Source organism: Cygnus olor, chromosome 1 (assembly GCF_009769625.2).
Source record: "Cygnus olor isolate bCygOlo1 chromosome 1, bCygOlo1.pri.v2, whole genome shotgun sequence".
Taxonomy (NCBI): Eukaryota; Metazoa; Chordata; class Aves; order Anseriformes; family Anatidae; genus Cygnus; species Cygnus olor.
In genome coordinates this window covers 141,755,455-141,894,640 of record NC_049169.1, presented here as the reverse complement: position 1 = coordinate 141,894,640, position 139,186 = coordinate 141,755,455, and the positions used below count along the sequence as shown (strand labels likewise).

The 139,186-nt window shown below is 39.5% G+C and overlaps 4 protein-coding genes across 16 annotated transcripts; all 4 read right to left on the bottom strand.

Annotated features, from left to right (window-relative positions):
* Window positions 1-20,421: 20,421 nt before the first annotated feature.
* Window positions 20,422-54,572, bottom strand: SLC9A4 (solute carrier family 9 member A4). The gene is made up of 12 exons (XM_040536438.1): window positions 54,186-54,572; window positions 50,469-50,932; window positions 44,349-44,608; window positions 41,560-41,777; window positions 37,542-37,744; window positions 36,755-36,841; window positions 35,343-35,413; window positions 32,424-32,585; window positions 27,632-27,728; window positions 25,339-25,470; window positions 24,624-24,711; window positions 20,422-21,099 (listed from the first exon to the last, which is right to left on the bottom strand). Exons 1-12 carry the CDS (start codon window positions 54,448-54,450, stop codon window positions 21,044-21,046), a joined length of 2,103 nt encoding a protein of 700 aa, XP_040392372.1. The 5' UTR covers window positions 54,451-54,572; the 3' UTR covers window positions 20,422-21,043.
* LOC121059481 (interleukin 18 receptor accessory protein) lies at window positions 54,572-76,329 on the bottom strand. Its single transcript, XM_040536356.1, is given in 12 exon segments — window positions 54,572-56,932; window positions 56,934-57,268; window positions 57,907-58,077; window positions 62,902-63,039; window positions 63,901-64,055; window positions 66,604-66,724; window positions 66,972-67,040; window positions 69,866-70,040; window positions 71,318-71,492; window positions 71,614-71,878; window positions 73,055-73,186; window positions 76,174-76,329. Coding segments are annotated over 11 exon segments (1,806 nt in total). The 5' UTR covers window positions 73,179-73,186; window positions 76,174-76,329; the 3' UTR covers window positions 54,572-56,854.
* Window positions 76,330-80,682: 4,353 nt separating this feature from the next.
* On the bottom strand, window positions 80,683-105,643 carry IL18R1 (interleukin 18 receptor 1). 7 transcript variants are annotated; one of them, XM_040536378.1, is made up of 14 exons: window positions 105,148-105,643; window positions 104,364-104,531; window positions 102,630-102,809; window positions 102,017-102,257; window positions 101,572-101,699; window positions 100,348-100,585; window positions 93,423-93,600; window positions 91,992-92,145; window positions 90,803-90,865; window positions 88,421-88,577; window positions 88,111-88,244; window positions 86,535-86,696; window positions 85,094-85,252; window positions 80,683-83,570 (listed from the first exon to the last, which is right to left on the bottom strand). In XM_040536378.1, exons 5-14 carry the CDS (start codon window positions 101,618-101,620, stop codon window positions 83,170-83,172), a joined length of 1,695 nt encoding a protein of 564 aa, XP_040392312.1. In that variant the 5' UTR covers window positions 101,621-101,699; window positions 102,017-102,257; window positions 102,630-102,809; window positions 104,364-104,531; window positions 105,148-105,643; the 3' UTR covers window positions 80,683-83,169. The 7 variants fall into 7 exon arrangements, with proteins under 7 accessions (XP_040392312.1, XP_040392321.1, XP_040392325.1 ...); XM_040536387.1 differs by having other exon boundaries at window positions 102,017-102,213; window positions 105,148-105,637; XM_040536391.1 differs by having other exon boundaries at window positions 102,017-102,168; window positions 105,148-105,623.
* A 3,851-nt stretch (window positions 105,644-109,494) lies between these two features.
* On the bottom strand, window positions 109,495-135,698 carry IL1RL1 (interleukin 1 receptor like 1). Of its 7 annotated transcripts, none has more exons than XM_040536409.1 (12): window positions 135,139-135,698; window positions 130,356-130,506; window positions 129,833-129,903; window positions 127,683-127,884; window positions 127,217-127,385; window positions 126,967-127,129; window positions 124,416-124,484; window positions 122,441-122,573; window positions 122,204-122,355; window positions 115,273-115,413; window positions 114,397-114,555; window positions 109,495-111,179 (listed from the first exon to the last, which is right to left on the bottom strand). In XM_040536409.1, the coding sequence occupies exons 2-12, from the start codon at window positions 130,382-130,384 to the stop codon at window positions 110,833-110,835; spliced, it is 1,635 nt and encodes a 544-aa protein (XP_040392343.1). In that variant the 5' UTR covers window positions 130,385-130,506; window positions 135,139-135,698; the 3' UTR covers window positions 109,495-110,832. The 7 variants fall into 7 exon arrangements, with proteins under 7 accessions (XP_040392343.1, XP_040392338.1, XP_040392342.1 ...); XM_040536404.1 differs by having other exon boundaries at window positions 115,273-115,416; window positions 135,139-135,695; XM_040536408.1 differs by having other exon boundaries at window positions 115,273-115,416; window positions 130,356-130,459; window positions 135,139-135,695.
* Between the last annotated feature and the right edge of the window lie 3,488 nt (window positions 135,699-139,186).

The window sequence follows — 139,186 nt, the reverse complement described above, 5'->3', positions numbered from 1 at the left end:
AAAAGAAAAAAGGAAAAAAAAAAAAAAAAAGAAAGAAAGAAAAAATATATTTAGTTCTTGAATCTCCTGGACCCTGGCAGAAGACCACCCATAAGAAGTCAAGCCTCTGGGTGAAGGAGATGGCATTCTCTCTCACATGCAGATCAGACTGTAAATCATAACTTTAAAATAGCTGCTCTCCTAAGAACGTTACAGAGCTCTCTAGTTATCTGACCTGTGCCTTCAAGATATTACGCTGGACTGAGTGTTATCTTCAATAATGTCAATGAGAAAGCATTGGCAAGAGCAAGCTGACAGTGTAATTGTAAGTGTAATCATTCAAATATTCTCCCATCCACCCTTTTGTCTAAAATCACTTCATATTTCCCCTCTGAACACTAGACTGAGCATTTTCAATTTGCCACAAGAGGGGAAAGAAGGAGCCATTGGGTGGGAAAATGCTGAAGCACACAGAGCTGATGGAAGAGCCCTTCTCATGGAAAATGTTCTTCATTGCTGCTGTCACAGGCAGTGAGGGATGACAGAGACTCAGAGACTGGCTGCTGTGTGCCAGCAGAGGCAGAGCAGTGTTTTGGTTCCTTTAGTCACAGTTTATCCCAGACTCAGGAATATGGGCACTTTCCCAGGGCACCGACCACACGTTTGCCACCACTTGTCCCCTCTCCAAAATCGAAAGGGCACACAACACAGGAATCTTTCTAGCTCTGACACTGGTGTGGGTACCAGACTATTTTATTATTATTATATTATTACTATTAATAATAAAAATATCATGAAAATGAGAAGCTGGTAAATGGGAAGAAAAATCAAGCAAGGGAAAGACATCATTAATCCTGACAGTGGTGACTTACATTGCAGTAGTAAGAAGGGGAATTGTAAATACATTGACACAGACCTCAAAAGACAGGGACAGTGAAGAAAACTGGGGTGAAGAGCGATCACTAGAGTTGCTACTGTTTATTGTTACACCAAAATAAACGATCTATTTTGCAGATAGATTGTGTAGATGAGGATATCTAACACTGGGATGGGGATTGCCTCTACTGCATAACATGGTACAGCAGGGAATGTTTGACTTTGGAGCTTGTCGAAATGGATGCAGTGGAGCCCAGTATAGTGCAAGATGCTGAGGATCTTGTGGAGTTTCAGCATTTGCAGCACATGCTTTTTTCATTGCCACCAGCCTGAAGCTCAGTTCCCTGTCAGGTCCCATAGATGCTGAAGGGCTTTACCACCAATGAAAGATCTTTAAATCAGGGCACAGGTCTGCCTGAGAGAGCAGGGTGGGGTATAGTGTTCCTTTTATCTCTGCTTCACCCTGGTCATATGAGACAGCAGCATCAGTGTGGGGCGTGCAGCTTCACCCCCCTCCACCACCACTTATGCTGTGCCCAGCCAGGCAGCTCCTCCTGAGAGCAATGACTGGGGACATCATTGCATGGGGAACAATGTCCCCGAGGCTCAAAGCAGCCCGGGGAGGGCAGGAGCGGGTCCCCTTGGCCAGGGAGAGAGGCAGAGGAGATGTGAAGGTGTGTCCCCGGCGCCGCGGTGTCTCGTCATGGCTCTGCCCCTGACAGCTCAATGCATCCGCTCCAGCTCCAGACCAATTTTGTGTCGGGTCGCTCCGCACCATTTCAGGGATAGCACAAAGAGAAAACACGTAACGCTGCCCTCGCCTGCCTGCAGCTGAGCCACGCTGTATCCCACAGTACACCCATCAATGCTTCATTGCCCATGTCGGGCTGTGCCATCTGCGCCCGTGTGTACTTTCATCTCTAATTCTACTCACAGGCATTGTGTGTTTCAGCAGATACGGTGCTAACAGCATTTCATGTGACAAAGGGCAAGCTATTTTATACATCGAGACAGTAACTCACATAATTCACTCTGTTTACCTTGTGGTCCATATATTGATTACTACTATAAATTACCACCAGAGCAAGGAGCTGCTCGGGCTCCTTACTCTATGTGCTGTTTTGGAAAGAGGTCTTGGGGTCACACCCCACAGGTTTGCAACAGTTCACGTAGTTCATATGGGTGCTTTGAACCGTTCTGGGTTATGAGAGTTTGGTTTTACTTTTGCTGCATGCAGTTGGTGTTGGGACTTTTTCTTTGTAGATACGGCTTTGAGTTATAGGGTTGTACGTCATCTGTTAATATTAATCCGGCTTTATCTATATAGTAGGAAAAGGCCTGTCTTTATTGCCATTGTCAAAACTGCTTTCACAATGAAAAGAAAATAAAGACTGATTTGACAAATTGAGATTTTTCACCTTATCATAAACTTGACTCCATTTTTAGGGACTTCCTAAAATCACACTGTCTGTAATCATATCGCCATACTTATTTTCTAATCTTTCTTTGGTATCAAGGAAACATTTCTAGAAAATACTACTGTGACTATTTCAACAAGTGTTTCTCCTAGGAACTACATTATAGGTGTTCTCCATTAAGAGTGTTCAAAAAGTTAAAATGACTGTGGGGAAATCATAAATATATTAATAAATATTTGTCCTTAATTTTCATTGCTGTTTAAATTTGATAGACATTTTCAGCTGATTGAAAATATTAAGAGAAAAAAAAAGACATTCTGCTGTTGACATTATTTGAACAAAGATATTAAAATGAACTGAGTACAAAGGAACTTTGAGGTTGCTTCCTACTAAGATTTCTCTGACAGTACACATAACCATATTATAAATCCGTGTTCCTGGTTCAGAAGAAAGGTATACATTTCATCCTTCTTAGCCATTTCTCTAAAGGAGATAGAAAGATTTTCTCTAATTTTCCCCAAAATATAGTACAAGAGGTTTAAACATTTTTCTAAAATGCATTAGTGTGTTACTAAAATAAATTTGTAAAAATTGACAGTATTAGCATGAGAACAAAGAAAGAGGTTTTTGGGTTACTTCAGGTATAAAGGGAGATTTTTTTGACACCTGCAGCTGCATGGGAACCACAGAAAAGATGTGCCTGTGACACATGTAACTGAGATGTTCAGAGAGTTATGGGAAAACAAACACCAAAGAGGTGAGGGAGACCTTTTTGCTTATTTAGAAACAGTTTCAATGGAAATCTGAGGATTATAAAACACAAACATGCTTGACTGAGAGTTGTTTGTTTTGGGGAGGGGCATTGGCAACACATCTGCACAGTTATTATAGCAAACATTTCTTGAAATCTCTCTGCTTCTAGAGGTGAGATTCTTTTTATTATGGCTGCCCCATCGGGGCCTTGACCATGTAACTCTGTCTCTAAATCCATTAATTAGCAAAAGCATATCTCGGCTATCAAGTGATTTATTTTATGAAATCAATAGCCCATTGAGGGTGTGTTTTTCCACAGACTTTTCCAGGGCTGCTTGGCAACCATCCCCATAAACCAGGTCCACCAAGGTGCTGTGCTTTCCCCAGATAGTCACTTTAATGACAGCAGGTTGGATGTGTGGGTCTGAACTTTGATAAGCCACTTTAATGCCCTTTCGGCATTAACAATTGTGTCTGCACAACCTCAAATTTAAAGAGGAAAAGATTGAGAAAGGGCATGGGTGCCAGCAGCTGCCTAATTTGCCAGAGGCTGGGGAGTGCAAGCACTAGCAGCCTATGTGGTTTCAGGCGGGGAGCATGCAGGAAGGAGCAGAGCTATCTTTTTTAATCTTCAAAAGCAGCCCGCAGCCAAGCTGAGTCTCCAGGGTCTCCTGGGGCTGCACTGCAAGCCGCAGTACCAGGGCTCCTTGCATGAAGCCCTGATCGAGCATCATGCTGCACCCTTTGTGGGTTATGGGCAACCACCTCCCCAGGGGCAGAGCAAATCTGGTGTCAGGGCATTTGCACCCCTCTGAACACCCTCCTAAAGACTTCTCCTAAGGCCTTCCCCAGCTGGCTTTTAGGTACTCATGGTTTCTGGCTGCCATGAGTAAGCACCTCTAGCAGGTTCAGCCAGGAAGCTCTGAGAGAGCACTTCATGCCTCATGCCAAATGGAGAGAGTTTTGCAGTGCTGCAGGGCATCAGAATTAAATGTCATTCCAAAGAACAAACAGGGGACCCACCATCAGCTATTGCAGGAGGGCTAAGTAATAGTGATGTTTCTAGCCCCAGAAGGATTCTTAAAACCCAAGAGGGCTAATAACCTGTGAAGTAATTTTTTTTCCAATTCTTTGAAAGAAAAGTGTACACATTCTGTTCATGATAACGCAGGCAAAATTGAGATGACCTGTGCAGAGATTTGTACAGTTTTTCATTTCTTTCATTACTTGTGTTCTAGTTGACCTTGGTATCACTGGAAAATTACGTTGCTGGGCACATTTGCTGGAAACCCAAAACCAGAGATGACAGGCTGGTCTCCATCCCTAAGGGATTAGAACAATTTCATTGTTTAATAGCTAAACAACAGGTTTAATGTTTAAACTGTAAATTCCCTCTTTAGCTCATTCTGCAACAGGACACTTGGTCGTTGAATGATTTCTGAGGCTGTGTCCCCACGCTGGGTGTCAAAAATAGGCATTTTTCTCAAGCCTAGTACCTGTCACTGCCATGAATACAGAAGTACTGGTTTAAATGTTAAACTTCTTGGGGAAAAAAAATAAATGACAATGAAAGTGCCTACAGTTTCAGTCATACGATGGCATCATAACCAACAGTGAGAGTTTTTCTTGGAAAGCAGAATTTGATACAGCTTTAAATATGTATTTTTAATGCTTTCCTGTGAGTTCAAGTGTTGGATTTGGTGACTGAGGAGATTCTTCCTTGAGTACTTATAGCTTACATTTATAACTCTGACAACCTTTAAAGCATAGAGGCCAACCTCTGTTTGCATAGGGCAAGGTGAAGGTTGACTCTATCCTAGAGTCTGAAGAAGGCATCTGCTAAGCTGCATTTCCTACTTGCTTTTTGCCACCAGTTTGATGGCCCAAGCATGTGAATTAACGCTTCTTTCAAAAATGCAGAGGTTTTTTTGGTTTGGTTTGGTTTTTTGTTTGTTTTTTTTTTTTTCACCTGAAGAAAAAGTATTAGGGGAAAAAAAAATATTTACCGTGTTTATTAAGCAGTTCTGTAGCAAGCAAAAATATGTCCAAGGTGTGGTCTGTCCTGAATCAAATCAACTGTCTCCTTATTCCCAGACTCACCCATAACGACCAGTTCCTCTGGCCCAGAAGCTTTCTTCTGTGTGCTGTCACCCAGCTCATAAGCACAGCCTAAAGTCTGTTTCCACCTCCACTGACATGAGCTGTTGTGTATAGGTTAAATTTAGGCCCTTGATAAGTATTTTTATTAGAAGCCTGAGATCTTCAGGAAGAGTTGAGAAACATCTACCAGAGTGCCTTACAGAACATCACACTGTAATCAACATTGCGGTGTCACTTTATACCTCAGCCTCTTTCTCAGGAAAAGCAGAAGCCTATAGTAGATGGTATTTTGTTTACAATATGCATATTTTTCTGTTGGGGTTCAGAAATACGCACATTTCAAGAGTTAATGAATTCTTACTTCTTTTTTCAGTGGCTTAAGTTTATGCCCTGTTTATCTCTCTCCAATTTTCTTCACTTCTTATTTCTTCTTACCCATTCTACTCATTGAAGTTAATTAGCCATTTCTTGCAACTCTCATGTCACTGTGTTTTCATTGCAGAGGGTTAATAAACTCTTGCAGAACCTTTAACTGTTGATCTCAGCTGATTGGTTTTATGACCAGCAGACAGCTGGTGTGAGCATAGGTTTTCCACATGACTTGGTGGAAGTTTGGCTTTAAATTTTACACAGATTGTTATATGTGTCTTGCTTTCAAAAAAAATAAAAAATAAAAATTAGTCCAGTTTAGCATTGTTCCAAGGTCAAGTGGAAATTGCATTAGAATATTAGCTTTGTGTTGGTGATCACCCAGGAACAGGAGGACACCTTAACAGACTGAATACCTTCAAAAGGTAGAGGGATAATACCATTAGCACAAAGAAGAAGAAATATCATGGAAAAGTCCACCCTCCACATTGCTGCATAAGGATGAAGTGTTTGGGTGAGAACATAGGTGCTGGGACTGTGAGAGTTAAAATAAAGCCTTTGGTTTCACATCACTAAATGGTAGAAACACCGAACAATCAAAACGCTGCCAAGCTCAGGGAAGGGACTAAGCAGCTAGGGGGAAGGCAGGGTCCTGCAGACGCAGTGGGGAGAGGCAGGAGGAAGTTCAGGAGCAGCAAGCTGTTCCACCAGTTTCTGCAAAGAAAACCATCCTCAACCTGCAGACCTGACTTTAGTGCTTTTGTCTGTGCCAGGTGTAACTGCATCAATACTTAGGCGTAACAGATCCTCAGCCGAAAATACTCATTGTTTCAGTGATTAGAGATAGAGCCAGCAGCAGCCAAGCATCAAAATTTTCTTTCCTTTTTTTAATATATAAAGAGCTTTTTCTTGAACTCTGAGATGATATGGTTGAAACCCATGCTTTCAAAAAAAAAATGTAAAGAAAAATATAAAATATTATCATGATCAGAGTTTTCCAAATAAAAAATTAAAATATTAATAAAATTTAAAATAAAATAAAATAAAATAAAATAAAATAAAATAAAATAAAATAAAATATTAATAGGACAAGTTAGTAATATTATGAAACTTTTCAAAGAATTTTAATGACATTTGGGGGGGAAAGGTATGCAGGAACTTTCAGGAATAGAAAATGTGGGCACATCATAAGAAAGCTTTCATATGAGTTGGAAATGTAGTTAAATAGTATTTGCTGGTTGTTGTAGGAATGAACTGGGCACACTGGAACCATGAGGAAGATGTCAAACTTCTTTTGTATCAGAGAAATAACTTCAGTTAACTTCAGTGACATTTAATCAACCAGTGAAATGCAAAACATGTAATATAACACTGGAAAGATAGGATGAAACTTTTTTTCAGAATAAGTTTTTATCATGTCCTCAGTGGTCAAGATCTTTTGGTCATCATCAGTATCACCTGGGCTCTCATACCCTCTGTATCTACCTATACTCTGGTTGTGATCTTACAGGCATGCTAATTATAGTTAGGTAGAGAACAAGTTTACTGCTTCTGCGTGATCTAACAGTCAGACTTTTTTCATTTTACATATAGATATTTTACATAAATATATATATCTTTACAGTATGTGTGTAAAATTTTATCATATACATCCTCCATATAATTAGCTCTAATTGGCACTCCTACATTTTAAATGATTCTTCCCTTTCTTCATGAATGATGATATTGCAACTGGAATCTCGCGTTGTATTTTTAAATTATTTAGTTGTGCATAGACACTTAAATGTCAAAGTTCCTGACTTAATCTCAAGCATTTGCAAGTTAAAGAAAAAAAAAAAAAAAAAAAAAAAAAAAGCAGTAGGATTTGATCCCACAATTACATATGAGGATCACATATACCTTTTAATCAGAGAAAAGGCTGCACAGGAAAAAAAAAAAAATAAAAAAAATCTAACCATGGGCTGGAGTATAGACCTGGCCTGCTTCTAGTAAAAGTCAGTTGGAGAGTGAACTTAGAACAAAACCTAAAATACAGTAGCATGATCTTTCCCAGAGAGTAGTCTCAAAAGTATGAGCATCTAGAGAAGAGGACAAGTACTTTGTCAGCTAAGACAGGATAATATTAGACTTCAGTATGAACAAATGTATTTTGGAAGAATTAGGGGTTTTTATACATAGCTTTTAAACTATGCTTATATATATAATTGTGTAAAGGGAAATACTGATTTCTTGTGGATCTCAAGTTTCCTGGCTGTCCTAAAGGTAACGGCATGTGCGTGATGAAATCCCTTGTGTTTTTAAGGAAATCTCAGTCATAGTCATTGTTTTAATAAGTAAAAGAGGAGTGTGCAAAAGAATGGTGCCTTACAATGCTTACAACAAATAAATGTGCTCAGAGGAGCCATGTCAAGATAGTGTTACTTTATTGAGAAGGTTATATCCATTTCCTTGTATTTGACCCTGGTTCTGACTGCTTTCTTGTGCAACAGTCTTTCTTGGAACATTACCTCATGGAAAAAAAGGTGGAGCAATTATGTTCATGGTCACTAATTATTGCCTTTTTTTTTTAACTTCTCCTAACTGACATTCCATTTACAGCTCCTGAGGAAGGAATGTAATGCCAAAAAAAAAAAAAAAAAAGCAAACAAACAAACAAAAAAACGGAATTAGTGAAATTTCTAATGGTAAGTTTGGCAAAAGGGTTATTAACTGTTAATACACAAAGATAAATAAACCTAATTCTCCACTAGTTCTCCATTTTCAGGTAGCTTGGATAATCCCATGAAAATGATAATACCAGTTCCAAAGGGAGGAGCAGAGGCTGCATATCTGTCCTGTGCAATCAACCTTGGCTTGCCTTGTGGGGAAGGAAATTTGTCACATAAGCAGTTTGCTTCTCATCTAGACAAGCACAGTGGTGCCAGTCCCGTAATGGTAGCAAAAACCATCCCACAGTGTTTGAAATAAACCAGAGCAGCTAGAGATCTGAAAAACCTCAGGGAGGAAAGTAAAATCAGTCTGACCTGTGTTTTCTATTGCAGAAGTTAAAACTTAAAATTTGAACCCACAAGAAGTCCAGCAGCAAGGGACTAAATTTTTGATCCTACATGTGCTGCAGCCCTGGCAGAGGGATTCCCAGACTAGCTCAGGACAATTCACATGTTGACAGATATGTTCCTAGGGCAAAATAGCTGGGCTTCTTAGATGGACATGAGCACAGGGTCTATAATACAGACTTTGATACAGCTGCTCTGGAACTTGCATTTTTAGAGGTAATGCAGGTCTCTGGATACAAGACACAATAGCAAGTATTAACATGCTTTTAACGACTACTTACAAGTCTGGCCCTAGCATCACAGAAAATGTGTACAGATGCTGATTATGGAAAGACAAAAATCCATTAAAACCTCTTCAACTCATCGGGAAAACATAGTCATAATTTTATTTTCCTTGTGGCTCACCTGTCTTTTAGCAATGGCATCTATGTCCCAGCTTGTCATCCTGGGCTCTATTTAGAGCTCCTGGAGAGCAGCAAGCTCTTCAAAAGGGTCTGCTTATTGCATCCCAGTACAGGCCCATAAACCACGGCCCCTAGGTGCTAACTCTTACAGCTGAGATTGAAAGGAGACCAGGGTTGACATGTCTGAAGCCAGATGTGGTGGACTTCAAATCATCTTTCCTGCTGCAGCTAACACAATCACAGGCCAAGCTAAATAAGGTGCCTCTTCCCTCATTCTTCACTGCAAGTACCACTTTTTATAGCTTTTTTCCTACAGCATTGGGAAGAAATATGAGTTTTGGTCATTGCTAAGAGGAGATGTAGCTGTGTACTTTGCCCAAGTCCTCTCCAAGAGACTACTCAAAAGAGGGGAAAGAAGCCATAGTTAAGGGGTTGGAACAGATGACCTCCAGAGGTCCCTTCCAACCTCAATCATCTGTGACTTAGTGATTAGAAGAGATTTTATGTATCAGCTTTGCCGTGGTTGCTACTGTAGCTTTTAAGGAAGCCTTCTCTCATGGATTTAAACCTCAGGTTTGTCCCACCTGGAACTTTTTGAAACAGCATTAGCAGAGAGAAGCAAATTGCCAAAATCAGAATGGTAAAAAAAGGCAGGTTCAGATGCAGTTTTTGGAGAGAGGCATAATTGTTAGGGTTTAGAGCTGGCATTAAGCAGAGAAGCTGGCTTCTAACTCAGGAGGTCACTCAAACTCTGGTTTTGGACTGTCCAGTTTACTCTGAGAAATCATGCCCAAATGTTTCTGTGTGAAGCCAAAACCAGAAAGTATGTAAGTCTCCTCACTGTAAAAAATCAAGCAATTGACCCAACTAGCAATTATTGCAGGATAGAGATAATCTCTACGTTCAAAAAGGAGAAGTTTGGGGCTGTTGGAAACTGGAAACCTTGCCATGTTGAATCCAGTGGCAAATATACCAAATCCAAACATGATTTCACCCTATATTACACTATTGCCAGTGTTGAGATTTTTGGTTATAGATAAGGACCAGCCAGGGTTTATTGCAAAGTTTATTTTGTAGGAAGTATGTAGCAGCAATTAAAGTTCCAAAACAGTTTTCACATACTAGTAATTTAAAGAAAAGTACATCTCTGAAGATGTAATTTTCCATTTTTAATCTCCATCCAAAGATATTCTTTAACTTTGAGCAAATTCCTGTCAAACTGTTTGAGTTATAATTGTATGAAAAAAGATACTTTTCCAGATGTAAAAAAAAGATGACTGTTGACTTTTTCCTTTCTTTTCTACAAGATAAGCCAGAAGAGCTGGCCTCTGAAGAATGGTATATAAGCAACCACTCAGGAACTTGTACATAAACATACTGAAAGAATAAACTGGGGGAAAAATAACCAAACAAACAACCCACAACCAAAGAAAAAACCCCTAAATTATAAAGCCTAAATGCTGGGTAATAAGAATGAACAGTAGAAAAATGACAATGAGATATTTAAATTCCTTTTTAGTCACAACCTGCTACCTAAAACATAGTTGAGGTTGCTACGTTAAAGTTGAGGTAGCTAGTTGTGGTACTGGGGCTCAGCATTAGCACAGAAATCAGAGTGGTTTCAGCCTTCAGTGTAAGTTACAGCTATATAAAATATCATAAATGTTAATTTTGGAATCATGTCAAGCAGCCTAAAAAAATTTAAAAAGTATCCTATCTCAAGGTAAACTTAGCAGAAAATAACTATTCTTTATATAGAATGGTTCTAATATGCTATTCCAATATAGAATTAGTTTACTTAGTGTATAAACTCTTCCAGGAATAGAGTCTTGGGGTATATTTATAGGAGTGAGTGGGTAACTGGAGACCTCTTATATGTAGAGGTCTTTGCAGGATGCTAAAAATATTGAGTCAAAGAAATCATTGATCCAAGCTACCATCTGGTTGTGTTTCCCATCCTGATTGCTCACCACAAAAAAAAAAATTGTCAGACTTATGCAGAGCAAAAGATAAAGGCATAATTCCCCAGGAGTCCCTAAAGGTCTTTGCCAGGGTGGATTATTATATATGGAAGATGCATCAATACTTCCTCGGTTCCTGACAGCACAAAGTCCTCCCTACATTTGCAGAAATTATTCTTTACAAGGCCTGAATGAAGATACCATAATGGATCATCTTACTATTAAAGTGTCATTATCAATATGCATTTGTCTCTTGTGAGAAGGACATTTTAGGATCAGAGGGACAGCACTGGTTCTGAAAAGTACACTAAAAATAAAACTTCTCAGGCTGCAGTAGAGGCACTAAGAAATTAAAATACCTGAACTGAGAAAACTCCCAGCTTTTTGATCATTGTCAGAACTGCCAGAACAGTGGATGTAGGGGGAAAATACAAAATCTGTATTACTGTAGCCCCTGGAAAAGCCAAACAGCGTGGTTTCCAATTGTGTACTAGTCAGCATGGAAGCACAAAATAACTTTTGCAATATAAAGACTTGATCCTTCTCATTTATGTCTCTGTTTAACACTGAGTAGTTCTTAGCAAAGCCCATGACTAAAAAAATAAACATGCAATACCCTGATTTCCACAAGCTAAGTAGCTCTTAATGGAAGTTTTCTTACTAATTTCAACAACTTTAGTTTTACAGGATCAATTCTCATATGCTTTGGTTTACTGAGACTACTCCCAACCTTGAAGTTAAGCATTAAGGTTCAGATCCTTGTGGGTATTTTTGTGTTTAATTATTTTCCTGGATCAGAACTAGCAGATAAAGACATGTTCCAAATTCTTGGCCATAAGGGCATGACAGTTCCTAGACAATTCTCTCTGAAACAGGCTGCCTGCCAGCTGGAAAGCTTCTTTGCCTCAAAACTTCAAGAATCCAGTGACCGGTGGGCCGGCACAGTGAGCCGGTCACTAAATTCAGGTCACGTAACACATACAGTCATGGTGTTTTCCTTTTGGTGATGCAAACTACTGGAATGTAATATAACCCTTGAAAAAAAAACCCACCCCCTCCTAGTGTGTTAAGTCTTCTCTTTTATGCCAATAGTGAGGAGAGTTTTTAATTCCAAACTGAAAAGGAACTAATTGTCTAAAAATTGTTTTTAAAAGGTAACCATCCTGAGAAGGAATATGACTTCAGGGTGTGTTGGGAAATATTCTTTTTCGTGTGCAACTTGGCCACCATACCCCTTTACACTCTTTACTTTTGGCACTGTTTGATCCTAGCACAAGTTTTAAATGTGTCACCTTTCCTTTCCTTTCCTTTCCTTTTTTTTTTTTTTTTTTTTTCTTTTTTTCTCTTTAAATACATTGCTTAATTCCATCAACAGAGGTCACTGCTGCTCTTTTCCTCTTTGGTGAAAGCATGCCTTTTCCAGCAGATAAAGCAGGACAATTAACGCTCTCATCTGGCAGAGTTTTAGCTTACCCTTTAGAGACAGGTATGGGAAGATTTATACATAGTGTGAGGTTGAAAAACAAACCAAATCAAAAATAATAATAAAGAGGAAAATGATGAAAAGAGTGAAAAAAGAGTTTCTTTTGAGCTTTGGAACTTAACATAATTAATGCAAACTTGATTTCAGTGATATTTTGAGCTTTGTCACTACATCTATCTTTCTCTTCATCACCTACGAACAAGACCTGCAAATCTGGTCTTGGCACTGGCTGTTATATCTGCTCTGCAGCTCTTGTTAGATCAGTATCATGCATTTTTGCACCAGGGAAGAATATAAGAGAAAAATTCCTGAAATTCAAATTGCTGTGGCTTGATTAACAAATTTGTCAGCAGTCAACACCTTCACTTGGATCTATGTTTGCATAATTATGAAAATGATGAGGAAAGATTTGGAGATATTTATCATTAAGAGGAATTCAAGCCAAAGGGTCCCTTTGAGCCAGCCGTAATGTGAGCCTTGCAGTTTCCTATTGCTAAACCCATTACAGCAGATTGAGCCAAATACATCTGCAGACAGACTCCTTTAGAACTGAACAAAATACAGGAGTTGTTCACAGTGAGACACTGATAAAAACATATATTACCTTTTTTGTGTACAAGCAGAAATACCTTAGTTTTTTGAGCAGGAAAAGAAGATTCATCTCAAAGCTAAAGCAGTCATAATGCCTGGCTTTGAAAAGGTGCTTTTCGTTTAAATTCATTCATGTCAAAATTGCTTAAAGGATCAGGACAGTGGATTTCCACTTCAGATGCAGACAGCTGTGTTTAGATGTTCACCGTTAAAATGTCTACATGTAGGGTAGGTGTCTGAGCTCCCACTGGAGCTGGTGGAGTCTAAATTACTTGTCAGATCACTGCAAGGCAGTCATTCACATTTATTCAACTGATCTGAGCTGTTGGCTGCCTACAGACTCCATCCCCAGGGGTGCAGTCCAGCTGCCATAAAAGTGCCCCAAGGGGCCTCTCTGGCCTCCAGATGCTGATCCAGAGAGCAGAGGGCTCCTGTGTCTTCTGTGCCAAATCTAGCAGCTCCAATGACTTGAGGTACCTGTGTATGACTTATTCCTGAGTGTCTTCATCACTATTTTACATGTGAGACAACTGAGGCATAGAAAGCTGAAGAGACGTGTCCTTGGTCTAACATCTGTGCCAAACACCTACAGCCTCCCTTCCTCACTGGTCCAAACTAGTGAAGGAGAAACAACTTCCAAGAGTTTCTGTTTCAGCTTCAAAGGAAAAAGTATATTTCCCATCATATATTCACTCCTTACAAGCCCCTTCAGTTTAACAATTTTTTCTCAGTATGGAAAACATGCAGAATATATGTAGTTTTTGGAAAGGAGCAACTGCAAATATACTGGGGAAAATTAGTGAAGAATTGCATCTTCTTTATGTTACATATATTTTATACATAGATCTTGAAAATGACACAATTGTATGATGTTTTTTAGGATGCTGAATGTTTGTAAACAGCAGGTCATATCTTCAGGCAGTGCACAAATTATGCCATTTCAGATTGATCCTCTTTTTTTTTTTTCTTTTTTTTCTCTTTTTTTTTTTTTCAGTAGGAAAAGCTGCAGGAACAGCTTCACCCTGTTCTTTTGTTCTTTTCTGTATGTTTCAGTAACATGGAACCTAGGGGAAGTAAAGGTAGACATAGTATCAGGGTCTCATGCTTGGTTCCTGGCACTGTTCCTGTATGACATGTACACACGGCTGATTGGCTTTGTGCAGATTTCTCCAACTTTCACAAGGGCTTTTAACATCAACATAATTCTCAGGATGCCCTGCCTCTGAGCTATCTGTGGCTTGTGTGCACGCAGCATCTGGAAGACACTGCTCCAGTGCAAGTGTTCTCAGTATTCATCATTGTGTAAAATAGAAGCTGAATATGTTTGGGCAGCTGACTTGTGTTTATAGTGTTTTGTTTGTTTTTTTTACTCACACAGTGCAAGCTTCTGTGATAGGAAGTTTACCCTTAATGAAAGGTAAGAATAAAGCTAGCTAGAAGGCTAAAGGTTTTATTTCAAGATATCTTAAAAAAAAAAATAAATAAATGTTATTTTGACATCTGTGCCTAACTCACCATTTTCGCTCCTTATCACTGCCAATAAAACAGTAAAGCAAGGAGTAAATGGTGTTAGGTCCAGGACCTACTAATGAATCTAATTTAGTACATGACATACATGCCAGCAAAAAAAGAAAACCTTTTGACTTCAAACTTCTGTTATGACAATTTTGCATTTAGCAGAATAAGTGTCTGATGGGGAAGCATCGAACACTAAATGGGTCTAAACCCCACCTGTGTTTGCAAGTGAAAAGTGATGTTGTGAGTGAGTGCTATCTGTGCCCCAGTTCAGTGTGGCTGTTCTTGACAGGCACTTCTTTTTGCCTAGCTTCCTCCTGCAAGAAGGATGGTGGGAAAGAAACAGGGATAATGTTCAGTTTGATTGTCTCATTTCTTGTGATCAAAAAGTAGTAGAAAATGTAATTGTTCTGGGGGAAGGATGGACTAGGAATAAACAAGAACTATTAATAACTTGTGAAAATTCACACCTGTGAAACCAGAGCAGAAAAGAAAAAGGGGTTTCACTTGTGGTTAACATTAAGACAGATTCTCAAAAGGAAATAAATAAAACTTAGCTCAGTAGATTTCCAGTCCTCTTAACTGGTTCAGAATATTACTCATGTTACCTTACACCTTTCATTTTAAGGTGAGTTTGACAAAACAATAACGTAATTGTCCTACCTAAAAAGCAAACAAAATATAAAGATAAGGTAATCTGTTTTTCCACTCTTAATGTTTGAGTTCTATCCATATACGTAGATAGAAAATTAGAAAAGGTAGCTATGAAGAAAGGATGATTAGAAATATTTTATATATTTTCCAGAGTCTCACACAGGTTTTTAAATAGTAGTTTCCATTCATATGTGACAATAAGAAGTGAGCTTCAGGGTCTAATGCTAGAGGAAAAACCCTGAAAATGTCAAGCCTCAAAACCCACGTACCAGCAAGAAAATAAGAATCCCTTCACAATTATTTTCATCTTCTGTTAGTTAAAAGTCAACTATTTTAGCAATAGCAATTTGTTTATTTCACTTGCAAATACCTTTGTTTATTTCACTTGCAAATACCACTCATGCTCTTTAAACTCTGTTTCTGACTATCTTACTCATAATATAAAGATATCATTTTTGTGCTGAAAATGATCAGTTACTTCTCTACTAGTCTCTCCAGCCTGAAACCTTAGCCTACTTTTCTGAATCTCATCTAACCTTCCTTAATTGCTCTAGACACACCCTAACTTACTTTTGTCTTTTAAGCTGGCCCGCTCACTAGATCCACATGCATAGCACTTTTCTGTCCATACCGTAAATCACTGCATCCAAAGATCCCATCAGGGCACTCTTTATTTTCCACCTATTACAGCTTTTCTTCTCCATCCTTGATGAAAGCAGTCCTGCTCCTTTAGTTCCCAACTATGCTATGAAGCAAATTATTCCACCTGTTTCAGCATTTCTTCAGTGATGTCCTCCCCTAGCATGACACCTGAACCACTTGTAAATCCTTTCACAGCATCCTTGTCAGTCCTGTTTGCTGGTGTTATTACGCAGCCAGAACTTTGCTTCCACAGGTGCTCTACAAAAAACGGTAGCCGGGATTACACAATTGCAGAAATTTCCAGCGGGCACCATTTCCCATGGGAGAAAGAGCACAGTGGTGTCTTCTCCCAGTGCACTCTGTTGAGAAATATTTCTGAAAATTGAGAGAGGTCACAGCTTGGGCACTCCTTGTACTCTGTTGTCATGCCTTGATCGTCCATGCACCCCTTGCTGTTGTTTCTTTAATTGTAAGCTCTATACGGAACACATTCTCCTTTTATTACAAGTTCCTACTTGCCTAGGATATTAATTGAGGAGTAACAGCTGCAGCAAGAATAACAGGATCCAACAGCTAATTGTGCCATGTAATAAATATGAAAGTATTGTCAACTGCTTATAAAGTACTATTGACCTTGGAAACTCTCTCCTTTCTCTAATATTTTGTTCAACTGTTGTTGCTTTTGCTGTTATTTCCCCATTATTACTGTTCTCATTATTTTCTTATTTTTCTTATTGATTAGCAAGTTCTGTTCAAGTGTGTCTTTTTACTTTATCTCTTCTGTACAAGGTACATTTTTTTCATTACTATTATCCCTTTGTAAAACTCAGCTGTTCTGTACTATCGTCCTGCCCCAAGGAAAAAGTTTTAACTCCCTCAGTCTCTGTTCTCTGGATTTTGAATACTGATATTTCACCTTCTGGGCATGAGTTTCTTGTGTCAGCTCACCTTAAATCAAAGCACAATTTAAATTCCTGAGTAAATAGAGCTGTACCAGTCTGAAAAGGGAGATCTTGGATTGAATTGACTTACCTTTGTAAATTTACCAGCACAAATTTCCTGGATGCGACCCAGGTTAGAGTTTAGGAATGCCCACACACAAGCACTTACAAGCCAGTAGTGGGTTTCAACTCATGCCCTAAATGAGTTTGGTTTTCTTTATGGACCAGGCCTGTGAGTCTATAGGCACAGAATAAGTTGCCTGTAATGAAATATTACTGTAGTTATTGCCATTTAAAACATGTTATCTGCTTCTTTAAAGATAATTCTTTTTTTCACAAGTATGAAATGCCTGTGAAAAGAAATAAGCAGTGCAACTTTATATACTAGAGCATATTTTATACGGGCATCTGCAGCATGGTTTCTTGGCTAATGGCCAGCATGCCCATTAACAGTGACTAATGGCACAGAAAGAAATTTTCTTCCAGTCCTACTTTCTAATTGCTAGGAAAGCAAACCAAAAATAGACTTAACAAGTTTGGGGGACAGACTACAGAAGCTGGGACAGCTCTATTAACTGCTGGATGCTCTGTGGCTTCACACTCTCTGAAGTTCAGGCTCACTGGTTTCTTAAGAGGAAAGATTAGGAATGAACCAAAAGTGGGAGTTGTGACTCCACTTGTGCACTAGCTTTATTTGTATTTTAGAAAGACAATAATTTTTCTCCAGTTCTAATACAAATGGCCACTGCGAGCTGAATCCTTTGCTCCCTACTTACTATGTGTAGCTATATAAATACTCAACAACTTTTATGGCATTTAATAGAGAATATGGTAGGCAGTTTAAAGCATTCCTTTCAAAAATACTCTGACAAAACTGCAATTTCATAATGCGTGTCTAGTCCCTTTCCATGTCACTCCAGTCATTCCATTAGTCTTCCTCATCTCACACAGAGTTTGTATCTGTCCGGTTCCCCCGGACAACCTGTTCATTAAATCTTCTTAATAAGGAAACGCTGAATTTGCAGCTCACAGTAATCCCTCTGTTTAATCTCTCTCCTAAGCCTCCCTTTGAAGACAAAACACTATCCCATCTTCACCCTCCTCTCAGGGTACCACTTTCTGTTCATCGCTGTCTCCAAAGATTGCCTCCAGTCCACATTTCCCACCAGCTAGTTTTGGTGATCCCACTGGCTCCTGACTCTGAAATGCAGAAGCAGGTCCCAGCCCTCTGTTCACCCCTTCCATGCATCTACATCAGCTGTGTGGCCTAAGGACCCCTCACACAAGAACTGATTTTGCCCTCAGTTAAATTTCATATGGCAATTGAGTAGCTCATAGTGCAATTTAAGACCCAATTTTATATGATCACTCTTTTTTCTTAAAATAATATTTTCATTGAGATTTATTGTAAGTGATATAACTTGCTACAGGATTGAGAGCTGGCACAGGGTTTTTGTTTAAAAACTATGTGGAGCACTTCTTTTGGTGGAGCTGAATTTATTTGTTGATTTTCAGGTACAGAACTGTATTTGATTGATTGCTCACTGTCAGCACAAAAGCCAAAACCTATCCTTTCATAAAAGGAAGTTGAACAATTTCTCTGGCACAATGAGGAAAAGCAAACAGAAGAGATTCAAAAATCTTTGTACAATTTCAATACAGATGATTTGTTATGACCTGCTAAATATAAAACTTCAAACCTGAGAAAAAGGAAGGAAAGTGATTTTATTTTTTTTCCTTTGGTGGTACATTCCTAATCTGTTAGTTTAGATGCTACCTGTCTTGAATAAGAAATCCATTGCATGAAATGTGATGAAATCATAATTTACACCTCAAAGGTCTTCTGGACTAAGACATACAAGTGCTCATAACAGTAACATCCTCCCCCAAAACCGGAAGGGTGGCACTCTTATCACGGATTCTTACCTCTTTGATTCTTGCAGTGCCATTTACAGACCTCAAATTGGGCAGTTAAGTGAACTTTGAGTGGAGGAGAGAAAGTGAAATATGAAGAAAGCATGACTGAACTTTGTGCATTTCTCAGCTGCAGAGTTGATTTTAGTGCAGCTACAAGGGTGGGTTTATGGACTTCTAGACTCAAATCATTCCTCTGGATAAAATCTACTCACCTACAGTTTTCAGACACAGATGACAGTAATGATGCTTCTTCCATTTTGCAGAAAGAAGCTCTGTCACAGGCACTAGGTGAATGGCATTTTTGGCTGGCATTTTAGACTTTATCCAAAATGACCCAAGCTTCCATAGCTTCTTGCCTCCCATGTTCTTACCACTATGGATTTCCACTGCTGAGACTAGAGCATGGGTACACAGAGCCAGTTGGAAGGGAGCTCAGTAGGAGGGCTGGGCAGTCAGGGGATCCGGTGCATGGGCCTCTGGTTATTTTTGCTTTTTTAGTAAATGCTGCTCTGTGCAACATATAGACAAACACCCTAAAAACCTGGGAGCACAACACAGAGCCCTTCTTTCCTGCTAGCCAGCAGGCTACAAAGTCATGATCTCTTTTGCCTTTTGTCCCAGTCTCTTGCTTCCCATCTGTAGTGCTGGTCCAGCTTCAGTGTGAAGAGTGGTCTAGCAATTTGGGCACCCTATAGTGAGATGGGAGTGAGTGATGGAAGTTAGTTGCTCCATGACTGAAGCCTCCTGCTGCAGCTATACACCTATAATCGCAGGACTACTGTGCACATTCTTGCAGCCCCATGTTTGCAAATTAAACTGTTGAGCTTTGTGTTAGCCTTCCAATAGCATCCCTGGCTGAAGAGTCCTCTCTGGATTTGTAAGTACCAGGATGCCTCCTTTCTTCATCCAAAACAACTGTAGATGGGTGACAGGTGTCTCCATGCTGAAGTTGGTTGAAGTCACAGGAGCCATGAACCTTCACAGAAATTGACTTGAAACACTTTTGCAAACCCAAAACCTGAGATGCCATTCAAGTGCTGCAAATGTCCACTAAAGCATCCTTTTGATTTAAGCACCCTTTTAGGCATCTTTAATGACATTTAGGTGCCCTAAACATGCCTGTTTTTCACTCTTACCTGAAATATCTCGGCTAATCTGAGATCCAAAGCTCTAGGCAAATTGAAGTTACCAATTTGGGCACCCATGTCTTAACCATGTCCTTCAGTATTTCTTTCACCCAGATTTAAGTCATAATACAGCACAGGGGAAGACAATATCAGCTCCCAGCTATACTACTGCCTGTGCCCAACTACTGTCATTTAAATCCATGTCCAAACCCCTATAAAGATCATGTTCCCCTCTTTCCTACAGTGTTTTGTTGAAAAGTAAACTTGATATAAACATATAAGAATTTGAGTCTTCTCTGAGCCACTAAGTACCTTGATACAGTGTTTGAAAGTGATACGAGAATGAGTGCACTGGTCCCAAAAGGAAATTTGTGGTTTGGTTCATATAAGAGCTCTGTTATTTTCTCTGGAGCAGCGCGCAGAGGACCCTAGAGATGCGAACATCACTCTTCTCTGCTCCTCATATGTCTAATGGCCTGGCTGGTGCCATCGTTTCTGTCTCTTCTTCTGACTCATACCCCTCAACTTCTCCCCCAGTGAATCGAGTCTTTGGCATTAGAGCTAGATTGTCTGCTCTGGTGAAACGATGCTGACTGATTGAATTTCCTCTTTGACCTGAGAAATCAGACGGGCAGACACGTCTGTCTAAGCGTGCCATTGGAATCAGCTCCTCCTGGCGGTGCTTTGCTTCGAGCGGCCGTAGCCGGGGCTGGGGTCTGAACCTTACCGGGATGCCACCCTCAGAGTTGCTTCTGGGGTGATCTGAAGGAAAAAGACAAAGAATTCATGCGATGACGCAGAGAAAAGAGAAACACCATGATATTGGCAAGGACAATTGAAAGGTACTCAACACTATATAGCATTACTGTTTTAAAGCCTAAAATGGAATCATTTTAAATAATTACTATAGAATAAGAGAGCAGTCAAGAACTAAAAATAACCCTAGATCTTTATTTTCATACCAAAGCTGATGTTTAAGAGATGTTATTGATTTTGCCTCTATTCTGAAACCCCAGTGAAAGAGAACATTCAGGTATCTTTCCACACCTCGCAAAGCAGCTCCTGCCTTCACAGGGCAAGATCGCTCCTTTATGTACCTTTCAACCAATATCACACGTTTATCTAGTGCCATAGTTGAAAATCATTGTAAAACCCACTAAGAAGATGACTCTAGCACCACTGAAAATCAAGATAACCAGTCACCTGTGGTTAACAACTGGGAAGAAAACAGTTTCACCCGAAACCAGGAGTTTGACTCTAGGGCGCTTTGATTACATTGGGTGTGTCAGACCTGCTCCTACCAGCTTGCAGTGCTTCAAGTACACAATTAAAATGTGACTGTGATAGGCCCTAACTCATTTATTCTGTTGAGTTTACAAAATAGACTTTGTTACTTTTCTTAGGGCCACTTCTAGTCTGACTACCCACTAATATATTAGTCAGTTAATTTAAGAAACAACTCCTAACAAGCTGGGAAGTTTGGTGAGATAAAGACAAAGGACCATAAATAATAAAATTTAGACCATACCCTGCTGAAGGTAAAGCTCACGTGTACTGGATACAGTCACACAGTCAAAACTTATCAGGTTATTGCAGATTAATAACTATTAAGTTATTTTAAGCTAGTGTTTATTGCACGGTTGGCACAACGTAAGAACACATGCACCGGCACTTACCTCCGCAGACCACAAGCACAGATTTCTTTAACAGCAGAACCTGCTTCTGTTAGACCATGTAGACATACCACAGATGCCCCATGAGCAATAAGACAGAATAGATATTTTCAGATTTGAAGGACTTCTACTTAGTACTACAAGACACTCAAGACGGACTTCAGTGTCTACAAGAAGGACATCAGTGCTACAAGTTTTGATTGATGTATACTGCCAAAGAAATCATTCACTTTTATGAAAGTCAGAAAGAGCTGTTAGTCAGTTTAAGGATCTATTTGTAGTCACATCTGTCCTCTTGGTTACTAAAATTTCTGCACCTGCTATGTAGGAGTTAAAAGAAGCTCGCTGGAGAGTGCTTGTTCTAGGAGGACTTCCAGGCATAGATAAGTAGCATTTCTCTCTCTAAAGGTATATGTATTTACATGAAGTTGTCATTCTATTTCCTGCATACTGAGTATTTCTTTTCTCAGTTCCCAACTGCAATTCACCTCATCCTAATATTGATTATATGAGAGGAGTTTATGGTGGCTTTCTCCCAATGCAGACTTTTCAAGTGATGTCAATGCTACTCTAGGGACCAAAGATGATCATAGAATCATAGAATGCTAACTGAGTGTTCATTTCAAAGTGAATACAACTTTAAACTATTTGACTTATTTGATTTACATATTTTTATTACTCCCCACCCTGTTTTCCCTTTCATCTGGTAAAGCTCAGCAAGTCCCCTTTAATAGTAGGAAAACCTTTCACTCAGGTAGAAACAAAAAAGAAGCAGTAAGACAAGATTTAAATGGTTCATTTTGAAGTATATGCTGTACAGAGATTATAAGAGAATATGTTCAGGTTTGAATTTGATATATATTTGATTTTCACAAGAATATTTTATGGAGTTTTAGGATGCCAGGAGCCAAGCCAAGAAGTCCAATTATTCAAACAGATCACAAGGCAGGTGTCAAATGTAGGGCTGAGAATTACTAAAAATGTACCTACGTTCACTGCTTCAGGATTTATTCCTCACCCTACTGAAATAACATGCCTGTTTGTGATACCAGGACTTGGTCCTTTGAAAGTGCCTGAAATGCTTTCAGGTCTGAGGCTGCTGTGTAGAACAATTTGAGTCTTTCAGAAAGACACAAAGACACATATCCCCCACATCCTGACAGAACAGAAAATAACCAGCTCTTTAAAAATAAAAAATAAAAAAAAAAAAAAATCCCCTTGCGTAACTTTGATCTTCCCCTCTGGATAGATCCTATGGGTTTCTGTTCTGCCTCCACCACATGTGGGTGCACAGCACCAAGGGGATGGTTTGCCTACACAGATCTCTTTTGCTTTCATCCCTTTCAGAGCAAAACAGAAAGAGAAGAAAGAAAATAGTTTTGCACCTGCAGGAAGGAAACTTTGTTGTTCAGGTTTTGATACAAAGATGATGATTAGAAATATGCTTTCAATCACTGTAGCTATTTTTGCAGAAATGAAAAGTAATTTTCAGAGGTACCCAAATGCATTTCAGGGTCACATAAAAAACTCATAAAGGAGACAGGAAAATTATATAGGGAGATAATGATGGACATTCAAGTGTCCTAAATTCCATGCTTTCTCTGACACTGTCCTGCTATGTCTCCTTGGGCAATTCAGTGTTGCTCAATCCTTTATCTCTGTCTCCTTATTTAGGGTTTACGGATGGGTGGTATTCTGTAGTAATACTGGTATTTCTGGACAAACTTACCAGCTAGTCTCAGTACCGTTTGAGTTATTCTATGTCCACAACACAATATAAATACAATTACTATGGGAAGATCACAGAGAACGAGCTAGAAAAGGGAAGAAGAGACCAGGTAATTGCCAGGGGAAAGTATTTGGGGATCATACAAGACTTATGATGAGATCTTTAGGAAAGGAACCAAAGGTGGGTAAAGGAAGGAACTAGGGTGGTTTGGGGAGTATGGGACAAGTGCAGTAAAACAGGGGGAAAAGGGGATCAAAAGGGGATGGATGCATTTAAACAGAGGCTGGTCAGGACATGTGTCTGGCCATGCCTTGTACCAGATCAGGACAGTTTTTTTCTGTCTTCTCATTAAACTCCACATGTGTCTGTTTTCCTGGGTGAGCAGCTCCCTGTACTGTGTGCACATGTGCATGAAGATCTGAATGCCAGCAACCAGAGGGACTGTGGACCACTCATATTGTGTGGGTATATATCAGTGCAAAACTGCTAGCAATCATGAAGCCAGAGGAGCCACTGAGTAGGACACGAGGCTTGGGAAGCAAGTGTCAGAGCAAGCATGACTATGGGACAGACACTGAAGAGGGCAGGGCTGTGAGTTAGCTATTGCATGGACCAGGAGATCCAGACTGGAGAGAACACAGGGTCTGTGAGTGGCTACTGGTAGGGCCACAGTCTAGACCAGGTACCAGAGAGACTGGTTTGTACATATGTACCTCTGTGTGCGAGGCAAGGGGAGACCCAGGAACCAGCGAGGGGGAAGATCGGGTGACCAAGGCCAGTTATGGAGGGATCTACAGTGTATATGCATGTGCATGTGCATGCATACAATTCTCCACTACCAGCTTTTCATCCTGATCAGCCAGAGAAGGGAACAGGATGATGCTGTTGGTGCTGTGTGTATGTTTGTGTGCTGTACTCAATGTGCTGCTTAGGGTGGCTGGTTGTGTGTGTGTGTGTGCATACACTGAACTACGGTGTGTGGGCATGCTGTTGGGAACTTCTGCCCAGCTTCACAGCCCACCAGCCCTGGGAGCATGGCTCTGTGTCAGCCTCACCTCTGTCAGGCTATCAGCATCAGCATCTCCTTACAGTTCTGCATGCAGCTGTGTCTGTGGGGCTGCAAGGAAACAGACAATTTGCTTTCTTGGGCTTATGCACATGCCCTCATGACTAGGTCAAACTGCAGGGATCAGAGGAGAATTTGTGCAAGAAGAAAAAAAGAGAAAAGTAGGTGGTGCTGGAACAAGACAGAAACTGCAGCAGTCATGACCATATTAATGGCACAGATAAAAAGATAGGAGAGAAGGGTGTAACTCATTTAAAGAGACCAGGGATTTTCACGGCAGTATTCATCAAGTACTGTTAAATCCATCAGACAACTGGCCAAGTATCTTTCACTGCTGGAGCAGGATAGAGCATAAAGCATTTCCATTACCTGTAAAAGTAACATGCCTGGCTTTTCGCCAAGTGGGCTGGCCGTGGCCCCACGGCAAGGAGAGGTAGCGTGCGCCCGTGGTGCTAGCCTGCGTACAGACAGACATGGGTTGAACTCAGCTTCAGCTCCAGTGAAAATCTCTGTGTTTGTTTTAATAGGCCTAAGGGTGTTTTACAGTCAGTAGGGAGAAATATGCTCTTCTAAGATTCACCTTTCCTATTTCAGGTGACAAGTCTGAATAAAACGGAATTGTATCCAGCAAGAATTTATTTCTATTCTTTAACAGTGATTATCTCAGCTATGCTATCCAATGCCTACATATGGTCAAACAAATCTTACCTTACTGATCCAAAGCTCAAACTGTGGTGTCAGGGTGTCAAGGGCTTTGGATCAGGCTTTTTGTGAGACTACAGGCTCACATAAGTGTGATTATACCTTGCTTTGCACATGCCAAAACAATGAAAGTTACATTATTTTACTACTTATAGACATAACATGCAATTTTTAACCAACATATAGAGGTAGGACATAAAAAATGTGGCTGTCCACATGCTAAGTGGAACCCTTTCTTCTTAGGTGCTGCACTGGGGAGAGTATCCATTTTAACTGTTGTAAAAAGCATACAGAAATGTGTGTTTCTTTCCCTATTTACAGAAAAGCAGAGGATTTTTTTCTGTGTTTTGATTACATGAACAGCAGTTTGCATAACAGGTACCGGTCTACCCCCAGGTAAGCTGTTTCCCTTCCTGCAACTCTGCCTCAGGCTGTGCTGCCGACGGATGAGGATTTCCTGGGCTTGCTTCTCGCTGGTGTTGGTGGGCAGGTTGTGGCGGTTGTATGACGGTGCCTGTAACAGAAAGCGCACCCTGTTAGTTTCCTTTGCACTCACAATGTTAATTAGATAAAGCACAGCCCTGCCGGTCACAGGGCCGAGGGCACACCACCAGCTTGCCACAGGTCCTTTTGGCACCTCGTGGAAAAACATAGCCTCACAGTAACCTCACTCTGCACAGCAAGGCGTGAGGACGTATAAGCAAAGCTGTAAGCCCTGGACAATATGTCCCCACTCCCAGCTGACTGTACTGCCTCTAGGGCTGCATTTTGATACACTTTTTGATAGACTCATGCCTTCTTGAACTGCACCATAAAACATATCCACTTGCATTAGCCTGTTAACACCTCTGGGCTTTACCTCCCCCTCAGCCCTCCTCTGATCATGCAGTTGGGAGCTACAGATAGGAGGCAGGTCCCAAGAGACAAATAGCTGGTTAGACCACCTCTGAGCCTTGGTACTCATACTACTGAGCCAGAGCAAGTTGTAGACATGACTGGGAGGTAAACACGATGCTAAGAGTACATGTCCAGAAGGAGATGCACAGCTCAGTTTCCTTCACGTATTTGGACAAATTACACCTTAACATTACCCTAAAGCTCAACATTTTTTGGACAAGATTTTTAATTTATTGTTTACTTCTTGTTAAATGAAGGGAAAGAGATTAATTCTCTGCCTAAAAGAGAAAGAATCACTTAAGTTTATAAAAATCTCTTCAAATGCAGAATCTGATCTTAACCTGACTAGAATAGGTCCTTGTAAAGTTGATTGGATAAGGCAAAGCACGATCAGGCCTTCAAAGTTTAAAGTGAAGTATTAGAAGTAGTATTATTTTACTTCCAATCTTTTATTTCCAAAGCACACAGACCTCAATGCCACATAAGAAGTGACTGGCACTAATGGTCATTACTGTAATTGATTTTGAAGAGAGAGAGGTCATTTCAGCTAAGAGGCAGCCATATATGCAAATTGTTGCTGGCAAGATAAGAAATTAATATCATAAGGATAATTGGCCGTGGCAAATCAAACAATATTGGGAATGAATATCATATTAATAGTGACACTTTTAAATGAGCAGGGCCCAGCATTTCCTAGCAAATGTGTGTTACACGAGTTAGCTTGGTTTATCTGCATAATTTCAAGGTTACACTAATGTATCCTCTCCCACTCTTTGCTGCATGACAGCACTCAGTTACATATTCAGGGCCCAAGACTGGATTAAGCGGATAGGATAACTTGGTCCGCACCAAAACCAGTACAAATTTCTGCAAAACAAATCTCTGCTAAGTGTTTTTTTTTTTTTTTTTTTTTTTTTTTGGGCGGGGGGAGGAGCTTGTAAAACGAAACTCCGGAGGAGATGGAACTTTTTTTTTTTTTTTTTTTCCTCTTCTTTTGGCGAGGGGAAACTGTAACTCCCACGCAGGGGGAGGGCACACCAGCCTGCCTCTCAGCTGACTTTGGGCCATGCGGTGTTTACCACCTCCGCAGCGGAGTTTGGCGGCTGCTGGCGACCCGCCATCCTGCTGCCTCCCACGAAGCCCTGCCAGCCTGGGGGTGATTGAAGCCCTGCCAGACTGGGGGTGCTTGGAAGCTGCCGGCCCCACTCTCCCCCATCCCACTGCCATGCCACGTGGGGCATCTGCCACTAACCCAGCCTCCCAGGCATCGGCAAAATGGGGGGTCCCCAAGGGGCCTTTTTGGTCTTAAGGCTCCACTATGGGTGGGTTGCTTGGAAAATGTGCTGTGCCTGTTGCTGAGAATACACCATCTGAGCTATGGTGTGAGGCGGGTGGCCCATGTGGCTGTGGGAGCACCCCAGCAGAAGCAGGCCACAGGTGATGCAGGGAGAGGACCTGGGAGGCCAGCCTTGTCCAGGGACATCCAGCGGGATCAGAAAGGCTGTTTATGAGACACAGGTAGCCGTACAGTGAGGGAAGCCTGACCTCTACAGCTCACTCCTGGATTTTCCTGGATTTTCCTGCTGCTTTCAGTGTGAAAAGCTGATGGAAAAATCTGCTTTTTTTTTTGTTTTCCACTGAGTAGCAAGCTGTGAGGCTGGCCTCCTTGTGCAGCCATGGGCTGGTCCCACCTCTAACGCTGCCCTTGCCATGAGATGGGGAGGGCAAACAAGAGCTTTGGTCTGCAAACACTGTGCAATAGAAGGCAACTCACGCACCCTTTGTCGCACTTGGTATAGGTTATGTGTCAGGACATTTCTCATGGACTCCACCTCAGCAGGGGAGAGCCTGTGCACACACTGATTTCTCCAGCTCCTGTAAATAAAGTTTAATTATGACATTAGTTTGGTTAAATGCTAATGCTACAAAATGATGCATGAACTGCTTTTCGTATTAGGACAGAAGACTGCGAAGAGCCTTTCAGTAACCAGTGACGGCACAAAATCACCCAAAGCTGAATGAACAATGTCAGGCTTGGCTCCTTCCCAGGTTTTATCAAAACACTGGGCAGACAGAGCAGACCCACAGCCTTCATGGAGCTGACAGCAGAAAGTCTCCTTGTATTTCAAAGAGCTTCAGAAGGAAGTTCATAATTAAGGATTAGATTGGGCAACCAACAGGAAGGTATTGCAATTTCCTCCTCTGTTTGAATCTGTTCTTCATCATGGTGTAACAGTCTGGGCCTTGCTATCCCGCTGGTTTTAACTCCTCTGAGAAACTGCAGCACATCCTTAAGAAATAAAGCACACCCTGACTACAGTCCAAAAGATCTCTCTGTGGCTAAGGGAACGTATAGGATTTCCTTGGTACTAAGCCTATTTCTCCATTTAAAATGAAAGAACTACCTAAAAGATAGTAATCTTTGCATTTTTAGCAAACTGGGACAAGAAGCTGACAGTCATTTGTAACTGCCTGGCCTTTTCACTAGCAAAACAATGGATGAAGGCTGCTGTGAAATGTTAACTGGACCTGCTAAATCAGTCAATCTGTGTGAGAGTTAGTGTTCGGCTCAATTCCCAATAAAAGAAAGGGAAATAGATAGTCATCATCCAGGATGAATCAGTCTGAGTTCATCTTGTTGTTTCTGGTTTTTCCCTTTCTCCATTTTTTTCTTTTCTCTTGTTTAAGATTGTATCGTAAATCTTTATTTTCAGCTCAGTGATGTCCTTTAAGTTCTGTCTGTAAATTGTGCAATTAAGGAAGGGATTATTATCAACATACAGTATTACCAGAGTTCTGTGTATATTTATTTTTTACTCCTTTTAAAATAAAATTACTTTTAACGGCAAAGGAATTTAGAATCAAACAAAACTAAGATTATACTGTAATCATAAGGAAAAGGTTTGAATTTTGCAATTGCAGCTAATTGAACAATGTTACCACAATTTTGTGCTATAATCTAACAAGACACAGGGAGAGAAATGGACTCTTTTTCTGGCTTTGACGAGAAATCTTATCCTGGCTTTGAGAAATCCTTCCCAAGAAATGTCTGATTGACACAGATCAGTTCTCAGCACCAGCAACAACAACAAACCTAGATATTTACCAGCAGGGAAGAAAGACCACTACCACCACAACTACATAATTCCAGTCCAGCTCGTGTTTTTGGTTGGTAGCTTTTTGCTTGCTTTCATCTCTCAGGGTTACCACTGAGAGGATCCAGGGATGCCTCCAAGTTCCCAGGTGAGCACTTTCAATGCACCTTTATTCCATACTGGGTCTGGCATGTCCTAAGCTGTAGGACAGCCCATGTATGCTACTTTCCAAGAAAGGAAACCAGCCTCTCTGCTGTCAGCAGCCCCTAGCTTCTCTCTCTTTGGACAAGGGAGGGACTGAGGTGCTAAGGCACACTTGCGAAAGCAAACACAAGCACAGCCCCTGGGGACTAATGGCAATCTAATTGCAATCAGCCGGTCAACCAGTTCTGGTATATAAAATGCAGCATCTGTGTAATGCAAATTGAACATCCATAGTGCAAGTGGTGTAAATGTCACAGGGAGTAACCGCCTCTCACATCCTCACTTCACCAAATGTCTCCATAGAGTCTTTACACCTTGCTGTTGGGAATAACTAGGAAAAGTGGTGAGCAGAACTTCAGCAAGACATCAGATCATCTCTTTACCTTTCCAGTTGCATACCTGACATGTCCACATGCCAGTACAGAAGAGGAGGCCATTCCTAAGTCATTTAAAGGCTTATTGTGTATCTTTTAAAGTGACTTATATAAAATCAATAAAATTCCCCAAGTTTTTCTGAGCTGGAATAGCAAAAGAACGAACAGCAGGAAGATAATGTGCCTTGTTCTGAAGCAGAAATAAAAAATATGCATTCTTTTCATGGGATAAGATATTAACCTACAAAACTGATAACAAGACATACATATGGTAATAAAGAAAGGGTTGCTTTGAAATTTTGCAATATATAATACATTTAAAAAAACTTTTTTTTTTTAAAAATTGGTATATTACCAAACCCATAAAGCAACCCTTATTGAAACTATTTCTTTGTTCTTATTGAAACCCTTAGAATGTTAATGACAAAGAATGGCACAGGCAGTATAGTTGCAAAGAAAATATTGAATTGATAATATGCCATGGAAACTGACTCTCTCTGCATAATGAGGACCATGACAGTATCTCTTCTTAAGACTTGGAGATAGTTGATACAGGGAGGAAATAAAATTCCTTCCACAATGCTTGTAAAATTATTTTTTATGTATTATATCGAAAAATTTTGAACATTGTGAACTCTCCACCAATCTTCACTTAGTCCTATGAAGGAAGTAGCATTCACCAGGCACAGCTCTTGCACAGCTGCACCATCACAAATGACAAAATGTCATTTTATTCTGATCTCTACTGTATTGATACTCTGTAAGATTTACTTTTACACAAGTCGGTATTGCAGTAATATGAATCCAGCATTAATTAAACTCAGAGTTGATTCATCTCTGTCTCTCTAATGGGCATTCCTAGGGTATAATTCCTAAATACAACCATAAAACACAGTGTTGATAATATTTGCTTGGCTGTACTTTCGTCTTCAAAATTCTTATTTCTAAGGTTAATATTCTCCAAGCCATCATAACATAATGCTCGATTTTCGTTTACATGTGGATTTTTTGTCGCATGGCCTGTGGACAAATTTCTCCATCTGCACTGGAAATGCTTAGTGCATACTGAACACCCACACCACCTGCAGGACTCCCACCAGCATGAATGCAATTTCTGAGCACATCTACAGTGATGGACATCCGCCTTGATTGTTATAGAGTATTTCCCCTCATGTCCCTAAATGCTGCAGAAGTGATCAGAAATGCTGATGAGTTTTTTTACTACTATAGCACCACAAATATTGCTATACATGATATAGGTTGGAATATGATTTCAAATCTCCATTGCTCATGGCCGGATTTTTGTATGCTGACTGAGGATAGCCTAGTTATAAGCCAGCTCAATGAGAAAAATCAAATCATTTATGCATGCTTCCATTAAGAAACATTTTATTCTTTAGCAGACTTACTTAATCACGCAGGAGAATGGAGTAATAAGAACTGCTGCATTGTCTCAGACCAAAGACACAACTATCTCACTATCCTGTCTTTTCCAGGGTTCCTCAGTGGACACCTACTGAAGAACAGAGCTGTGAAAACTTGTATTTTCCTAACACTCCCACAGCCTCCAAGGATCAGAAAGGTTCTGAGTCACTTTTTTTTTTTTTTAAAGGTGACATTTTATTTTTTAAAAGTCTGTCTCAAGAGGAAAATCTGTAAATCAGAGGCTGATACACAGTGGAATTTTATTACAGTTTAAAGTAAAGATGGCAAAATCTAGTCTGTCATATTCTATTTATTATAGAATATTTTTCAGTCTAAATGCTTATCTCGGGAGAGAATTTCTGAACTACTCTAAAGCAATTTGTCTTATTTTCTTTTTCTCTCAAGAAAAGAAGAGGAAAGTGGTTTGTTTGCCACAGACTGTCTACCAGCCTTGCACATTTACTCTTGGCTCAGAGCAGTTAAGGGAATACAGCAGACAGAAAGGAGCCTGACAGACATGCAATCTCTTTTAGTATCATCCATTCAGCAAAGAATGACTTAGAAAGAAAAGGGCTAGGTCTTACGCTGCAAGCTGACATCAGTTTCAAGAAAACAGATGAATTTTGATGTGATTATGCCACACAGTTTCAAGAGAGATTTTAGTTTAAATTCCTGTTGTTATCTGAACTTTCTGGTGTGGGGTGCGAGAAACAGTCAATAAAAAAAATACGCTGGGCCTTGCCAGAGGCTGCTGCAAAATAGAAAGGACATACGCCTTGGGAGAACTAGCATTCATTTAGCGCACTATTGAGAAACTAGGCAACTGCATTGGTGTAAATTCCTCATTTCCCATACTGAAAATCCAAGGTAAGGTTTAGAAAGTGTTCTCCATAATCCTTTTTGTCTTTTTCTATTTTCTTCTCTGAAACCATGTTCTGGCCAAAGTGGTTATGGAAGTACCAAAATATAGCAGAATGATTTGAGAGACTGCAACCTGAAATAGCAAAAACTGCAAATGCTAGAAGGAAAACTGTTCTCTTCTCATTGGGATATTAGAGTCAAGACCTTTTCTTTAGCCTCTCCTTCAGTTCTCTCACCAGCTGGCAGTGATGAGTAAAACCCATTGGCCAGCACAATGAAGGTCACCGCCCCCTCAAACCACTGCTGTGATTCAAAGCAGTAAGAGTGGCCTTTACACCTGTCTTGTGTTTCTTCTTCTGAATTGCCCATCATTAAAAAAAAAAAAAAAAAAAAAAAGTAATTTTCAATCTGTCAGCAAAGGACTGATGTGCAAATATGAGTGCCAAAGTGCCAGCCCAAAACAACACATTCCCATGACTGTCTTTTTTTTTTTTTTTTCCCCCACACACTTTTCTGTTAAAATCACAAAATCCCTTGGGTGTTGCCTGATTTTTATTGCCTTCCCTCCTGTCCCACTCTGCTCCACAAAGGGTGAAGAGGCCAGTACTCACTGTAAAGAAGCTGTGGATGATTTTGAAATTTCCATGGCATTCTCAGCCATCTCAATGGCCAGTTTTATCTCCATCTTTTTGTATAATGACACAAGGCTGGATTTGGGTTGATGCTCCCGAATTAAAATTTTCTTCAAATACTTATTGTCAAACTTCTTAAATCTGCAAAAGAGATGTTAAAATCAAAGTGTAAAAAAATGAAATGTGTTTTTATTTCTGTGGGTCAAGCAGATCTTCATTCAAATGTGCACATCTATAATTCAACAGTGGAAACTGTATCCAAGTTGAAGGCACCTGTGGACTCCTGAAGAACAAGTGAACAGAGACCTTTAGGGGGACATTTGGCATGGTCTGGTGGTCCACAGAGATTGTAAAGCCCACTGGACAAAAGAAAGAAACAATCTGCAATCAAAGCAAAGAAGAGGACTGGGTATGTGTTTATATAACACTGCCACATTTGTAAGAAAAGAATATGGCCAGTCTCCATGCTTTCATACAAATGTCGTATTCTAATAGCAGCAGCTGCTCTTACAGTAATCCTGGCCTATTCAGCCAGCCACCAATAATGCTTCAAATGGACCAGTAGTTACAGTAGTTTGGGCGCATTATGTTGCTGATAATTTTGAATCCCAACAATTAGGCTGGAGAAAATATACTTCTTTGTATTCTGAATGACAGAGAAATTGAATGGACCACAAAATACTATGTGCACGCATGCTGCAGATTGTAAAGTATCTCTGATGTATGACATAATTTGAATGTGAATGAATATGTGTGCTTTGGAACAGGTATGTACTTTCAGGCAGACGTTTAGCAGAACAGCAGATCTTCTTACAAGTTTCTTTCAAAGGAATAGTTTACCACAGCAAGGTAATGCTTTCCACAATGCTAAGAAAAAGCAATAGAATTTTGTACATTTTTTTCTTAACATGACTGGTCTTTATACTTACTCAAATAACAGAGAGAGGTACACAAATGTTTCAGCTGGGATTGAAGCTCTTTATATTCTTTTTTTTTTTTTTTTTTTTTTAGAAAGCAACCTGAAGTGTCATCACTAAGGTAATTAATTCTGATACACATACGCTAAGCATCTTTAAAGTTACACAGGAAAGTCTAGGGAATACTTTTTAATACAATCTTCTTATATTATTTTTATATACATACAATGTGCCATTTGAATCTGCCCGTGAACAGAAACATTACATTTATGAAAAAATTGGACAAATTTATCAAAGCATTTTGCTAGGTGTGAGATAAGTGGAAATAATATTTTATCCTATTGAAATGTGGAAATGCTGCTATTTCAATTAAATTACTGCTCCAAGAGGGATTTGTTTAGCTTATTGACTACACAGGCAGTGTGTCACTACACAGTGGCTGCTCTAAAGCTATCTACGTACTGTGAGAGCCAAGAAGACATTAGAAGACATTTAGCTTTCAGGTCCAGGTATGCGCCCTCGATACATCAGTATACCCTGTAGGAATGAGAACTGGATACAGACCAACCTTCTTCCCACTCATAATTCTTGATTTTTATAAGGAGAAACCTAGTCATGAAGGGAACTTCCACATGTCCCAGTAAACACCCAGTCTGGATTACTGGGGTCCAGTGCTGAGTGGTGAGCTGGAGGTCTCAGACACAGAAGTCTAGGCATGACCTGAGGGATAACACTTAGCCCACAGCATCAGAATATGATGTCTGTGGAAAAGATTAGTCCATCCCCACAACATTAACGTGTTGAGGTGGAGGCCAACATGATTGCAGAGTGCCCTTGGGGACGAAGGTAGCTTAGAATCCCAGTTTTGATTTCTTCTGAGTAATGCCTGAAAGATCCCCAAAACTTCACACTATCACCTCATCCTGCTCATAGAAGACATAGCACAGGTCCTGTATTTTAGGGCTACTAAGATGATTAGAGGACTGGAGCACCTGTCATATGAGGACAGGCTGAGAGAACTGGGCCTGTTTAGCCTAGAAAAGAGAAGACTGAGGAGAAACCTCATCAGTATGTACAAATATCTGAGGGGAGGGTGTCAAGAGGATGGAGCCAGTCTCATTTCAGTTGTGCCCAGCAACAGGACGAGAGGCAACGGGCACAAACTGCAGCACAGGAGGTTCTGGCTCAACATGAGAGGGCACTTCTTTACTGTGAGGGTGACAGAGCACTGGCACAGGTTACCCAGAGAGGTTGTGGAGTCTCCTTCTCTGGAGATATTCAAACCCCTCCTGGATGCCATCCTGTGCAATGTACTCTAGGTGATCCTGCTCATCAGGGGGGTTGGACTTAGAGGTCCCTTCCAACCTCAGCCATTTGGGAATTCTGTGATTTTCTGAGTGAAGACCAGCTTGAAAGTATCTGCCTGTGCTACTAGATATTTAAATGCCAACATTTCCTCCAGTATTTCTTTTTATTTTAAATATGACTAATTACAAAGATTTGTAAGGACAAATGAGTAATTATTATTTAATCTGCACTCACCTACAAGGGATTGTATTTGCCTTGGAGGCTTATAGAGAAAGACAGTGAAGCACTGACACCATACACATTTTCCGTTTCAAATCCCAACCTAAAGGAACACTGCCATATATCAAAGATTTATGCCAAAGCTATATGCATAGTCTGATGCCTGCAGCATGAGTTTATCTGCTATATTTTTTTTTCTTTCAGAAGGTTCATTTTCTCCCTGTTTGTGCAGAAGCAATTTAGCACACAATATATGGGTTCTGCTCTCCCAAGAGATAGCGATTACTCAGGAGTTCACTTTTAAAAAAGAGATATTGCACACGTCCCCAATATTTTCATGCTATTTTAGCCTCATGGGGCACAAGATGGATTTCTTATTCTATTTACCTTTTGTATTTTACATCACAGATGATAGGTTATTTTATTATAACAGTCTGCAGTAAGAGATGCTTACTTATCTCTCAGCTGATAATGACTCCAATGTCCACATATGTCTTCAATACCAGCCTTGAAGTGATCCATCAACTGGAGAAACAAACACGGAAGGAATTTAAGTGGTCATTATGAGAAAATAATGTCACCACAAATATGCAACAGTTGACAGGATTTTCTTTCCTTTTTTTTTCCCTTTTTTCTTTTTTAAATGGGAAGGGTGAGTTAATTCTGAAAGTATCTACATTTTTCTAAAAATCAAGGCAAATATCCCACTGTGCTTGGCTGCAGTGGCAATATTTTGATTGAGGTGGCAATTCGGTCAGTCTGCTATCATCTCACCATCACCTAGAAAAATACAAACCTAAGTAAAGGACTGTCCCCAGTGGAAAACAATACTGAGCATCCAAATTGCATGGTCCTCTTTCTCTACTGAGACCAAAACCAAAATTATTAGATCTGCCACCCAAGTCTTCTTTCTGCAGGTGTGACATCCCTCTGTGTGTGGGGGGCCAGGTACTCCACACTGTAGCCCTTGCCATGATTTGCAAATCCCCTGAGGATTTTGCATATTGTCATGAGAATGGCAAGTTCATCACTGCTAAGTATCGGAGTTTTCAGTCATCTTCTGTCCATTTCTAGCATTACAGAAACAAAGAAAACGGTCAGTTCTTGCATATGTATAGTTGTAAGCGGTGCTTTTGAACATGATTACCATTCAAAGCTAAGTGCAAAAGTTGGAATAGAAAGAATTAAATTCACTTCAAATTCAAATCAGTTGAGATGTTCTGGTTTTGCTAATGTTTTTTGAATGTGTTTAATTTTAAGGCACAATCATTTTGTTAATTTCAGATATATTCCCTAGAGTAAAAATGAAAGAGTGTATGTATATTTTGTCTAGTGTTGCTAAGTTAGTTTGAGCAGTTTTCTGTTATTTTGTATATAGGTAATTTGAAAGTTAAAGCAAATGTTTGAAAGGGAAAAAGATTGTTACTTAGAATTAAATTTGCAGACCAATGGTTCAACTCATTTCAGTTCACCAAAACATGATTAAGACTTTTAAGGTGTCAGTGTGTTTATAATCAATCAAAAGATGGCAACAAAGGTATCTAACAAATCTGTCTGGAAAGGATGATAAGTGCATTTTGTAAATGCTGCTTTTATGTACCTGTCCCACCATGGTCACAAGTATCCAGATGTAAGATGGCCTTGCTATGCCATGTCAGTTACAGTACAGTATTATAATATGAAAGTCACTATGAATACAAATGAACTATCACATTTTAGAATATTATGCCTAGGTTTCAGTCCAAATGTTCTAAAAAGCATTAATTGCCCAAATTCACTAAATGTCAGGGCCTCCTTTAATCCGTCTCTTTCTGAACACCCTACCTTTTCTTTTTAGGGTACTATTTACTGATATCAAAAACTTACTCTCATGTGAATTTCTTCATTGATGGACTCCTTTTTGTTGGTCTTTTTAACATCTAGATATCTGACCAATGGTCCAATTGTGATTCCCTGCATTTGGAACATCAAGTTGAAATGTTAATAATATCTCAAAAAATAAAGCAGAAAGCAAGAAAATGGATTTCATTTTAATCAGTCAGAAAAGCTGTCTTAGACAGGATAATGATCAGTTACAACAGGAGAGGATTAAAACTCAAAACCAAAAATTAAAAAATGTGTACCTATTTTTTAATCAAGACTGTGTTTATCAACATGTTTTAACCACATAAAATAACTGACTCATTGCCAACTTTCACCAAAACAGCACTCAGCTGGAAGAAAGCATTGTCTTTGTGAGGTCCTTATGGTCTTGAAAACTCTTACTTCTATATTTTCAGAATTAAGCATTTTGGTTTGGTTTGATTTGGCTTGGTTCTTTTTTTATTTTGTTTTGTTTTTCATGTAGAAACCATTTTCAGCTGTTCCCGATTCTCTATTGCACTCCTAGAGAATCTAGCATTTAAAAAAGGGAAATAGAAACAAAACTGGTTTTATGAAAACATTCCGATGGGATCTAAATGCCTAACCACTATTATGCCTACGAGCATAGTGCTCTATGGACACCCTACAGTATCTGAGTTATTTGTAGGGGAAAATAAAGAGCGTGGGACATCCAGAAGATCCAGTTCCTCCTTGTGCAGCAGTGTAAACCAAGTGGAATAACCTGGTCACCTTGGTTTTATGAAAGCAATACATTAAGAAACACACTTACCTGGATGAACACAGTAAAGTATATAACTACAAGTGTAGCAGTAATGAACAAATTTTTCCTTGGAAAGAGGTTCACTGGGAGCAAGAACGCAAGAGAGAAGCTACTGGCTCCTCGAAGACCACTGTAGGAAATAATGAGTTGGTCTTTCACAGTGAAGGGATACGTTCGGAACTTGTTACTGATATAGAAGAGAGCAAATACACCTAAGAAGGCAAAACAAACAAACAAACAAACACCAATTATTATTAAGAAAGCAGAAAAAGAAAATATTCAAAGCAAAACAAAACACATTTTGTCTCAGGCAGCAGTTGACAGACCTTCCTTTTCAATTTTTGGCTCTTGTCGTTTCTCTTTGACCAAATATTTAATCTTTGTGTGAAAAAGTCCTAGAAAAGTGTGTGTTTATTAACTGCTTCAAGTTTTAAATTCTCATGTGGGTTTAGAAGTGAGATTAGGGGAAAAGATTTACTTCCTGTCTTTATGTTGCACTTCTCTGGAGTGTTCTGGATACAAAATAAACCACTAGATGAGAGTTTTTTTCTTGTGCCTTCCCTTGCAATGTTTCCTGCTTTCACACAGCGTCTGCCCAAAGTGTTTGAACAATTCTTTACCAACAAATCCTGTGGACAGGTTCACTGAAAGGCAGAGTAATAACATTTTAATTTTTAATCCTCTGGCTTACTGCCTCTGTAATTCTCTGTTTATTTCTCAGATTTCATTTTGCTTTCAGTAAAAGTTAAAATTAATCAGACTGCCTGTGGCTATGTAAGGACTGTTTTACTTTTTTTTTTTTTATGGAGTACATTTAGTTATTTGCTTGATTTTCTCTTAATCTACGTCATCATAAGACACAAATATCCTATGATTTGCATGTAAACTGTTACATTGCTAAAGTAAACATTGAAAATTCATGATAATTACTGGTGTTATTTTACTCTGTATTCACTGATAAATTCAGTGAATTATTTTGGGTAAGGCTAGTAGCGCTATACCATTATTTAGGTTGCTGAATACCACTTTATATAAGACCTTTTTTGATTATTTATGTATGGTAGTTTAACATTGATGGGCAGCTAAGCACCACAACACCAAATCTCTCATTGCCTCTCCTCAGAAGGACAGGGGGAGAAAATATAATGAAAACAAAAGCGAACTTGTGGGTTGAGATAAGGACAGGAAGATCACTCACAGTTACTGTTATGGGCAAAACTGACTCAGCACAGGGAGATTAATGTAATTTATTGCTTATTGCTATCAGACTCGAGCACTGCAGAGATAAAAGGAAACTACAAACACCTTCCCCCCATCCACCGTCTCCTACCTCCTTCCCCCCAAGCAGCAAAGGGGAACAGGGAATGGGGGCTGCGGTCAGTCCCTAAAGCTTCGTCTCCACTGCTCCTTCACGGTCACTCCCTGCCCCTGCTCCACGTGGGGTCCCTCCCACTGGATGCCGTCCTTCCCAAACTGATCCTGCAGGGGCTGCCCACAGGCAGCAGCTCTTCAAGCACTACTCCCACATGGCTCTGTACCACGGGGTCCATCCCCCAGGAGCAAATTGCTCCAGCACGGGTCCCCACGGGCAGCAGCTCCCCTCAGACCCCCTGCCCCTGCGTGGGCTCCTCTCCATGTGCAGCTCCGGACCGGGGCCTGCTCTCCATGGGCCACAGCCTCCTCCTACAGGCCACATCCACCTGCTCCACCGGGGGCTCCTCCACGGGCTGCAGCGTGGAGATCTGCTCCATGTTGGGCCCATGGGCTGCAGAGGGAGAGCCTGCTCCACCAGGGGCCTCTCCACAGGCTGCAGGGGAACTGCTGCTGCGTGCCTGGAGCACCTCCTGCCCTCCTTCTGAACTGACTTTGGTGCCTGTAGGGCTGCTTCTCTCACATTGTCTCACTCCTCTCTCCCAGCTGCTGTTGCACAGCAGGTTTTTCTCTTTCTTAAATATGATTCCGAAGAGTCACAACCAGAATCACATATTGGCTCGGCTCTGGCCAGCAGCGGGTCCCTTTTGGAGCCATCTGGCTCTGATCTGACATGGGGCAGCTGCTGGGCTCTGCTCACAGAGGCCACCCCTGTAGCACCTTCCAGTACTAAACCCTGGCCGCATAAACCCAATACATTATGCTAGATAATCAACTACTCAGACCGAAACTGTGTAATGTGTCACCCTCAAACCAATTCTTTTTACCCTATTCAAGCTTCAGAGAAAATGATGCAATCATTTTAGCAAACAAGTTTAGGGGAAATATTTTGACCATCCTCTGGAAAGCTCTAGCACTCCCTTTGGTGTTTTAGAGACAAAGGGGCATGTGACAGCAAAGTGTTTTTTTTTTCCCGTAAACATTTTTTATCTCTTTATTGGAAGGTTATTCCTATATGGACTCCAAAAGGAAGCCTTTAAAAACATACAGGGCACAGTTGGTCCAGGATTAGCAAGGAAATATTTAGTCATTGCCTTCTTGCTGTCGAACCCACAACAATCACATCACCTTTACAGTTGAGTAATTGTGTCATCACTATATAACAGGACTGTTCCAGTGCACCGGAGCCACCTGAGAGATTTAAGAAATAGCACCTTAACCTCAGCTCTTTGATGCCAACGCTTAGTTGGTCCCAAACTCAGAGTATTGTATGTTGGAAGTGACCTTTGGAGGTCATCTAGAACAAATTCCTACTCAAAGCAGATCTAATCAAATCAGGTTGCTCAGAGCACTAATCAAGTCTTGAGTACCTTCAAGGTTGTAGAGTTGTGCTGCTGTTATAATATTGGATCACTGTCATGTTAAATGGGTTCCTACTATCTAATTAGAATTTCCCATGTTCTACCTTGTGTCTGTTACCTCTTATCTTACTGATGTGCACCTCTGAGAAGAGTCTGGATTCATCTTCTCTCTGTTCTCTGATCAGGCTTCATCTTCTCTCTACCCTCTGATCAGGTACTTGTAGACAGTAATAAGGTCTCCTGTGAGCTCTGTCTTTTTCAGGCTGAGCTCTCTCAGGCTTTCCTTGTATATCCAGTGCTCTAGGTCCTGACCAGTTTGGTGACCTCTACTGCACTTGCTCCAGAACCCCCATATCTTTCCTTTACCAGGGAGCCAAGAACTGGACACACCAGATACTCTCACCAGTGCTGAATAGATGGGAAGAAACACTTCCTTGGGCCTGCTGCCTACACACTTGCTAGTGTAGCCCAGGATGAAGTTGGCCTTTTTTGTCACAAAGGCACATTTTTGACTTGTGACAAAGCATATTCCACAGTTGGTTCATCAACCACCTGCATCAAGAAATTGTCTTCAACATTTTTCAGAAATCTCCTGGATGTCTCATATATAGCCATACTGCCCTTCCAACAGATATCGGGGTAGTCAAAGTCTCTCATGAGTACTGGGGCCTGTGACTGTGACACTTTCTACAGAGCATAAAGAATAGTTCATCTGCCTCCTTCTGTTGATCAAGAGATCTGCAGTAAACACCTGTCAAAACATCAGCTGTACTGGTCTGTCCTCTGATCCTTAAGCACAAACTCTCTGCTGGTTCCTCACATTTGCCCACATCTGTCCCACATATAGTTTGACATCCTCTAGGCACTCCTGGCCCAGGACCTTTAGTGTTATACAGCCAGGACCAGAAGCATGCTTATGTACATTTATTATCCAATTAGTAAGTTAATTACAGAATGCGATTAAATTATTAAGTCCACTTACCCAAGGGCATATAGTTAACTAAAATATCGGCTTCTATATGAGCATAGTCATGGTAATATTTTAATTTTGCTTAAAGTTTTCCATGCTTGCTTAATCATAAAGCCTGCACTTGGAGACTGGCATTAAGATTTGTTTGAGTTTGCTTTTTCCCCTTTTTCTGCATGTGGGGATTTATGAAATTAAGTTGACTGTAATTTTGACTAGTAAATTTGTTATGAAACTGGTTATACCAGTCTGCACAGGCTTTACTAACATACCTTTGCACAAAAAGTTTTCCCTCAGAGATGTAGCTTGCCCACAAAAGCTCACTTACTCAGTGCTCGCCAAATGAGGCAGAAAAGCAGAGTGAAGCAAATGAAGGCCCAGTTCCACTCGTGGTTTTTCCCCACTGTAGACACTCCCATGAACACAAAAATCAGGGTCTCACTGACGCTGCTCAGCATCTTCATGAAGTATTTTATTGTCGTATAGGAATTCTGGGAAACATTCTCCTCCACGTATTTCTTCATAGTCACTGCACATGCTGTCATGCTGTACCAGGCAAAACATCATAGATCAGCTACAAACTGTTTTTTAAATTATTATTTTTAATTTTATTTTATTTAAGAACAACTTTTGCCTTCATTACCTGCACTCTCCATCACTGACTTTTAACCTTCCTAATATCATGTAGCATTTTACTTCTTCAGTAATGCTAGCTATTTGGGTGAGAGCATCTTAATGCAGAACTGTGAACCAATTTTGTATATAGGAAAAAGGAAGCAAATCAGTCAGCCTCCCTGGGGAGGAAGTGAGGGTATCACATTCCCGTTCAAAGTCCATTTTATTTTGAATGTCTAACACACAACCACCACACAACAAATATTTGAGTCTCAAACAAAGGGCGGTCAATTTCGTACCAGCCTGAGGATAGATCAATTAGAGAGACATAACCTGCCTCTCAGTGATCTTCTCCTTCAAGATGGTGGTGGGAGAACGTGGTTTTAGTTCTCTGCATGGGCCAAAGCCCCCACTGGCTCCCTTCCAGCTGGGTGGCAGATCAGCAGGACCATATTAAGCTTCAGAAATTCTCATCCCACAGAAACCCACTGCGGGGAAAATTAATTTTCCTACAGATGTGTCCTTCACCCCTTTTAGTTGCTCAGAGTGTGGGGGATGCTCCTAAGGAAGGAAAAGAATCTTTTCCACATTTTTGCTGTTAATCAAGATTAGAGCCTGCTTCAGAGGTATCAGCCACGATCCAGCACAGATGCTGGTCACATTCATACTGAGCAATAGTCTTCAAACAGGACTGCTGAAGATGGTTTCTCTTATCCCCTTCATTTTCCACAGTAGTATGTAGATAGATTCAGTGCTATGGTAGTAATATATTCCATCATCTATCTAGTTTCTCTTGATATTTTTTTAGTCTCTGGGGGTTTCTTGGGATGATATTTTTCTGAACTTGTGAATTCAGAGAATGTTGACTGCTCGTTAAATAAACCTTCATCTAGTTTCTGCTCATTTAATTTCCATTGAAGAAATCTCAAGGGTATTCTGGTAGAAATGAGACATTTAGCAGGTCCAAGAACACTTTAAGACAATGTCATTAAGCATTAAAGTTTAATACTGTTGACTTTCAAAGACACATGCATAATAGACTTTCATGATCCAAGTGACAAATGAATGAATTCCTCAATAATTCAGAAGGGTGACAATAAGTTCCCATTCCTAAAACAAGCAATAATTTCCTCAATGAAGCAGTAAGAATAATGAATCCTAATTATATTAACATTTTTTATTACTAATAATTTCAATACTCTAATGAAAATAAAAAGTAAGAGGAATAACGAGCTACATAGTCGTGTGTAACAAATAGGCAGGAAAGCACTATTCTGTGCAGTGCAGGTAGGAAAGGGTCCGTGTAGCATTAACGCTCACTATAAAGGTGGTCTAACCCTGCTCATCTAAAGTCACCAGTCACCTTAGAGCAAGTGTGCTGGAGATGCAAAACAAAGCCTAAGATTCAATTCTGTTGTCTAATTGCCCAGAGAAACATATTTCCTACCTAAATACTTATTTAATATGGTTAAATATTCTGATCTGCCGTCCAAGGGCAACCCTCCAAAGGTTGCTTTTACAAAGCCAGTTGTGCTCTGAAGCTAACCAAACCAGGGTTTGACAAGTGGACATGAGCAAATGTACCTGTCTGGAAAGCAACAGCTACACACTTTTATTTATTAAGTTTTAACTGGTTTGTTCTCGATATAGGTAAGAGTTTTCTGGAGATCCCTCTCCTCTGGGAACACCAAGGCCTATGAGACCCCACTGGCTTGTGAGCTCAGAGCCAATGCAAGCCACACCAGCTCCTGCCACCCACCAGCTGGGCAGTCCACAGCACTAGCTGGAGCGTTTGCCACCTCGCTGGGTACTCTTTTCTTTACACTTTACCCTTCTGAGGGGTTGTTAGGTGCAGGATCTTTTCCTCTACCAGCAGTCTTTTCCTAGTGTTTCTCACTTTTGCCTCCTATTCCTTCCTTTCTATTCTTCCAGTGATGCTGTTCTCGCGTAGTGTAATTCCAGTAAACTACATTAGAACTTACATTCACAACTATATACAAAAGCAATAACTCTGACTTTTTTTTTTTTTAACAATTTCCACACTCCTTACTTTTTATTCCTATTGTAATTTGATGGTGATGATGCTTAGCAATAAATGCAGACACACTGGCCTAGTATCAGATCGTTCTCTCACTGAACTGGTTTTACCAGAGGTAGCTGACTGCTCGTTCAGGCCCCGAGGAACAGAAAACAGCCAGCTGGTGGCAGCACTGGTCACATCACACAAGTGCAACTTTTTTTTTTTTTTTTTTTTGGCAAAAATCTCGCCAAGACGCCAGCACAGATATCCACTCCTCAGTACTACATCTATGCCTACACTGAGTATAGGTTTGCTTTACCTAATTATCGATGCACTTACAGACCCCTTAGAAGCCATTCACTGCAGGTCTCTAGGCCAGATCCTGAAAATGATGGTGTTACACTAGCCTCAAGCAAACAACCTCCATGAAAGGTTGCCCATTCCCTCAAGAGTGCATCCAAAAAGCCATAAGGAATACTCACGCCAAAATTCCCGAGATGTAAAGGGTTTCAGCGGACAAGTATGACAGGTAGCTGAACATGAAGACCAGCAAAGGTTCAATAGCAGAAACGTTGTGGGTGAATCGAGTCATGAGTGCCGAAACAAATCCAAAGACAATGCCAAACAGCATACCACCCAGCCCCACCACGAAGAAGCGAGCAAAGCCAGCAAGGATGTCGATGGATTCGATCTCTTCATACCTGTGCATCTGGGTGAAGGCGATGAAGATGTTATATAATACCTATGTGCAAAAATGAGGATATAGCAGTTAGATTTCTTTCTGAAACTTGCAAACTTACACATTTTATACATACATATATATGTATATATGTGTGCTAGATATTGCTTTAGACAGATCAGCAAGCTAGCAGTTTCAGGTTGCCTCTAGCTAGATAAATACAATTATTAAAGTTCTGTTATTGGTGTTCAAGTAGAAGTCTTATGTAATCTAAGTTTTAGTGAGTTGACTTATTGATACAATAATTATAGCCTATCATGACTGACACTGAAAAATCCAGAGTAAATGGCTGTCACAACTGCATTTACACAAATATTCAACAGAAGCTTTTCCAACCTGGCTGAAAAAGGTCCCAATCTGGCTCTAAACCTCTTTACTTTTAACATTCTCTTTTGGAGTTTCCCTCCATTTCCTTGCCCACCCTGCTCCCTATAAATCCTATGTTAATGTAGCATCAGTGTGTGAAGGGGACGTTCATAGTCTCTCTAACCTCATATGTTTTGGGTTTCATGCCACTTAAACTCCTTCCCAGGAATTCTGTGCCAGTACTCTGAACTTCAAAGTAGGAACTAAAAGCTATGGCACCATAAAGGGCTTAAAGACCCTTCAAACTTATATTCTGACTAGAAAGCTTGAAACATCAAAAATAAAAAGAAAACAATGTTGGATTACATGACAGATTGAATTCACTATATTTTATAAATTGGTCTGTAAATATAATTTTATTTATTTTAGATCAGATAAGTTTACCAAACTTATATTATTAATAATTTCTCTCATTCAGAAATTCATGATGAAAAATCTTCAGTATGTTCCTCTTTCATCCATGATTTAAAAACTAATCCAAAGTCTCCACGGGAATGAATGGAGTAGTGATAAAAATTTCTTAGAAGCTGCTGACAGTTGGTTGTCATTAAGTCCTGTCAGATCTATTTACAGGAAATGTCTAACATGTGAAAGTCACCTTTCAGTTTTCAAGAGAATTTTAGGAACATCTAAAGACACCACTTCTCCATAGCTGTTGCACCAAAGTATAAGTTCCATGACACAAAACAGAGCAAAATCATTTGTTTTATCTGTTTTACTTTGGTCTTTCTTCTTCATATAGTTAATTTCAGAAGAGCGTTAAGAAGATTAAAGCAGATATTTGCAGGTAGAGGATTCAAGCTTATTAAGATAATAATTATTCCCCAGCTACTGTGCAATCTTAAATTGCTGCTGGGAACATATAACCCTGAGCTGTCACAAAGTCTGTTCTCCGGGAGGCTCACTGATAATATTTCTGGGGGACAGACACAGCACAACAAAATATTTCATGTGGAAGCATCCCAAAGTAAATAGTCATAGCTGTTTTTCCTGATGAATATGTATGAAATTAGGTTCTTCAGTGACATGTAAGGAAAAGAGGGTTCAAAGCAAGCAAAATTTCCCATATTTACTATGCAGTGTTTAATTACAAAGCCTGTTCTCTGTTCCCTCTTTCTTGCTGACTTCAACCTCTTTCTAAGACATGTGATTCCTTATAAATGATATCAAGGTAGTGATCCATGCTCACTTTTGAAGAAGGCAATTTATCATCAGCAAATGATTTAGTAAGTTTGTCTCTCCTTTTCTGCCTCCTAAAGTAGCTATACAATATAAGTGAATTTGCACAAAAATGGTACTTATTGAAATACGACATAATTTCCATTTTTTTGTAATGTGCTTTGTGGAAGCAAACTGTTCTTTGCAACAACCTGCATTGGACAACACACAAGTAAGGCCCCATGTAAATGTTGCTTAGCTAAGTTACCTTGCAGTGTTTCTAGCAAATGAGGTACTATAATTCTTTATAGAATCATAGAATAATAGAATGGTTTGGGTTGGAAGGGAAATTAAAGCCCGTCTAGTTCCAACTCTTCTGCCCTGGGCAGGGACACCTCCCACAAGACCAGGTTGCCCAAAGCCCCATCCAGCCTGGCCTTTAACACCTCCAGGGATGGGGCATCCACAGCTTCCCTGGGCAACCTGTTCCAGGGCCTCACCACTCTCATAGTAAAGAATTTCTTCCCTATATCTAACAAAAATCTCCCATGTTTTAAAGCCATTACCCCTTGTCCTGTCACTACACACCCAGACAAAAAGTCCCTCCCCAGCTTTCCTGCAGGCCTCCTTTAGGTACTGGCAGGCTGCTGTAAGGTCTCCCCAGAGCCTTCTCTTCTCCAGGCTGAACAACCCCAACTCTCTCAGCTTGTCTTCATAGGAGAGGTGCTCCAGCCAACTAATCATCCTTGTGGCCTTCCTCTGAACTCACTCTAATACTTCTATGTCCTTCTTGTGCTGGGGGCTCCAGAGCTGAACTCAATGCTCCATGTGGGGTCTCATGAGAACAGAATAGAGGAGGACAATCACCTCCCTCAACCTGCTGGCCACACTTCTTTTGATGCACCCTAGGAAATTGTTGGTTTTCTGGGCTGCAAGCATGCATTGCTGGTTCATGTTGAGTTTTTCATTAACCAACACCTCCAAGTTCTTCTCCTCAGTGCTTCTTTCAATCCTTTCTCTGGACAGCCTGTATTATTCATATGGAAGGAAAGCCTGAATCAGCTTAGGATGCCTTGGTTTGCTCACAAAGAAGGTATAGATTGATAGTTGGCCTCATTTAACAAACTTGTGAATGTCATATTTCGGTGGGTTTTGGTTTTTTTGGAGGGGGCATTGTCATGTAGTGATGGGCCACTGGGTGACTGATAGAGCCAGGGAGAGGAAGAGAGAGCGTGACACTGTTGCCCGCAGGGTACCTCCTCTGGGACTGGGTTCCCCACTCCAGCTGCTGCTTTGTCAGCCTACGTGACACATTGCATACAGTATTCACATCAGAAACATTGGAAGCAAAGATTTTCAAGTGACTGCCTTAACCACCAACATAGACAGCCTTGAAAACTCTTCGTTCCTCTCTCTGACCACATGAATTTTATTTTATTCTCAACTTCAGTGGCAGGGGCAGAGAGTATCTCCATCCTTCTCCGTAACACCCACACACCCAGTGGTCAAAGCCTTCCCCAGAAACATCAGAGACATAAATTCAAGCCCCTTCAAACAGAGAAATTAATTTTACTTTAGTCTCCATTATGCAGGAGATTTCTTTAACTGCTCTGTGGGTGCATACAAGGAGGAGCTGATACCATTGGAGAAATGGTTACTGCAGCTTCATTTTGAGTATGGTGTGGTATATAAGTGTTCTCAGAGTTTCTAAAATCAAGCCCCAGAGATGAAGTAGTCAGGGGAAATGTTCAGTTTTCTGATGCATACAGGTGCTCAGCTCCTTTCAAGACAGAAATAGTCTGGTCATAAGCAAGGGCACAGCTTCAGAAGCTTGAAAGACTTTGCAGCAAGATCAGGGTTCTCCATTTGTGTTCAACATTTAAATGAAATCTGCACTGAATTTACTGACAACACTGTTTTGGATGGGGTTTTGAAATTCCACTAATGTATGATACACACTGGAACCAGTCCTGTTGCTGTCTACACAATGATACTGATGTAGACATTCTAATGATAAAAGTCTGCTCAGGAGAAGCTATTGGGAAAAGAAACAACAGGCCCTGGAATCTTCTTGTTCCATTGACAGATATAGCCCACCTGCGGAGAATAAGACAAGGTACAAATGGGTACAAAGGGTACAATTATAATCTTCTGTTCCAGTACTTTCAGTCAAAGGAATAGCTCCTAAATAACTGTTATAATTCAACAGTCAATTAGTTTAGGAATTTTTAACACCAAGATATTAAACTAAATATGGGAGAGGGGGAGCTATTGTTGCCTCAGTTATAACGTACAAGTTCAGCAAAAATCATACCTGTTTGTCCTGCTGGGGAGAAAATGTTCAAGCTGATAAGCAGGCTGGAGAGAACCAGGGGATATTTGTATTTAAACAATAGAAAAAAATATATGTATTCAATATATCTTGGTGATATTACCTTTTAAACACATTGAGTTAACTCAAAAGAAACTGTTAAGAGAGAAATAGTGAGGAAATGGTAAGATAAGACAGCCAAGGTAAACAGTTTTAAAGACTTTAAAATAGCAAGTGGAGTATCAGGGAGGAAAAGAAACCTATTGGGATCCATCCACATGAGAAGAAGTTTGGTTTTCTCTGACATAAAGTCAGGTAGAGACTTTGGAAACCTTCACGCCCAGAAAAAGTCTGAGAGATGGCTGATGCAGAGATGTGCCAGCAGGAGCTGACAAGCTGATTGCAACGTAGCTGCTGTGAGAAGAGACCAGTGATGAGGTGCATGGGGCTATGGGAACTCACTCACACTGATGTAGCAAGCCCTTTTATTTCTTTTGCTAACACCACCTTGTACTGTGGAGGAATGCCTAAATACCACTGGTTTTAAGGACTTTCTGGTACTGCAGATTTGTGCTGTAACAGGATCCTGACTGAAAGCTCACGTAAATGCCATCATGACGAGGACCCACACTGTAAACACATGGGAACAAAAAGGAAGACAGGGTAGAGAGCCAGTCAGAAAATGGACCAAACAAGTTCTTCCAGAGTGAGGAACAGGCATTAAGTTCTGAAGCAGATAGATAAATTGTGCATTATTTTGTTTGCTTGTTTGTTGTTACTGCTGTAACACATTAGCAGTATGCATGCAAAGTTAAGTAACATTTGTCCCTTAATCATCAGCCCTACATCTCTGATTTACCAAGATAAGGATTTATGATCGATAGGCTGTGGCTGCAAGAAATTACTTCATTCCTTTTCCTTTTCACATTACTCATGAGCTTCACTTCTCCCATGAAGCCTTTCAGCAGTGAACTCTGTACAGATTTAACAAGTCCAGGTTGTGCTGTACCTCATGTATAATAGTATCTGAATAGTTTTTTTCTGTTTTAGATTCCTGTGATTTAAATTCTGTAAAGATCATATCTAGCAAAACTCCTTAACCTGCAGTTAATTTTCAGTGCATTAACAGTCCTCTTGGTTTCTGTGCAATGAATTTCCTGTTTGAAATTTCTTGCTTGAAAAATATGCAAGTTCTAAGTGTTTTGGTCAAATGTGGCCCACAGCTAGAATTTCATGTTGCTCCAAGTTTTAGTATAACTGTGGAGAAAGTGATGAATGTATTAGCAAAAGGAGCTCTGTTTAATAAATAAATAAATGAAACAACAACAACAAAACTATTTTCCTATTAAAAATAGAAAAATCTCTTTGTTTCTGGACACTTGAGGTAAGATACCCAAGAAAGATGAATGCTTGTCAGATGACTTTTTTTTTACTGATAGAAATAGACTTATGTGAAGTAATTCATGGGTTTTGGAATTCCTGTCTAAGGTCTCTGGAAAAAAATCTTAGAAGGAACTGGAGGAGGGATTGAGGCCACCAGAGACTGTACACATCTGTTTTTTTTTTGTTTGTTTGTTTTTTTGTTTTTTAAATAAATGCTCTCTAAGGCATGGAACATGGGAAGGTCTCTTGTACTGCTAGCCCTGCTATCCTCAGTCCTTAAGGAGTACAATTTCCTATTTATTTGCTTGCACAATATTGAGTATGTTCCTAGGTCTTACACAGGTCCTATCAGCAAAATAAGTTTTTGCTTATCCATTCACTTCAGTGAATACAAGAATAGGGTGTGTTTCCAATATCTAATCAGAAGCAGTATCTCTTCCAGAAGCTCTAAAACAACATGTTTTTGTAAGAGTTAATATAAAATGTAGTGTTTACGTATATTAAAATTAGTTGTGGGTTGACAGTGGAATATATGATAAATAATGTGTCTAAGATTTCTGCAGAGCTGCTCTTGCCATGTGTCCAATAAACCTACAAGCTATAAGGGCCCAAAGAGAGGAAGACAAGGAATGGAAAGAAACTCACCACAGTTATGCCATCATTTAACAATGACTCTCCAAAAATCATCATATAAAGCTGCTCATTAACAGAGGCTTCTTCAAAAACTTCCAGAGCTGCCACAGGATCCACAGCCGAAATCATGCTGCCAAAGAGCAGGTTCTGCAGCAGGTTCAGGTCGGTCAGGCCAAAGGCTTCAATCTGGCACACACCATAGAGGGAGAGGCCAATCCCAAATGAGTTCAGCAGAGATCCCAGCACAGACCACCACAGAATGGACCCAAAGTTTTCAAAAAATGGACGAGTTGGCATGAAATAGCCCTCTTCCAGGACAATAGGTGGAAGGAGATACAAGAAGTAAATACTTGTGTTCATCACTGGTGGGGATTTGTGATCGGTACCAAAGATGATCGCGCCAACCAGTGCTCCGATGGCAATCAGGATGCAGCTTTCAGGCATGAGTCTTGGTAATCGGTGGTAGAGATGGAAACCTTAAACAAAACACTGGGGTATTACTCAAGTTTAAATTAACCTGGTGTCAGACATGTTTTGCCTGCTTTTGAATACTTTGTCTGCAGATGACCAGGTTCTGCTCTTAGGACTGCAGTTGTAATTGTAGAGACAGTACCACTCCCTTCAAAATGAAACATGACTTGTATCGTTACAAGAAAGGAAGAGTTTGGCCACAAATCTCTTCTCATCCCCCTTCCTAGCTGTCAATTTCTGAACAAGTGTGCTTCAGTCTAAGCTTCATTACTAGAAATGCAAAAACATCTTCAAAAAAACACTGTGCAATTTGGAAATAGTATATTCTTAAAATTTCTTCAAGTATCCTTGCTGAACAACAGCTGCTACCACCAAGCCTCTGGGGCACAGTATGTCCTGCCATCTCAAAGAGCCTCTCCATCTCTGACCGTGTGTTCAAAGGCTGCTCCCACCAGTGCTGAGGAGGATTCCTGGCTGCAGAGCTACTGCTGGATTTGGGCTGACCAGGAACCTGGAGAATCCCAAGGGAGCAGCTCAGATGCCAAGGTCTGTTCAGCCCTTTTCAATTCCAGAAGTCCCCTGAAGCATTTCACAGACTCCAGATCACCCACAGACTGAGGAAGTGAATACTCATGAATACCACAATATACAAAGCAGCTCAGTTATCAACAGGAACCAAGCCACAGCTGCATAACACTTTCTACAAGCTGATTAACCTAGCTTTTCTGGGAACCGGTTTTCCTACATAAAATAAACAGCACTCTGTAAAGAACCTGATGAGTTTAGTGAAACAACACCAAGGGTTTCAGTAGAGCTGAAAGAACTACTGACAGCCATCAAATAACAGAAAATAAAGGATCCCTGTTATTTTTTTTTTCCTCATTAAAAATAAAGCTTCAGGCCACACTACAAATGAAGCGGGCTAAAGTTTTTTCCACTCAGAAAAGTTTATCTTGCATGTTTACAGCGAAATTCTCTTTTCTACTCCAGAAAAAAAAAAAAAAAAAAAAAAAAAAAAAGTCATATTTAAACTGCCTGGCCAACTGGCTGCCTGGACAGTGCCTGGGTGAAGGCTAGTCAACATGAGAAGGAGCTCATCAACAGTAACATGGTACAGAGAGTTACACACAGCTCATTGCCACAGTGCGCCTCCACTTAAAAATATAGCCAGGCTGTTTTACAGAGAAAGGGTGACACTTAGCATATAAAAGTTATGGATGTGAATCTCCTCTTAGCTACCTTGATGTCCTACTACTGTGTGTTCATATAATCCTTCACAGTTGACATGAATATTGATACCAATACTGAGATAACATCTAACAATAGCTCACCTAGTTGCTGGATCAGGAACTGTACAATCATATTGTGAATGAGAGGTGCCTCATCTAGAAATGTAGGGAGTTGCTCGGAGTTTACAAGAATGAGAATGAGACAAATACACCCATAAACAGGCAGCCAGCTTTAGATGGCCCTGCCAAGCTGGGAGGTTAGACCAGATGACCTCCAGAGGTACCTTCCAACTTCAACCATTCCATGATTCTGTGTGAAATCCAATGCGTCTGTTTCCACAGCTGAAGCGAGGTCAACTTTCATCCCATAACTCTGCAGCTAATGACATGACTGCATTTCTGTGATGTTAGACTTATCCATGCTCAAAAGTAAAGGAAAAGAAAAACATTCTTTTGAATTTTAAAATTATTTATTTGGGAGACTGTGTTTTTTACCAAAAAGTATACTATAATCATAACACTACTCATCTTCTATTTTAATTTAAAAAAAAAAAAATATGTTCAAGTCTTCTGTCAGTTTTACAGAATAAGGGGATTATTTCTCCATTCATTATGTCAGAAATGTTTCCTACCTTGAAATTCTGAAATCCAAAAAGGAGATTAAACTTGAGGGTGACATTGGAAAAAAAATAACAATTTGAAAATCTTCCGTTGGCAGCCAGATTATTCAAACTAATTCTTTCTCCCAAGTAAATTTGAAGTCAACAGCTCCACAATTTTCAACAACAACAAAAAAAGTTTGTTGGAAAATTCCCAGCAAAGGAAGAGGTCTGTCTGGGAGGTGTCACAAAATTCTAAAGTTACCTTATTTCATGCTCGGAACAAGAATATAGAGTAGATGTGCCTTATAGCAATTCCTGTGCTTTTGCAGGTGATGAATAAAGAAATTAGTAATGCTCACCGCTAACACAGTCTGCTCATGCAATAACAACAAACCTGATTTGTAAAAAAAAAAAAAATATATATATATATTATTACTTTAGCAGTCAATATATCTGTGTGTAGGATTTGGACTCAGACCGTCATCTACTGTGAAACTTGTGAATCATGGTCAGTGGCGATGATATTTAACAATTGTTTGACTATGACATGAAAACTGTACATCTTCAGGCCACTTCCAGAAAATCATCAGTACCACTTACCAGCCTATTCTACAGCAATGTTTGAAAATCCCATTGAACTTCAAAGGGGCAGGGAAATCACTTGTATGCAGCTCTTCACATTATTGACAACTTCTTCATTTATTTCGTATTGCTGCATTAGTTCTGAAAGATCAAATCCAAGTTAAGCCCGGCCATATAGATGCATAAGACACATGGCGAGCCATTTTTGCTGTATTAATTGCAATCTCTGCGTCTCCATGAGTTGTCTCTCTTCATTCAAATACCTACACAGAGCCCCCATAGAAGCTAGATGTATTGGTATATCTTCAAAAGGCTTTTATGCTACTTCTCCAATGACCTACACCGCTCAGACTGACTCTTTCCTCTGATATTACTTTCTGATCAATTTTAAACAACAACAATTTAAAACAAAAACTCATAGGGAAATGTTTCCTATTATTCACATGACAGAAGAGTTCTTCCCACTTTCCTCTCCCCCAAAGTAAGTACGTCTGAAGTTTCAGTCATCTGTTTATTTATTTCTACAGCTGTGTCGGATTGTACAGTCTGATATCTTATGATATTTAACAAACGGAACAAAGAATAGACAGCACTGTGTAGAGGACATCTATTGCTACTAGTTAATGTAGACAACCCAAGAGATATGAAGGTGAGAGGTCATATATTTACTTAAATAAGTTGGAAGCATTCAGAAGGTGAAATTTTGTCATTGTTCGATCACAATCTTTTCTTTCCAGGATGGATAAACACAATCCCAGGCACAAAAATGCATGCAGGGTACTTGGTTACATGGTGTGTTTTAAAACTTTTGCCAACAAAGAACCCAAGATACCATTTTTACTTACCTATTTTTGCAAAAGAAGCAAGAAGTATCCAAAGAGTAACTTCATAGGGAATTTGCACATAGTTATAGTCCAGTGTGAAAACTTGTAACCTCTTTTCTTGTAAAGAACCAACAGCATCCTCATGGTCAGGTTCATAGGGAGGCAACAAACTACTGCTCGGCTTGGGCTCATCCAAATAAGCAGCAGCAGGAGGGCATAGCAAAGTCAACAGCAGCAACAGCAGCCAATTCAAAAGCTTCGCATGTGTGAGTGCAGGACAGCCCATGTCTAGGGCTGTGACCGTCTTTTATTACAGTTGTAGTGTATGGTGGGTGCGTGAAGGAATGCAGCACTCACGCCTGTCGATTCACACTTCTAAAGACACAGACACTTCTTCCTCAGGACTGCTTCATTTTCCTATTAGAGGTCATTTAAAAAACCCTGATGTGCCTGCGCTGTTCCTTGTGTTACAGATGGACGTGGAGTTTATATGAAGATACCAGTTCTGCAGGTTCCTGAGACCTAGATAAACCCTAGATACAGCATCACTGTGTTAAAGTCCTTCCTAGCTACATAATTTTTCCAGCTATTCTGACTTTTTTTTCCCCAATTAAAAAAAAAAAAAAAAAAAAAAAAGTGCATCAGTGTGCATCTTTCAGGCAGTAAGCACAGCACAAGTAAATAGTATCAGATAGGTAGGAGAGGCTCCATACCTTCCTCTCCTGCCTTCACTCCCCGTCTGCCTCCCCAGAGCAGCTGGCACCTCAGGTACCACACTTGGCACTGCTCACTGCTCCTGTCTCACCTTGTAACAAAACCATTTGGTGTGCAAATAAATGTACTCCACACGGTTTACAGTAGGGACATCTGGTGGAGGACTAAGCAAATTACGTTCTCATTTAGAAATTTTTTCTCTCTCTTAAATGCACTTATTTAAGTTAACACATAACAAATTTTGTTCTTAAAAAAAAAAAAAAAAAGTGGAAGATGTGAGTCAGATCACAGGCCTAAAACTGGATGCTGAGTACTTTTGTGTTTAACGTTTGTTTTAACCATGCTAGCAAGGCATATACTGGACAACCACATTATCCTCCTCCAGCAAGACGCTCATCATTATGGAACATTTTTAAAAGGTCAGTACCTCCTCCAGAAAAGCTATCATGTTTAGTGTTAGACTAACAAAACACTCAAGCACAGTAGTGCCGAGTAAAAGCTGCTAAAGCCTGCATTGCTTACATTAGAAGTGAGAAAATTTCATGTACTGCCAATTACTCCTTTTACACCCACTGATCTGATTGTGTTGGAAAACAATGATGAATCTCCCAGGCTGTCGGGTTACCTCTACATTAACATGCACTGCAACCTAGTGAGAGCAGAGATGAACCCTAAAGCAACCAGTGCTGAGGACTCTGCATCCGTACCTCGTGTTTGGGAGGGGATTTCTTTAAACTAGATCTCAGCTGGTTCCACAGACCGAAGGTTCCCTCATGGGTGGACAACTCCACTTGATTTTTTTGTGGAAAGGGATCCAGTTTGTGCACTCTGCGATGCTCTCAAGTGCAAAGCAAAAAAGCAAAAGGCAACAAGTGGTGGCAACTGGGAAATTTGCTTCAAAAGCTTATCATGATCTGAACTAAAACCCCAACGCAGATACAACTGCAATGTAAGAATTTTTTCCAGTGCAGCCAGTGATACTGGTTGATGCTTTATCTCTATGAGTGGCACTATCTTCCGCTTCTGCCCCAAAGTACCACAAACAGTCCTCCTGTCCTCCCACTGAAAGCTTTGAACCCAACACAAAATTAGGTAGGAGAATCAGGCCTGCTTGCAAAGCAGTCATTCTTTTTTTTTTTTTTTTTTTTTTTTTTTTAAATCCTGATCCTGCTCAGATTTTCTTAACTGCATTTCACTTACTTAGAGCCATACACACAGACTGCAAGCTGTTTTGCAGGTAAGTGATATGAACCCTGGTGAGCTAGCAGCCAGACAACTGTAAGGGAGAGGTAATTACTTCAGAGTCCCTGAAAGCCTACTAGCTGACAACCATGTGATTTACAACCGTGATGCACCCATAGTACCAACAGGTTCAGTGGGACCCGTGAGTGACCACTGCCACACAGTGCAGACATTTCTGAGAGTGAAATATTTCATGGCTTGTATAAACACTTTCTCCCATTGCAGGAAGGGTGAAGGTGCCTGGGACCATTCCTTACACAACATTCCTTCTTCTCTCAACTGCTTCAGCATACCCAGTTGTGGCAACCTCCCAGAGCTTTCATCCCTGGTACTCTTACAGGACGAGGTAACTCCTTTATAGAGTTTGGATTTGTTCCACAGGACTGCACAAGAACAGCAAACTACAAGATTTCTCTGGAGTTCCCTTTTTTAATCTTTTTTTCTAGAAAAAAAAATATATATATATTAAAATGTTTCAGCAGAAATACAGTGCAAAGAGCAAAACATTCTCATGTCTCAGCATAATAGTAAAAGAATATAATAAATATAATAATAATAAATTACTAAAAATAGTTCACATTTATGGTTGTGTGCAGTGCCATGTAGTTTTACTGTGTGCTGTAGCACATTCACTCTGTAGTCCTTCTCACTGTTTTGGAGTGAGCTATTACTGGTTGAAGTGATGGTCCACAATAGTCAACTGATGTATAAAAAGGTCTTTAACAATCATGTCATCACTCCTGAGACTGCAGTGATCCCTCTGTGAAATTTCTGTTATCGATGTACCAGGCTGAATAAGCTTTGAAAAAAGCCCTTTAGGCTGCATTCTCCCAGCACCTTAGCAGTATTTACAGGCATGTGGTAACACACATATTTCCAGAACTTCTTGTTTGGAACAGCAGATGCAGAGGGCTTCCAGGTAATGGCTGGTAAAATCCTAAGGGCCTTCTTAACTACTGGAGGCAAAGTCTCCGGCTCTTGGAAAGCCTGGAACTTTATTAAAACCAGTTTGATCTTTTTGTCTTCCAATGCACAGTTCACTGCTGCCTGCAGTTCAAAGATGCTTGGTCCGCTGACATAGGCAGGGCTCAAAATAATAATTATTCTTCTGCTTTGTCTAATGGCTGTAACAACTTCATCTGTGTATGCTGGAGAAGAAATTACAATAGTTACTGCATTGTATATTGGACTTCTTATGAAAATCAGTTCCTTTAACAACAGCTAATAACCATAAATACAGAAAAACAGAAATAGGGATGTAGAGCAATCACATAACACTTATAACTGTGTTTGCCATCAAAAGGTACCACTGCCATTTTTACTCAGTGTGGAGAACACAAGTTCATGCTCAAAAGGTGAAAGGCATAGCTGAGACCACAACACATTCAAGCAAGGTCTCAAAGGATGCTTAGATTTGTCTTCATCTCTCCCAGGGACAGGTACTGAGGGCTTTCTAATTACTGCTGGTGGAGCACTGTCTAAGGTTGGTCAGAAAGTAACTACTGAAAAATTCAGGGCCTTCTTTTCATGGAATGGAGTCTGCCTGCAAAGAAATTATTGGAGAAGAAGCTTTGTCTCGTCTTAGTATCACCCCAACAACCACACTCAAATATACATGTTTCTCAGGTGCAGGGACCAGATACAAAAATCAAATGTGATATGATTTAATCAGAAACTCCAGAGCCAAAATATATCATTTGTTGAACTAACACATAAGTTTTTTTTGGAAAGTGAAAAACAATTTTATAAGAAGCAGAAGATTTTCTATCATCCACTGGAAACTTACCTCCTCCTGGAAGAATATCTCTTTCAAGAATACATAACTTGTACCCATATTTGTTTTCAAGCACATCTGGAAGAAGCTCCAGGGCAAATTTTTCCTCACTAATAAAAGCAGAGTCACTTTCAGAAGAGTCTGATTTTGCATAGGACACAAATGCATCAAATTCTTTGCCGTCTAAAATAAATAAACAAGTAGCAATATATACATTAATAAGTGTCTAAAGCATTCAGTTTCTTAATACAAAGTTTTGATTTATATTTTATACATTTACCTTCTATTTAAGCAGACCCAACACAATCTGAAAATTATCAGCTGTTCATGAAGTACAGACATTCAGTCACACAGAGCCAAGCCTTCCTCCCCAATCTCTTCTCTGAAGACATACAGTACCAAAGTGAATGAGGATACTACAGATGACTATTGGAAAGAAGTTTAAATCAGGCACATTTTTGTATTTTCAATAATAAGTACCAGCTCTCACCAGTGGAAGGTCTGTCCACTTCCAGGCAAATTCGTTGTTGTAGGGAATGATTCCCAGTCTTTTCTCTCATTCACCCAAATGCTAATTCCAAAGACAGTCATCAATGTACAACCTACTTTAAATATGGTGAATTTTGTTTTAAAAAGGGGGAAGGAGTTGATATTCTTGAATATCAACTGTTTGTGAAAGATACACAGTTTTCATACACTTATGTTTCTAGTCAGAGAGACGGGTACAAGTAGCAGTGCTTAAATCTGATCCAAATGTCAGACATTGAATACTGACCAATTCCTGAACTTCATTACAGTTTCATTAAAATAATTTTTTTTTCAGGGTAGAGATTACAAATATATAAACAACTTCTCTCAGCTCCGAAATACCCTGGTACCAGTGTCCCGAATTACACCCATTCCTAACCACAAGATAAAAGAAACGTTATCTATTTGCTAAACAAAATTTAAACTACACTTTAGGGAACAGGAAAGAAAATGTAAGAAATTGCTTATGAAAGCAAAAGGCACACTGGTCTCATTATAGTTCCCCATATGTATGTTCCTAATGCCATTTGAGATGCCCTAAGATGCCCTTTTGAGACTGCCAAATTTTACACAGGAACTATTGGAGACCCAAATATTTTGGAACAGCAGGATAACCTCAGGCAATCCAAATGACATTGGACACCTATGTTTAAACACCTGAGTCATATCATATGTCAATAAAGACGACAGAAACCAGACGGCAATTCAGCTGTTTAGCAGAGGGTCCTACTCCAGGGTCTTTCTGCAGGGTGAGCTGAAAAGCTCTCTAGATTTCACTGCACTGACTACATCTACACTGAATGGGAACTGAGACACCTAACTCTGGCACATACACATAAGAAATGGTACTGAATATCACCCCATGCCTCATTCCTGACATCCTGATTTCTGTCCCTAGATGTTAGATTAGGATCACAAATCTGAGCTATCCCCATCAGGTTCCCACAGGATCAGAAGAGACCCTCTACCCGGGAAGAAAAGGGGCTCAAACACAAATGGAAAAGGGTCTCAATACGAATGGAAAACTAATGACATGCATGAGTTGGAGTCAAACAATTCATAACCAGCAGGTTACATTCATAACCAGCAGGTAGCAGAAAGCATGTCATCAAAAGAAAGCGTAGGTGTACAAATCCGTTTTGGAGGCCAAGGATATGATTAGACAATAAATGTTATATCTCTGCTCCTCCCCCCTGCTCCTTGCCATACACTTCTGCCACTTCCTTGTATGAGTGTTGAAACCCTTGCGGTATCAGAGGAAGCTATTACCACAAAAGTAGCTCGCTAGCTAATTATCTTGTGCTGGGTTGTTTTACTGCCAAGCTGAGCCAACGTAGGCCCACAAGAACAAATCACCAACAGCAGGTATACATGGACTGGGGTGGGGGTTGGTGGCAGAACAGTGGGACATTAGGCTGGTGTAGCCAAAATGTCCAGCTACATCCTGATTTGAAGCTGCTTTGAAAATGTTTTTTAAATGACATAAAATCCTTTGCACTACAAGCCAGTTATTCCTTATTTCACCCACAGAGGTCACTGCAGTCTTAGTAGACAATGACCATTGACTAGATGCATCACTTTTTTTTTTTTTTTCTCCTTTTTAACATCACTATTACAACAGCAAATTAAAAACACATCCATAGTAAACACCACTGATTTTTTTTTCCAGAATTGTACAGGAGAACCATTACACCTTGAGAAACTTTTGAGACAAACATTTAAGATGCCCAAAAAGCTGAAAATGAAAAACACCTCAGTTAAGCACAGCAACTGCATCCGTTGTCTACACGTTAACACCACAGTTTTCTTTGTCCTTGTGGGAGAAGGCGAGATTTTAAAGAAGTATATCTTAATTAGCTAAGGAGAAGGCCCAATGGTTAGAGAGGCATGAGATAAAGTATGACCTCACTACTCTCTTCAGTCACCTAGTGCGAGGGTACAGAGGAGTTGGTGATAGATATCTCTGAGGTACACGGTGGTAAGAGAAAAGGCAACATCCACAAGCTGCTACAAGGGAAATTCTCAATAGATGGTAGTGAAAAAAATTTTCACTGTGAGAGTGGTCAAATATTGGAGGATGTTGTCCATTTTGTGAATTCTCTGTCCTTGGAGGTACACAAAACTCGTCTGAACAAGGTCCTGAGCAACCCAGCCTAGGCTTGCTCTGCTTTGAGCAGAGTCTTGGATGAGATGACCTCCAGGGTCCCTTCCAACCTGTGTGATTCTGCAATTCTCTGGTTCTGTGCTAAGAGGGATAGGAGAGAAGGAACAATGGAAAGGAAAAAAACAGCAAAATAAAGTCATAAGTTCTGCTTGCTCTTTGAGCAAGCCATTTCAGATCTCAAGTGACTTGATATGTACTCACATGAAGTGAGAAACACGTATTCTTGCAGCTGGGAACACCTTTTGTGGTGAGTCATCTTCAGGCATAAAACTATCTGGATAGGCAGAGCTAGTCTACACATTTCATGCCCCCGTGCTGCAAATGGCACTGTGCACACGTGGTATATAAGAGTCAGGGAGCAGGACAGAGGGTACAAGAGACCCAAAGGTGTCTTAAATCTCAATGCACAAATCTCATCAGGTCTGTCTCTGTCCTACTGATATATGTTGCAAAGTCTAAGGGGACTTTCCAGAGGCTCTTAAATCAATTTTCTGCCAAACAGAGGGGAAATTTGAGTGATTTCCCAAATAGCTTTTGCTAGATGTCATAGGGCTTACAAAAATACTTTCCAATTGTTTCACTGTGTATGTATTTATAGATAAATAGATTTGCTATTTCAACCTCACACATAATTGACATACACATATGGAAATGTAAAAGCAGACTCAGACACATTACATATCTCAAGTTGCATCAAGACCCAAGGATTTTTAGAAAAATTTCCTTGGGCACATACTATCAGATTTATTTAAACCCATGCAAGAAAACCAAATGATAAATTTTTTGAAGTAGGCACTGTGATTTCAGATACATTTTTACACTGCCTACTGTGTTGGAACCCTGTTTTAGATGAGATGATGTGGCAATGCTGCTACAGAGATTTGAAATGTGAAAAAGTTAATCACTGATGCAAATATTAGGATGGTCAACATAACTTTTGGAAAGGAAATACTGCCCCAAAGTGCACTTCTGTGTCCTGCCATCATCTTATTTCACGGAAACACAGCACCACAGAGTGGCTGAGGCTGTCAAAGCCCCCTGGAGGCCACCAGGCCCAAGCCCTGCTCCAACAGGGCCAACCAGCACAGGCTGCCCAGGCCCATCTCCAGGCAGCTTTTGAAGGCACCCAAGGAGGAGACCCCACAGCCTCTCTGGGCAGCCTGTGCCAGGCTCCGTCACCCGCACAGCACAGAAGTGCTCCTGGTGCTCAGAGGGAGCCTCCTGTGGACCAGTTTGTGCCCAGGGCCTCTGGCTCTGGCACTGGGCAGCTCTGAAAAGGGCCTGGCTCTGTCTTCTCTGCATCCTCTGCTCAGATGCACGTTGATAAGAGACTCCTCTTCTCCAGGCTGAACAGTCCCACCTATGAGTCTTCCCATAGGATATTCCACTCCTTTGATCATCTTAGTGGCCCTATGTTGGACCTTTTCCAGTATGTCCATGACTCTCTTGTACGGGGGGGTCCAGAACTGGACACAAAGCTCCAGGTGCAGCCTCACCAATGCTAAGTGGAGCAGAAGGATCACCTCTCTTCACCTACTAGCAATACTTCTTAGCATCTAAAGCATACTGCTGACTAATGTTCAAGTGTGTGTCCACCAGGACCTCCAGGTTCTTTTCTGCAGAGCTGCTTTCCAGCTGGGTGGCCCCCAGCCTTTACTGGTGCCTGGGGCTGTTCCTCCCCAGGTGCAGGACTCGAGCCTGCCAAAGTCCCTCTGGATGCCAGCACGGCCCTCTGATGAACCTGCCACTCCCCTCAGTTATGTGTTATCTGCAGATTTACTGAAGATGCACTCTACTCCAACATCCAGATCATAAATTAAGATATTAAACAGGACTGGACCCAGTACTGAGTCACAGTATTTTTCTTCTCTGTTTTCTCTTCTGAGAAATTATTTGGCTTAAACTGAAAAATACATTAGACCTTGGAGTCCTTCACTTAGTTCTGTGAGGACATTTGATTCTTGTCCACAGGTTCAGTTGCACGTTAGAAGTCTGGTTATGCTCTGTTATTCCCTGAAGAGGAACTGGTAAAATGCAACTTCTTACTCTGATCATCTATGGATAAATCTTGTAAAAATCTAACTGTGGTATTTCAGTTGCTATTTAGATATTTCCTTCATATTGCTTGGCTTTTTTATTATTATTATTTTTTAAATCTGAATCCACTGAGCATCTTTCTAGCTTTAACAACACTTGCATCAGCTCAAAGAGAACAGGGTTATTAAGAGAATTGAATTAATTCACACTGGATTAACCCACATAGCAAAAGACAATAGTAAAACCAGAGAAAAGTAATATTACACCATGTTTCTTACCTCCTGTAGTTTCGTTGTGGACCAGATAGCTTCGGTACATCAGCACTATTTCAATCCAGTGCTGGTAAATAAAAGCAGTGCACGAAAGGAATGCAAAGAGAATAGAAATGGCACCGCATAGTATGTATAAGAGAAACACTGTAGAAAGAAAATGGTCTGTCATAATTCATTCTTTTCAAAATAATGTTGACACTTAGATGAAAACATCAGTTCACAAATGGGGATAACCCTGCTCACAATCATCACTCTTGCCCCTCTGTCAACCCTTAGCAAAGTCAGGAATTCATTGAGCTGCAAATCTCAGCATAGTGTTTCAGTCCACCACTGGGGACCATGCTTAAATTGCACCTCCTTGATGGTGTGAAATGCCCATCTGTGATGAAAGGCACAGAGAAAATAGTCTGTGGTACACTCAATAGAGATGAAAGTAGTCATTTCTTGAGATGGAAAAGACGCAAATAGCTGCACACAGTGCCCCGCTGGAGACTTCCTGTGCCACCCCAGTGATGAATCTCCACTGTGAACTATGGTTCAAATCAGAGAGCAGTTTAATTTCCATAGTCATTCTGGTTTTGGCCTTTGCTTGAAAGGCTGACACATTCATATCAGTTATGGTAACTTCTCAGAAACACACATGCTAAAGACTGAGGGAACAAACAGAAACGTCCTATGAAAATCAAAGAATACTATTGCTTTCAGCAGCCACTCTGCCTCAGTTTAGTAGATTGCTTATTACTACTCAGAGATGCTGCTCTCCTCTTCCCCCTCCCACTTACTCTTCAGCTTCCACCTAGCTGCAGGAAGTCCCCATATATCCCCATCCTTTTGAGCAATCATCAGAATCAGTGTTTCTGACAAATCAAACTTTTTCTATCCAGTTTCAAGAAACTGCTGTAGCTAGCTAAAAAGTCATTGACCATGTCAATGGAGAAGAAATCTGTAGCAGTGAGTAAATCAAAATATATCTATAAGGGCAAATAGTCCTCCATCTGGTTTTACCTCTCCGTTTTCTTTTCAGTTGGATCACAGCAGTAGCATTCCCCACAGAATTTTGAGCAAAGCACGTGAAGTTGCTTCTGAAGTCCATCTCAGAAACTTCCTCCAGTTTGGCAACATGAAGAAGTATGTGTCCCTTTAAACCTTTTGGATAAACACTAAAGAGAAAAAACATATATTTGCATGACACCTTCGCTATTTATTCACAAAATCCCCAAGACATTGAAAGAGGAGCTTAGCAACTTCTTCACATTCAGCTTTAAGTTTTAACAGAGATGCAATATTCTGATTTAGAACTTCCATTTGTTTTTTCATCATAAGATCACACTAAAATCAAAGGTCTGCAGACTGAAAGGTTTATTCTTACTTCATCAACTCAGCAAAATATTTAAGTACTTGTTTAATGTTAAATATGTAGATGTTTTTGACTTCTAGAAGATTATTCGAATTTCTCTAACATTTTAAATATTCCCCCAGGGGAAATACAGAGAAATGAAGCTCAAAAAAAGAGACAACTAGCTGGGAAAATAAATAAAAATAAATAAATAAATAAATAAATAAATAACAGAGAGAGAGAGAGAGAAGCGCAATCTTTTTCACAGGTATAAAAAGCCCAAGGACAGGACAGGCAAACTGAATAAGACAAAAATAAGGGACTGAAGTATAGAAAATGAAAAGGGAACAAAGGAATCCCTTTGAGGGTGGCAGGGAACAGATCTGTGTTTGCAACCTCTTGAGAATATTTAGGGTTTCTGAATCTCAGTGTTTCTCTTTGGAAGCCACAGTACAGGTGTCTCTTGGTCATCTGGAAGGTGCCACATGTCATGCCAGTGCTGGCCAGTATGCCAAAATGGCAATCTACCGTGGCCCTGCTGCGCCCAAGAGGCTCACATGAGTATAGATATGAACCTGAGGATTCAACCTGTGCTGAAGATCTGTTGGGATTGTTTTATTTATTTGTGGTTTGGAAAAAAAAATAAACAGAAATTGTATGCACAAAACTAAAAACTTGGTGAGATATATTTCAATGTGAGGCATTCAAAGGTTAGGAAAATCCAGAAGTTATCTCCTGTATTCTGAGATTGCAACTATCTCATGAGTGGCTCTGTGTGCATGTGTGTGATACTACCATTTACTATGTTTTTCCCATGCGACTCCTATTAAGAACATGATTTTAGCAGTGACAGCAAGGCTTTTGCTTCCCCCAGTGCACGGAAAGATGACTCGGGGCGGTGTAGTAAAAGACATGCTTGCCTTATTGCCTCTAGTACGTTCCTTCCCCAAGTTGGACACCACATAAGTGAACGAGACAAAGAAGCACAGGAAAGAAAGGGAGGTTGGGTTGTCCCAACTGACAGCAAGCTCAACATGAGCCAGCAGCGTGCCCTGGCATCCAAGAGGACAAACCCCATTTTGGGGTGCATTAAACACAGCACAGCCAGCTGGTCAAAAGAGGTGGTTCTCCTACTGGATTTAGTGTTGGTGCAGCCTCACCTTGAGCGTTGTGTGCAGTTCTGGGCTCCACAATATAAAAAGGACACTGAGGTACTTGGAAGTGGAGGGCAGCAAAGCGGGTAGAAGGGCTGGAAGGCATGTGCTGTGAGGAGGCTGAGGACACCTGGTCTGTCCAGCCTGGAGAAAGGAGGCTGAGAGGAGACCTCAGTGCTCTCTGAAGCGTCCTGAGGAGCGGAAGCGCAGAGGGAGGTTCCGGTCTCTGCTCCCTGGGCACCAGTGACAGGACACACAGGAATGGCACAGAGCCGTGCCAGGGGTGGGTCAGGCTGGGCATTAGGAAAGATGTCTTTCCTGTGAGGGTGGTCAAACACTGGAACAGGCTTCCTGGAGAGGTGGTTGATGCCCCATGCCTGCCAGTGTTCAAGAGGCAATTGGACAATGAATGCTCTTTTTAATATGCTCTAACTTTTGGTTAGCCCTGATGTGGTCAGGCAGTTGGACTTGATGATCTTTGCAGGTCACTTCCAACTATTCTATTCTATTCTATTCTATTCTATTCTATTCTATTCTATTCTATTCTATTCTACTCTACTCTACTCTACTCTACTCTACTCTACTCTACTCTACTCTACTCTACTCTACTCTACTCTATTCTACTGTAATTTCACAGGAAACCTTTCCCCCATGTGTCAATTCTCTGTGGGGTCTAGCCTTGTCAGGGAAGACTCCTTGCAGAGTCTAGAAATTCAGTTCTGCACACCCTTGGGCTGACTTGATAAATGCACATAGCTCAATAAACACACCCCAACTTCTGAAGCACAAAAATCTTTTCCATGTCACAGAGAACTGGTCTAAAGCACTATGTCATTGGATCTGGTTTATTCCCCACTTGGAGACAGCTTTCAAAGAGAGAGAGTGTGAATTGTTAACAATTCTGCTAAACAGAAAGAGCACAGATGCTGAAACTGCCCATGAGGTAAAATTTTAAGAAGAAGAGTTAAGATTATGCAGAAAATTTGAGTTCTTGACTTTTGAAGATGTTGTTTTGAAGATATTGGACTTTGAAGATGTATTTCTGGATGTAAATATGCTCATGGATAGACACAATTACATGTTGAAGGACAGAGCCTTATGAGTTTCCTTCAATAAAACTATGTATTAAAGCTGCTGTGGTAAAATTTTTACAGTTGCTGACAGTGTAATCACAGTACTGTGTTTTGTTGTTGCTGTTGTTGTTGTTTTTCTACTTACCTTGTTTTCTGGTTCAGTTTCTCATTTACATTTTCTTTGTTGTTTCTTTGCCATGTTACACTCCTTACAGAACCTCTTTCAAACCCAAACTGTACTGGGCATTCCAGTTTAAGGGGCTTTCCTGGAAGAAATTAACACAGGAAAACCATGTATGGAGGTCACTGCAATATTCTTCCCTCAAATAGCCTGGGATCTGTAATAATATATAGTCCTGCCTTTAATATTCACAAAGATATGTATGAAGACAAAAAATGTATAGAAAATTCTCACACAAAGAGAACAAAGCTGTTTTATCAAGATCTATCATCATCTCTAAATACCTCATTTAAACATTTTCTTTCACTTTCAGAGAAGGAATCAAAACTTACCTAGCTCTGCTTCAAGGAAAACCACTCCACTGGGATACAAAATATTTGGTGGATGGATAGTGTTTCTTGCTGCAGTTAACAAGAATATTATTAATATTCATCTTAATATTAATTATTAGTATTCTTCTTAATAAAATTATTGTCAATGCCAATGACCAGAGAAAATATTTTATGGATTTTTCTTTTTCAAATGCTAGATCAACTTTAGACACCTCAGTCCAAGAGGACGATCTATGGTTGCTGAAGTGTCTGAGAGTTCACAGATACAAAAGTTTTGACTACAAAATTTATGTAGCTACTTAAAGACTTGCTATCTCAGTTGCTCTGATACACTGCCATCTTACCTGAGCTGGGGAGCTCAGCACCTGTCCTGCACTTAAGGTTATTTAGGATTCATATATTTGTGGCCCCTTTGCAAGACCCCTGAGTGAACTTACTCCCACGCCAGTCCCCTGCCAAGCCCCATTCCACACCCAGTAAGCATACATGCAGCATACTAACCCCTCATTCACACTGTAAATGCACAGCAAGGTTACTTCCATGAGTTTCTTCTCATACCATGAGTTTATTTTCAAAACAGAGGTTGTCAAAGGGCACAGACAATGACACCCACAGTTTGTGCAGTATGCTAGGCAATTACCCAGGCTGTGGGAAAACAGCCTGAAGGGGCTAAAATCCACACCTCTGATAATCTAGGAAAGTTCCATACTGCAGGAAATTGTGCCACAGAGACACTTATTTTTTATTTTTTTTTAACTAAGCTGCAGCAGAGAAATGTATGCAAAGTTCAGGTGGAGTATATATGTACACGGTAGTTTTCAAGTGTTTTTCTGACTGCTGTAAACTGAGGAACAAGAACTGAGAAACATAGTTCATTTGTTCATGTTCAGCCAGATCAGAATAAAAGCAGATATAGTCCATGCCTGGGACCTGTGATTGACTGGGGTGACAAAAGTGTCTAATAAGCGTGTCTTGCAGCACTCAATCACATACATCTGTAGAAAAGCATGGCTTTTTGACTGCACAACTTCTGTAGCTATCTCTGTTATCAAACTAAACAAAGGTGCCCTCTTTGCTGATACTGAGTCACTAACGTGCTCCCTTGCACAGTGCTGATGTTGCTCAACTGCACTCTGCCAGGCAATGTACAGACTGCACCTGAAGGACAGCAGAGGACAGTAAACATTATGGAAAAGGTCACCAGGATTTGGAGGAGAACACAGGGCCATGCCATATCACTGGACCATAAAGCTCTGTCCAGTTTTGTTTTGTAATCCAATCAAGGCCTAAAAGAACAGGTCGTGCAGGCATGCATGATGCTTTTCCCCAAACAACATTCAACAACAAACAGCTTCATTGTTCGATTGCTCACAGGTCCCCTGTTTCCTCCGACATTAAAATATCACATGGAAGATGACAGTGATCACACCAACATCACCTTCCTCATCATTGTCAAGAGAAAAAAAATGAAGTTCTCATTCATGTCACAAGAACAATTCTGTCACCTAACTGCAGAAGAGAATTCTCTAACTCCTACTTTCACACAAGCCTCTACTTTAAGATTGAGTGTAGTGGGTTTACGTGGCAAGGTTTTGGTAGTGGGGGCCATAGGGGTGGCTTCTGTGAGAAGGATCTAGAAGCTGCCCCATGATTGATAAGGGCTCCACTGCTGACCAGAGCTGAGCCAATAAGTGATGTTGTTTTGCGCCTCTGTGAGAGCATATTTAAGACAGGGAAAAAAATGCTGTGCCACACAGCAGCTGGGAGAGTGAGAGGAGTGAGGAACAGCCTTGCAGGCACCAAGGTCAGTGAAGAAGGAGGGGGAGAGGTGCTCCAGGTGCCGGAGCAGAAGTCCCCTGCGGCCTGTGGTGAGGACCATGGTGAAGCAGGCTGTCCCCCTACAGCCCATGGAGTACCACGGTGGAGCAGGGTTCCACGCTGCAGCCCGTGGAGGAGACCACGGTGGAGCAGATGGACCTGCACCGACGGAGACTGCGGCTTGTGGAAGACCCCTGCCCGAGCAGATTCCGGGCCAGACCTGCAGCCCGTGGAGAGGAGCCCATGCAGGAGCAGGTGAGCTGGCAGGAGCTGCTGCCCGTGGGGAATCCAGGTTGGAGCAGTTCGCTCCTGAGGGATGGACCCCGTGGTACGGACCCATATCTGGAGCAGTTCTTGAAGAGCTGCTGCCTGTGGGCAGCCCATGCCAGATCAGTTCGGCAAGGACTGCATCCCGTGGGAGGGACCCCACAGCACAGGGGACGAGAGTGACTGAGAAGGAGCAGCGAAGATGCGCTATAGACTGACCATAAACCCCATTCCCCTGTTCCCCTGGGCCGCTCGAGGGGGGAGGAGGTGGAAGAGGGTGGATGTGGGGGAAGGTGCTTTTGGTTTCTTTCCTTTGTTTCTCGCTTCTCTAGCTTGTTAGTAATAGGCAATAAATCTTACTATCTCCCTATGCTGAGTCTGTTTTGCCCGTCACGGTAATGACTGCGCGATCTCCTTGTCCTTATCTCAATCCTTGAGCCCTTTTCATCATATTTTCTCCCCATTCCTCTTTGAGGAGGGGGAGTGAGAGAGCGGTTGTGGTGGAGCTCAGCCGCCCACCCGAGTAAAACCACCACATTGAGATACACTGCTTTTTGCCAGATTTTCCATACAGGATTAGCATTCTACCCTCCCGGTGTTCAAATACCTCTCTAACATTGCACATACTCTAAGTACATGGAGAACATTGGCACCAGTTGTGGTTTCATGAATTCTACTCACAGATTGAGAGATTTAAAACCTTGTTTTTTTCAGAACAAGAGCCTGAACAAAAGACATAAGTTGGGTAGTAGAAAATAGGGGAAACATTTTATTTGAGGCATTTCATTCTTAGTTACTATATTACTCACCAATGACTTCTACTGTAACTGCTGTTCTCATTGTCCATTTTGTAGTATTGTCAAATAGAGTGTAATCACATACATATATGCCAGCATCTTCGTCATAGGTTGGATTCAAATAGATTTCATTATGCTTTAGCTTTAGGCTTTTTCTGTTTTCCCTGTGTTTTACTCGATGACCATCCTAACGAGAAGAAAAGAATATCAGGGAATTAGATGTCCTTTTGTTGTTGTTGCTGCTGTTAAATTAATTTTATTTTAAGGCACTTGGATGGGATTGCCATGACAGCATGGCTAAGCCAAACTGTTTCCATTGAAACCTCAAAAAAAATTTATTAGCAGTCTGAGTACAAGTTACATTAAAAAAGTTACATTAAAAAGTTACATTAAAAAAACATATGGCCTATAGTATGTGGATATCATTGCTTGTAAAATAATAAAAAAAAATAAAAATAAAAATCTTTAACAGTTGTAGCACATTAGAGAAATATGAAATCATGAACCTAATATAAATGAAATTCATGTTACCAAAGAGACAAGAAAATGATCAATATTTTATTTATTGACAGACTGTCTTATTTTGTAAATAAATGATTTTGAAACTAGCTTCACATTCTTTTCTGATAAGAAGATTATGGTTTGGTATTGTTTGAGGTTGATAATACTGTCACTATGTTCAAAAGAAAGAATGCTTTTTTTTTTTTTTGAAAAGCATCCCTATTTTTCACAGTTTAGTTTAGGCAAAATCTCTAGGTCATACCTCATTTAAAACTTAAATATAAGTGAAGAGTAACTTTGACTAGATGAACATTCTACTTGATAGAATAAATACTGTAAATAAATCAAGATAGTAAAATACACTACTGAATTTTCAGTCATATTCATTTGCATATATAGTACAAGTTTAGATAATATATTACAGTTCTTATAAACAAAGTAGGAATAAATTTTAGCTTGCAAGTATTTTAAGTTAGTTGAAAAAGATTAAGTCAATGATTTTTCAGTGGACTACTATTTCATTAAAAACAACAGTCCTGGAAAGAACGATCTGAAACATTAATCTTGAAATTCTTTTGTTTGTAACAAAGCCACTTTTTCTTTCATATATTTCACATTTTCATAATTTATGATGTCAAAACAAAACTTTCAAAGTTTAAATTTCAATCACGTCAATTTTGTAAATAACTTATTTTGATTCTCAATTGCTTCAATTAGTTGAAAAGAAAGCATTTCTAGACTTCTGTTTCATGGAATAATGTTGCAGGTGTCACCAATTCCATCAAAACTCTTCCTTACAGACTTGATAGACATTAATTCAAGGTTTTTCTTTTGGGCTGAACACCTCAGTCTGCGTTGTCTGTCACAGAAGACGTTCAAGAGCCTACGGCACATGAGTATCAACCAGGCCTAACCCTGTACCTCCACTGAGCTTTTTCAAATGCTTAAGAGAATGACTCTTACCTTGTACCATTTTACATCTGGCTTTCTTATATGGCTGTAGCATTTTGTCCCAGGACAAGCTATGGAATTCCCATTGCCAGCAAGAAGATACAGCGTATTTGTGTCGTAACCCAAACATTTTGCCTCCTTTTTTGTTTGAACCTCCAGAACAATTTTAAGACATGGAATTTTTTCCCTGAGTGATGTATAAAAAAATTAATCTTTTAATACATAAAACAAACAAACAAGAAAACCCCAGCCAAACAAAATATATTAATTCTTACACAGAAAGATGAGCCTTTTGCCCCATTACATACCATATCATACAGATGTAGATTCCAGAAGCGCTGTCCCTTACTGGTTTAAACCAAAGTGCATCCCCTTGCAGAGCAAGGTTAGTGCTTTCCCTGATAGCTTCCAGATGCTCTTTGTCTTTCTGATGCCAGAACCATTTCACCTCATGTTTTACAGGTGAATTTTTATAAATGTTGGTGGCTTCTTCACCTGGTAAAGCGCATTGTAAAACAAACTCCGTATCACTAATAGTGCGATACCATAACTGAGGCTTTGCACGGAAACACCCTGAAAAGCAGGAAAATAAAATATAAGTACCACCTGAAAAGAACACACAGCACTCATGTTAAAAAAAAAAAAAAAAAAAAAAAAAGAGAGAGAGGGATACTGAAATACTGAAAAAATACAGTTTTGCTTTTCTTCATAGTAAATATTTTTTATGTGACCTTATGCTCAGCTAATGACCAACTTTGATTTTCTTAAACACAGAATTGGTCAAAGATTTCAAACACTTAATCAAAAGCTGTCAAATGTTTATTATGCCTTTTTCAGACATCTAATATGAAAATAGTTTAAGATTTTTAGCAAACCAAAGATTTTCACATGGGTGCTAACCTGTTAAACCTCAACTCTGTAGGAAAGCCAAAGCTCTCCTGGTTTCCCTCATATTAACGTAGGAGAGACTGACGTAAACCTGAAAAAGCAGAGCCTGCCTGCCTCACTCCCTAATGAAGATGAGACTGACAAACATTTCATTATCCTATCATTGCTTTCAAATTTTTCTCCTTGTACATTACAGTTACCGTCTCTAAAGCTAAAAGGTATTTTGGATTCTGAAAGCTGTGGTCACACATCCTAACCCCCAATTCTCAATTCTCTAAAGGCTCACCGACCTTGCTGCATAACTCCTCCTGCTAGTCAGGATGTGGTAACCCTTGAAAGCAGGAGGATGGCATGATTTCACTTCAGCAGAAGGGAGCACATGAATTCTTCAGTTCCTCGCCTGCCCGTCTGAGAGTTTCTTTGCAGTTTTGGTTTCTCTCTGCAAACCGAATTTGATCGAGCTCTTCCAGACAGATTGTGTGGGTGGGAGACTTTGAAATATCAGTCTCACTCTTCATTTCTCTTTCACCTCCCACTTGCTTGGAACAGCTGCTGGAGACTTCAAGGAGTCATGAAAGCAATTCATTTGCTCCATTCGGTTATAAGAAATTCTCCTTTATATTTGCCCTTTCGTTTTCATTGGGGAACTGAATTTTGCACTCTATGTAGGGTCAACTGAACTGTACTACCAACACTTAAAAAGGCTTCAGAAAGGCTAAAAAGCAGATATTTGCCTGAAACAGCATTAACAGGTGCAGGAAAAACTCATGAAGGCATGGCAAAATGTACACCCACTTTTTTAAGTTGTCAGCAAGCACCACGAACACCAAAAACAAACACCCCACCAAAGCAGACTCTTACCTGGCAAATTAATCTCTCTAACTTCTGCTCCAGTGACAAACAATGCTAGAATCCAACAAAAAGTGAGCATTATTTTCTTTATCAATTTTGGTTGATATTCTGAGACATTTTCTTTAAGAATCATCTTGCTTTCTGTAAAAGAGGAAAACAGACATTTGTTGCAAATAACAATCCAATAAGATAGATAGGTAAATATGTATCTCATGTAGCTCTACAAACATTAGCAGACAATATTTCCAAAATATTGTGTGTTTTAAAAATGGGGTTTGCAGCACTCTTCCTGCTCAAGCTATTACATGCAAGTTTAGGATAGATGGTATTCAAGAATACACAACAACCTCTTTAAATACACCATGCCTACAGTTGCTTACAGCTGTATTTCTGGGTTGTACCGACAGCAATGCAGAATTGCCCACCTGGAGTGGAAATGCAGTTTTTTCAGCAGCTGTTGCTGTTACAAGAGGAACCTGTCCCCTAAAGTGGGTGATAACATACCAGATAATGAGATCAGCCTTTAGTTAGTGATAACTATCAGCGAGAAAGGTGTAAGTGGCACCAAGACCCATGGAGTTCTGATGCAACTTAAGGCCAATAGCCCCAGAGTGGTTTCCTCTGGGATTAAACCAAATCAGAAGGCATGCTTATAGCTGCAAATGGCACATGTCATGGGGCAGGCTGTCCAGCATTCATCTTCAATAACCTTAAATTAGGTATTTAGTAAGAACATATCCAGTGTCTGTGACTGACATGTCTGGACTGCCTGACTCTGGATCTCAGTGAGTAAAGGCTATGTCCTTTGCTGATGTTCACATTGTGCAAATGAGACCTCAAGTACTTTTTCTTTGTTTATTGGTCTATAGAGTGACTCTGCATTTGCACAGCTGCCAGAGAGGCACTGAGTCAGCCCAAGGGCAAAAAGGAAAAGGTCAGGCAAGGGCCAGTCCCTACTCTGTTGGCACCTCATGCAAATCAGACATGACTCAGGCAGGCAGCAAGAGATTATCCAGTGCACACTGAGCGGGCAACCTAGGAGAGGAAAATTCCCACTCTACGTTTTCTCAGGCAGCTGTTCTTTGTAGAGAGGAGCACTTTAATCACTGTTCTGTTCAGCATGTCTCTATTCCCTACAAGTGAATGGAATGATCTATTTTCACACTCAGAGGTCATATAGGGTAGGTTAATTTGCTTGTCTTGCCCCATACTGGTATTTTCTTACACATTGGCTGCTGCCAACTGTCATCACCCCATACACATTTTATAATCATCCTGAAACTTCAAGCCAATATGTAAGTCTGAATAAAGAGAGAGAGTTTCACTGGGTGAAAAACCTTCTAAACTTTTGAAAGACTGTCTTATCCACTGCAAAAGGATTAATGGATCCTGGCTCTTTTGAATCTGGATTTAAGACAATCACAAAGATCTCTCTCAAGGTACCCATTAGTGCTGCATCTGGACATATTCACACTGCATAAAACAAAAGATAATGCTTTCAGTTATGTCACCCCCCCAGCCCACATGGCAAAGGCATACTGGTGCTGGTAACAATCAGAACCCAAAGGCCTTGTGTGCGATTCAGACTGGATTCCCTAGAGCAAGTGAGCTGATGCAGTGTGTCACTGTTACCAAACAGGGAAGGTCTCATCTGCTGTTCTGTCCTCCCGCTTCCATCTCCCTTGACCCCAAACAAATGGTCCAGCCGCTGTCCAGTGACAGTTTGGGTTCTCTTTGGTGACTCAGTTCAACTTTCTGAGCCACCAGAAACTATTTGAGGAGTGCCTGACCTGATACAAGATAAGCTGTGGGGCTGTTGACTCTGTTGACTGTTGACTGTGACTACCTGTTTGTCTGTGTTCAGGGACTAGCAGCCTATAAGTAGCAAAATTATATTAAGTGGCCATTCACAAAACATTTAATAATGCCACTGACATATAATGTCTCCAGTTTACTGCCATGCTAACAATCTGCTCTTCAAGTTCAAAGGGTCATCATGAAGGAGGAAGAAGTGGGAAAGGGAGGGATTGCTAATTAATTTAGTAGCTTCAGTTAGCAATCTGTATAATTCTCTGTTGTATTTTGCTAGCCATGGAAAGACACACCACTGCAAAATTTTTGGGCTAATTTACTGCACTTTTGTTAGAGAGCTGCAGAGCCTTCGCATTTTTATAGTGCTTGCAAAATCATTACAAGACGTGAAATTAAGAAGTGTGGTCTTGCAAAAGTATTTGACGAGAAGAAGGAAATTCACAGCTGAAGCAAACAACAATTACCAAAGGAAAGGGTTACGTGAAATAGTAAATGACCATCCATGTGTATTTGCACTTCAGGTGGACTCAATGTGATTCAGTGACTCAAAATATTCAGTGACTTGCTTTTATCTTGGTCAGTATCTGCCAGAAAAAGAAAGCAGCCTTTCCCTGGGCAACTTATTAAAAAGAGTCTCTCTGCCTTCTGCCATGTGTGCGCCCCTATTATCATATCCTTAGTTCAGCAATTTAGTATGTCATTTCACTGAAAAGTAACTTATATGCAAATGAGTCTAATGTGGTCTTAACATGGTAAAACAATGTAAGAGCGAAGAACAAGAACTGTCTTATTTTGTCTATGTTTAAACTCCTTCAGGACTCTCACAAGGAAATGATAAATCTCCATTTGACAGCATTTGATGCGCATTTACATAAAATATAAGAAAAAAAAAATCAAAATCCTGAGAGCGGCACAAAATTTCACGGTATCTCTGAAATTTATTAAAAATCATCAAACAACTATCTTACGTCTAATATTCTGATGAAAGTTACTTCAGACTCGGAGCTTCCAATTTCTGTGAGTTGTTTTGGATTTACATCCAAAAAAAAAGGCAAAGATAATCTAATTATAAGAGCAAGATTACAAATAGTCACACAGGAGAAGAAAAATAGGTTCACCATGCCTATGAAACAAAAAATACTCTGATGAAACTACTTACTAAGGAACCACTGCTTTGCCAAAGTAATTAAAACCAATTTACTTTAAAATGCATATTTAAAGACAATAAAAACAACTCATTTGTCAAGCAGGTAGGGGGAGGACTTAAATTTGAAGCTAAAAGCTAATTAAAAAAAGAAATTATCTGAAAATCTTACCTGCACATCCTACACTACACGATACAAATTGTGGTTAGCTTTAGCTGAACACTGTTGAGTTGTTTCCTTTACAGGAATTTCCTCTACCTCAGTGTCATCATCCCTTCCTTTTTCAGTTTAGGTGCACTAGGTTCAAAGTTTCCGGGTAATTTTCTTGTAAAAAGATCGGGGAAAAAAAAATGCCTCTAGTAAGAGATCTAAGCATTCTGAGTTTTAAAATCTTTTACTTGCTTTGTGTCAAAAATGCATTGGACTTTTTAGCTTGCTTCATTTAAGAGCAGAAAGGGTAAAAGATCTTTTTTTTTTTTTTTTTTTTTTTTTCCCAAATGCTGCTACTGGATGGTTCATAAAAGTGTGTAATATCAATAATCTGCAAGCTAGCCAATGCACAATATACAACACAGATCAATATTCACTATAACAGGCAAGTTCCCCCTGCCTGTAGTCTTTCCACATGCACTGCAAGCAGGCATTATACGAGGGCTGTTACTTTCTTTCTGTGCCCTCACAGTTTAGCCTTGTTGGCTACCTTAGTGGGGCTTTGGTAGGAGAAAAAATGAATAGTGACAGCTGCCTGTGACTTCCCCATTGGACTGGCAAGGCAGGCAGAGCCTTTCAGCATATACAGTCCCAGAGAGTCCAGCCCCTCTTCCAGGCTTCCTGTATGGACATGAAACCCTTAAATGACAGTTTGCACAGTGACTCTAAATACAAAAAGACGTCTGACAGCACTTTCTTATTAATTCATTACAGTTCTCCCCATTTCAATAGAGGTCATGTGGATACACAGGTCCCTCAGATTGCACCAGATATTTCAAGATCAGTAGGACTTGTTTCTCCTTCCCTGGTGAGATCACTCTCTTTACTGCGGACTGAGGCAATTACTCTATTTCATTCAGGGTCCATAGGAAGAAGCTAGGAAAGGCTTTTTGCTGTATAGCAAGTGAACTCAGCATTGCCTATGTTCATGTACATACTCCTTTAGGCAATGTCCAGTATTAATATTTGGCTATGTTGGGTTCTGAGCATTTGGAGATATAGGATGTGTATTCTCAGATTCAACCATGTGTTTATCCCTTTGCTCCTTCCCAAACGGAACCCACTGATTATTACGCTTGCTGACTGTCTCCTCAAATACCTTCAGTATTTTGTCCCAATACAAAGTATATCTTTGGTTTACAAGTTACAGAACACTCCAATGTATCTTTGTAAGTTTCAGTATAAAGAGTTAAGGCTTTTGAAGGAGTCTTTTCTGACTATGGAAAAATAATAATAATAAGTTTACTTATCTTTCCCCTTCAAGGAATTACGGAGTGCAACATAAACAAAGTCAAGACTTCAGACTGTTGGAAAGAGAAGATGGATTTTTCCCAAAGACACACCTTACAAAGATAAATATGCTTCATTCTTTTCAAGTGCTCATTGTAGTACTCTCTAGGTAATATGTTTATTAAATAAATTCTAAAACAATTAATAGGTCAGTCCTATTACTAGAGCAGGATACAACAGTAGCACGAGTCACATACAATTTTGGAAGTCATGCTGCCAGAACCACACCAGATTAAAATGTTAAGTAGAATCAAATATTTGACTGAGTCTCTGCCCCAATTCACCCGTCCTCTTTTGTAAAAGTGATATATATGCTAATAAAGCAGTCTCACACAATGTACTTCCCAGGCTCCTATTTTCGCATTGCACGTTTACAAAAGAGAAGGTAAAAGACCGGTCCAGAACTTCCTCTCTGCTTCCTCTCCCCTCACTCACTCGCTCACTCATTCAGCATACTTTATGCTACAGCTACAGGAAATTGCAGGCTCCATTCTCAGGAATGTCTTCCCAGCTCTGTGGAAAGTCAAGGTAGGGGGTCCATGTCCTACCTTGTCCATCTCACTTTTGCTCAAGCATTTTGTCAGCCAAGAAGCAGGAGGGGAAATGTACCATCTCAGTATGTAGTCTTGTACTAGTGGGAGGAATTAATTCTCTTTAGTTTTCTGGTACTATTCTGGCTTAACACATTCACACATACATCCTCCCCTCCCCAGCTATGGTTAACACTGAATAGGTAAGAAAATTTCCACTCCAATTATTTTCTACACTGAGTCGGTGGTGTTGGTTCTGCTATCACAGGAGGTGTTGAACAATACCTAAACATGAACTTCTGTCCGGTTTGTACTAGTTTATACAGTCAGTGGAATAGCATGTTGTCAAGTGTGGCTTATGGAGCAGTAAAGTAATTCACCTATTACTCCCCTGGGAAATAAGGGAAGGTCTTGTTACTTAGCACAAATCTGCTGCACTACAGTACAGTCTGTCTCGGGCATTAGGGTGTAATAATACCAGTGCCACATGGAGGTACTAATAACTGAATAGACCGCTTGCAAACACAGAAAAGAGCAAAGAAAATGCTCATGACTCAGACCTTCAAAACCTTTTCACTCTTACAATCTTTATCACTGTTAATTTGGAAAGATTGCCTAGTACTTCAAATTCAATAGCAATCCCTTCTTGACTTTCTTGGTAGTCTAGTCCACTTACTGGAAGCCAAGAAACATAAACCCAAGACAGATGACCACCACCGTATTATGAGTTTTCCTTTTCTAAACTCACTGTCACTTTTAAATTTGCACAGTAGTTTTTTGTTGTTGTTTAACTAAAAGTCAGATTCATACAGCTTTACAAACAGTTTTGGATCCTCTTACGGAACAGCATTCCTTCACCATAGTCAAAAAAATCCAACCAGCTACAATTTTCTTGCAATATATAGTCAACAGTTTTGTAGCCACATATTGAAATAATGTCTCCAGGAAATGACTGAAACTGATTTAACTATGGAAGTTGTCGAAAAAATTAGAACAATAAACTGTGAATTTATTTGATTGTCTTCCATAAATACTTTAAGCCATCAAAGTACTGAACTTTATTACTTTTGTGTTTGATAGGTAATAATAAATATATTACACTGGACTGTTGTGTATCTCACTGATGTACATGCTATATCCCAGTAACAGAGGCCAGACGGAAGATCAAACAATGCAATCTAAAAGACAAAACCCTGTAATGAGATGATTATATATTTAGTGAAACTCAAAAATGAGACTATTGTGGTCTATCTGCAGCTGCTGTCACTGAAGTTCAGGAATTTGCATTATTGAACCACAGGAAGCTGCCATGAGTTGATCAAAACTGGAACAGATTCTAGTGGGGCCTTTTTTCAATTTTGTATCTTATGTAACTTGTGGCTGTTGCAGAAAGCTTAGTAAATACCGTTTCACTCAGGCACCATATTTAATTATAGCTACTAAACCAGAAAAGTATTTCACAAAAATGCAATCACATTTTCTGTTTCAAAACACTGAACACTTTATAACTACGTCACAGGCATAACACTAGAAAGGCAATGTTTCAAAAAGTGTATTAAATAAACATGAGATTTAATGAGTTAAAAGTTGCCTCTTCCATGCAAGCTCATTTCTAAGTATTTTCTAAGATTTATTTATTTTTATTATTATTATTATCATTATTATTTTTACTTTCACCAAGAAAGCATGATTGAAAAGGATGACTTTAATATATAAGCACAGTTTTAGAGTACTCTTCCTGGCTAGACTCATGTCTGCCAATCTTTACTTTCTTGCCACTTTTTATGGCATTTAATGAACCCAGGAATCAATCTATCTACTTCTGGATGTGACACTTAAAATTCTGGACCTTCCTGCACAAATCAATTGCGTATTTCCTCTAGGTCCTGACATGTCCAGCATACAGTAACCTTGCCCTGCACATGCAATAGGCATGTGCCCACAGTGTGTCGCCATGTTGGACACCTCATTTTTGATCTGACTGCAAAATTTCTATTTAGTTTCTAGCTTGGTAAACGTGCTACTGACAAATTACTTCTGCACACATCTTCACTTGTTCTGCAACATAACCAGCAAATCTTCTACCAGGACTCTTGCAGTTCCCTATGTCCTCCAGCGCTTCTGCAAACCTCCTGCTTTCTTTACAATCTGAAGACAGGTGGAAGAGATAGGATTTGTCCTGAAGCTTGGATACAGAATGACATATTCTACCTCTCATCATATGTATGTAAAGAATGCAGATGACAACAGAGGAACAGAAGTGTTTATAGGAAAAAAAAATACTTATGGATGTGGAACTATATGTAGTGTCCATTTGGAGGTACCCACTTCCCTGCAGACTCGAGTCTCTCCAGACTTGGTACAGACACTGACGGTAGCCACACAGGGTAGGGCTCATGGACAACTTAACATTTATAAACCTTCTATATTTCTAGGCCCTTACACAGTGCTACACTATAATACTGGTACTATATATGATAGCCTCAACTTTTCCCTACATATAAGTTAAAACTATCAATGGAGAAGAAAACTTTGAACCCCCCCCCCCTTTTTTTTTCTTGCCTGTATTGTGTTTGATAGACGATAGTCAAACAGGAATGATAGTCAAACAAAAAATACAGGCAGATTATGTTCTCACAGTCAGTATCATGTTGTAGTATGCACAAGAAAGACAAGAATCTTCAAGACTGTTGTCTTACAATAGATCTCCCATTACTGATCCCATCTGCATCCTTCTTTAGGAAATTAATTATTCCAAAAACTTGGTTGGATTAGGTTTGTTTTTTTTTTAATTTTTATTTTTATTTTTATTTTTTTACAGTACAAAAGAGATATTTTTTGCTCATGGAGAGCAGGTCTAGCCATATTTTTGCTTCTTGCATTATTTTTCTTACTAGAAGTACAATTTTTGACACTTACTGCTGTCTAACGGCAGCAAAAACAGAAGCCACTGTTGCGTGGAGGGGGAAATAAAGTTTTATTAAGAGCAAAAAATGTAACAGAAATGCTACAGAAATCACTGAAATGACCCATTACTTCCAACCAACTATCATGTGAAGTCACTTGTAAATTGACATATACATGATTAGGCAAATCAGCACAACTACAGTCTATAAAAGTCACATTAGCAGCTTCTTTTCTCTAGAGATTGGCAAACAGAAAGCAGGTATTTCCAAGCCCTGGTTAAAGTCAGTAATTCTGGATATAAGAGCACTAAGAACAACATCTGGCATTAACATAGACTTAATTTCCTTTGTCTCCTTTTATCAAGGCATGGGCAGATGAGTATTAGCTATATCACCTCTCCAAGCTGAGGTGGGGGAGTTCACAGAAAATCCAGTCTTGCTTTATAATAGCTGATTCTCTTAGAGGGCAGGCTCAGTCCAGAGCTTTAAATAAACTCTGTGCACTCTTCATATTCACATTTGACAATTTATGTTGTTAGGCAATGTGTTGATGACAACATATGAAAAACAATGTGGCTGAGGAGCAAATGTAACATATTGGTTAAGTACCAGGAAGGTTACCACCATTTCTGTTAGTTTTATGGCCAAGGAATGGAAATGCACAGTACAACCACTGGCATTTCTGAAGTAGGGGCAATCATTAGTCCTGCTGAAAAATGTTAAAAAGGAAACATATTAAATGTTAAAACAGGAAACACTGGTGGAAAAGAACTGAACTTTGAGAAAGATTTAGAAATATAAAGGCACACTTATCTACACAGTAGAAACCCTCTTTGGTAAAAGCTTAAGGCAGAGGAAGGCTTTTGCCTAAGTACCACAGCTTGACAGCTCTTTAGTTGCATGACAGAAATAGGGAGACCTCTTGGAGCTGATATGAAGGACACCAAAAATGCTTGTCTTATTCCTCTATTCCTTCTCATTTGTGTGATTAGGGGATATTTGAAAAACAACAAGGTATTTCATTCTCATAAATCCTGAGACAGTTGGAACATCCATCACTACAACTGTATTCTCAAGAGCACCAAGAAGATAACAGAGCTGCATGAATTAAGTGTCAGTATCAAAGATATATCTCCTCAGAACTAGCATTAGTTGAATACAAGACAGTGATGAGAGTGGGATGAGCCTTGATGGTCTCCTAGCAAAGTGACTGAAGTTCTTCCAAAATAATTTTCCAATACTTGTTCCCTATTGGTATTAGGAGGAAATAGAGTTCCATTGTTTCCAGGAACTTATATGTCCGATTGTCATCTTCTGCCAGGCAGCTAATAGTGACAGAGTATGATCATGATTTTGAATGGCATTGCTAGGTTTATTATTGAAAATAATGCTAGGTACTAATGTTCTAAAGGGTTAGGAATAGATGTATGTATACTGAAGAGCTCATTTTTGCATAAATCCTCTGCAGCTCTCAGCTGAAGGTAGCTCAGGATATGATGTAGATATTGGTGTCCATGGACAAAGTACTATTAGCTCTATCCCATTCCTCTCTTCTCTCTGCCAAAATGACAATTTACAGTATTCTCAGCTAAATTAGAGGATGAAAGCAGACTTTACCATTCCTCCAAATCACTGCCACTTAGCTTGTCTAGACCACACACAACTCAGGAGTGAATGCAGTTAGCCTGACTAAACGTCTGATTCCTTCTATCCTTCCTTGCCTCCCTTTTCACTTGACTTTTCTGCTCAATGTTGCCTAAACCCTATATGCCAAGCTCCCTAGGGCAGGAGCCATTTGGGTCAGAACCCAAGCAGGATTCTTAGGAAATACCAAAACACAAAACTGAGAGCATCTAAATCATAATACTTTGTAAATACTGATAAATTCATTGAGGGGTCTCAGGAAGTATGCAAGTATAACTAACGTCATTCTGCAAGAAGGAAAATGTGAAACCAAAAGATTATGTGTTGTTCTTGGTGCCAGGTGTTAAGACCTATGCAGAATCAGAGTTCAGCTCCTTGTGTAGACTACTGAGGAAACTGTCTCTGGAATAGCATTTAGCACTGGAATTAACAACATCTTAGCCACTGTGACATTTCTTATATTCTTCTTATATCTCAGACTTGGCCTCTTATGAGCACTGTCTCCCAAAAATAAGCACAGTTTGTGTTTTCTATTTGAATTTAGCAAAACTGACAATTTTCTGCAGCATCTTCCGTCTCCATAATTGCTATATGACTGCATTACAGTCACAGCCCCCAGTCCATGGTTGAGTCCCTTCTGAGCCTAGATCTAGATTGTTACAGTGCCCTTTGGTGTTTGACTTGGTAGGTTTCGCTGGCATCAGGTACCGAAGGTTCTTCCAAAACCTGGAATTCACGGGAAGAGATTTATCCTTTTTCCACTTCACAACCCTCTTTGATGGTAAAAGAGACAGTGATTCTGGCAAGAAATTGTAGTCACTTATAGGCATATATTCAATTAATATGATCTTAGTTTTCCTTTCAACTAGTGCTTTATGTAGTCCACTCTCAAGTTCATATATGGCTGTGTCAGAAATGTAGTTTTGGCTCAGTACAATGATTAATCTTCGACTTTTATCAATGAATGAATGGATATCATCAACAACAGCTGCAAATTAAAGATAAATGTGTTATTAAACTAAATTGAAAGGACAGGCATTGAATTGATTTCCTTTAACAATTGCACATGTACCAAAAATGTTCCCCTTATGAAGTGACAGCAAGGAAACATCCTGCCCTTAAGAAGAGATTAATGTGCATTACAGATAATGAGTCTGTGAAAATGAATTCTCACAGGCCAAAGCTTGTTCTCTGGGACAGATAAAAAAATACAGTCTCCAGCTACCTGAGACAGCTGTCTGTCAGTAGTCACATGGACTGAAGGTGACAGCAAAATTTATTCTTCCTCCAGCCAGATGTCTCTTTGGTCTTTCATAATGGACACCATTAGAGAGATTCCACACAAAGTCACCAGCAGCCACCTGAATATTCAGTAAATCTCAGTTTACTCCTTCCTTTATTTCACTGAATCCCCAAATCTATTGCCAGTAATCCAAGGCTGAGAAGACCATCATGTGATGACAGAATGAGTTCCGACTCTGTCTCCACAACCATGATACAATGAGATCTACAGAGACAACAGGTCTAGAAAACATGCCTTGTAGGGACAGAGAAAGCAAACTGTAGTAGTAACACAATGAATAGAAAACAGAGAGGAGAAGGAGGCTGGCAAGGGTATTGCAATATACCAATGGCTCCTGTAAATAGAGGCAAACAGTCTGTTTTCCATATTCACAGTGGATCAAACCAGGGAAAAGGAAATAAGCTACAACTGCTGCAAGGAAGAATCAGACTGAACACTTAGAAAAGCCTTTTTTAATTCTCAAAATGGATTGGAAAAGTTGTGGTATCTCCCTCAGGTTAGAAGAACATGTCAGGAAAGGACACATGAAGAGAAGATCCTGCCTTAGGAAGGAGGGTGATTAAGCTTATTGCTCTGTGTTTTTAACAAGGAAATCCAATTCTCCAAATAGGCCTTCAAACTAAATGGAATCCCCCAGTATCTTTTTTTTTTTTTTTTTTCTTTCTTTTTAAGGATCTGTAAAAGGCCATTAGTAATATAGGGAAAAAAAATGCCATGTTCTCATGTATATTTTTCTTACCCCTATGGCTCCCACTGCATTCACAACATGCTATCAACTGCCAGACTGAAGACACAGACAAACATGTGAGTTACCTGAGGATCTGAGTAACAGAACTATCAACTGCTCAGTGCAGTAAGCATGAGTTCAGACATAGATGCCTGCCCTCAGCAAAAGCAGAGCAAAAGTGCTATTACCATGAAGCACATTACGTTCTCTGTGTTCTCACCCTTTCTCCATGATATATTTTTCACCTTATCTTGAATGTGTAATTAAAGGTATGTGTGCATGTATATATGAATTCATAAAAATATATAAAATGTATAAAATGTGTTTATGCTGCCTTTGCATGCAAACACAGCCTAGATAAAATGAATATGTAGCATTTCAATGCAAAGAACGTCTGTCAGATTTCCTTCTCATTGCAGACGTTTATATATTCATGAAAAGGATGTGTCTATTTAATGACAAGAATAATCAATACACTTACCTCCTCCAGGAGAGACATCTCTCTCAAATATACATAACTTGTACCCAAAATTTTCTTCTAGTATCATTGGTAATATCTTCAAAGCAAATTCTCTCTCTTCTTCACTAGTAGAAGCACAGTCTTTCAGATAAGACACAAAAGCATCATATTCTTTTCCATCTGGAAAGAAATCACCAATTTTTGTCTTGTTGGCAACGGTTAGAAATACAGTATCTGATCCACCATTCTGGCTTACAAAATTATTGTCTCAGTATCAAAGCACCCAGAAACATCTTCCTTATTACAGACTAGTATGCTCAACGTGTCTGCAACTTGATAAGAAAGTTATATAAGTTCTATTGCCCATTTTCACAATTACTTTACCTTTCATCTAATGCTACCAAGTAGTTCTGTAGAACAGGTACTGAAAAAATAAGCTAGTTTATTATTTTAATGACTTAGAGTTATAAGAATATACCGTGTCTGGTCATATATTGGCCAGTAATTTATAAACATAAAATCCAAGTAAGACCAATTTAGAAACCAGGCTTACCACATTAAGCAGTCCAGGCTTACCACATTAAGCAATCTCTAATTGAAACTTGCAACAAAACTGTCTGGATTGATACAATAACACACATAGTTTTGAATCATAAACTATGCTTCTTCCCTAGCATGAATGGAAAAATAAATAATCCTGGCAGGCATAAATGACATTCACCCATTACTGAGAGAACTCCAACCACTGCAGCTTATTCAAGGTATATTCAAGCAGATTTAGAGACTGAGGAGGTCTAAGGAAATCAGGTACACATACACAGCAAGGTTTTTTTCACTACAATTCTCAGAAACACAGTCACAGAGTGAAAATTATACCCAGAGTTAGGTAATTGTCAGGCTTGCTCCTTAAGTCAAGGTCGCAGCTAAGTTGCTTGGTAAAACACTGGCAGTGTACTCTCTTTAAGTGCATTTAGTGACAAACTTATGAACACTGCAATGACCTCTACAGACAAGGAAGCATTTTAACCTGAAGCAGAAAGGCATCAGTTAGGTGAAAACAAATTTGAAAACAGAAACAACAAATGGTCTGTCAACTCCAGGGTGCTCATCCTCCCTGCAGATAGATTACCTGTGTACTTCCACAAATTGCCAACAATTCTCCAGCTTCTGTGATGAAGAACATCGCACAATAAAGCATGCTGGAACAGCAGCCAGCTATGTCCCTTCCACTGTCTGTTCCAGGGGCAACTTCCTGACTGTGTTTATCTGCTTTATTACCCCAAGGTGAATAACACACTGACTTGACAATCAAGTTCTCTTTCACATATTCCTCACTGTTTCTACTTCCAAAACTCCTGGACTTATTTTGCCCCTTCCTCTATGACGATTGTTTTTTAGAGTCTACCAAAAGCTATTTTTTAATCAGCACTCTCTTTCAATGTCAGCATTAGCCAAGTCATACCTCCAGCAGTGTCATCTCTTCTGCATATGTTCCTGTAAAATAGAACTAAGTCTACTCTGAACATCACACAGACAACTGTCATGGCTATTACAACACATGGAAGTAGTACAGCAAGAATCATTCCAGTTGTAAATAGGTGCACTGGCAGATCTCGGGTGTTTCCTGTAAAAGAGAAACCCAGGAAATTAAGGCCTTAACAAAGAGTATTACAGGACAAGATTAGTTTAGTAAATTGCACAGCAATTTAATGGCATCTTAAAATTACCCAAACTGAAACGTTTGTGTGAATCCTTTCCTGCCAGTATTTCAAGTACACACGCATCCCATTCATCCTGAGATGGAGAAAAACTACAGAACATAGTTTACTCTAAAAACTGGAGAATTAATCTTGCATGTCTGCACACATTCTGCACACACATAAATGAGATGTATGTGGGATCAATACTGAGACTACAAGTCCTCAAAGATGTACGGCATCCCAGACTGGAGGACTACACTGGGTCAACCACTTTTATGATGAGTTCTCTTCAGGATCTCTATCATTTTGTGTTATTCCCTACCCTTCTCTCAGCCCATCCATAACAGCCATTCATGACCCATTTAATCTCTTTGCCTAAGATCTTCTTTTGCTTCTGTCTCTACTCTCTTTCGGGCTTTTTTAAAGATTTATTTTACTTTTTTAAATTGGTTTGTTCTATTATCCTCCCTTTTTCAATTCCAAATACAAGTTTTTAAGTATTAAATCTTTGTGAAGTCCTTTGTGAAGACATCATGTCATGCTCACTGTAGTCTGTATTTCATTTGTTTTATTATATACTACATCTTTTAAGATTGACTAGTCCATTTTCACACATACAGAATTAAATATTTCCTCTCAGTAAACCTTGGAAAGGTCTAAGAGAGATGGAAAACAAGCAGAGAATGCCTATTTGCCATGAATCTCCAAGCTGTGTGGACTATAGATGTGAAGTGTTACTTCAAAGTAGAGTTCAGCTTTCCAAAGCTAGAAAGATAGAGTCTGACTCTATCTTTCTAAGAAATTATCAACCAGAATGTGTGAGGCATTAGCAGGAATATCAAAGATTACACTTTCCATGAAAGAAGGGAGAAAAAGAAAAAAAAAAAAAAAAAAAAAAAAAAGAGCTCCTTAATAAACAAAGTGGCCCAAATAACAGACACTGGGCTGCACTGAGGTTTGGGTAGTCAACCCCAATAATCCCACCAATGTGATGCACTGGAGAGCACAGAGGATATTTTATCACGGAATCTAACAAACTGCTGCAAAGGGATCTGTCAGCTAGAGCTTAGCTCAGCCTCCCCCAGCTGTACCCACACCACCATCAGTTTAACTGTGGAGCCCTCACACAGGTGATGTAGCAGAAGGAGCAGCAATCCCTACTGCCCCATCTCAGAGCACAAGGAATCACCCAAAGAGCTTGTTAAATCAAACCCCAGAGGAACCAAGGTCTTTACCAGCACACACACATATCTGGATCAGTACCCTTCTTCCTCTGTTGAGAGGCTGGCATGATTAGTAATTAAAAATGAGAAGTGTTGTTCATAGATTATACTGTACCTTTCTTCAATTTCACTATTTTTATTTGCACTGCTTCATCAGCTTGCAGCTTACAGGTGAAATTGTGATGCAAGTCCTCATCTCTTACTTTTTTAATCCGTAGTAGCCTTGTGACGTAAAACTTGTTTCCCAAACTGCAACAAGGAATGGTGTTAGCAAAACTATCTGCATAGAAATCTTCAATAAGTTGAGAGGCAGATTTTGAGGAAAAGTTTGTAGAAGAACCTCAGACATTTTAATGAGTTTGCAGTCCATAAAATGCAGAAATTTATCACACACAACAGAAGTTCAGTGTTTTCTGGAAACCTACTGTAGTTTTTTGAACTCTTCTTCGCATATCAAAGGGTCATTCTTGGGGATATCTGAGCATTTTTCTGGAAATGTTTCATTAATCAACCAGTAGAGGCTGGCATCTTCTTGCATATCGTAACCCAAGAAACCTGTGCAATTGAGTATCTCTTCTTTACCTACACAAAGCATAACATAAGAAGATGTAGTCAAAAGTGACATTCATGTTCACAGTGCAATAAAATGTCAGCTTTCCAGACCTCATATCCAAGCAGCTGTGTTCCGTTATGGGCTTAATAGCCCCTTTCATATGTGTGCCATGGTGGCAGTGGCTTTGGCAACCACGCACAGAGCTCTGTTGTACTCCACTACAGAGGGAGAGTCATCCACAATTTTATCTCAGATTAGCTGTAACAGCCAGAAAAGTTTAAATAGGCCAAAGCATTTCAGACTTCAGGGAACAAAACTGTGTGCTGCAGACAGAAAACAGGAGAGGACCACCCATCACCAGTGCCCCAGGGACATGTAAAAGTAAGTAACTGGTAAGGGGAATTATAACCAATTGATGATGACAGCTAAACCATATACTACAACATAAGAAGTAACAAAACCTGCTAGCACCCATGCTGACCTCTCACAGAGAAATTCTCATCCCAGCACCACACCTGGAAATCAGCATAATCCTGAATGCATGAATAATTAACTTAGCCAGTCAGCTACTCCTTACCACTCCAAAACACTATTTGGAAGTGTAAAGGAACCACGCCTTAGATTTCGGTTAATTATAAGAAAGAGCAAAAGTAAAAAGACAACAGTGCACATGGGAAAATAAAGGCAAAGGTCTGGAGCTATGGAGTGTGAAATCTGATGATCTGCAAGGCATTTGAATTTAAACACTGTCATGGAAAGCTTATCCTGAGGTTAGCTACAACATTACATCACCATTTCTAGGTTATGCCAGCACCGTTTCCAGGGAACACATCCAGAACACATTTCAGTAAACCACAAAAGCCACACACTAGTTCTTGTTCAGGACACTATGCACAGATGCTTTCCAGTAAGTAAGCTTGTCCAGGAATACTCTGAGAACATACATTTTAAACAGACTTCTCAAGGTTTAACAGGGTGGATGCTTCCAGTGAAACTGCTTAAGAATCTTTAAAGCGAGGTCGAGCTGAAAATGTGGCACCCTTAGATTTAGACCTTACAAATCCAAATCACAATTGCACAGATTGAAACATAGACCTAGAAAAATATTATCATCTACCTTGCAACTCTAGCCTTTTCACTGCGCACAACAGCTTTTTTTTTTTTTTCAAGGAAATCCTATACAGCACCATCCAAACCATGAAGGGTTTGAAATTCCAAAATTCCCTTCTCTCTCCACCATGCCATCAGTCTGATCAGCCATCAGGTAGTTCAAAGATCTTACCAAATGATCTGAGCAAAGCATATAAGACATAGAAGACTTATGGTTCATAATCATTTGATGCTGAACCATGTTTCCTTGCAAGGGTTGGGACGAGCAGAGTAAGTGATAAGAACTGTGTAGGAACAGTGCCCTGGGAGACTGGGAGACATAAGGCAATATAGGATTGGGGTGTTGGCATTAGAAAAAGGACCTACTAGTTGGCCTTTGTGGGGTGAAAAGTAAGCCAACATCTGGTGTCTTAGCTGAGCAAATGAGATACACATATGAGCCACAGAGGTGGTGAATATGCGTTTGCAGAATTGTGCAGGGGAAGACTAGGTAATCAAATTGGAGAATCCCTCAGACACAGGAGAGCAAAAATACAGGTGAAGTTATATTCTAAAGAACTATATACAGCCTCTTGGATGCTTTGTGGTCAAAATCTTGGATAGTTTCCAACACTGTGTGAAGCCTGCAGACCATGTTATCTAACCTTTTCCCAGCTAGTCAAATTTTTGGCTTTTGACAATAAGACAAATTCTTTGAAGCAGTAACAGATCTGCATGCTTGCATTGCCAGGACTGTCATGCCTCACGTTTCTCATTTCTCTGCAGCATGATGTCCTTGACTGCATCAAATATTAAAGAGATCACTTATTATTGTTGCTCACTGGACAAACCAGACATCTTTCACACATCATTCTGTGGGGTTTGCTGTCTAAAAAGGGAAGTCGTGGTTTATCATCACTGTCACTTTCTCTTGCTGGTCATAACAACAACCTGATCTTCGGCCTCTGTAAGGGTGAATTTAATGTATATCAATCATGGAATCCCCTAAACAAAACATAACCAGATGTGAAGATGGATCAGATCCAGAAGGGTACACAGACAATTCGTTCAATCAGACTTAACTAGACAATCAACTATAAAGAGATCTGAACAAAACCATATATGTGATGCAGCTAAAATAAAGATCCTTGAACTAATTTGATACCTATTTCTGTTTCAATTTCTTCATCGCGTCCAACTATCTCCAAAGTGACAGCCTCTGGTGCATCTAAAAAAATAAAAAAATTACTGATATTGAAGTAACAGCTTTCTTAGATTCTACCACAGTAAAAATGATGCATTTGCTTTACTTCTAAAACAAACCACATAGATTCCATTTGATTCAAGGAGGAATATCTGGACCTGTCATTACCAAGCAGCTTAAAAAGCAGTATATCCTGCTGAATTTTTTGCACGTGCATACATATACATACACAGTTTGCAATGGTTGGAAAGGCTCTCTCACAAAACTCTTAGTAAGTTTGTATGACTTACAGCAACCAATTTTGAAAAAATTACAACTTCAGGGAAGACATACTAAATAATTTTTTCCAAATTGGTAATGTCTAATGTAAACTTCTGCTTTATATTTCTGTCCTGGTTTCAGTTAGGACAGAGTTAATTTTCCTCCTAGTAGCTGGCAGGGTGCTATGTTTTGGATTAGAATGAGAAGAGCGCTGATAACATGCTGATGTTTTAATTGTTGTAGAGCGGTGCTTACACCAAGCCAAGGACTTTTCAGCCTCTCTCTGTCCTGTTAGCGAGCAGGCTAGGGATGCAGCAGGAGCTGGGAGGGGACAGACCCAGGACAGCTGACCCAAAGTGGCCAAAGGGGTATTCCATACCATCTGACATCATGCTGAACAATATATAGGGGTGGCTAGCTGGGGTGGAGGGGGGGCCGGCTGCTCGGGGATAGGCTGGGCATCGGTCAACGGGTGGTGAGCAATTGCATTGTGCATCACTTATTTCGTACACATTATTACTATTAATACTATTATTATTATTCTTATTGTTGTTATTCTTTTCCCTGTCTTAATAAACTGTCTTTATCTCAACTCACAGACTTCACTTTCCCGTTTCTCTCCCCCATCCCGGAGAGGGAGGGGGGAGGGTGAGCGAACGGCTGTGTGGTGTTTGACTGCCAGCCGGGCTAAACCACAACAATTTTTAAATTATTGCAAAATAGATCAGATTTCCAGATCTGATCACCTTTATATATTTATTTATTTATCAAATAACTATAATTAGGAGATAATGAACCATATCCGTAAACAAATAAGTTTAGCAGGGAATTTTTTCCATAGTAAGGACAACCAAAAGCATCTTTCAAAGTTTTCAGAAAGTTTTCTTACCTTCTTCTACTACCAGCTTAATTGTACTTGTGCTGTGGTATATCCTTCCATTATGACTGATCAAAATTTTACAGGTATATATACCAGAGTGCTGAACTGTTAAGGTTTTAAAATCCAGTTCCCGTTCTGTTTCATTTTCATAGTTCTTACAGTCCTACAACAATAAATCCAGAAAATATTATTCTGTAGCAAAGATATATTCAAAACCTTAAAAAAGACAAACATTATTTTTGAAATGAATCATCACCATCACTCTTTTATTTTCTCAATGACATTTACCTGACCCAAAGGAGATGGGGCCCAGTGTTCAGTCATGGTCATTTAAACACAACCTCTGAATATTCAACCCACTAAAAGTTGAGAGCACTGTAATACGGTTCTTGTCTGAATTACCTTAGATTAAGAAGGGAAATGGTCACTGGTGGGATCAGGGAATGAACATTTCCTGGATGCATACATTTGTTACCAAGCTCTTGTACAAAAGGCATATGTTACCATCCTCCTTTTATCTCAGCTTCAAGTGTAATATGAAAGCTTTCAAAAATTTCACCCAATCAAAAACCCAAGGATATTTAAGTCTAAGGATGGCTGCTTCACCGGTCTCATAAAATATTAGTCATAAAAATATTAGGCATAGACACAGTCAGGCATGAGAGAGGTCAGTCCAAGGCACGCCCCTTTACTGAGGAAAACATATCCATCAATGGTCCTGCCCTCTCAAGGACAAGGAAGGAGGGTTGTGTCAGGCAGAATACAGATGCCAGCACTTAAGACACCAAAATCCTTTCCTGAAGCTGATTCAACATGGTGTCTGTTACTCCAGGCAGGACACCTACAACCCACGGAGAGGAATAAAGAGCACTGCTCAAGGTGTTGAGTAGGGACAGGGTGGAAGAAACCTAGTCAGGGTGCTTAATCCAATGGATGAGCACACCAACACTCAACAGTTACAAAAGTTTATACAGCTATTGTCTATGCCCTGGCAAAAACTGGTCCAAAGAAGACCAATGATTTGCCTAAACTGAACAGAACTAGATCTGCTACATTTTGGAAAAAATGTTCAGGAACGGCAAAATTTAAAAGTTTTTCAATTACTTTACAAGCACGTGCCAACTGTAAAAGAAATATCTTGGCACTTAATTTAATGTCAGAATAATACATACATTAACAAAGTAGCTAAATCAGCCAACAGATGTGCACATCAAATCTATTACCATTCCAAACTAACAGTAATTTCTGATTGCAGGTTCATTTTTCTAACAAATCTGAAAGCAGATAGAAACTTTCTTCTCTGTATCTGCCTAAAGGCTTTTTTCACCAAAAACATGAAAAATTAAAGTATTATAAGATTTGTAGATGCTTCTAAAAATCTTTATAATTCATTTTTCCTGCAGATGTTTTTGATCTACAGCCAATGATTTGAGCGATTACCTTGTACCATGTTACACTGTCATTTTCATTGACAGACAAATCACTGCATTTCAGTGAATGACCTGTCCCAGCATTTTGAATTTCGGTTGTCAAATGATTTTTGTTGAAACAGCTGCTTTTATTCCTTTCAAGCACATTCAAGGTCCACTTCTGAATTGTGAAATTTTGTCTTCCATTGCTATGAAAAAACATTTGTAAAATCAGTGTTAGGAGCTTTTTAAAGGATTGTAGCTCAGTGAGCTATAGAGCAAAACAAAAACAAGTTCTTTAATACATCTGTTAGATAAAAAATACATCAATAATGAACTGATTATTTACATTCCCCTTCACTGCTTTTCCAATTCCAAATGCATTATTTCTCATAATGAAATAGGTTATCCAAACTAAATCATCTATCACAAAACACTTGACAATAAAATTATATCTATGAAATATGACAGTATATTCCATACCTACCAGAACAAAAATTTAACTATCTGTGGCATCATATATAATTACAAGTGAGAACAAAAGAGTTTTAGTAGCTTAAATCAACATGTGATCTGGTAGGTTTAATCTCTTATGCTAAGGTTTAAAGCAGTAACTAAGAAATATACATATATATTCTAAACATAAAAAATAAAACAGGCTACTGTGTTATTGTTCAAAAAGTCACATTTTTCATTGTTTGATGCTGTGTAGATAATCACCAATATTTTGGAAATATTTCCAAACTATGCAATTCTCATGAATTAGTTAATCACTTCTGGATTCAAGCATGATACTTCTGGATTCAAAGTTGACACTAAGATGAGTGGTGCAGTCAATACAACAGAAGGAAGGGATGCCATCCAAAGGGACCTGGACAAGCCTGAGAACTGGGCCCGCATGAACCTAATGAGGTTCAACAAGTGAAAGTGCAAGTTGCTGCACCTGGTTTGGGGCAATCCCAGACATGAGTACAGATTGGGAGAAGAACACATTGAGAGCAGCCCTGCAGAGAAAGACTTGGAGGTTCTGATAGACAAAAAGCTCGACATGAGTTGGCACTGCGCTCTTGCAGCCCAAAAGGCCAATTGTGTCCTGGGCTGCATCACCAGAGGAGTGGCCAGCAGGGTGAGGGAGGGGATTCTGCCCCTCTCCTCTGCCCTTGTGAGGCCCCACTTGGAGTACCGCGTCCAGGTATGGGGCCCTCAGCACAAGAAGGATGTGGACCTGTTAGAACAGGTCCAGAGGAGGGCCACAAGATTGATTAGAGGGCTGGAGCACCTCTCCTGTGAAGAAAGGCTGAGAGAGCTGTGGATGTTCAGCCTGAAGAAGAGAAGGTCCAGGAGTGACCTCATTGTGGCTTTTCAATGCTTAAAGGGGGGGGGGGGGGGGGGGGGGGGGTTAAAAAAAGATGGAGAGCAACTTCCTTCTTGGGCAGACAATGACAGGATGAGGGGGAATGGCTTTAAACTAAAAGAGAGGAGATTTAGATTAGATGTTAGGAGGAAATTCTTCATTCAGAGGGTGGTGAGGCACTGTCACAGGTTGCCCAGAGAGGTTGTGGATGCCCCATCCCTGGAGGTGTTCAAGACCAGGTTAGATGAGGCCCTGAGCAACCTGATCTAGTGGGTGGCATCCTTATGGCAGGATATGGGAACTAGATGATCTTTAAGAATCCTTCCAACCCAAGGTGTTCTATGATTCTATGTCTGCCCAAGAAGTCATGTTGGAAGGGATTAATCTCTTTTTCTCTCATTCTCTACTGATCAGAGGTCTACAGTTTAATGGCCACCCCAGGTTGATGGAAAAGCCATGAACTCTTTCTTCTAGAGCATGTTCATCACGTCCCATATCTATAAAAAGTCAGGTGAATAGGCTCCAAAAATGCCTCTTCTGACTATCTAGAAGCTGAATGTGATCATTCAGGTATCTAGTATATTCTATTCACATATTTCCCTAATGACTCAGATTATAGCTGTGAGTTATTTCATTGCTGGATATGTCCAAATACATGGCTACAAAGGGAAAAGAACCTGAAGGTGTTTGGGCTTAAATTTGGCAAAGTTAGTCTCACTTCGGCAAAGTTAGGGCTTAAGAGAAAGTAATTTTTCTACCTGTAAATTAATGGGCGAGGTTTTACAATTAATGCCTAAAACTCAGCTCTCATTTTTACTGAACAAACAGGGTCTGACAAAGCAAAAGTAGTAATCACAGAACACTTCCTTCTGGTGTCAGACATGTCTTCATAAATACATTTGAATCTTCCTGCCTCCAAGAAAAGAAAAAGGAATTGCTCCCAGGAGAACTGAAACAAGCAAAGAACAATTTCACTGAAAATGGCTAAGGGACAAAGAGGTTGAAATGGAGGAACAAGTCTGACAAGTGTATCAGCTTTCACACCATTCTCATGTGATATACCTTTTACTGTTAAAAGAGTCAGAAGAACCATTACAACATCACTTATATGATGAATTTAGCTTGAGATTTCATTTTTTTCCCTTATGAACTCCCCAAAACAGAATTGCTTTGCTCACCCTCTTCACATTGCAGTCCTTTTTCAGTCTGCAGATTCTTCTTCTCCTTACTCACTGGAAGTATTCATTATTCATAGTTGCAATTGACTATCTAAATATAAACATGGTGGTTTGGTTTCTTAATCAGTTAACTGCGGTGTCATAAACAGGAAAAACCTTATCAGAACATTTCCATCAGAGATGAATTCACAGTGGGTGGAGTCCTTCTCATCTGTTCTTCAACATTGCATTTACACATTTAAATTGACCTACACACCACAGTCAGCAGTGGGATAACACTCGGTAACCTCTCAGAGTGCAGTTTACATGACCTATTTTACAAGCTTGTTTTAGGACAAGATAATCTGTGCCCCAGAGAGACTTCTCTGTCTTTGACAATAAAGGCACCTAAGGTAAATAGCTAAGGTGTAGTCATAAATATTAGTTCCAATGAATTTCACCAAGTCTGTGTGCTCTTTTAGACATCACACTTGTATCTGAATAATGCTGGAGATGCAGTTATGGATCTGGCCATAAAATAAATATAATTTTAGTACCTAGATTCAGCAAATGGAAGAAAATGATCAGTAAAGCCACATGCTCTCCTCAGCACCATCACTCCATAGAGGCTTTTTTCTGACATTATTTTAGTGAAATCACTTCAACAAATATGAGGATTTCAGCCAAAGTGGATCATGATATTCTAGCTGACGAGACAAACTCTGGCAAGGACCAACTCTCTGGAAGGTGACAAAAACATACCTATGCAAAACTGAGATGAATTTGGCTTATATAATTTCTACTTGTCTGCAATATACATGATTTTCTACACCACCAACAAAAAATGCATTACATTGTATTGCTTAAACTGCTAGTGTCTGAGCTGTTATATTCCTGTCTCGGTCTTCACTTGCTGCAATTCTTTAGGGATACTTTTGGGGCTACAAAACTGGCTGCTGGCTTAACAGTCTTTCAGCTTCACTCATATAACCCAACAAGAAGGAACAACAAAAAATAGCTTGACTCAGGAGAGAATACAAGGAAGTGAAAGCCCTTAGAGCATATAATCTGAGTTTACCATAAAGACTGCATACATATCCAATTCTGCCATCCCTTATTTATTTCACTGCACAAACTCAGTGCTATATTTCTATCTACATCAAGAAAGTGACAATCAGCCTTCCAGTGCACAATATTATGGTTCTCTCTATTTCAAGTTCACAAATACAGAGCAGCAAGATTTTCAAGTTCACAAATACAGAGCAGCAAGACGACCTGCTTTTTTTTGGTTGGTTGGTTGTTTTGGTTTATGATTTTTTTTTTTTTTTTGGACAACCACAGGATATACGTTATGAAAACCCGTGTAAATTAGAAATCCTGCCAAATATTTGTGACAGTTTTTCTTCTTACCACCCCCACACCAAATACATATGAAATCCTTCATTTTAAAGATTTTTTGCTGAACATGCACACATTCAGGCTTTCAGGTGAAGTCTATTAATTCCCGAAATAATGGCTGAAGTCTACTCTACTAAGCAATGTGAAAACACATCAAAATATGCATGTTTGGCTATACATGCTATGTCTCAGCAAAATACTTCTACTTTAACTGGAAAAATTCTTATTCTTCTTTAAGTCAAAAATAAAAATAAGTGGATAATACACTATACATCGTTACATCATTTTCACCTCTTTCCTGTTGCACATTGTCAGTTGCAACATAGCAGGAAAAAATAGTTTGCAAAATCTGTCAGTGCTGTGTTGTCATACACTTCCTGAAAATCTGCAGTAAATTGGATTGACACTTTGTTCACTAAAACTCCCTAACCAGCTAAAAAAATAATAATTCCTATATTGTTTACAAATTATCATATATAAATTAAATACTTGAAAATAAAATATATAAACAAAACTATCTTAGAATGTCTACTTTAAAACAAAACCCTATTATAAATGCTCTGAAACAAAACAATCTCCATTCTGTCAGTCTTACTAAGTCTTAAACCAATTCATTAATCCACAATATTTTCCTCTCCATAGAGACTAATAAAAGTCCTCCTTCACTGCAGGAAACTGATTCTGAAAATAATCTTCTATATTTGCTGAAATGTAACAGCTTTAATATGTTTGCCAACAGTGGGAACCAACAGAATCCCAAGATCCCATGAAAATCCCGCCCCACCCAAAAAAAAAACAAACAAAAAACCACTTATGCATATTATTCCAATGGCCTTCATTCTGCATTCTGATCCTAACCAAAAAAAAAAAAAAAAAAAAAAAAAAAAAAGATATCCTTATAGGTCTAACAGAAAGATATTCTAAATAAATAAATAAATAAATATTGTTTCGGGCTGGTCAAAATATTTTATTTCAGAAACTTTTATCTTAATAAAAGTCCCTTTTTTCAAAACACATTTTTATAAGATAGTATCATAATATAGTCTCTTAGAAAATGAAAATAAAGAGTTTCATAACTGAAAATCAAAACTCTTAATTGCATATGAATACTTTGATGAAATCAAAAAGTTTCTTTTTTTTCTGTTTCTTGCTTAGACAAATCAGCAAATCAAAACATTTCACAAAGGATCAGACATTTTTGTGTTTTCTAACAACTAATCATTTTAAGAAACTTTATCCTAATATTTTTACTCGGGGTCTTTTTCCCTCATCTCTTTCTTCTAAATATAAGACTTTTTCCCTCAATATTGACTTTATATTTTTATCATATTAGTTTTATATAGTTCTTGTAATTTACTGTATATTTACTACCATTATTCCAAATTCTCAAAAAAAATCACAAAACCACAAGTATTGTGAATTAAGGTTAGGGTTATCACAGCTTTCCTCTGTTGTGCCTTTTTTTTAGACTTGTTATGACAACCTCCTTTTGTAGCCTGGTGATTCAGATATGCTCCTTGCTCCATGTCAGAGCGTGCATTTTATCCTGTTATTTAGGTGCTAGCAGTAGAGTGAGTTTTTAGATTTAATAACTTTTTATCACCATATTTAGTGAAGTCACTATATGGATGACTGCTCAAGGCCATCAATAAAGTAATAAAGCTTTAATGGCAAGTTCAGACTTGATATGAAATGTATAGGTCCATGATAACACACAAGCCTATGTCAGGTATTATCTAACCCCGAAGTACCACAGTTAGGCAGCTGGCTTCACCTCTGCTAATTTAGACAGATCTGTACCCAATAATATGCTAAATCTGAACTACATTGCAGAACAAAGTGGCCAGACTACCACAGTCATCACCCCCAAGGCCAATTCTGTTAATATCATGTTCAACATACATTAGGAAATTTTTTCTAAAGCTTTATTTACTAATTGGAGAAAGACTGACCTGCCATTAATAAGAAATCACATACAACCAAAAGAAATATTCATGTGTGTCTTTGCTCTACAGGTAGGCTTTTCTTTTATAGCATTCAGCATTTCAGATACGGTGACTCATTACTTTTAGAAATAAAATCAATACAACAATAAAGATACATGGAAAAATATAACATGAGGTTTTCAGCTTCTAACTTGAACATTAACTAGGTAACAGATTAACAATTGAAGTCTAACTTAAAACTATATACTATCAAAATTGTGTATGCAACGTTGCTGGAGAAGTGTGGATAGCATTTTACAGTATATGAAGCCCCATAACAGCCAATAACCTTTATGAACCAGCCAAGAACCTTAAAAATATTACCTCAAGAACAGCACAAATCATTACATGAAAAATAATTTGTTTAAAATGAATTGTTACTTCAAATGTAAATCCTGAATTACAGTTGTGGTGCAAGTTAGTCGTAAAAACTTCATACAACAAAACTTTGATCTAGTCCTTCTGTCATTCCTCATGATCAAATGAGGAATACCACCATCAGTTGAAGCCCACCCTTATTTCCGCTTTTGCCTCGTGATGTTCTGTGATGGTAAGGAATCAAATACAATTATTTCATTTGTTCTTTGAACAGCTCCAAGCATGCCAGGCTGTGCAAAGAAACCACAGTTCAGCTATGTCACCATTACCTTACTACATTTGATTTACTTGGCAGGCCTCACTGAGTGAGTTCCACTCAACGGAGTAAGGAAGAACAGGTCTGGTTGAGAGGACAATCAAATGTTTCCTTCTACTTGGCCATTGACAGAAGGGTTGCCTATCTCTCATTGTGCTTAGAGAATCAGCCATGAAACAGCAGAAATGCTACCTGTTCTATCAAAAGTTTACAGAACCTTTAAAAGGCTATATCAGCATGTAGAAATATGTGTGTATTATGGGTCTGTCTGGGTGGTTATTGTGAAATGATGTGGAAAGTGACACCATAATTAATGTAGTTCCCTGAACTTCCTTTGTATAAATGCCACAAATAAGACAAAGACCAAGACCATCTTTATAGACAACTTAAAGGGCAGAATGTTGTTCATCCACTTCCTGTGTACCCACCTGTGAGTGACAGAGTAATTCCCAGAGTCACTGAGTTCAGCTGGCCAAAACTCCAGAAAATTCATTTGGGAAATAATTCTCTGTGTTTCCTTTATCAGCTTCTGCCTTCCAGCATTTTCTTTGTACCAGTTTATTGTGTATCCTTCTGTCTCAAAACGTAGCATCGACTCAGGGAAACAAAGGAAAAAATATTCCCCTTCTAGTACATCAATGGAGGCACGAAGGGGACACAGCTTCTCTTCAGAAAAAAAAAAAAAAAAAAAAAAAAAAAAAAGGAAAAGAAGGCTCGATACTCTTTCATAAAATGCCATTAGCCTGACTTTAAAGTGACTTGCTGTGTAGCAGGTCTTTTATAAAGTTACTTTCTTTTAGCAGAGTAGTTTGGCAGTATTTATTTGTTCCAGCAAAATTTATTTCAGTCTGAGAACTCAGTTGTCCAAGTTTTCATTCTACCTTACCCAAGCAAAACTAGAAGGTATAGAAAGATAAAAAATGGACATTTCCATAAGATTCTTTCATGTGGGTCCATAAGTGTACTAATCCAATGAGCACAGTCAGTAGAACTTTATAAAAAAGCAGCTGTCACAAATGGAAGGGGGAAGGAAAATGTATTGACTTGACAAAGGTGGCTAATCCTCAGAACTGATCAACTGCCATAAAAGCGGAGATCCTATGAATTAACATGTACATTTTCTTCTTAATTAAAACTAAATCGTTACATGGTAAGATTTCTTAAAAACTTCATATATTTTTAGAAAATTTCCCTTGGAACAAGGTTCTATGTGAAAAATTTAGCCTCAAAGTCTGCTTTTTTAATCAAATTTTCTAAACGTACCTTTACACGTGGAAGTCATAAAATACAGAAAAGGAAACATGGTCTAGTGCAAATATTCAAGAACAAAATATGCCTTCAGTCTCTTTGTCCTAGAGATTATCTCTCTTTAGCAACCATTCTGACTACGCTTCTGAATGTCACGAAAAGAATCGTGATCACCATTTTTCTTGCTGTGGCTCTCCATATAGCCATGTTCCCATACAACATAATCAGGTGTTTCCACATAGCAACTCGGTTCTATTTATTTAATAATTTTGTTACTTTGGACCAAATTTTCCAAGTCTGGAACTGGTCTAAAGTTTCACCACTCTGAGCAACTGTCAAGAAGGTGTCATATATTTGGCAAATATTTTAAAGGTTCTATGGTTGAAATGAGGATTTATACTTACCCGTGGCAGATTCGGTGATAAACATTACTAAAAATATCATCAGAGTCATTTCCTTGAGTTAATTCTCACTTCTCCAGAAAAAAAAAAAAAAAAAAAAAAAAAAGTGATTTTTTCTTGGTTCTGAAAGCCTAAGAAAAACAGATTCACAGATCATCACAATTGCAGTGAAATAGACCACTCTGAGCACTGACAGCAGTATTACTAATGCCTGTTACTGAAGAAGGCCTTCCAACTGGGAAGTTACTCATTTTTATTCTACCAGGTATTTTTATGTGCCAGGCAACATATCTATATTTTCTTTGGCAAGTTTTATTCCAAATTCAGAAAGCAATGCACGGTCTTCTCCCTCCATTTTCATGTTCACTAGAGGCCCTTTGTATTCCTGAGTAAACTGACAATCATATAGAAACATCTAGACTTAGATCCCAAGCCAGTGAACACCTACCAGTGAGCAGGACAGTGCTTTTTCTTCTCCACAAACAGTATGATCTTCGCAGGACTGGACCTTAAAGAAACACAGCTAACAGAATCTTCCCTTGCACTTCAGCAGAACAGCAGAATGTGGATGGATCAGACATCTTGGTGTCTAATTTTATCCTGTTGGAAAACAATGAGGTCTACAATTTTGCCTCACGTTTTCACCTACAGAACAGATAAGTACCAGTTGACAGTGTTCATGTTCCCATCTAGGGGCAGAAGATAAAGAAACTCATTTTCAATTGTTCTTTCAAAGACAAACGCGAAACTTTACTAAATAAAACCAGTGTGGAGTATCTCTTCTGAGATTCGTCTGAACAGCAGGTTAACAACCAAGTGCAGAGCCAATCCTAAAACCGTGCCTCAGTTTTGCTGACAAGACAGACAGCTTAGAGGCATGATAACCTGAGCTCAGCCAAGACAGATGTCCTTATTCAGACACTTACCTGAACGTGAATATACAAATAGGACACATACTTAAAAGAGATATTTCACGGAGAGCTGTCCAAAGTAATCTCTTTTAGCATTCCCTTTCTTTGGTTTTACTACATAAAACTTGCAATTTGAGAAGACATACTTACTGTTGTAAGACACCTGCCTGAGATTTATGATTAGAAACTTCCTGCGATACAAAACAGCAGCAGGCTGAAGTAGGCTATTGCATTCCAAGCAATATTCCAGAATGACAGCAAGATGTGTAGCTCCTCTCCCTCTCTTATTCTCTCCAATTCATTACAAGTGTGCCACCATCCCATAAATCACTGTAAGAAGATGAAAGAACTGTTTCACATCCCCTTTTTCAGACTGACTGGTAGACAGACCCCAGTTTTGAAAGCAGCTAAAGAAGCAACTTTAAGGGACCATACAGTAAACTCCTCAGACCTGGTTTCAGTTCCCTTCTACACATGGAGATTCAAACTGCTACACTTTACAGGGAAAGAAGGCCCTATGTCTCTGTTTTCATTTCTTGAATTTACTTTTCATTTTTCACCCTAGCACATCCAGAACTACAACTGCTACAGACCGTGAAACTACGATCCGCTACATAAGGATAAAATTACATATCATCAGATGTTAATTCTAAATCCCATTCCTTGTTGGCACATCACATCAGCACAAAATGGATATTTCAGCGAATGCAGAGTAAAGCCCTTGATTCTTTGAATAGGGATTAAAGAACAAAGTCTTATGCAAGCTACTTAGTGATAGCCAGGTTTGAGATTGGTGGGTACAAATAAACAAGCAAAACACACAGCCTTAGTCTTACTCTCATACTACTATTGAACCTGATCAATTTGTTTGAAATTGTTCTACTCCAGGCTAGCAGTATTTACATTTGAGCAATATGGTTTGCGGTATTCTTCAATGAAATACCAGGAGGGAAACAAACAAACAAACAAAAAAAAAAATGTATAGCTTTTGGTGAAATTCAACTACTATAAAGATATTCTTCAAGGATTGGAATAAGATCTTTTATTATCAAAAAGAAATGGGGAGATAATTTAAAAGGCAAAGATTCTCTGTCTCTGAAGGAATACAAAAATATTCAATGGACAAAATGCTAAGGCAATCGCAGTGAATGACAGTTTCAAAGACAAAAGTAAAATAAAAGTTGTCTATTAGTTGTCTAAAGTGTCAATAGCTTTAAGCATGTTTTTCAAATTTCTTACACGCTTAAAGCTACAGTTGAATTTTTAATTATTAAAAGTGTTTCCTAAAAATCATTATGCCATTGTGAATCCAACAAAATCTTAAAACAAATAATATTTTAAATTCTACAAACTGCATTAATGTTATCTCACAAAGTAGACAACTGAGTGCGTTTAATGATCATTAACTTTGTTAGGAAATTCCTCATTTTCCTGGAATGACCAGGGGACTTCTGAACGAAAGGGCGCTGATACTCTTAAGTGATTTTCAGTTTGGTCAAATCACTCATTTTGATCAACTCTTTTGGAAACCCGAATTTCTACCCAAAGGGTTGTGACTTCTTTTTTTATAAAGAAAAAAAAAAAAAAAGAATAAAAAAATCAGATTCTTCTGAACCTCAGATTGTTTGAACAAATATTTTGGGGTCAAGTGAGGAAACCACTGATCTTACATCTTTAAGGATGGCTTCTTGTCAACTTAAGTCTTTTTCAAGTATGACTTTAAATATGCAACAAGTCAAATAAGATTCATGCAGAAAAGCAAAAATGATCTAGCAAACAGTTGTCTTAACCTTAGTAGGTCTAAGCACTTTTCAGCCAGGATTTCTAGTTATTGGTTAAAATGAAAATTCGCCTACATTTCAAACAACGTAAGTGTTTACTTACCATGCAGGTTTTGTCAGGTTGAAAGTGGATGCAGAGGTAATCTTCCAAACTGCAGACAGTCACAACTTGTACTCACGAATCTTCTGAACCTTCATTCATCGCAGAAACAGAGAGCGATCACTCTCAGTAAGCGAGTCAATGCAAAGACAGCTCAGTCTGAAAAACCTCCTGAAAAAGCAAGAACAGAATTTGTCACTTTGAACTGTTGACTGCAGGGAAGAAAATGGAAAAGGTAGAAGTGAGAAACTTACTTTTACAAGTACTGATTGGAAAAGTATAGCAAACGATGAATATTAACTTTTCTAAATGAGGCATTTGAGGGCTGACATATAAATGGTTTAGGAATCTTTTTATTATTTATTTATTTATTTATATTTTTTTTCTCTTCCTGCCCCAAAGCTACCTAGGGGAGAAGGAAAGGGCCAGGGCAGCCTGGGGAGGGGGGAGACCTTGTAGTGCCAGTAAGGGGCAACGTAATGTAATAAGCCCTTTCAAGGGCTAAATTATACTAAATTATTATAAGGAAGAAGAAAGTCAAGGTCCTGTGGGGAGGGACGTGGGGGGGGGAGGGGCGCCGGGGGGGCCTTAGGGGTGACAAGCAGTGCTGGGGACGACGGCGGGGCGATGCTGGAGCCCCCCAGTGCGCACATCCCCACGCAGAGATGCGGCCAGAGGCTCCCCGGGGTGCATGGGGTGGGGGGAACAGGGGCTGCCCCTCCTGGCCCTCACCCCCCGAACCCCGCCGCCCTTCCCCTGCTCTCCTCTCGCCACCCCCAGACCCTACCTGGCTCTGCCGGAGCCGCTCAGCACCGCTCAGCACCGCGCCGGAGGGGTTGGAAGGGGCGGGCAGCAGCGGGGGGTTCTTCCCTCTCACAACATTCGTGGGAGGAAAGGGCACAAGAAAGTGATGGCTTTGGTATTCGTAATCGAAACGCCGCTTCCTCTGCTTTTCTGCTGAACGCTGGCGGCGGGACGCCTTTCCAAGAAGTGTGATGGAAGTAGTATGGAGCTTTAAGGACGTAAGCTAAATACATATTACGCTAAAAAATGCATCTTTTTATTTCTGCTACAAATTCCATCCTCCCTCGCTGGCCGTATTGAGGATGGATGCTGAAAAGCTGATACGCTGCAAAGATTTTTTTTTTTTTTTTTAAAAAAGCAAACCTCACAAATTATGACCTGCAACAAAAGAGAAAAGGTAAAACACGCAATCCTATAAAAGATCTACTGACACATGGATCTGATTCTCCTGATTTCACTGCTGTCTTTTCTGTGCTAGCATGAGCTTTTGGGGGTAGAGTGATGCAAGGTTTCAAGGCACAGGACATTTTATAATTCCATTGTCGTGAAAGGGGTGTGGGTAGTTACCTCTAAAGAAACCCTTGTGCCACCAGCCGGCCGGTTTTAAACCAGATTTTAGTCTGTTGGAACTGCGGTTCCATCAAGGATTTCTGACAGCAGCGTTTCCTGTTTAAGTGCTGTTCCAGCGTAAATGAACGTTTGACACTGCTTACTTCACACAGATTTATTCGATACTTTCTGCGCAATGACTCATTACACTTGTAAATGAAGTTATTTTGATAGCAGCAGAAAAGTTTTCATCCCCTCAGAATTTCTTTTATTTCCAGCGGTGTCGGAACTGGATGGTTTTTAAGGCCCCTTCCAACTGAAGCCATTCTGTAGTTCTATGGTTCGGCTTCAGAAACTTGTCTGGTGACAGCCACCCTTTTTTTTTTTCCCCTTTTTTTTCCTTCTTTTTTTTCCTTTTTATTTTTTTTCTTTTTCACCCAGGACAGAATTTCCCAGTAACAACAGGAGATGTCACTTTGGAAGTGAAATGAGCAAACTGCACTAAAAAAGGAGGGATTCCACAGAGCCGGCAGTTTTCATATTTTGCTGTTGAGGTGAAGCAAAGAAACCCCGGAGAGTTTCACTGCCTCGCCTCATTTGTTCTCCTCATCACAGATTTAAACAATATGCATATAAACACAATCAGACTGCTTGCTAATGTAAATCTGTGCAACTTTAGGAAAGTCAGCTGAGAATCTGAACCAGTGTAACTACTTTTAAAATGTGCACAAGGTGCTTCACAGTGTTTATTGTTCTTATGTGGTTGATTCTAAAACTTATATATATAACGCATATATTCTAAAGATGACAATGATTTTACATGAGTCTGAAAGCAATTCAGCAGACAACAAATAAACTGTACAGTCAAATATCATCAGTTACTTACTTTGACAAGCTAAGCCTTGATAATGACAGTTTGGAAACAGCTATTCTGTTTTATTCACTCTTTCACAACAACATTTTCCATGAGTTGTTCTCATATTTGCTTTTATATCCTTTTAAAATGCTCTTAAGTTTCTGAACTTTCAGCTGCATTGCAGAAAGCACCGTGTTCAATTATTCCTTTCAACTAATGTCATAGCTCGCTCTGAGATGTATGAATGTACACAGATGGAATCAAGTTTACAATTTTTAGCTCAGAATAATACAAGTTTTAATGGAGAAGTAATAGCCTTGTAATAGGGATGTAACTCAATAATGAAAACAACTGCTGCTCAGTGTGTCACCCTGCTCATGATGAAAGTGCCATGATGACAATGGAAACACACACTAATATTGAAAACAGTTGTTTTTTTTCTGTGAAGCTTGGACTACCTGACCAATCAGCTGTGGAAGACCAGTTACTTCTCACAGTTTTTCATATCTTACTTTTCCATCCACCATACATAACACAGAGGTGATAAATGAAAACCTGAACTGCGAAACTGTTTCCGTCATAAATAGCAACACATCCAGCTCTTGTCATCACAGTCTGAGTGTTCTCTGAGTCTATCTGGTCTTTCTAAATCTACCTCTGATATATCTGCATACCAGCCACATTAATTCTTAGCTGACATTAAGTTATATTCCATTATTGTTCAGCATTATCTATCCCTGATGTCAAAAAAGCAGGTTCCCAACTGATACCATGTCTGTAGGACCCTCATAAGATTTTCAGAAGCACTGGAATATTCAGGTTGCACATTTTGCAAACTTTCCTCCATAACATACCATCACAGAGTAATTCAGGTTGTAAGGGACCTCTGGAGGTCACCAGGTCTGGACAATGCTCTCAGACACCTGATTATTATTATTAATTTTTTGGGGAGGGAGGGGGTGGTGGTGGTGGTGGTCCTGTGTGGAGCCAGGAGTTGGACTTGATGAACCTTGGGATTACAATCTGGTCCAACTGCATTTCTCAGGCATGACCATCTAGAGCAAGTTGCCCAGGACAGAATATCTCAATGAAGGGAGACACCACAACCTCTCTGGGTAATCTGTGTTAGTGCTCAGTAACCACACAATTATCGTACCTCATATTAGCAGGAACTAGTTTTCGTACCGTGGAAGTCAAACCAGGAGCTTCACCACTGACATCAAGAGGTTTACAAAGTCAATGCTCATTCCTGACTCTTTGGTATTTCCTTGTTGCCAGAAATACACCATACACTTATCAAATATGAAGTATCCAGAAAGCAGTTATATGCCACAAAGACACTTTTGTTTCTTCACAGTATATTATAAGAAATTCAGCACTGGATTCTCAGTGCCAGATTCTGAGATGCTCTTCACAGATACGGGTGTCAGGAAATTATAGCAGTATGCAGGTTCTGAAATTTTCACTGTGATTATTTCTAATGGCATTCTTAAATTGATTTATTTTTAGTTGGCCGCAATCTTTTGATAGGTGTTCATCCACTAGATGGCACGCTGACTCTTCTCTACTACATGAAAGCAAACAGACCCCGATTCATTTTTTCAATGGTACCAAAAATAGGGGAGCACAGAACAGAAGTTAAAAAGTATTAAATATCTAGGTGGAAGTTCTAATTATGCCACAAAATTATTTTTGTTCTGTATAGTTTAAGTTTTAAGCATCCAAACTGAGTCTTTTATAAGCTTTTTACAGTGAAATAAAAGATTTTGACACAGGGCAGAATTCTCTTTTGTTATTCCATTAAAGCAGGTAGCCTGGTGCAATTTTTGTGTATCCAACACAATATGAAAAAAAATATGTCAATTTTCATTTCATGTTTTTGAAAATTTAGATATTTATTAAGCTGCTTATGTTGTAAAAATATACCACCAGTCTTTTTGTACTGCCTCTTTGACATTACAAATATGAAAATAGTTATAAATAGATGTTAATTTGAGTGTGTATCTCCAATTTCTGTACTAATCGCCAAAGAATATAAAGGTAATCGACAACTTCTGCATTTCTCTGTTATTACTGCAGTCACATATTCACCCCTAGACTCGGTAAAAGGTCTTTGCCACTCTCAGAATTTACCCCTTTTCTTTCTGTCAAGGCTATACTGTTCACTATTGATAAACCACATTAAGAGTTCTCAGGCATTTATGGTATTTTTTTCTTTTTATTTTTTTTTGTCCTTTGTTGGCCATGAGGCTTGACGAAAAAGATTGCCACCACAAGATCCATTTAGTGGGTTTGTTTTTCACCATCCTAACCACAGGCCTGAAGTCAACAACTGAAGACAAGTCAATGAGATATCCCCATATTTCAGAATAATCCAGTTATTTGTAATCCCCCTACATTTCCTCATCATACCTTCTCCTCCACAACTCTTTTCCAAGTTCAAAATTCACCCCAGAATTTGTTTCCAAGATAGATACCTGGTTATTATCCTTTCTTTCTCATAAGTGCCTACTACAAAATCTCTATTAAAAATTCATCTTGTAATAGTATTGAAAGTGCATATTTTGTCTTGATCAGAAATTCCTATGAAAAATCTTCATAGTGAAAACCAACAGGCTTTCCTGCTTTTATACATGACTTAGTATTAATGTTTTTTTTGTGAAAGTTCTTACCATAAGAACTATCAAAACCCCGACTGAGTCTGTAATAAAACAAATCTCTTACGTTGACACAAATACGTTTTGTGGATCTTCCTAAAACGGTGAAGGGGAACTAGAGGGCCCTTTAGGAATGGGTCCCAGTACTGCAGATGGTTTAGTAAGGCAGTAATAAAATGCAGCATTATATGTTTCACAGTTGTGGTGCAGTGAGTGATGACTTCACTTTCACCAGCATTTGAAAATATAATAAATCAATGAAAAGCTCTTTAGTTTGACATTGACCTTTATTTCACATTGAAAGAAAAATCTATACATGTATTTCATACATGTTCTTCCTATTCCAAATAGCCATCCATAAGTCTGAAGTTTCATATTCAATAAAAACCTACAATGTACAATAAAAGCACTTGGTAACATTAGATATTCTGCATCTGATTTTTCTCTTTTCAAGTCTATCTCTGTAGCTGATCTGAAGCTCAAAAATAAACCTTCACTGACTGTAAGAAAATTCCTGTTTTTAGAACCCAAAAAGATTAAATTTCCCAAGGATATATGCACTAGAACATGCTTTGATCATGCACCCCTGCACTCAGAGGGGATTTTACTCTGACCTTTGCATCTCAGGCTATTCTCTGTCAGAACAAAGTAAAACCAGGCATAATATCAAAGCAGGAAAAAATAAAAAAATGGATACTGGAAGTTATAAAATTGCAGTAAGTCTCTATTTTTTTCAGTAGCTTAAAGGAACGCTAGCCATGTACATTATATATATATTTAGATAACATAAATTTTAAAATGTTATTTGTATCAGGCAGTAGTAGTAACAGTATGGTCTATCATGCCTGAAAGATTTAAAATACTACTAGCTATAAGAATTTATATATGTGTATCTTTAATCTCAAAATCACTTTCTAATAGCTCTGTAAGATAATTTCCCCTTTTATGAGATTCATTTATGTATACATAAATGTATTTATGTATATATAAATGCATATATATGTCAGTCAATCAGTATGTATGCACTTTCCTTAACACTGCATTTTTTAAAAATGTTCTACTCACATTAGTCTCAAAAGAGCTTTTACTGAAGCATCCCTACTAAGGAAAATAAAATTTTGTGATAGAAGTATGACTATTGAAGCAAAAACAAACACATGGTGGATAAAATGAAGAAAACTGCAACATTATGCTTTCTAGTCAAGTAATGTAGAAGGTGTTTATGTTTTATCAACCACATTAGAAAGGTAAAGTAAACCTGAAGAATATTCAACTATTCAGAATCAAAACTTTCAGTTATATATCCAAGTACATATAGGAAGAGTAGAGGTAGGTTTGTTTCCAATGATATACAAAATTTTGTACACCATCTGGAATAATTCATTTGCAGAATTTTCAAAGCTCCACAGACTTCCCTCAGCCCCAAAGACCTTCCTCCATCAGTTTACTTTATCACTACTCAATTGAAGGACTAAAAAAAAAAAAGTGAAAAAAAAAATGCAGCCAGACATCCAAACTGCAAAATAATATTCCTACCGAAAGCAAAAGAAGCTGCAGGTATATGGTTTGACCTGACAGCATACTAGAGCTTTCTTAGACAGACTGTTCATCCAGCATTAACTGAGCATGACGACCTGAGTCTCAGTGGCATAAGGTACCTCACACGTTTCCAGAACTTAGAATTGGATGACTGTGGGTGCACAGTGTGCTGCTCTTTCCATTTGACAGTACCTTGTTTCTTGATGATATATTTAAGAGATTCCTGAAGAGTCTCATACGTCTCCATCATCTCCATTTCCAGCAGGATCACCTTTGTATTGTCTTGAATGAGGGCATTGTATAAAGCAACATGTTGATCATAAGCGAATTCTTTACAATTAAGCAGCTGGTGTGTTAGAAGGATGATCAGCCGTCTGCTCTTCTGTATCCTGTTCTCAATTGCACTGGCTTTATCTAGCAATGCACAAGAAAATGGTGAGACTGAAATTTCTTTTATAGACTCTTTTGTGCATAGGCTTTTCATTTCCATTGCTTTTCAACCAGAAGAAACCTGCCTCACTTCAGTCAGATACAGTTTATTCATTAGAAAAAGAGCTTAAAAAACTCACAGTAATCAGTTTCCTTTCAGACATTTTCTTTAGCTGAAATCTTAATATTTTCACCACTGTTAGGAATTGTTAGGAATTTCTAATCCACAGGTCAAGCTCAGTAGATCTGTATTACATCAAATTTGTGCTTGGTCAATAATTTGCATGTGAGGAATCGTATTCTTTCTGTTTAGTGCTCTAAAAAAACAAACCTTCAATACTTACCAGTGAAAAATAGTCATTTGGAGCCATTTGGGTGACTTACTTCTAAGAAGCTTATTTTCCCATAGAGGGAGTGCTAATACTCCTGAGCTATAGCGTGCTAATTTATACGTTAACCCAACAGGGCTGAATCCAGACTTGCAGGGCATCTGATCATCACCATGACTAAAGGTGTTTTTCTTTCCCACTGAAAAGCTGTTAGGGACAGCTCATTAACCACAGTTGGGACTGTGATGTTGGCTGTGTTGTACCTACGAAACTCAAGCTCTGAGCCAGCTCAGAAAGCTCCACATCTAGGATTTGCTTTTCTCAATGACCTGCTGTCCATAAGAAGAACACTGCAGATGAGTACCTATCTGGTGAAATACTTGTCCCAGTCCGAAGAGTTTCCTGTGGTCTGCGGAAGGGAAACTGGAGTTGTTTTACTGGAAGTATGTGATGCTGGGCCAAAGAATCCCAAAGTTGGAGCAGAGCTAAGGAATTTTGGTGTAACAGCTATTTAATAAAGGCACTTTTTAGGAGACATTACCTATCATCTGCATATGCGACCTCTTTTCCTTTGCTAGAGGTTGCCAGCCCATTGCAAGGGTCTTCTCAGTCTCAGAGAGGCCCAGCATTTGCAATTCCTGGGTCAGGAAGAGGCTGTTCTTAGAGCTTTTTCCAGTCATTTGCCCATGGTTACTGCTGAAGGTAGGACACTTGGCTGCACAGAACATTGGTGCAGTGAAGTATCATCATTCTTAAGATCATTTTTATGTTATTTTCTCTCTTTGTGTGTGTGTGTGTGTGTGTTACAGATACAGCAGCTCTGACAGTGTTTAGTTAGATTCTGTGTCAAGGAATGTAGCTGGGGCAACCCAACGGGACCATGAAAAGAATGGAGCAGAAACCTCTTCCTTTGATGGGTAATACTTGCATTTACACCTCTTTCAGGCAACAGATAAGTCACAGAAATGCCTTTAATCAGTAAGAACAGGAAACAAGAACAACAACAAAAAGTGAATTTAGGAAAACAAATGGGAGTCCAACAGCTGCGTAGTGCTGTTTGTCGCTTGAATTATTCTCTTCATCTTTTTTATTACTGGAAGAGCACAAGTTACAAATTACAAAGCTTTGCTCTGGAACTAAGGGTCATGAACTCTTCTTCAAATAATAATCCCATTTTATATCCTTGCTGCATTTCTTTTTCTGGAAATACATGGAGTTTAACAGTGAAAAATATAATTCATCAAATTGTATGATACTTATTCAGGAAAGTTTACAGTAACTCAGTGATATTTGCTGATAATACTCCTGATTTACTCTGTGATTAGCATATTTTAATTGTAAGGTTTTGGATTTGGAAATCTGATGACAAAAGAATCAAGATCAAGATCAAGGTAAACAAGAGTGGGGAGTGTATCCGTAAAGTCCATCTGCCTGGAAGCAGGGAACTTTTAAGCAATCCCCATGACAGTCTGATTCTGAACAGCTTTTCCACCCAGGTGGAAGTATCTGGGGACTTGAAAGTGGACAAGGAAGACAAAAGCAGAAGGCTGTGAATATAAACATGAAGAGAAAAAGACAACAGTCAATGCTCAGGACATTTTTAGAGTTTTAGTAAAATCAGACTGAATGAGTCAAAAAAGGAATTATTCATTGTCCGAGGCTGGCTTGGTGAGTCTTCATTCTGCCTGGGTTACAGGCATTCATTCATGCCTTTGCACAATGAAAATGTCTTTGTTTTCAGCCAAGAGAGTCCCTGTTAGTCCCAGTCTGCATTTCAGTTGCATGCTATGCTCGATTTTCTCCAGGAAAGTTTAAGAATACCATCCCAAAACAAAATATCACCTGAGCAGGTGGCATAAATTTTTGCCATTAACATCTTTGTGGGCCAATGTTAGTTCCTTATTCTGAAACTGACATGCTAGCTATAGTCTGGATCAGCAATTCTTGCATTTTTTTATTATTTTATATTTTTTTTGCATTCTTGTTGCAGCATTTTTTCTCAAGACCAGGCAGAACTTTTGCCACTTGTCAGAAGAGGACATCAAGGATCTTGGCCCAGCTCTGGGCAGATGTGTCACATCTGGTCCAACGCAGATGATTTTAGAAATGTGTAACTCAGAATGGGCTATCTTTGGTTTCATGCCTGTTTTCTGATAAGAAGAGAACATGTGGTCCACAGAACACCAGAGCACAAGACAAACAAGCCCTGGAGGAAAGCAGATAATATCTAGATGACAGCTAATATAAGAGAGAGTGTAGGGTTGTCCATGTGAAAATTAACACAGATTAATTAACACAAATTCATTTTGGATGACAAGGGAATGGGAATAGAGAACACAGATTGTCTCTTGAAGTAGCACTGTGAATTGTACAAAATGAAAGTAGGTCACCTCTGTGAACAGAATCTGAACTTCCTGTAACTGTGACATCCTTTGCCACAGGTTGAAAACCCCTCAGTGATAACAGCAAGGTTAATTCTTCAACTTTGTGGTTTTCTTCTCTTTGGTATCTTGTAGGCCTACTCATGCACGGTTTGTCATGGCTTTGCCCAGATAGTGGCAATGCAGAGTTACACTACCCAAAGAGCAGGTGTATGTCTGAAAGAGTCACACTTCGAGTCACATTTCCTGCATCACCCAAGAAGTTGATAAACAATTTCTATCCCTAACCTACAGCTTGCTTTTCATAGAACACTAACAAGCACAAAGTGCCATTGTGTCACCCTGCCTGACACATTAGACACACAGCTGCTGATGAGATTACCAGCCCACTCGGGAATGCAATGGGATATTCTGTACCCCTGAAAGGGTCTAGAAACACAACTTGCTCCAACTTAACAAGTAATGCAGTGCATTATCTGAGTTGAAACTCACCTTCTCCAGGATATGTATCTCTTCCATAAATACATAATTTATATCCACATTTATTTTCTAGAATATCTGGCATAATTTGGTGTACAAAATATTCCACAAAATTAGCTTCATTGCTGTATCTTCTGGGGTAGATCACATATGCATCATATATCTTCCCATCTGCAAGGTAGAGCAAGAGGAACGTGCCTTCTGTTAACATGAATTAGAGTTGTCTATTGTAAAGCTGAGTAAAATAACAACTATACAGTCTTTGAAATAGATTTAAGTAGATCTTCCTGATAATTATAATGATGTGCGTCTTTGGATATAAGTTTGGAAATCAGAGACTGTGCTCATTTTGTGTTTTCCATGCTGAACTGTTATGTCTTATGCATTTGCTGCTTTGGAGAATTTGCCTGTTGCATTCTGAAAGCTGTATCTTAAGGTGTATAAAGTAAGAGTTCAATTAATCTATGCATATTAGCATGAAATAGAAATGAGATTTTTTTGTTTGTTATTAAGTTTTATTGTTTGTTATTATATAACATTGTTTGTTATTTCAGTGGAATAATAGGCTGTTAAATCAGATTTTCACTGTCACTCAATATTTCATGACAAATATTTTTATTTAAAAAAAAAAAAAAAAGTGAAACCAGGATTGAATTCTTTGTTTCTGCAATACATCATTACAGAACCAATACATGGTTCTGCAGTGAATGCAAAGCGCTACTAGAACTATGCTTTTTCCCCCTTATATAAATGATTTCAAGAGGCATGAGAAAGTGAAGAATAAGGCTCAAGTGTCATTTGAGTTAGTAAACAACTATCAGATTTATCTGTTTCCACATGATTTGCCCTTTCCTTTCCTTTAAACTTTCTTGTGCAATGCTTACTCACCATCTTTGACTGAGTATGGCTGAAATATCTCCCGATAAAATAGGACAATATCAATTCGGAAGAACTGATAAAGTACAACAGAGACTGCTACTATCACTAGCAGAACTAGAAATCCAACGATCATGAGGACATTATGATGATCTGCTGCAAAGAAGAGAAATGAAGTGTTAGCTGCAGCCTTAGCTTCTCATATCTTTGCATCTGCTATGGTTTTAAGGAGTTCACATTTGAGAAGACAAGACCTTTACCTTCCCCAGCTGATGTAGCCAGCACAGAGGCCTGTTGAACCCCTAAAGTAGAAGTGTACTGAGCGGTATAAAATTAATATCTACGAGTGTTGCACCCAGACCAAAGTGCATTAAATACCACAGCTGGCAGCAATGTTTATAAGTATTTTGCTCAACAACAATGTTCAATCACTTTGCAAGGCAGTTGAGCCCAAGCCTGACACTAGTAAGTGTCCATGCAGGGGCAAGCAGAGGCTTGGGGCATTGTTGCACAAACAGGGTATGGAGAAACGTGCAAATAATAAAATCTGCAAGATAAGAACGAAGTACGCAAGACAAGCAGGAAAACAGAACAAGTCTGGCTGTAAAAATAAGATAAACTATGGCAGTGACAGATGAGATTCTCCTCCTCCTTTTCCTCTGAGGGTCAAAGAGCATAAAAAAACAACGATGAGTAAGGAAAACTGGGAAGAAAGAAGTCACCCGCTGCAGTTTCAGCTTCCCTCAAGGAAGAGCTCTTGAATCTGATCACCTCATCCTCGGAGATGAAAGCTATCAAAAATGGCTGTCATCAGCTCTGTGCTATCATCTGCTCATAGTCTAGGATAAGATTGTAATTATCGCTCTTCTAGGTAACGGCTATATTTCTATAGCAATCCAGTCAGATATTTTCCTGTAATTGCCTGTTTCTCCTCTCTCTTTGTGATTCACATAGCAGAAGTCAGTCTAGATGTGCACAGCCTCTAGATGCCATCTGGTTCTGCTGCAGAAAAAGATGATGGGAGGTAGAAGTGAGGTCACTGTGTGCTCTCACCAGTTTAGAAAGCTGGAAGCTTGATCCTTGGATTATTACAGGCACAAAGCTGAAGAGATATTTTTGACCTATGTCCCAGACATATTGAATTTACACACTATTTGGTATAGAAAACACTGTGAATTCTAGATAGCCAAGTTTGAAATTAAATATGAAACGATTTATACAGTGATTATACAAAGAGGAAACATTATTCTCTTGGATGGAAGATTAACAAAAATTGCCTCATAGAAATATGCTTCAAAGCAAATAAAAGATACCCAACCTAATCCCACATGGTTTTAACATATAGATTCATAGCAGTTCCATATACATTTTTCTCTGATAGATAAACCAGTTAAGGGAGTTCCATTTGCAGTCCACCTTCTGAATTTACTTATTCCTGTCCATCATGATGATTCATTGTCCCATAGCTGTAATAATGCAAGCACTTTGGCGACTTTTCTGTGATTCAGACCACTAAAAAGATTTGGATTAAAAAATAAATATTTCCAGAAGAGTCAGAGTGGGTGACAGACTTTTACCCCAAAAGAAAGGCACATGAAAAAGTCCAGATAGTGTATCACATAGAAGTGATTTTAAAAGTGACAACATGAATATATATATATATATTAGTACAATGTAGCAAATATAACAATTGTCTGATGCAATAACTTGGTTCTGAGTATGGCTAGAACCATCCCTTCAGTCTTACAATGAAATTTGAGGTACGCTGCAACCTCAGACTACCTTGACTCGGGAAAGAAATACTCCATTGAGTGTTGGCCACACATAAATTGAAATGCAGGCATTCTGGCAGTACTAATTTGGGAGTCTGGCTCTCACACTGTAGACACCCTTTAAAACATGTCAGCTGGTGGACGGTGCTCACACGTGCTGGTAGCAACTCTACCCAGACAAGTCTTATGCATTCAGAGCAGGGATCAGATTTTCAGGGCTTTGCCTCCCTCTGCCTGCAAAACATACACAAAACACACATGGCTGCAGCAACAGGCTGTTCACCATCACCTGAGGAGCTACATGTCACAGCAGTCTGTTGGTCCAGTCTCAATTTCCTCTACAAAAGAGGCAGCAAGACACAGTGGAACGAGTTGCAGATTTCATGCAGCCAGCAAGCTACCAGGTGAATGCACAGACTACCACCACCAAGAAGCAATTCCAGAGCTTCTCTTGGACTTGTCCTAAGTGAATGAAATAGGATTAAATATATAGCAGTGAAGAGTCTCATATATTGAGATTTACAGGTTCCCTGGCTTCTCCAGGAGATGGTGAATAAGCCAGTACATTGAGTAGTATTTCTAGAGACAACCTTAAACTAAAGCATTAATTAATAAATCCCTGAGAAATGGCACTGAAAAGCTAGATAAGCAAAGGTTTTGCAAGTACATTTTCCAGTTCCCCTAGTAGGAAATGAGACAAATCTGACATGATTTTCACTCTTCTTGTTTTTTTCTTTGCCATTTAAAGAGAGAAAGAAACATCCAGCCATCAGGCACCTGATGAAAAATACCCCCACAAGGACTAGGAGATCTGCAATTGTTTAGAAAACAAATAGAAAAGAAACAGGTTCCAACAACAACTTCTGCAATTATGAAACTAAAACGAGCTGTTTACATTCGGCCTTTCAGTGATTAGACCAAGTCTGAAAAAAAAAGTGGTAAATTTCCTGTGCTTATAAAACTTGTAAAGCCTCAGACAAGAATCCCCACAGGGGTCTTTCTGGAAGAGCAGTTTCAGTTCCCAGTAAGGCTGACTCAGCCTCTCATTGCTCTGGAATAAATCAACTATATTCAGTACAATGCAGACAAAGGCCAGAGCCACTTTTGGAGGCCTTGAACAATACTGACCAAATCCTGCTGCTTGATTTGACTTCACTGCATTATTTAGTAGCAGAAAGTTCATGAGCTGACTGCAGTTTAATACTATTTATTGATATTTAAAAGCAATGGGAACACAGAACTATCAGATCACAGGAAACAATATTTGAGAGGCCAGGGAAAACAAGTCAGAAAAGAACATTTGAAGGCATCTCCTGACAGATTCTGGAAGAACTGCATCTTTTTTTAAATTTGGTTTCTAAGGAAAACACACTTCCAGATAGCAAAGACATAGGTCTGGATCTGGAATTCCTGGCCACATCTTTTTACTGAAGATGAGATAAAATGTTAGGTACAGCATTAAATAACTTTGGGGAAAAACAGACCTGATGTGCTGGGCTGAACTCTATCTCTGCTCAGAACGACTGGAATTTCAGGCATGCTCCAGAGCAGAACATTCACACCAGAAGGATTTGTGGTACCCCAGGCATTTTACACTTCTTTGCAGATGAGAATTGAGCAATGCCCAGGGGGAGATAAGACAGTACTTGTGCGTCAGACCCATGAAACACAACAACCAATTATTTAACCAGCCCTGAATGAAGAAGAATCTCAACATGAGCCAGCAATGTGCACTTGCAGCCCAGAAAGCCAACCTTGTCCTGGGATGCATCAAAAGCAGCATGGCCAGCAGGGCGAGGGAGGTGATTGTCCCCTTTTGCTCTGCTCTTGTGAGACCCCACCTGCAGCCCTGCATTCAGCTCTGGGGGCCCCAGCACAAGAAGGACCTACAGAATGAGTCCAGAGAAGGGACACAAAGATGATCGGAGGGCTGGAGCACCTCTCCTACGAAGAGAGGCTGAAACAGCTTGCCCAGAGAAGCCGTGGATGCCCCATTCCTGTTCAAGGCCAGGCTGGATGGGGCTTTGGGCAGCCTGGTCTGGTGGGAGGTGTCTCTGCCCATGGCAGGGGGGTTGGAATTAGATGATCTTTAAGGTCCCTTCTAACCCAAACTATTCTGTGATTCTGTGATTTCATGAGGAACTAGAAGCTAGTGGCAATTTATTTGTTAATAAAAAGGTAAACACTTGGGAGATATTCTGACAGCTTCTGAATTCCTGAGAAGACAGATTAGATGTGATGCTGAGGTAATGTTCTTTTCCTGACTGAGCTCTGCTGGTAGAAAGAGTTAAAACTTCCAGTGTTTCTCCACTTGTCATGGCTTCCCTGTCAGGAGTTAATGGTGTCGTGCCACCTCCCATCCCACCCCTGACAGCAGCGCTACTTTCGTAAGCATTTACCCACTGCAGTTATCAGTGATCTGAGCTGGCTTGGACACCAGCACTGTGGTGCAAGGAGGTGGTATCTTCCAGCATTAGAGATAACAAGCGGCTGTGGAGGGTAACCTAGTTTAGCTGCAGGCAGAGTTGCTGCCTCTTGCCAGGTGTCCAGCAAGACTAGCTACATCTTGGCCAGGAAAGGAGGAAGAAATGTAATGAAAACCTTTCGCAAATTCTTCACCCTGACCAGAGAGAACTTATGGAGATGATCTCAGTGTACATCAGAGATTGTGTCCTGTGGCAGGGGGAGAATGTAAAACATGGGATGATCACCATTTCTGGGATTATAAATGGAGGCACAGGACTGAAAGATCTGGAGGAAATGAGACAGCCCATATCATGGGCTAATACTTTAAGGTATTACTTTAATTACCAATTACTTTAAGGTATTAAAAAGTATTATGAGACATAAAGGGTATTTTTTATGAACAAGTGTTAGTAAAGGAGTCAGAAGATACCAAACAGCCTCAGGCAAAGCGGGGAGAGAAAAGACAGGAAATAAGTTTGAAGGAAGGTTTTCATATTGCCCTTTCCTGGCAGTATTTAGTATTTTTGTTTGTCATGGAGACAAAACCAAACAGCTGACTCTGACAGAAACCCCATATTTTCTCTTCTCTCTTGTCTGGCAACTTTTAATTCTTATGTAGATGACAGCTGTTAACAAATCAAATTGCTAAAATTTGTTATAAAGGTACTGCTAAAAATGAGCTAGTTCTTAAAGTATTTGATTATGACTGAGAAGATTAGATTTAATTCCTGGTTTCCCAGGAAAATTTCTATGTGGTGAGTTATTCATTCAGCATTTTTGAAGACTGTAAGACAGAACAGATTCAAGCAGAGGAGCTTAAATGCAGTTACCTACAGCATCTTTGCTTCCTTCTTTAACCTGTCACCTGTGCTGCTAAACACAATTTAACTAGTCCATGTAATGCCTCCGCAAGTAACTTCAGTAGTAAAGGCACCATCTATTGATCTCTTACTTCTTATCACAAATCTGTGTTACAAATAATAACAATGTAACCCATACTAAATACCTTGGGGGAAAAAAAAAATCACACTACAGAGCGGAAATTTGCGTAAAAAGCACACTAACAGGACAGTAGCTAGGAGACATGAGTTATGCTGTAGGAAAAACTAAGAGATGACCATAGATATTAAAAAAAATCATTTAAAACAAAAAGAAACAAAAAAGAAGAGTACATGTCTTTATTACATATTTACAAGATGTGAGGCACAAGACATCTATGCAGCATTTTTATTATACTCAGAGGCAAGCTATCATTGTTTTAGCATAAATATTGCTGAGCTGTATGAGGAGCAAGTAAAGAAAATTAAAGCAGTGCACAGCCATTTCTGGATTTAGCTTTGCTCACACCAACAGTGATGAGGAGTAGCAGAAGCAGGCATCTTGACAATAGCAGCAACAAGAAGGGCATAGACATCCACATAAAATAGACAGCGGCAAAGGGGGTCACAGTCAAGAGCTTTCCTGAACATTTACTGATGACCTATGGATAAAAATAAAATAAGATTTGTCTACAGCAGAAATAAGATTTCATGAATCACTTCACAAATATAGAATATCAAATATACTTGTCTCTTCATGCAGCCTTTCCTTCTTCTAGTTTGCAGTATAGGGTCAATAAATGATTGCATTGCCTGAACTAGAGTGAACAGGAAGTGTTACTCAGTTTCCTTCCCCTTCATGGTAAGTACATTCCCACACTCATAACTTGGCACAAGGCTGACATGCACCCAGCCTCCTGAGAGAAGCCACGCTCTCACTCACCTGGTAATATCCAGTCAGAACATCCCCTCTCACCTTCCCCTGGGGAATTCTGGGCTATCCTCCTCAATGATGCTCCCTTCTCTATTATAAATCAACTACATTCCTTCTAGTCTAGGCTGCAGCACAGAAATATGACTCTGCTTGAAGCCATAACCCTGTAGGTAGTTACAAACAGTCAAGAGGACAACAGGACATGTAATTGTGTAAGCCCTTTGATCACAATAAGCTTGATTTTACTCTTTCCACCATTCTCTCATAGAAAACTAAACCCTCTTAAAGGCTGTGGGATTTCTTCTCAATGTGGTTCGGCCCATCTGAAGGGATAAGAGAGGAAACCATTGATCACCACTCCTGCCATAAAAATCAAACTCAGTGATTTGGCAACAACGTTTTTTCAGGGATCTGACCATCCCTAACAAAAAATTCCCATAAATAACTGATAAAAACCATCCCACCATTCACTGACCTTAATTCTCCTTCTCCAGCAGGAATGACTAGAACAATGCATTTCAAAATGAAACCAAGAGAAAGCCTTCAAATTGTTACTTTCATCTGTGCATGGCACAGAGTCAGCTCAGTGGTACTTAGAGGGAGAGGGCAGGAATATCCTAGAAAAGGTTATTCTTGTCACAAAGCTGGCGCACTGTCCTGCTCTGCACATTTAATCTCTCGCTGATACCATTTTCCCTTCCCCCGAAGCAGAATTTACACCAAGGCCTTCCATAGCCTAAAGAAGCCACAAGAACTTGGCCACTGATTTGAAGATGTAGGGAGGACGAAGACTGGTTTTAATTGTAACCACCAAACTTTCTTACCAGCAGAAAATAAATCAAATTTAAAAATAAACATGCAAAATAAATTAAAAAGAAAAATAAAATCACCAATGTATTTCAAATTGAGCCTTAAGTATGTAAGAAAACAAAATGAACAAATTCTACCCTTACATTGTGCTTTGAGTTGTAATGTCACCGTGGCCCTTGTATTTCCCATTTCATTCATCACTACACATGTGAAATTTGACTGCAGATCCTCCTCTTTTATTTCAGTGATGTGCAAAGTTGCCTCTTTGTAATATTCTCGTGCTTGTCCTTCAAAACTAATAGAGAGAAAGAGCTGGTAGTGGTTCCTCTTAAGCACAATTTGCATTAAGAAAAGGATTATTCCACATTATGTGTACTTACAAATGAGTTTCTTCACGAAATCTTGAAGTATCTATGTGTATTACTGGGTTGTTATCCACATCCCAGGAGACAACATCTATAGGCTGTTTCTTAATCCCCAGACGGGCCTGACATTTCAGAGACAAAGGAGCACCTAATCAAGATGAAGAGAGTTGTAAACTTTCCTCAATGAAAAATATGTATAATGTATAACATTATTTTCCTCATAACATCTTTTTCTACAAATCTCCATATCACTTTTGATTTTACCTTAGCAATTTTGACATATTTCTGAGTTAACCTAGAGAAAATGTTGCATAGGAGGGACTTGAAATAGTAAATGGAGATATTAACAAAATATCTAATACATTAACAAGGATTACAAAAGGAATTATTTATATATGTTACTGTGAAAGGAAATTAGACTTTACTTGTGATGCTTAACACACCTAATCAACTACTGAGGAGTATGGAAAGGAAATGCTAGTTTACATACAGACGTGTGAAAATAGCATAATTTAATTTCAGCATACAGTATTTCACTTGTCTTGTTTGCTGATTCTTATCTTGGATTTTATTCAAGCTGGACAAGACTAGAGCAAACTAGTCCAAGCAAAACTAAAACAGGAAATGTCTTATTACGTATTTACCATCAGGAAATATTGATTCCAGAAACAAGAGTCACTGTTGCACTGGAAGCAGATATAATTATAACACTTTAAATTATTTCCATGTTAACCTGCATCAAAGCAGGGCTTAGATAAGGTTAACAAATCTTATAATATACATCCTGAACTGGTAATAAGGAGCATGGAGAAATCCCTTCAGTTCTGCAAAGAGGATATAATAGACCCAGTACAGAAAGTATTTTCTAGATGTTAATCAAATTTACTCCATGCATTGCAAGATTACTTACTGTCCAAGAAGGATAAGCAGAGCACAGAGAGTATTAAAGACTAGCCATCTTATTAAAGAGAGAGGCTCCTGGTGCACTAATTCTGAGTGACAAAGAAACTGAAGGAAAGAAGAAAAAGAACAGGAATACAAGCCTAAATGAAAAGAAGTCTGAGCCCAGGTCCCCCACAGTACATGCTGTGAGAGCAGTCTTGCTGTAGGACAAGTGCTGGAGGGCAGAAACAGTGGAACAGTAATTGTGATCCCAGCTCCCAGTGGCCCAGAATCATCCTACCTCCTCTGGGAGACAGGCTTCTTAGGCGACCTATTCATGTTTCAGATGGGCAGAGTCACTTTCTGGAGAAGCCCAGCTTTCTCCGTTGACTATACAAAGAAAGAGCCCAGATGGCCCTTGCTCCTACCACAAGTTACAAGGGGTCATGAATCTGAACCATGGAGAACATCCCCAGTCCCAAACAAATGGGAGACAGGGCACATGTTCTGCACCAAGAGCTGTTCAGCCTACTATTTGCTTGTTCAGTCCCTGGTCCTTTCACCCCACGACCAGAGCAATCTGCTCAGTGCCAGCCACCATGGCAGGACCAATGACCCTTGCTCTCCTTCATTCATCAACAGAGATGTAGCTGCTATGTCCAGACCAGAATCACAAGTAAAGAGTATCTCTAGTTGCTCTATCCTTCTCTCTTAAGGATACCATCATTCTTTCTTAAGGATACCATCAGGCATCTATCCTCTCTCAAGGATACCATCGGTTTCAAAGGGTTTAGTTAAGGCCCTCTTTGAAGTGCATGGAAGCTGTCACACTTTCAGCTGAGATGTGATAATTGACCACGTGAGTCATCCTAGTTTATCCCAGTGAAAGTAGAATAAGCTATTTAAGTCCTTAAATTGCTGGTTAATACCTAAGTATTATCCTATCACTTATTCCTAACTTCACATCTCTGCCTGGGGTGCATTAAATCTGGTTAAAATTACAGTGCAAAAAAAAGTAATGAACATTTCCATCATTAATTCTTCAAGAACCCCATGTTCATTAGGCCATCACAAACTGTTTTAAAAACAATTTAAAGTCCATACTTACCAAGCTCTACTTCTATCACATCTTTATCTTTTGGAAACAAAATTTGAGCAGGTAGAGACAGGTGTTTTGCTTTAGAAAGTAAAGAGAAAAGGAAGTATAGATTAGAAAGTTGTGAAATTTCATTTTGTAAAATAATGACTATCATTTGTACTGCTAATGCTTTAACATCTTGAAGTAGATTTGCAAACATTACAACAGTGCTTCACATTCCTGTCGGTATTATCTGATTTTATTCCTATGACCAGATATTTTTGGTGAGACAGTAGACACAGTGCATGTCAATAGTTTAAATATTTTCTGCCTGTTTAATTTTTACATTTGTACATAAAGAGCAAGGAAAAGTTTCAGTTTCTCAAGTACTGTTTTTAGATGCTGAGTGGGGAAAAAAAAGCAAATACAGTTAGGGAGTTGTATGTTTTCTTGGTTGCTAATTTTGTTTTTAAAAGAAATTCCTTCAGACATTTGAGAAATGACTCCTATCCATGATATGGAATAGCTAGAATATACACTTCCGTGCAATATATGACACACAGTCCCACTTCCCCTGCTGCCTGCCTCTGTTGACCTCTGTTCCTTACATTGAGCACATCCGGCTCCTGGGCTTCCCTCCACACTGCTGCTGCACACAACCACTCCCTGTTACATCTGTCTTCCATCACACTGAACATCCCTTGCCACTAGCTTTTGGGAGTGCTACTTTTCCTCTGATATTCTTACATTCCATCTCCAGTAATACTTGATATGGACAGGTCCCAAACTACCTCCAGATGCTTCAGTTAGGCATCTTTTTCCCCTGTTGCATTTTGCTTCTTTTCTTACCATTCATACTGTTGCATACATCCCACTCCAAACACATCGCTTGCTATCCTTTCCCTCATTATAAGCTTTTCCTTCTCAAGGCATCTCTGTAAATCCCATAACAATATTTCCCTAAAAAATCTGTAAGAACATATTTAGCACCATTTTCCCAAGCTGCCAGAAAAGCCATTCTCTTTACTTATCCTAACCGTGTCTAAGTTTCATTAGCTGGATCTGAACTTGGGAGAAATGCAGCAATTTCCTAGCTTGCTGGCAATGCTAAGCATTTAGCTGCTGGCATTCAGAGGCAGAATATCCCCTGGGTCAGTGCAGATCTGCAAGGCAACAGGGATTTACATCATAAGCCAATATTAACAATGCATAACAGCTTTATTCATCCAGCATACTAATTTTAAGGGCTAATAAGAACTCAACAATGTTGCTGTTAAGTATTTTGAATGGTAAAAACTAAAGCAGACTCAAAAGACCACTCTGAGATTTCACGTTATGTTGCAATCTTTCTTTCAGAATGATCTAAAAAGCCAAATTAGCTTTGAAATGAAGTAATCTGTCTGGATGCAACAAAGGTTTCTGTAATTTTAGGTGGCTTTGTGGCAAATAAGTAATAGCTATTTCCATTATAACCCAGGCAGAACAAAATTCTTGACTGGTTAGAAAAGTTTTAATGAAAGTACATTCAAACAAAAATGGAATGTTAGACAGAGATTGTCATGTAGACCAACAGGGTATTACATGGAAGAGAGGGAGAAAAGGTATGACGCCTCCTAAGCCACCATACTAGCTCTTGGCTCAAATCTCTTCTGTCCAGCTCAGAATAATTGGAACAAACTCTGCTACTGAGATCTGGGTACAGCAGCAAAAACTAATCGAGGCTTCTACACTCCAGATCAATATCTTTCCCATAAAGCTGGGCACCTTCCCACAACAAAAAGTTGTGATGTCAGTCTGCAAATGCACAATATTTAGTTTCACCAGAGGAAAAAAAAAAATCTATTGATCTGATTGCAGAATGAAAACACATTTTGAAGTCTTGTAAACTGATACAATCTGGCACTGCTGATTGCTGGCATGCTCTTCCCTGACTGCCATCAAAACTCAAAGCCTCCGTGAGGACATCGAATCCTAGAAACACCCCTAGGTCCACACAACTCAGCTATAATGGACACTTTCAATTTAACAAAGACGGTAATCACAGAGCTCCATTAATTTTCCATCTATGTATATCCCTCATTTTGTCTCAGTCAACAGAAATCTAAAAGTGTTTTTTTTCCAGTCTGACTATAAAATAAATGCTAGATAATCAAGATGGGGCAGCAGGTATTGAGTTGTATGCCATCAGCATATCAGTGATCCAGTGATCACCAGATGATTGTCGCTAGCTAAAGGCCTTCTTCCTGCCAAACAAATATAAAGTGGAGCTTTGTGGTAACCCACAAAAGAGACCCTTCACCTCGAAAATACTAGCCCTACCAACTGCAGCAGGCAACCAGAGCCCTCAGAAAATGTTACCAAGAAAACAAATGTGGACAGGTCTGACTGTATCTCTAGCTTGCTCCTTTGGGATTCCCTTCCACAAAATTCATCTAAAAAAAAGTTGAGCTAAAGTTTCATTAAGAAGATACAACTAACCAACCAAAAATCTTTTTTTGCATTATTGTACAAAGGAGTTTCATTTTCTTCAAGGAGATGATAATCTTTTCTACTTTAGCAAGCTAGAAAATGACTGTCTTACCTTCACTTATAAAGATCCTTGTAGCTGATACATTGAACACATTTCCTCTGTGAGTGTAGGTAAAATGACAAGTATAATAACCATCATCCTCCTTTGTCAGGTCACTAATATAAATATATTTATCTTTCTTCAAATATCTCTCTCCCTGAAGAGGTCTGCAATCCTGGAAAAGAAAGCTTTCTTTATTTGGCTGCAAATAACATCTCACAGTAATCTGATCTACAGCTGGCACCATCAGGGTTTTCTTTACCTTATACCACTGGATCATAGTAGCATTCTTATAATTGTCAAATGTAGGACAAACAATTCTTCCTCTTCTAGTGTCATTTGGATAAAGTATCCGGCTTGGGAAACATATTCCTTCCTTGTATGGATGCACCTTCACGCTGATGTTGAACTCTTTTGTGCTATTATTCGGGCTTTAAAAAATGAATGACAGTATTTTAATGACAGTATTATTACGTGGAATAGAATGAATATTTGTAACATATGAGTCTTGTTTTAAAAGTACATGGATGGTTACTATAGTTCGATTGCATATTGATTTTTAATGGGCCTGTTATAAAAATAACAATTGCAGAATGAAAGTTAAATAAATTTCTGTACACCATAAAAATAGCATAATTTACACAGATAATAATCAAAATGTATTTTTAAACATGTATGCTTTTTTCTTCCCAAATCTTAAGTTTTTCTCTTTTTAATATTCTACTTACTAATGTGTAACACAAGTATAGTTTCCAGAATCTTCTACAGAATTTGGCAGAAACCAAAGAAATCTTCCTAATGAAAATATTCGTGATCCCTCTTCTTCTTCAGGAATTATTTTCTTAGTGTCTGTGTGATACCAGGTGACTTTCACAGCTGAATTTCGTAGGGGACATCTTACAACTAAAGCCTCACTTTCCATTGCATCATCTGCAAATGAACAAAATATTAAAATCTCAGATGAATTAAACCTTATTTGCATTGAAGATCGAGGAGACCTTGGCATTTCTGGATCAGTAGGCCATTCAAATGCCTCTAACTACCATCCTCAAGCTTTCAGAGATAATGTAAAGCAAATGAATTCCCAGTAGATTTTTTTCAAGAAAAAAAAAAAAAAAAGTTGTTCATCTTGAGTTATGAAGACATGCAAAAATAATGTGTGGGACAGAAAACAAACAAACAAACAAACAAAAACACCTAGGTTCAAACAAGACATATAGTTTAAAAAAAAAAAAGTTTTAAATTGGAAAGTATGATTGGTTGAAATGAACTCATGCAAATCTTTGCTTGAAATCCTGTATTTATTCAAAGCAGAGTTCTAAATATGAATCTTTCACAAAGAAAACTATTGGTTTTAATAGTGTTTTATAAACTTAGCTTTCCATACTTCGGTAATAATATTTATTTACATAACAGAGAGGAGTTTTTGCTTTACCTTTTCAATGCAGAAAATGGATAAAAACAACAACAAACAGAAGAGCTTCTTTCTTAAAATCATGAAAATGTGAAAAAAAATGCAACAGACTGAAAGGAAGAATCAGATGAAAAGTTGAAGACACCAGAAAGGAATGAGAGGAGTAAACAGAGGAGTAAACAGCTTGGGAATAAAGAAAGAAAAATGAAAAAAAAAAAAAAAAGTTGGGAGTAAGGAACTAATTTTTTATTAAAGAAACTGCATGTATTTCTACTTTTGAATACTGAAACTGGTCCAGAGAAACTTGAAACAGGCAATTTTGACAGCTATTTAAGTGCCCTGGTACCTGAACAGTAAACTGACTGCTGAACATAGAAACTGTGGTCTGAAAGTCAAATGCAATTTTGGAGAAGAGAAACATGAGAAAATTGGCAAGGATAGAAACTGGGCAAATCAGTACAGGAGCTACAGTAAATGAGGGAGCAAGAAAATGAGATGATGTAACCAAACAGCTAATCAAAACAGAGAATCTCTATCAAAAATGACACTTTGGGGGAGCACTGCCTGGCTTTAGATGCGTGCATAGATCGGGTCGTGGGTGAGTCCTTCTGCATGGTGAGTGCTTGCCTTCTCATTCTTTCTGAAGTGGTCTTTCTCCATTGACATTACATATAGACTCATTTACTCAGACACCTAAATTATCCACATCAGGTATAAGCAACCCTAAGTCCATCATTTTAACAGCATTCCCACCCACAAGTCCTGCCTTGCCCCACCAAAGAAGGAACACAATGGAAGTACAGCACTCTTCAGGAAAAAATAAAGGAGAGGGAACAAAGATAAAATGGGAGGCCTTATCTAAACTCAGTGACATCTGTGAAAATTATCTTGCTTAATTCTTCAGCAGAATTTGATCTCTTAATAGATCTAGTTTGTTCTAAAAATTATTATTCATATTGTAAAATTGAGAATACGGGGAAATATTTAAAGATTGTATCTTACACTGTTTTTCAGACAAATATGCAGTGCAACTGGAGACTAGGTACAATGTGAGTGCTATATAATGTTGTTTCACTGGTAGGAAATGATTGCAGGGCCACTAGAGCTGTGCAACAAAGTGCATGTGTTAAACCTGCTCAGTGTGATTTAAGCATGCTCTTGGAGACTTTGCCCAGCTGGGGCCAGGAAGATCAGCTACTCCAAATCCTCCAAGAAGCCTTTCCCTTCTGCTTGCAGAGATGCCAAAGAGCAAAAGCAAAACCTATACTTAATGTCAGAGAAACGGACACTACTCAGTGCATTTTAATATAGGGAGAAAACGACATGTAGAGCTAACTTTTAAGCTGTGATCAATGGTTTGAGATAAACTAGCTAATTTTAGGTTAAAAAATATTAATTCAGTACCAGCTTAAACACTTATGCAGAATAAAATTAATTAAAAAATAGATTTTAAATGCGACTCACATGATTCTGATGTCACGGAAACCAAGAGGAAGGTAGATAGGAATATCAAATGTACATACCCCATCATATTTCTAAACCAAAGAAAAAAAAAAAAGATATCTCAGAATATGCTCTCACTACATCGGTTATGCTATTGCCACGTTGCTGATGTACATCTACTAGCAGATAACAGTATCATGCAGAGATAAGCTGAGTCATGTGGGCTGTTCTGTACAGAACATGTGTGTGTGCCTGTAGCAGCAATTCTACAGCTTTGAGGTGATGCTCTTTGTGCTACAGTCAATGCAACAACTGATGTTCCATCGAAACTACAGTTATGACTTAGTTTGATTTGAGGGTGGGGGAAACACTCTGCCATGGCAGGCCTCATACAGAAGCCTATTCTTCCTTGGTTGTTGATTTTTATTTTCTTATTTTTATTTTTAAGTAAGGCATATGTACTTTGGCACCTTCTTCATAGTCAAGTGTGAAAAATTATACCTTGATTTAGAAAAAGACAGATCCTGGATTTGAAAATACATACCTTGATTTCGAGTTAAGCTTACATCCCATCTACTGTGTAGGTGCACACCACCTGCTTTGTTTTCTGTGGAGGTATGTTCAGAGACAGGTTCTCATAGGTAAGTGCTTAGCAGCAAGAACAAAAACAGACGAGCACCATCAGCAATGCAAACCTGAAGGGGAAGTGAAGAAATGGACTGGAAAGGTAGGTAAAGGAATATATATCATCTTCACATAATAGTAGTAGGGCAGATCCTGTGCCTCACTGATGTTTTTATTTGTGTTTAATTGACATACACCTCCTGTAATTAGGTGTATGCAATTAGCAGCTGGCAGTGTGGCTCAGGAACCCTCCAGAAAACCACTTCAGAAACTGGTTATTGGTTTGTGGACATTACTTTTGACCTAATCTGTGAATATCTCAGGAAACAGCAGACATGCAATCCAGATCTATTAAGCAGTCATAAGAATTCTACTTACCATTAATAAAGACTTCACTTGAATGTTATCTTTAACTGCAGATTACAGAGTGGTGGCTATTGCTGTCACATATAATGAAGGAGTGGGTGCAACAGATGGCAGATAAGTTTTCAAGAGAAAGCAAGTTAGCAGCGAGTTATAATTTATCCCACGGCTAGTAAGCACAGGAACACTAGTGAAAAAATAGGCAAAAAACATACAGGCAGCGTAAGTACTGTCGTCACATTAACTGCAAGGAATTTTTATTCTGGTGCCAAAGATTTCCAGACTAAACAAACATTGGCCTACATTTGTGCCAAGTCTGAAATTCAGAACAAACTCAATTTTGAGCTTTCAGAAATGCCATTGTTTTTATATTGATGTGGGAAACTTCTTCTGTTTGAAAGTTTAATTGCATCCAGGGATTTATTCTTAAACTCTAAAAAAAAATGTAGTGTTGGAAGAGAAAAGCATGAGTGTTTCAGTGTAGGTGTTTTGCAGGGATACTCACAAATTACCAGAAATATGAGGTTTAGACCAAAAATGCGGCATCCCAGCAAGGTTGTTGCCATGCCTGTTATGGGAAGTGAGTGACCATCCAGGATCTCCTAGAAACAGTTTGTGTGAGGAGCTGCTCATTATTATTAGAGGTGCAGAAAAGCACCACATACAAGCACCTGAAGTTTATTGACTTCTTTAATTTTAAGGAAATCTTAGGCCAGATTACTAGATATTTAGAAGTTACTTTTTAACACAACAGCTCAGGAGTCCAGCTGGAGGGCTGTAGCTAGAGGTGTCCCCCAAGGGTCAGTACTGGGCCCAGTCTTGTTCAACTTACACATCAGTGACCTGGATAAAGGGACAGAGCACCCTCAGCAAGTTTGCTGATGGCACAAAGCTGGGAGGACTCACTGAAACCCCGGAGGGCTGTGCTGCCATTCAGAGGGGCCTGGACAGGCCAGAGGGCTGGGCCAAGAGGAACCTCATGAAGTTCAACAAAGGCAAGGGCAGGGTGCAGCACCTACGGAGGAATAACCCCGTGCACCAGTACAGGCTGGGGGCTGGCCTGCTGGTCCTGGTGGACAGCAGGTGAACCATGAGCCAGAAATGGCCCCTTGTGGCCAAGAAGGGCAATGGTGTCCTGGGGTGCATTAGGAAGAGTGTTGCCAGTAGGCTGAGGGAGGTGATCCTGCCCTACTCAGCCCCGGTGAGGCCTCACTTGGAGTATTGTGTCCAGTTCTGGGCTCCCCAGTACAAGACAGACATGGAGCTACTGGAGCAAGTCCAGAGGAGGGCTACAATGATGAGTAGGGAACTGGAGCACCAGTCGTATGAGGACAGGCTGAGAGAGCTGAGACTGTTTAGCTTGGAGAAGAGAAGACTGAGAGGGGATCTCATCAACATGTATAAATATCTGAAGAGAGGGTGTCAAGAGGATGGGGCCAGACTCTTTTCAGTGGTGCCCAGCAACAGGACAAGAGACAACAGACACATACTGAAGCACAGGAAGTTCCCACTGAATATGAGAAAACATTTCTTTACTGTGTGGGTGACAGAGCACTGGCATGGGCCGCACAGGGAGTCTGTGGAGTCTCCTTCGCTGGAATTATTCAAAACCTGCCTGGATGCCATCCTGTGCAATGTGCTCTAGGTGACCCTCCTTGGCAGGGGGTTGGACCAGATGACCTCCAGAGGTCCCTTCCAACCTCAACTATTCTGTGAGTCTGTGTGATTCTGTAAATGCATGCAGCATGCCAAATACATGATTGTGTATATGCATATGCAAACTTGATATGCAAAACCTAGCTGCAGCAGGGCTAACTCATACAGCTGAGATTGGATACATCCATATCAGCTGAGTCTCCACAGTGAAGTTTGCAAACGGACCCTAAGAACCAGCTAAGTGAAAAACTGAGCTGAATAATAACTAGAATTTAATATTATTATATTTTTTGAGTATTAGTACTAATATAGGCATGGGAGAAGGTACTGATATAGGCATGAATATCCCTGCTGCTCTGCTGGGAGTTTTTTCCCTCCAAGTGTTTTGTTCTGTTCCATTAACTTGTTTGTCCCAGACAAAGTATACCAGTTGTATTAACTGTCTGACTATTTTTTAGAGTTATTTTAAGCAAGCATATATTTAAGCAAGATGACAAAAAAGTGAAGTGAGTGATTTTTAAGGAAAATCAGTTTCTCGGTTGGAGACTGTCTGAAGACACATTCTTTCTCTTTTGATATTTTATTTCATATTTGCCCCAAACTAATAAAACTATTGGAGATCCTTTTGATCCATTTATTGCCAGTGCTGTTTCCAGTCCCAGAAACTGAAGGTTGGTGATTAAAAAAAGTTGCAAGTAGCTGTGCTTCCTTTGTTTTGAAAGACAACTTTGTACAGGGATGAAGAAAGCCAATTACTTACCCTCACCAACTCTTCGAACAAGTGCCAGAACAACACAGGGTAAGAAATTGTATTTGCCTATTGTACTTGCTGGTTGTTGTCTTTAGCCTTCTGTTTCTTGAAAAAGTATTACTTCAAGAAACCTTACACATACTGGGCTACCAACCTGCACCAAAACAATGCAAAATAGTTGTGCTGAAAGAACACATTCTTCCCCCATAATTTTGATGATAATTTTACTAATGATTTTTACTACTTTCTCTCCCATTTTTAAGCAGCTATGTTTTGGCATCAGTTTAAGTAGAGTTTGTCTATGCAAATATGGGCAATATAAGGGGCTCTACTTAAAGACAAATGTTTCTTGAAAATAAATAAATAAATAAAAACTTCAGGCAATTAAAAGAACAATGCAATTCTGTTTGCATTTCCCACTTCAGTCAGCTGCAAGCTACCCAATTACCTCAACAAAAACTGAGGCAGAACTTGCAGTTCTAGTTCAGTACATGGCAAGACAGGGACTTATTCACTAGTGCTTCAGAGCTTGTGGCATTACCCTTTGCAAAGCAAAATGAAAGCATCCACGCATCTGTGATATTAGGATCAAATAAGAAGGCTATTAGGAGGCACAAGACAAAAGCACTGACACCTTACATCCTACAACCAAAAGTGCTTCCTGCAGCTCAAAGCACTGTGAGACAAAGGCCATGACTTCTGAAAATACTTATGAGAGGATGTCTCCTTCTCTCTGTTTTTGCTTATTTATTACGATCTTATATATATATATATATATATATATATATATATATATATATATTTACATTTGTCTATAGTAAAATCTGCATTTTCAGGTTCTCAGTGTACCGTAAATTTAGATTGCTAATATTCAGGGATAAAAAGAAAAGGATGTATTTTCCATAAATTTCTTCCTTCCTTATAGTTCACAGTAGCTGTATGTAATAAGCTTAATTCACTGTTAAGGAAAACTTCAGTCTGAGGCTGAAAAAGCACTAGATCCAAATACAAGGGTTTGCCATAATTACGTAAGTCAAAATCTAACCCCTAAAGATCCAATATCAAAGGAGGATGAAAGAACTGGGAACTACCTTGTTATGTTACAGAATTAGTAGTCTCTAAGACTTAACTCCTTGCTTCTCCAAAGGCAATTGTATTAATAGCATTTTTGTGTTTTGTTTTTTATTTTATTTTATTTTTCCAAAAGTGTATTTAGCAACAAACTGTAGTGCTGTTCATAAAACTGAACAAACATTATAAAAGTAGCATATCTTGCATACCAACAAAATTTGAAAATGCTATTGTAATTTCTACTTTAAGAAGCTTAACAGATTTCACAATGTAAAAATACCATGAAATAGCAGGTGTGTGAGATAGGTTTACATAGACATAGAATTCACTCATTCTCCATTTGAAAGTTATTTTCAGTCTCTTATCAAACCAGGAAACCCAGTCTGACTGAAAATGAGCTATGAAAATAGAAACAGTAACACTGAAATTATTCCAGAAGAGTAATGATAGTTAACGCCTACAATATTTACAGCTATGAAGGCAAAATTTAGGAATTTCAATATTAAAATATGAAAATGCTAGAAATAATATATACATTATTTTTATAAAATATTTTGAAGCAAGAACTTACATAAATATACTGAACTGCATAATGAATATTTTCTGTTGTTGAATAATTGGCGAAAATATCTGTCAGAAAACTGAAGACAAATCCATTTCCATACACTTCATTATAGATAAGAGTTTAGGTTGGTCCCCAGATTATTTGTATATCACTACTGTATCCCCAATTTTAATCTAATATTTTTTATTGAGATAGAGAGACGTGTAAGTGAACTGATATAAAGTTTCTTATAAAACACTAGATAGTACTTCCAACAGCTTCACTTATTTTTGGCTAAATGATAAAGATTTGACCTACCTTTTGGAAAATTCAGACAGCAGAGAAGTAGTTTACCCTGTGACTGGATCCTTTGCTTGTACCAGAGACTACTGGGACCTCTTTTTAACCGGTTTTTGCAACGCGTATCTGGAGGAGCATGATTTACAGCTTCATCTAGTCGCCTCCCACTGAACAGAACAGAACATGCAAATGACACTAGTAACCCTAGGTACCTATCAGAGATGGCATCTTCTAGTTACAGTTAATCAGATCTCTTCTACGGAGAGCATAGGTTTTCCATTAATCACAAATTATGCCATTTTAGTGTGATTGTACTAAAAATAAGCCTGCTGCCTAATTAGGGGCTTTCTTACATAGTTGAGGGGAACAAAGGAGGAGCACTCAGTCAGCAGAGGGTGCTTTAAAACCGATTTGCTTTGAAAATAAGTGGTATCTTTGATAGGGCTGGTCAGGGAGCAGTTTCTGCAGAGCAGCTGTACACATCACTGGAGCACCAGGAATGATTTTTTAGACAGGAAACTGCTTCATGGAAGGTAAACTGATAAAATAAAGCCCCAGAGAAAACAGTTGTCTACACCACAACGACTAAATTAAGTCAGTGAGGGAAAGAAGGCTGGAAGAGCAGGGCAGTTTCACTAGAAATCCAGGAGAAAATCTGGGAGAGCAAGCAGGAGTGGGAGAAGTCCCCACAGGGATGGAAGTGGCCCAGCGCACTGTAACAGCCATGAGCAGGTACTCAGGAGGCAGTATGAGCTACCTAATGTCAGAAAGACATTTTAGGAGCACTGTGCAAGACTGCTGAGCAGCCTTCCAAGCATCAGCACTAAACCTGGGCCCATCAGACCAAAGGTCCCAAGCTGTCCCCTTCATGTGTATCTGCTAGTCTAAAGGGGTGATTTCAGAAACAAATCAGCCATATTCCAAGGGAAGAATCAGCTTTCTACATCTTGGCAGAATAACTCCTAAAGACGTTTTGAGAATCAATGTTTCATTCTTTCTTGAACAAAACAAGAGGATTTTATACAACAGTCATTCAAACACTTTTTTTTTTTTTCCCCTGACAGAGTTGCTGATACTCTTTATAACTTCCAATGTTTCTGGGAATCTGCTGTGAGTTGCAGTCACTAGCATTGTCAGCAACTCCGTATTAATACACAAAGATGTAGCAATTATATGCCAGTAGGCAAGCATCTTGCCACTGCTGTCCACACCCATGCTTTCCCCCGATCTTGGCATGTCACTTCCTCTGAAGTGGTCTAGGGGTTGCACTTTCCATATGACACAGAAAATGCAAAGTGTCATATGGACATTCTGCAACAATGAAATCCCACAGTGCTTTAGTCAACCAGTCAGCGCCTATTAAGATCGATAGCTTGAAAAGCTGAAAAACCACTTCCTGCTAAGGTTCGTGGAGTTTCATCAGCATCAAGGCCTTCTCTGTTTCCTCATGCCATTCCCTAGAGACTCAGGCAGAAAATACGGAGCAAATTATCTGCATTCAGTGTATATTCAGCCTCCTCTCACCATGACATGTCAGGTCACTCTAGGATAAAGTTAAATACCTTCAGTTGAAGATATCTTCCATTGCCTTAATGTAGAATTGGATCTGTCATAAAGTGAGATCAGAGATGCCCACAATATTGCTCCAGACCTCAGAAGAGTCCTTTATCCCATAGACCATTCTTCAAGCCCAGTTCATTCCCAGATCATGATGCAGGTGTGGAACTGAGCTCATGGCTATAGATTAAAGTTAGCAGCTGAGCAAAAGCCATCCTGCAGCTTTTGTAAGAAATTGCAATGAATGTTGAATGCTTTCTTAATTTTGGCCCAGTGTCCTGTTTTTGGCTGGGATAGAGTCAATTTTTTTTTCCCCGGTAGCTTCTATGGTGCTGTGTTTTGGATTTGTGATGACAATATTGCTGATAACACAACTATATTTTAGTTGTTGCAGAGCAGTGCTTACACAGAGCCAAGGGCTGTTCAGCTTCTCATGCTACCCTGCCAGTGAGGAGGCTGGGGGTGCACCAGGAGCTGGGAGGGGACACAGCCAGGACAGCTGGCCCAGGCTGACCAAAGCGATATCCTATACCACATGGTGTCATGCTCAGCAATAAAACTACATGGAGTTGGCTGGGTGGGGGGTGGCTGCCATTGCTCAGGGACTGGCTGAACATCAGTCAGCTGATTGTGAAAAATTGTGTTGTGCATCACTTGTTTTGTTTTCTGTTTTCTGTTTCGTATTGTTTTTCCCTTCCTTCTTATTGAACTGCCTTTATCTCAACCCACAAGTTTTCACATTTTTTCATTTCTCTCCCCTGAGGCTAGTGGGTGGTGAGTGAACAGCTGTGTGATAATTAGCTGTCTGCCAGGTTAAACCACAACCCCCAGCTTGGAAAAAAAATCTGTTGAGTATAAATGTGGAAAAATGTGTTTACAAAAAAAAGGCAAAAATTTCTTTGAGGAGTTGCATACATCATACCCCTTTGGTAGACTGTATGCACAGCAGTCCAATGAGCAAGAGAATCATCTGTCCTCCAAGAAAACAAATCAAGAAGTAATGGGCTTAAACTGAAACAGGGAATAGTTAGGCAAGACAGTGGGGAAAATAACAAGAAAGATAGCGAAGCACTGGAATAGCTTGCTGGGAACCTTGTGGAGTTGCCACCAGACTTTCCTTAAAGAAAAATCTGGGATTGATAACAAGATGCAGTAGACAGCCCCACCGGTCTCTACCAACTTTAGTAGTCAATTGCCTTGTGACTCAGCTGTCTATGATCCAGTGGCTGTTTTGATGCTGCATGGCTGTATGAACTTAACTCAGTTGTGCTAGCAAAATCACTCCTGAGCTGTGAGAAGTACACAAGTTAAAGCCATGCTAGATAAGAAAAGTGAAAATATAGTTCAAATGATGTTATTGAGATTATAATAGTTAGGAGCTCAAGAGTTCGAGAAAAACAAAAAACAAAAAACAAAACAAACAAAAAAAAAAAGATGACATGAGAAAGATAAAATCCAGAGATAAAAAGCCAAGATAGGTAAACAGCAACTCAGCAACATCAAGATCCACTCTGCTCCAACAAAGTGTGCTTAGCTTACAGATGTGATAGTCTAATACCTGTCTATATAAGCCAGAAAATAATTTGTGTGTACTTTTTTTACAGCCTGCTTGCAGATTGTCATTGCCCACTGTAGAGGACATCTGGACAGAAGTGACCCTAGCAGGGAAGGTTATACTACGTAGAGTTCTTGAGGACGAGTCAGAAAGCATTGGTGGAGTCACCAAATGGCAGACTGGCAGGGTAAGCTGCTGTTAGGTGTGCCCATACCCACAGTAGGTCTCCTGTTTTTTAGTTGATGGAGACCCACCCTACTGAGGGTGCAGTCTTTCTTGTTCCTGTGCATTTTGGCACCTTGCCTGGGGCTACCATGTGCATGTGATGGTTTCATACTGATGGGCATCTGAATTCCACCACATTGCTTGCTCTCTCACTCCCCTTCCTCAAAAGATGAGGGGGAGAAAATAAGATTAAAAAGGGTTCAAGGTTTGAGATAAGCACAGGGAGATCACTCAACAGTTACTTTCACAGGTAAAACAAACTTGGCATAGGCAGATTAATGAAATTTACTACCTATTGGTCACAAGCTAGGGCAGTGAGAAACTAAAGCAAACAAAACTAAACAAAAAACAACAACAACAACGCGCACACACACACACAAAAAAAAAAAAAAAAAAAAAAAAACACCTTCCCCGCTTCCACCCTCTTCTACCTCCTCCCCCTGAGTGGCGCAGAGGAATGGGGAATGGGGGTTACGGTCAGTCCCTTACACTTGGTCTCCACCACTCCTTCTCAGTTACTCTCTGCCCCTGCTCCACGTGGGGTCCCTCCCACAGGATGCCGTCCTTCCCAAACTGATCCTGCGGGGGCTGCCCACAGGCAGCAGCTCTTCAAGAACTGCTCCCACATGGCTCCGTACCACGGGGTCCATCCCCCAGGAGCAAACTGCTCCAGCACGGGTCCCCCACAGGTGGGCGGCAGCTCCCCCCAGACCCCCTGCTCCTGCGTGG

Bases quoted from the DNA above. Each gene is read 5' to 3' on its own strand.
- IL18R1 (XM_040536370.1), bottom strand. From the start codon at position 100,658: ATGGCATTTTATGAAAGAGTATCGAGCCTTCTTTTCCTTTTTTTTTTT. The intron at 90,866-91,991 runs GTAAGAAAACTT...TTATTTTTTTAG, and splicing joins TAAGCTGGTAGTAGAAGAAG to ATGCACCAGAGGCTGTCACT. The intron at 88,245-88,420 runs GTAGGTTTCCAG...TCCTTGTTGCAG, and splicing joins GAAGAGTTCAAAAAACTACA to TTTGGGAAACAAGTTTTACG.
- SLC9A4 (XM_040536438.1), bottom strand. From the start codon at position 54,450: ATGGGCTGTCCTGCACTCACACATGCGAAGCTTTTGAATTGGCTGCTG. The intron at 50,933-54,185 runs GTAAGTAAAAAT...GTTTTGTTTAAG, and splicing joins TGCTTCTTTTGCAAAAATAG to GTTTCCATCTCTACCACCGA. The intron at 24,712-25,338 runs GTACCTGTTATG...GTCTGTACGCAG, and splicing joins GCTTACCTGGGGGTAGACCG to GCTAGCACCACGGGCGCACG.
- IL1RL1 (XM_040536404.1), bottom strand. From the start codon at position 130,384: ATGGGATGTAAGCTTAACTCGAAATCAAG. The intron at 129,904-130,355 runs GTATGTATTTTC...TCTTTGGTTTAG, and splicing joins AAGCTTAACTCGAAATCAAG to AAATATGATGGGGTATGTAC. The intron at 124,485-126,966 runs GTAAGACAGTCA...TACTTTCTAAAG, and splicing joins AAGGATCTTTATAAGTGAAG to CAAAACACCTGTCTCTACCT.